The 144,179-nt window shown below is 44.0% G+C and overlaps 1 protein-coding gene across 1 annotated transcript; it reads right to left on the bottom strand.

The window, feature by feature from the left end:
- Positions 1 to 37,745: 37,745 nt before the first annotated feature.
- trub1 (TruB pseudouridine (psi) synthase family member 1) lies at positions 37,746 to 114,974 on the bottom strand. Its single transcript, XM_063072022.1, has 8 exons — positions 114,832 to 114,974; positions 109,818 to 109,910; positions 108,235 to 108,290; positions 67,398 to 67,479; positions 62,024 to 62,096; positions 47,854 to 47,993; positions 43,061 to 43,117; positions 37,746 to 42,961 (listed from the first exon to the last, which is right to left on the bottom strand). Exons 1-8 carry the CDS (start codon positions 114,962 to 114,964, stop codon positions 42,756 to 42,758), a joined length of 840 nt encoding a protein of 279 aa, XP_062928092.1. The 5' UTR covers positions 114,965 to 114,974; the 3' UTR covers positions 37,746 to 42,755.
- Between the last annotated feature and the right edge of the window lie 29,205 nt (positions 114,975 to 144,179).

The raw sequence follows: 144,179 nt of genomic DNA, 5'->3' as shown, positions 1-144,179 counted from the left end.
AAGGAGATTACTTCACTTAAATACTTACTGTAATTCGCAGTTTTCTTTTCCCCTCTATTGTCATGTATTGCATTGTACTACTGCTGCAAAGTCAACAGTTTCACAACAGATTAAACCTGATTCTGATTCTGATCATTGTAGTGTTCCCACAACCAACGGACTCCCTGTCAGGGACTCTTCATCTCATGTTCTTGATATTTATGCTTTTTTATTTATTATTATTTCATAGAAAAGTTCTTCCAGGAGAACGCCTTTGACCACAGGGCCATCAGGCAGTGGTCGGCATGTAATGTCCTGCAGGCACTGCAGGAGAAGGACGTGATGGACACAGTGGGGTGGTTCCCTGAGCAGACCATCCAGTTTATCTGGCAAAATGCCTCATCGCCAAATCTCACCAACAGGCACCAGGACCTCGCCTGGCTGGCGGTGAGAGGGGCCCTCCCAGTCAGATCCCTCCTGTACGCCCGGAACGTCATCTCCGCACCCCACTGCCCACGGGAGGACTGCAGTGAGGAGGAGTCTGTGACCCCCCTCTTTGCACACTGTCAGTTCACAGAGAGGGTGTGGAGGAGGATGGATGGGCTAGTGTCACGTTTCATCCCCAGCAGCTGCGTAACAGAGGACTCTCTGATCTACGGGCTGTTCCCGGGGATGCACACGGAGACCAACATCCGGTGCTGCTGGCAGATCATCAACTCGGTGAAAGACGCTCTTTGGTCGGCCTGAAACTTGATGATATACCAGCACATGGAGATGTCCGTGGGAGAATGCTGCCGACTGGCACATTCTCGGCTGCAGGAGTACGTGCTGAGGGACGCACTGAAACTCGGTGCAGCCACCGCAAGGGCCCGGTGGGAAAGGACCATGGTGTAGGTTTCTTCACCCGCGGGAGTGGGAGGGGCCGGGTGGTGGGGAGTATACCCCTCAACAATGGTGTGGTAAGGTGAACAACTGGAGGGCCACGTGGGTAACCATAAGTACAGATATGTACTGACTATAAGGGAAACGTATGTAAAGGATGGAAAGTTATTGAATGGTTTATTGTATATAATTTTACTTTTGAATAAAGTGTATTTTGAAATTTAAAAAAAATTTCTTCTGCACTCTGATTGAACACCCTAGTCGGGCGGTCTTTCATTGGTTCTGTTATGATTATTATTCTATAGATTTATTAAATATGCCCACAAGAAAATTAATGTCAGGGTTGTATATGGTGATATATATGTACTTTGTTAATAAATTTACTTTTAATTTTGAACTATATATATACATAAATAAAAAAATAAATTAAACAAGTAGTGCAGATAGAGAGGAAAAATAATGAGGTAGTGTTCAGAAATCCAATGGCGGAGGGGAAGAAGCTGTACCTGAATCACTGAGTGTGTGTCTTCAGCTCCTGTACCTCCTCCTTGATGGTAACGATGAGTACAGGACATGTCCTGGGTGACGGGGTTCCTTAATGGCGGATGCCGTCTTTTTGAGGGATCGCCTTTTGTAGGTGTTCTGGATACTGAGGAGGTGAGTGCCGATGGTGGAGCTGGCTTTCAACTTTCTGCAGCTGTTTCTGATCCTATGCCTCATAAAAGTTTATAAGCACCTCAAAAAAGTTGATAAAATTGTGAGTGGTACGGATTACGTGGACCATCATAGGGCTGGGAGCACAAATACAACAGGGGAGAGCTTTACCAGACCTGAGAGTTAACTTCTTTCAATAGAAGGCAGTTATTACCTGGAAAGAGTGGCCACGCGAGGTAGTTAAGGTGGCATAATTGCAACATTTAAGAGGCATTTGGATAGGAACATGGAGGGAAAGGGCTTGGAGGGTTATGGGTTGAACGTGGGCAACGGGAATTAGAAGTGAGGGTGCTGTTGTGGCCATGGACAACCGAACCAGAGAGACTGCTTTCATTCTGTATTCCTCCACTGTATGACGCTATACTGTGGATAAACAACTTCACTGGATCATGATGACCTCTGATCCTCAATCACAATGGCGTTTTCTGTGCGTTTATAGTAAGTCAAGCTAACTGCCCTTACTTGAAGGTCGCCAAGGTTTGATAGTCTGAAATAAAGAAACCGTTTCAGATAAATGCACAGAACTTCAATGTGAAATATTAGTTATTTTATTTCCAACCCACAGCTTAGGGCATTGGAGATCAAAGTTCAATTCCAAAGTTGTGTGTAACAAGTTTGTACGTCCTTCCCATGAGCACATGGGTTTCCTCCTGATCCCAAAGACTCACTGGTTAATAGGTTAATTGGTCATTGTAAATTGTCTCGTGATTAGGCTAGGATTAAATAGGTGTGTTACAGCGTGATGTGGCTCTCCGCTGTATCTCTAAATAAATCAAATAAAATAAATCACCAGTTTTATTCTGTCTCCGTCTTTTAGTCATCTGCATTCAGCATCTTTAGATTTAATGGGGCAGACCATACTTACAACTGCTGACGGCTCCAAACTTCACCACTTAAATCGAGGCATTTAAATCGAGGTCCAGAATACTCACAGCTCCGATCCACCAGACCCAGAATTTGCAGACTGGCTGTCAGGTTTAAAACATCAAATGTGTCAATTTGCTCTACCACTTGTCTTTCCATGGGGTGGGGGTTGAGAACGGGTGGTGTAGGTGTCACACCTGACACAGAAACATACACCCCACTGGGAATTTGTTTGTTTACAATTCCATGCGAGGACTTACAGACTCTCACAGAGGAAACCGGGATTGAACTCCAATCCCCAACACCCCAAGCTTTAACAGCGCCACGCTAACTGATAATTGTAGGGCAAGGAGAATGTCAAATCCCTTTTAATAGTCATAGTCATAGTCATACTTTATTGATCCCAGGGGGAAATTGGTTTTCGTTATAGTTGCACCATAAATAATAAATAGTAATAGAACCATAAATAGTTAAATAGTAATATGTAAATTATGCCAGTAAATGGAGGGAGGAGTTGTAAAGTTTGATGGCCACAGGCAGGAATGACTTCCTATAACGCTCTGTGCTACATCTCGGAGGAATGAGTCTCTGGCTGAATGTACTCCTGTGCCCACCCAGTACATTATGTCCAAGATGGCATGCAACTTAGACAGCATCCTCTTTTCAGACACCACAGTCAGAGAGTCCAGTTCCATCCCCACAACATCACTGGCCTTAAGAATAAGTTTGTTGATTCTGTTGGTGTCTGCTACCCTCAGCTTGCTGCCCCAGCACACAACAACAAACATGATAGCACTGGCCACCACAGACTCGTAGAACATCCTCAGCATTGTCGGGCAGATGTTAAAGGACCTCAGTCTCCTCAGGAAATAGAGACGGCTCTGACCCTTCTTGTAGACAGCCTCAGTGTTCTTTGACCAGTCCAGTTTATTGTCAATATGTATCCCCAGGTATTTGTAATCCTCCACCATGTCCACACTGATCCCCTGGATGAAAACAGGGGTCACCGGTACCTTGGCTCTCCTCAGGTCTACCATCAGCTCCTTAGTCTTTTTCACATTAAGCTGCAGATAATTCTGCTCACACCATGTGACAAAGTTTCCTACAGTAGCCCTGTACTCGACCTCATCTCCCTTGCTGATGCATCCAACTATGGCAGAGTCATCCGAAAACTTCTGAAGATGACAAGACTCTGTGCAGTAGTTGAAGTCCGAGGTGTAAATGGTGAAGAGAAAGGGAGACAAGACAGTCCCCTGTGGAGCCCCAGTGCTGCTGATCACTCTGTCGGACACACAGTGTTGCAAGCACACGTACTGTGGTCTGCCAGTCAGGTAATCAAGAATCCATGACACCAGGAAAGCATCCACCTGCATCGCTGTCAGCTTCTCCCCCAGCAGAGCAGGGCGGATGGTGTTGAACGCACTGGAGAAGTCAAAAAACATGACCCCCACAGTGCTCGCTGGTTTGTCCAGGTGGGCGCAGACACGGTTCAGCAGGTAGACGATGGCATCCTCAACTCCTAGTCGGGTCTGGTAGGTGAACTGGAGGGGATCTAAGTGTGGCCTGACCATAGGCCGGAGCAGCTCCAGAACAAGTCTCTCCAGGGTCTCCATGATGTGGGAGGTCAATGCCACCGGTCTGTAGTCATTGAGGCCGCTGGGGCACGGCGTCTTCGGCACAGGGACGAGGCAGGATGTTTTCCACAGTACATCATGATATAACTAGTATAATTTAACATTTCAATTAAAAGACTTCTAGTTATTTAATTCCATGTGATATATTTGAATGCCCGGCCTTACTAAGTGTGCAGCCAGACCTGACTCTACCTAGCCCACTTTATGAACCTGGAACACTGCAAGGAAGTTATTGTACCCCTCTACTCTTGGAACAATTAAAAAAAAAGGCACTTGAACTCCAACAGCAACATTCAAGCCTTCCCAACGGATGCTCAGCTTGACTCAGTTCTCTTGTCTTGGACGCAGGATAAGTGTGGGATTTAAGGCTCACTTTAGGGGGCTATGCATATCACTAATACAGCGGGAAAATGTTCCACAACCAGAGACACTATCCATGGATATGATGCTAAACCATAAGTAGGGAGTAAAAAGGTCTATTGTACAATTTAGAATTATAATCAAGTTTAATATCACCTGCAAATGCCGACAAAATTGTTGTTTTGCGGCAGCAGAATATTGCAATACGTAGAAATAAAAACATACATATGCATACATTAAATTAGTTCATAAAGAGGGTGAAAAACACTGAGGCAGTGTTCATGGGTTCACGGTCCATTCAGAAACCTGATGGTTGAGGGGAAGAAGCTGTTTCTGAAATGTTGAATGTGTGTCTTCAGGCTCCTGTACCTCCTCACTGATGGCAACAATGAGAAGAGGACCTGTCTTGGATGATATGGGTCCTTAATAATGGATGCCACCTTTTTGAGACATCATCTTTTGAAGGTGTCCTGGATGCTGGGGAGATTAGTGCCCATGGTGGAGCTGGCTGTCATGGTCCCTTCTGGCAATCCCTCACCTTGCCATTTGCCTCAAGAATTGGGCCTCAATCACCTCATTTAGATTCCAATCATTCCCAGGTTCCACTAACTGCACGCACCTGCTTCCCATCAGAAACGGCAGGATAAAAACCCTGGGACCACAGCAAGAAGCTGCTAGTTCATTGGTTGACTCTTGTGAGAGTAAACCTTGTTTCCTATTCCTGAGAACTGTTAGTTCTAAGCTTTGCATTGTCTCCTGGATACTGCCTTCCTATTCGTGGTGGTGCTATGCCTAATGACTCTGCTGCAGCATCTGTGTCCTGCACTTGGGTTTGTCCCCAGCCACGTCCTTACAACACTGGCTGAGTTGACAACTTTCTGCAGCTTTTTCTGATTGGGACTAGTGGCCCCTCCACACCAGACGGTAAGGCAGACAGTCAGAATGCTGATGCATCTGTAGAAATCTGGCAGTTTCAAGCATGGACTGTGTTTATTTTCATTCCTGTCCACTTCTCAGGCAAGTTTCTGTTCATGTTCACAATCCCATACCCCACTGTTAAAAAAAGATTGTTGCTACTTCACATTAGACTGTTGTAGCATATCAACTGTGTTATCTGTCTGTTCTTCAAATGACTTCAATCTCTTACTCAAGCTAATATCCTAACTGTTCATTTTCTCACACATTGTATCACCTGCAGGTTATTTTGCTTTAAATACTATTCACTTACTTACTGCTCATTACACCAGTAGTACTTGGGGTAGCAATGAAGGTCCTCTTATCTCTCTGTCCTTGACCATCTTGTCTATTGTGGCCTGGGTGTGGTTCAGAGTCCTCATTTCTGCCTCTGTGGGTACAGTGCTAAGTTGCCTTTGGTCTCCCTCCTCTCCTCTGCCCCTTCAGGGGTCTAAATACTGTTGCACATGGATATAGAAGGATTCATTGTTTCTGTTTCTGTAACATCTTTGTTTGACCGGTCAGGGTTGTTGGCCCTGAGCTGAAGCCCTGAAACTGGGAGGACTGGTGGACCACTCTGTCTGGCCTCTGCCCTTTGACCTGTTTGGCATGGGTGACTACTGAGCCAGTAGTACAAGCAGGTCCTGGACTGCTTTAAGGCAGGCAATCTGACAAGGTAGTGTAAAGTTACAACAAATTTTATTAACAAACAGAAGTTTTGTTAAAAATGTTGTATATGGAGGAGAAAATCAAGCAAATAAAATACAGGTCCTGAGTTATCAGAGTGAATAAAGTGTGAGGTAAAATTACTACACCAGTACTGTATAACCTCAGGTTCAGATGGAGATTTAAGACCATCCATACAAATACCACAAACTCAAGTTGAGCAAAATGTGCTAAATCAGTGACTTGCATAAAGACCTATACAATCCTGCAATTTAGAAAAGGAGCTGCATTAGTAACACACCTCATGTGGGTGCACATGGTCACTAAAATAAATCAATCAAAAGGATCAGCCTTGCTGCCTCACCTCCCCTTATGGATTTGACACTGGCCCAAGTATGTGTGGGAGGATGCTTTTAAGGCCTCTTGGGAGGAAGGTCCCATGCTATTTCTTCCCTCTTCTGCCCCTCCCCCCCACCCAACCACCAAAACAACAGGTACAATCCTCTACTCCACCTGGCTACATGTGGGTGACCCTACCAAGAGCTAAAGCACAAAGCCCTGACTCCATCCAACATAGCTTTCCCGGTCACTGAGGCATGCAAGTCTCCAATTGCTATGGCAAGGTTGTGTCCTCTTGGAGGATTCACTTTAACTGCTGTTTCATTTCTCTTGCACCTCATCTCCCCTTAGTTTAAAGACATTTGCCACTCCATGTCCGTTGTTAGCCTTGTAACATAGCTTTCACTTACCCCCACAACTGAGGATCTATTGAAAGAAAAATTCTACACTGACATGATTTTCAGACTGATATTAAGCTCTTTTGATTTATTGTTTATCATTATTGGAAACTAACCACTCAAGTTCTCTTCCTAAACATGATTAACACCAAAGTTCTTTTTTTATATATTTCTGAACCTTCCTATCCTCATCTGGTTCGATCTTCATACTGCCAGCATGTCTGCATAAAGACAGCTCCACTCATGAAATTTTGAGGGAATCTTTACTGTTAAGATCTTTTTGCATTTCACAACCTGTATACAGATCAAGGAATGTTGCTACCCAGCATCACTCATCTTTGATTAAATGCAGCTTCAAGGATATAAAAAAACAAATCATTTATCAGTCTTGAGTGCTAAAAAAACACACAACAGTTTGTTCCCCATGCAATTCAAAGTTCAAAGTACATTTATTATCAAAGTATACACAACCTTGAGATTCATCTTCTTGCAGGAAGCCACAAAACAAAGAAACACAATAGAATCTGTTAAAAAGCACACACAACAAAGATTGTCAAACACCCAATGTGTGATTAAAAGAACAAATTGTGTAAACAATAAACATGTAAACAAATAACACACCAAACATGAAATGGGGAGTTCCTGAAAGTGAGTCCACAGCCACAGAACACACACAAAATGCTAGAGGAACTCAGCAAGCCAGGCAGCATCTATGGGAAAGAGTACAGTTGGTGTTTTGGGCTGAGACCTGATAAAGGGTCTTGGCCTGAAATGTCAGGTGTTTCCTCTTTTCTATAGATGTTGCCTGGCCTTCTGAGTTCCTCCAGAATTTTGCGTGTGTTTCTTGGATTTCCAGCATCTGCAGATTTTCCCTTGTTTGTGATTGGACCACAGCCACAGAGCCAGTTTGGTGCTGAGGTGAGTGAATCTGGCCCAGGAGCCCAATGGCTGCTGGCCACAACCACGGAGCCAGTTCAGCACTGAGGCGTGTGCATCCATTCCAGGAGCCTGGAGCTCCACTGTATCATGAACATCTCGGGCTCACTCTTAAATAATTTACATCTGAATTGAATTCAAATGGATTGTCTCGAACATAAATGATATGAAATTGGTTGTGAGGCAGTGTTATAGTGCTAAGACATAAACTCACTATAAATTACAAAAATCAATTAAATGGGCAGAGAAAGGAATAACTAAGTTGTGTTCATGGACCATTCAGAAATATGATGATGGAGGGGAAGAATCTGTTCCTGAATATTTGAGTTTTGGTCTTTAGGCTCCTGCACCTCCACCTCCATGGTAATCGTGAGAAGCCATGGTAACATAGTGGTAGCTGTATTGCTATTACAACTTGAGGTGTCAGAGTTCAAAGTTCAGTCACGGTGTCCTCTGTAAAGGTGTTTGATTCTCCCCATGGAATGCATGTGTTTTCTACGGGTACTCCAGTTTCCTCCCACAATCCAGTTAATAGGTTATAAATGCAAACACGAGGGAATCTGCAGATGCTGGAAATTCAAACAACACACATCAAAGTTGCTGGTGAATGCAGCAGGCCAGGCAGCATCTCTAGGAAGAGGTACAGTCGACGTTTCGGGCCGAGACCCTTCGTCAGGACCAACTGAAAGAAGAGATAGTAGATTTGGGAGGGGGAGGGGGAGGGGGAGATCTGAAACGATAGGAGAAGACAGGAGGGGGAGGGATGGAGCCAAGAGCTGGAAAGTTGATTGGCAAAAGGGAAACGAGGCTGGAGAAGGGAGAGGACCATGGGACAGGAGGCCTAAGGAGAAAGAAAGATGGGGGGAGCCCAGAGGATGGGCAAGGAGTTATAGTGAGAGGGACAGAGGGAGAAGAAAGAGAGAATGAATGAATAAATAAATAAGGGCTGGGGTACGAAGGGGAGGTGGGGCATTAGCGGAAGTTTGAGAAGTCAATGTTCATGCCATCAGGTTGGAGGCTACCCAGACGGAATATAAGGTGTTGTTCCTCCAACCTGAGTGTGGCTTCATCTTTACAGTAGAGGAGGCCGTGGATAGACATGTCAGAATGGGAATGGGATGTGGAATTAAAATGTGTGGCCACTGGGAGATCCTGCTTTCTCTGGCGGACAGAGCGTAGGTGTTCAGCGAAATGGTCTCCCAGCCTGCGTCATGTCTCGCCAATATATAGAAGGCCGCATCAGGAGCACTGGACAGAGTATATCACCCCAGCCAACTCACAGGTGAAGTGTCGCCTCACCTGGAAGGACCATCTGGGGCCCTGAATGGTGGTGAGGGAGTGACGAAAGGTCTCGGCCCAAAACGTCAACTGTACCTCTTCCTATAGATGCTGCCTGGCCTGCTGCGTTCACCAGCATTTTTTATGTGTGTTGCCAGTTAATAGGTTAATTGGTCATTGTAAATACTCCGGTAATTAGGCTGTTAAATTTGGGGGTGCCGGGTGCACAGCTTGAGGGGCTATTCCACACTGTATCTCAATCTCAATAAAGTAAGATACAGAGGACATGGTGTAGGTGGTGAGAATTCTTAGTGATGGATACCACCTTCTTGAGGTACCACCCCTTGAAGAGGTCTTCGTTGGTAGGGGAGGTTGTGCCTGTGATGGAGATGGCTGAATCCACAGCCAGCGGAAGCTTCCGGCGATCCGATACATTGAGCCTCCCCGCCAGGCAGTCAGAACGCTCCCTACTGTTATGGACCATTCAATGGTGGACTGAGATCTTTCTAACAAAATGATTTGATGAAATGAAGGAGAAATGTTGACCTGTGGCAGATTGCTTGGTAACCTGGAGACAAATTTAGAAAGTAGAAGAAGCAGGAGACATATAAATAGTTTTTTATTATTATGCAGACTGTTACTATGACCTGGACAGGGACAAAGTGGATTCAATAACAACTTTCAAGTCAGAATTAGTTGCATAATTTATAAGAACAATTGCGGGTCTGAAGAGAAAGAGAAAGGAAGTTTTGTTAATCTTTGAAAATAAAGGCAGAGACATAAAGTGGGACAAGAGTCTTCACTGTGTTGAATCATTTGATTATTTTAAGTGAGCCTTTGGATGAGTTTTTCCTGAATGCAGCATTGCTGCCATACTCATTTGGCAAAACAAATAATCCGATGTACTGAGTGAAAGTTTGCCAATCTAGGGTAGGCTTTGTTTTGAATTGACATTGGCTCCAGACAGAACAGTGTGTATTTGCTTAATCCATACACCATCTCGCCCACACATCAACAGAGTAAAGCCAGGTTAATGCTTCAGAAAGCAATAAATGGACAGTTGTCTTTCATTTTATTTGTTCACTTGCAGATTGTTACTAACACAACGCTGGTGGTTATTGCCCATCCACAAGTGCCCTGCTCTGCGGAGGCAGTTTTGAGTCAAACACACATCGGTGAGTCTACAGCTACATATCAGCCAGACTAGGTAGTAATAGAACATAGAGCACCACAGCACAGTACAGACCCTTCAGCCCATAATGTTGTGCTAACCTTATAACCTAAGATCAACTTAACCCTTCCCTCCTATGTAGTCCTCCATTTTCTATCATCCTTGTGCCTATCTATGAGTTTCTTAAATGTCCCTAACGTATCTGCCTACATTCATTATTATTGCGCATGGCTTTTTAACATTTCTTAACTATTTAAAAAATCTAACCATTTGAATTGAAGTTCCCGGCTGACTCAGTTCAATGGCATGAACTGAGGCTGTTGATCCAGTAATTTAGTGTCGGATTACCACACCTGCCAAAGGAAACAAATGGGGAGAGCCAAAGAGACTTCAAATGGCCTTTTGTAGAAACCGGAAGACAGAAAATCAATGCTTGTGCATGTAAATGAGAGTGAGCGTGTATGTATCAGAGCGTAACTCCGTCTGTAATAGAATTGAAACTCAGAGCTTCATGTAATTTCCTGCTTTCCCATTGACTCCATGAAAGGACTGGCAGAACACTTCATTTAAATCTGTAAGACCATAAGACAGAGGATCAGAATGAGGCCGTTCAGCCCTTTGAGTCTGCTCCAGCATTTCATCATGGCTGATCCATTTCCCTCTCAACCCCGTTTCCTGCCTTCTCCCTGTAAACTTTCATGCCCTGAATTATCAAGAACCCATCAACCTCCACCTTAAACACAACCCAATGACTTGGCCTCCACAGCCACTTGTGGCAACAAATTCCACAGATTCATCACCCTCTGACTAAAGAAATTCCTCAACACTGTTCTAAATGGACCTCCCTCTATTCTGAGGTTGTGCCCTCTGGTCCTAGACTTCCCTATAGAAAACCTCCTCTCCACATCCACTTTATCGAGGTCTTTCAGCATTCAATAGATTTCAATGAGATAGCCCCATCATTCTTCTGAATTCCAGTGAGTACAGGTCCAGAGTGACCAAACACTCCTCATATGACAAGCCTTTCAATCCTGGAATCATTTTCATGAACTTCCATCGAACACCCTCCAATGTCAACTCATCCTTTCTTAGATAAGGGGCCCGAAGCTGCTCACAATGCTCCAAGTGAGGCCTCCCCAGTGCCACTTAAAACACTGGGAAGCATTATGGGAATTTCCTACTCACCCATTCATTCCATGAGAGGACTTGCAAAGAGCGCTTGAAAAATAAGTGCCACTGCTTTAAGATTAATGCATTGACCAGTAGGTGCAGATAATGAAAGCTATTATCAGGCATGAAAATTCAGCAGCTCACATTGCCCTGAACCTGGGAATGAGAATAGGAACTGGTTAGGTTACTTTCACTCTTGTTCAACTGTGAACACTCCTTCCCCAAGTTAAAAGTTAGCCTTGATCTGGGTGTTCAACAAACTCAGGGGTTTCCTGCCTGTTTAGGTTTTGAAGCAGCATTAAGTATTCATTAAAATTTCAAGTTTAACTATCATTTAACCATACATGAACATAGCCAAATGAAACAGAGTTCCTCTGGGACCAAAGGTGCAAAACACATTACCAACAGCACACAGCACACTGCACATAACACAAATTGCACAACTGGTTGTAATTCCAGAATAAAATACACAGTCACAAAGAGACAAATGTATATACCCCAAGTCTCTGAGTTGTCCTAATCCAGTTTGTTCTTCCACCAAGAAAATCAGCGCAACAGGAAGCACAGACATCATTACAATAGTATAGAGTGGGGGTGGCTTCCTGTTCAAAGTACATTTATTATCAAAGTAGGTATACTGTATACAACCTTGAGATTCACCTCCTTACAGGTAGCCACAAAACACAGAAATCCCCAAAAAAAAGACTTTCAAACACCCAATGTGCAGAAAAAAATCAAAACGTGCTAACAATAGAAGTAAACTAATAACATTCAAAACTGAAATTCACAAAAGTGAGTGCACAGCCTGTCATCAGAAACAAGAGAAAGTGTGCAGGTGCTGGAAATCCAAGGAAGACCCACAAAATGCTGGAGGAACTGAGCAGACCGGGCAGAATGCTCTTTTCCACGGATGCTGCCTGGCCTGCTGAGCCTGTCCCCATTGCAGCTGGCTCAGGAGCCCATCTCTTGCAGGCCACAGCCTCTGATCTTCAACACCACAAAACGTGGGATGAGTCCTGTTGAGCTCAAATGCTTCAAAAGGAACCCAACACCAGTCCATCTGGGTGTCAGACCCTCTGTAACCTATAGACTATAGTGATATGCCACAGACTGATGATCACCGCCTCACTTGTACAACATTTCGGAGGGGATTGCAAGTATGAGTGATGTAGTGCAGGGGATGAAGTGAAGAAAGTGAGAAAATACTTCGAATCAGAATCAGAAACAGGATTGGGTTTATTATCACTGATGTCATGAAGTGTGTCGTTTTACCGCAGCAATACACAAAATAAATTACTAAATTGCAATTAGAAATATAAAAACAAGTCATGCAAAAAGAGAGCCAACAGTGAGGTAGTGTTCATGTGTTCAACATCCATGCAGAAACCTTAGTTTGAAGAGAATTTGAGGAAAGAAAACTATGCTACAAACTATTTAAAGTGGAAAGACTGAGTGAGCTGGTTAAAACTGGAATTCCTGAACTTTTGTCTTTGGTAGTTGAAGGCACAACCATCAAAGGTTGGGCAATTAAAATCGGGGATGTGCAAAAGGGCAGAATTAGAGGCTTACAGATATGCACAGCATAGTGACTGCAGGCAAAAATAAGTTAAAGGTAAAAATCTTTGATAGATTAGAACAAGCGGCTAATGGAAAAAGTGAAGACAAAAATGAGTGTCAATATCTGTCAATCATTGGGAATTATTGTCAATATCTGTTTTCCTGAGAAAATGACCAAAGATTAGGACCATAGGTTGTTGGACTCGTGCTGTGCACTCTGCCATATCCACATTTCTTTTCTTTTCCTCCACTGAGTTTGCTGGTCGTGAATTTGCTGAAAAGCAGTTAACAGTTTTCTGGTTGTGAAGCATATTGACCTGAAACATTAACTCTGTTTAACCACAATATTGTCAGCACCAATTAAAAAGAGAATCGATCTTATCATTGAATAAGGACATAAGATAAAATTGAAAGCTGTTAGTAAAATGATATTTTATAAAATTGTAGAGCTGCATAATTTCGATGCAGGCTGAAGTTAAGTGTCATTTTTCTTGCTTGATCAGCTGCAAACACTGATATAAACCTTAAATAGATAAACATCACATAAAAATAACTTGTAATTAAAATACCTGGACATTACAACATGATTAGATTAGATTAGATTCAATTTATTGTGCTGAGTACAGATACAAAGCCTGTGAAATGCAGTTAGCATCTAACCAGAAATGCAAAGAATAGTGTTATTTACAAAATAACTGTGAATAAAAAGTAAGTGCTATAGCACACAAATATAAAAGTACTGAGATTATTATTTGCACCTTATTCAAATGTTTATTCAGCATCTTAGATATTTCCATTTTATTTTTTTCTTTTTGCTCATTTCTCCTAGGACAGAAAGTAAACTTCCTAGTTTTTGAAGTTCAAGTTCAGTTTGTCATTCAACTGTACACATGTATACTGTCGAATGAAACAACGTTCCTCCAGACCAGGGTGTACAACACAGTTCATACAACTGACACACGTAACACATAAAGTAATACTACCATTAGTAATTTGACAAATAGTAAGGTGCATTTATGACAGAAGTTAAGAAGTAAACAGTGTAGAAGCTGCTTGAAAAAAAAACTGAAGCTGCTGAAGAAGTGAGTGAGGGAATTAGCACTGTGCGACACACTTCCAAATAACTGAGTTCCAAGTCAAAAAAACTACGTATGATCCTTTATTATGAAACCAGCAAAGCTGAGCGACATCAAAAATAGCAATGAAAACCAATAAAACTAGCATAGTGATAGTGAAATTAACAGTCAACGAAAGCTAACAACACAAAAGGTGAATACATGACTATACTTGCTTACTTCTAGAACGCCCCAACCCATGTGACAGACGGACAGAAAATAGATACATAGCTCCGACAGATAGCCTAACCCTGCTGGCACTCCATGCACGATGAAACCTGGGCCCTGGCGGGAGTGCAGAAGGCTTACGGTGTGGGGGAAGACCTGATGAAGCATAGACTTTACTCCTTTCTGACCTGCTGAGTTCCTTCAGCATTTTGTGTGTGTTGCTTGGATTTCCAGCATCTGCAGAGTTGCTCACCTTTGAGTGTGGGGGAAGAAGCAGTTTCTCATCCTAACACTTTTTGTCCTAATGCTGCAGTACTCCCTGCCTGATGGTAGGGGGGTCAAAGAAATCGTTGAAGTAGATTTTCTAACATTTCAATTTATTATTTTTAACTTTTCTTACAAAGCAGATGATTTTCAAAATGTAAAATTCAGTTTGTTGTACACATAAGAGAAATTAACCACAATTGCTGTGATACTTGTCTAACAATGCACTCTATTATTATTACATTGCAACCTTAATGTTAGATTCTGGTTTGGATACACCAAAGGCATTTTCATCTCTACAACATGGAAAAGTTAATTGATCCTACAACATTGAGTCACAGAATCCTAGTAAAGTACGGCACAGAAACAGGCTCCTTAGCCCATCTATTCTGTGCCAAACCATTTAAGCTGCCTACTCCCATCGACCTGCACCATGACCATAACCCTCCATACCTCTACCATCCATGATAGTTAATATAAACATGGCTGGTTTATAACACGGGCATTAAAGTCGTCCCTCTGACATTGATATTTTATATTAAAGCTGCACTGTATTAAAAAAGGTTTCATGACCTGTGTATGTAATTATAAAACTGGGTGAATAATGCTGCATCATAGCTCTCTTCTGAATTAATTCATCATTCAAATATGAGAGTGGCTCTCAACACATTTTGTGGGCCATAAAACAAACACAAAATAGGAGTGCAGAAATGGAATTGCTATGTTCGCCTACCACGCTTACACTACAGGTGCTGTCCGTCACACCGAATTGTATGAAATCCCAGCTGTAACCATATCTAGATGATAGCGGCACATGGCGAATCTTCAAAGAAATGACATCCAAAATGTTGTCTTATACTGAAGTAAAAAGATAAACATTCAAGAAAATACAGTAAATACTTCTATCTGCAACACATTTTAATCAGTTCAAAACAGGTTCAAAACAAGTTAGGTCACACACTATCAGTACTGCATTAAATTCAACCTTCGCATCTCAGACACAACTTACAGATTCTAACTTACTGTTCAGGCAATACCATGGGAAAAAGATTGGTATTCAGTAGAATGTGATTTATTTTTGTTGTACTGAAAGATAAATTACAGCAAAATGTCAACATCTGTAAAACCATTGTCTGGAAATCCGCTCAGGGGATCTCCCATCCACTGCTACCAACCTTATAGGTCCCACACCCCGCACTTCCCATTTCTACCTCCTACCCAAGATCCACAAACCTGCCTGTCCTGGCCGACCTATTGTCTCAGCTTGCTCCTGCCCCACCGAACTCATTTCTGCATACCTCGACACTGTTTTATCACCCCTTGTTCAATCCCTTCCTACCTATGTTCGTGACACTTCTCACGCTCTTAAACTTTTCGATGATTTTAAGTTCCCTGGCCCCCACCGCTTTATTTTCACCATGGATGTCCAGTCCTTATATACCTCCATCCCCCATCAGGAAGGTCTCAAAGCTCTACGCTTCTTTTTGGATTCCAGACCTAATCAGTTCCCCTCTACCACCACTCTGCTCCGTCTAGCGGAATTAGTCCTTTAATAATAATAATTATAAAGACTAATAATAATTAGTCTTAATAATTTCTCCTTTGGCTCCTCCCACTTCCTCCAAACTAAAGGTGTAGCTATGGGCACCCGTACGGGTCCTAGCTATGCCTGCCTTTTTGTTGGGTTTGTGGAACAATCTATGTTCCGTGCCTATTCTGGTATCTGTCCCCCACTTTTCCTTCGCTATATCGACAACTGCATTGGCGCTGCTTCCTGCACGCATGCAGAACTCGTTGAGTTTATTAACTTGGCCTCCAACTTTCACCCTGCCCTCAAGTTTACCTGGTCCATTTCCGACACCTCCCTCCCCTTTCTAGATCTTTCTGTCTCTGTCTCTGGAGACAGCTTATCCACTGATGTCTACTATAAGCCTACTGACTCTCACAGCTATCTGGACTATTCCTCTTCTCACCCTGTCTCTTGCAAAAACGCCACCCCCTTCTCGCAATTCCTCCGTCTCCGCCGCATCTGCTCTCAGGATGAGGCTTTTCATTCTAGAACGAGGGAGATGTCTTCCTTTTTTAAAGAAAGGGGCTTCCCTTCCTCCACTATCAACTCTGCTCTTAAACGCATCTCCCCCATTTCACGTACATCTGCTCTCACTCCATCCTCCCGCCACCCCACTAGGAATAGGGTTCCCCTGGTCCTCACCTACCACCTCACCAGCCTCCGGGTCCAACATATTATTCTCCGTAACTTCCGCCACCTCCAACGGGATCCCACCACTAAGCACATCTTTCCCTCCCCCCCCTCTGCATTCGCAGGGATCACTCCCTACACAACTCCCTTGTCCATTCGTCCCCCCCATCCCTCCCCACTGGTCTCCCTCCTGGCACTTATCCGTGTAAGCGGAACAAGTGCTACACATGCCCTTACACTTCCTCCCTTACCACCATTCAGGGCCCCAAACAGTCCTTCCAGGTGAGGCAACACTTCACCTGTGAGTCGACTGGGGTGATATACTGTGTCCGGTGCTCCCGATGTGGCCTTTTATATATTGGCGAGACCCGACGCAGACTGGGAGACCGCTTTGCTGAACATCTACGCTCTGTCTGCCAGAGAAAGCAGGATCTCCCAGTGGCCACACATTTTAATTCCACATCCCATTCCCATTCTGATATGTCTATCCACGGCCTCCTCTACTGTAAAGATGAAGCCACACTCAGGTTGGAGGAACAACACCTTATATTCCGTCTGGGTAGCCTCCAACCTGATGGCATGAACATCGACTTCTCTAACTTCCGCTAAGGCCCCACCTCCCCCTTGTACCCCATCTGTTACTTATTTTTATGCACACATTCTTTCTCTCACTGTCCTTTTTCTCCCTCTGTCCCTCGGAATATACCTCTTGCCCATCCTCTGGGCCCCCCCCCCCTTGTCTTTCTTCCCGGACCTCCTGTCCCATGATCCTCTCGTATCCCCTTTTGCCTATCACCTGTCCAGCTCTTGGCTCCATCCCTCCCCCTCCTGTCTTCTCCTATCATTTTGGATCTCCCCCTCCCCCTCCCACTTTCAAATCTCTTACTAACTCTACCTTCAGTTAGTCCTGACGAAGGGTCTCGGCCTGAAACGTCGACTGCACCTCTTCCTACAGAGGCCTGCTGCGTTCACCAGCAACTTTGATGTGTTGTTGTCTGGAAATCCTTATGCTTCAACATCTGGCTCAAGGGTGCTTACAGCCTGAACTCCCTTCAAACTCAGCAGAATCACGTTCCCACTCTCCCTTTAAACTCACCAGGACCACATTCCCACTCTCCCATTAAACTCACCAGGACCACGTTCCCACTCTCCCATTAAACTCACTGGGACCACATTCCCACTCTCCTTTTAAACGCACCAGGTCCACATTCCCACTCTCCCTTCAAATGCACCAGGACCACATTCCCACTCTCCCTTCAAATGCACCAGGACCGCATTCCCACTCTCCCTTCAAACGCACCAGGACTGCATTCCCACTCTCCCTTCAAACGCACCAGGACCACATTCCCACTCTCCTCTTAAACTCACCAGGATCACATTCCCACTCTCCCTTTAAACTCATCAGGACCACATTCCCACTCTCCCATTAAACTCACTGGGACTACATTCCCACTCTCCCTTTAATCACACCAGGACCACATTCCCACTCTCCCTTCAGACTCACCGGGACCATGTTCCCACTCTCCCATTAAACTCACTGGGACCACATTCCCACTCTCCCTTCAAACTTGCCATGACCACATTTCCACTCTCCCTTTAATCACACCAGGACCACATTCCCACTCTCCCTTCAGACTCACCGGGACCACGTTCCCACGCTCCCATTAAACTCACTGGGACCACATTCCCACTCTCCCTTTAAAAGCACCAGGACCACATTCCCACTCTCCCTTCAAACGCACCAGGACCACATTCCCACTCTCCCTTCAAACGCACCAGGACCACATTCCCACTCTCCCTTCAAATGCACCAGCACCGCATTCCACTCTTTCAAACGCACCAGGACCGCATTCCCACTCTCCCTTCAAACGCACCAGGACCACATTCCCACTCTCCCTTCAAACTCTCCAGGACCACATTCCCACTCTCCCCTTAAACTCACCAGGATCACATTCCCACTCTCCCTTTAAACTCACCAGGACCACATTCCCACTCTCCCTTTAAACAAACCAGGACTACATTCCCACTCTCCCATTAAACTCACTGGAACTACATTCCCACTGTTCCTTTAATCACACCAGGAACACATTCCCACTCTCCCTTCAGACTCACCGGGACCATGTTCCCACTCTCCCATTAAACTCACTGGGACCACATTCCCACTCTCCCTTCAAACTTGCCAGGACCACATTCCCACTCTCCCTTTAATCACACCAGGACCACATTCCCACTCTCCCTTCAGACTCACCGGGACCACGTTCCCACTCTCCCATTAAACTCACTGGGACCACATTCCCACTCTCCCTTTAAAAGCACCAGGACCACATTCCCACTCTCCCTTCAAACGCACCAGGACCACATTCCCACTCTCCCTTCAAACGCACCAGGACCACATTCCCACTCTCCCTTCAAACGCACCAGGATCACTTTCCCACTCTCCCTTCAAATGCACCAGGACCACATTCCCACTTTCCCTTCAAACTCACCAGGACCACATTTCCACTCTCCCTTCAAACATACTGGGACCACATTCCCACTCTCCCTTTAAACAAACCAGGATAACATTCCCACTCTCCCTTCAGACTCATTGGGAGCACATTACCACTCTCCCTATAGACTCACCAGGACCACATTCCCACTCTCCCTTTAAACTCACCAGGACCACATACGTTCCCACTCTCCCTTTAAACTCACTGGGACCACATTCCCACTCTCCCTTTAAACTCACCGGGACCACATTCCCACTCTCCCTTTAAACTCACTGGGACCACGTTCCCACTATCTCTTTAAATGCACTGGGGCCACATTCCCACTCTCCTTGTTTAAACTCACCGGGGCCCTGTTTCCATGCACTCTTCAAACCCACTGTGACTCTGTTTCCTGTGTTTCCTTGAACTTACTGAATCCTTGCTTTTTGTACTCTTTATAAACTCACCAGGATCTCATTTTGTGCACTATCTTTAAAACTCAAAAGGTCTGTATTTCCTTTCCTTCACTAAAACTCACCTGGGCCCAGTTACTCTTGCTCTCTAGAAAAATCTCTAGGTTTTATTTCCCACAGTCTCCCAAAACTCAACTGACCTTCTGGAAAATTTATCGTGCTATAGTGTAAAACCTTGATAAAAATATTTAACTGTTTCTTCAAAGTAAATTTATTATCAAAGTACACATTTTTCATCATATACACCCCGAAATTCATTTTCTTGCAGGCATTCACAAGTAAAAACTAGAAACAACAGAATCAGTGAGAGACTGCACCCGACAGGATGGACAAACAAGTAATGTGCAAAAGACAACAAGTTGTGCAAATACAAAAAGAAAGATAGAATGAATCAATAAATAAATAAATATTGAGAACATGAGATGAATATGGAAGCGAGTCCGTGGTTTGTGATAACAGCTCAGTAACTGGACAAGTGAGGTTTTCCCCTCTGGTTCAAGAGCCTGATAACTGTTCCTGAGCCTGGTCGTGCGAGTTGGTGTATTGATAGAAGTTGTGCCTAATTCGTCCCAAGAAACTGTCTGTCCTAGGAGTGCTGTATTATGGTCGCTTACCTGTGGTTGCTGACGGAATGGAGTGAGTGAATAGAACATGAGTGGATATTTGTGGCTTTTCATGGCTTTTATAAAGAGGCAGTACAGACCATCCCAGATTGTGAATGGACACTCCCTACAAATGAATGAACTCCCAAAATATGATATTCAAAAGCCCAACCTGTGTACACTCAATGGCCACTTGATTAGTTGTAGGAGTGGAACCGATCGTGTTTTTTTTTACTGCTGTAGCCCATCCACTTCAAGGCTTGATATGTTGTGCATCCAAAGATGCTCTTCTGCACACCACTATTAAAATGTGTGGTTGTTTGGGTTACTGTTGCCTTCCTGTCAACTAGAAACAGTCTGGCCATTCTCCTCTGACCTCTCTCATTAACAAGGCATTTTCACCCACAGAACTGCTACTCACTGGATGGTTTTTGTTTCTCACACCATTTTCGTAAACTCTAGAGACTGTTGTGAGTGAAAATCCCAAATCAGTTTCTGAGATATTCAAACCACCCTTTCTGGAACCAACAATCATTCCATAGTCAAAGTCACATTTCTTCTCCATCGGATGTTTAGTCTAAACAACAGATGAACCTCTTGCTTTTATGCATTCAGTTGCTACATAATTGGGTGATTAAATATTTGCAGTAACAGTCAAGAGTACAGATGTACCTAATAAAGTGGCATCTGAGGGTACTGAGTATTGTACAGCAGACAGGAGAAGACAGTGGCACGATGCAATGCGCAGCGGCCACTCCGGTGATTAACATCTGTAATCTGTCAAGTAGGGTGCCGTGCACAATCCTGATTTGATGAAGACAGACGTGAGAGCACGGAGGAACATCTAGGGAAACTTCTGAAATGCCATCTCCGGAGGGGAAGGCCCCGAGTCCTTGGCTTTGCTTGTTGCTCGGCGGCCTGGGTGGGAGTCGACGCGCTCGGCAGAGATGGTGCTCAGTGCTCGGTATCGGAGGGCTGGACGGAGGCTCAAAGTTTTCAGACGGACTCAGAGTCGGCTGTGGTTGGGTGCTACCAGGGTGCTGCATCGGCAAGTTTGCGGCGCTGGAGGTTCATGGCAGGGAGAGTTTCTCCTTTCTACCGTTTGCGTGAAATGATGGGCTATCGGGACTTTGAGACCTTTTTTTACCGTGCCCATGGTCTGCTCTTTATCAAATTACAGTATTGCTTTGCACTGTTGTAACTATATGTTATAATTAAGTAGTTTTTGTCAGTTTAGTCTTGGTCTGTCTTGTGTTTCTGTGATATCATACTGGAGGAACATTGTATCATTTCTTAATGCATGCATTTCTAAATGACAATAAACGAGGACTGAGTAGTCTCATAATCTAATCTAATCTAATTTACATATGTACATTCCTACAAAGGGGAGTACTAGTAACTTTACTCTCTTCACTTTTAGTAAATGTTCTTTCTTACCAGTCTTCTGTACTTTGGATGCCATTTGTTACAGTATCCTGGAGGTGTGGTTACCACATCGTGATTTTTATGTATTTTTCGGTATGGTCATGCTTAGACAGAAGAGTGCCACTGCTGTCTGCTTTTCTAAAGTTGCTGCAGACTTTCCAGGAATAATTCTGGAGTATGGATGACAAGATTGAACTCATTTCTTGGTTTGTTTGAAAATTTTAAACCAGATTATGCATTGCTGCTTTGTATCCTAGAGTGGGAAGCCTCATCATTTCAAAGCAGATAGGTAACTTTTCTTTCTTTAATGGTGAATGGATGGGTATGCAAGGTTTTAAAATAAAACCACAAATTATGCTTGCAGAGTGGAGTGTCTTTGAAGTACCAAAGTAGTGGTAACATTTCCTTTTCCACGCTTTCAGAGAATCTGAAGTTTGAAGTTTTCTGAATTATGCTGATGAATGTTGAGTGTAATATATCTCCACACCAAAGACAGCTCTGCCATGGACCATCCCAACCTGGCTGTGAAAATAGGAGCGTAGGACGTGGGACAATCAAGCCTATTCATTAAAAGACCTAGAGCAACAGAAGCTCCAGAGACCTCATCCCAGGTAGGGGAAGGATCTTCACCTCAAAGATGTATAATGGGCTACACCTAGGGACAACTTGAAACACTGGCCCAGTTGAGAGAACTCTAGTGAGCTGCTTTCGGCAGCCTATGCCCCAGTATGGGTGATAGGCTTAAGAAAAGAAAGACATCAATAACAGACAGCCTGCAAGTACTCCAAGGAGAATGGGAAGTAACTAGTTTTCCCGGATAGAGAGCAAGGTCTAAAGAATGTGGATAGCCATGCATGTGAACAATAAGCTTTCAGAGCAATCAGGGACTGAACCAAATAAGGGAGACTTATGATTAATAATAATAATAAGAAGAATATCTTTATTGTCATTGTTGTGGATCAATAAAACACAGTTTAGCAGCTCAACGTTTTACAGCATGACAAAGAATATATACACAAAATAAACTCTAAAACCTCAGGAGTGCAGTCCAAAATTAATAATATATGGATGGTGGGGTAGGACTATTGCACACCTGCCATTCCTGGAAGTGTGATGCGTTTAGCTGCAGTTGTCTTAGGAGGGGGGCAGGAGAAGGGAAGGGGGTGTTATACATTTCACTGCTTGTGGGTAGAAGCTGTTAAGGAGTCTCTTTGTTTTCATCCTTAATGCTCTGTATCTCTTCCCAGAAGGTAGAGGGGAAAACAGATGATGTCCAGGATGAGTGGGATCCTTTGAAATACAAGTAGCCTTCTTTTGAAGTCTGCCAGTATAAATGTCTCTGAGGGAGGGTAATGTTGTGCCAATAACCCGCTCTGCTACCCTCACCACCCTCTTGCAAGTCCTTCCTGTTCTGTTCTGTGCAGCTGGCAAACCACACTGCACAGCAATACGTCAGGAGGCTCTCTATAGTTGTCCAACAGAAGTTGATCAGCAGGTGATGAGGGAGGAGAGCGTGCTTTAGCTTCCTTAGGAAGTAGAGCCTCTGTTGGGCCTTCCCCACCTGATAGATATGAGCAGTCCAGGTGAGGTCAGCCGAGATGTGGACGCCGAGGAACTTGAAACTCTACTCTCTCCACCTCTTTCCCGTATATGTGCAGAGCAGAGTGCTCGACGCGCTTTGATTTCCTGAAGTCTACTATCAGCTCCCTGATTTTTGTGATGTTCAAGTCCAGGTTATTATGACAACCTCATTCTGTCAAATGCTGTACCTCCTCCCTATAGGCTGTCTCATCACAGTCTGATATGATACCTATTAGGGTGGTATCGTCAGCAAATTTGTCAATGGTGTTGGTGGAGTGAATGGTAGAGCAGTCATGGGTGAAGAGAGAATAGAGGATGGGGCTGAGAACACACCCCTGTGGTGTACCGGTGTTCAGGATGAGAGTAGATGATATGCGTTCTCCCATCCTGACACTTTGGGGTCTGTTACTCAGAAAATCCGGTATCCGTGAGCACAGTGAGCTGCCAAGGCCCAGGTTGCTCAGTTTCTGCACCAGTTTGTAGGGGATGACTGTATTAAAAGCTGAGCTGTAGTCCACAAACAGCATTCTTACACAGGTGTTACCCTGATCCAGGTTTGTAAGGGCTGTGTGGAGAGCTGTGATGACTGCATCCTCTGTCGATCTGTTTGCACGATACGCAAACTGGTATTTATCAAGGTCAGCAGGTACGGCAGACTTAATATAAGACAGTATGAGTCTCTCAAAACATTTCATGATGATAGGAGTTAGAGCGACTGGGCGATAGTCATTAAGGCAGTTCACTGTACTTTTCTTTGGTGTGGGTATTATTGTGGCTGACAAGGCAGGTGGGGACTACAGACTGTAGTAGCGAGAGGTTGAAGACGGTAGTAAATACTCCCACTAGTTGATCTGCGCAGTCCTTAAGAATCCTTCCGGTGACTCCATCTGGGCCAGCTGCTCTCCGCGCATTGACTCCGCGCAGGGCGGATCTGACCTGGTGTTGGTGTAATTGTATAGGGTCATCCTTCTCTGTCAGTGCTGACTGGATGCCAACTTCTCCATTCTGACTGTCAAAGCAAGAAAAGAACTGGTTCAGAGTGTCTGGCAGTGTTCTGTCTGAGGAGTTTGTGACTGTATAGCTGTCCTTGTAGCCAGTAAGAGTCTTTATCCCCTGCCACATACACCTGGAGTTGTTATTGGTAAAGTGCTCCTCTATACGCCGTTATATCTGCGCTTGGCCTCTCTGATGCCGCTTTTCGGGGATCTTCTTGCCTGCCCATAGGCCTGTAGATCCTCAGATTTAAAAGCAGCATCCCGTGTTCTTAGCAAGATCCTCACCATACTATTAAACCAAGGTTTTTGGTTGGGGAACACCTTAACAGACTTTGTGTCCATGACATTCTCAGCACAAAAGTTTATATATGAAAGAACAGCTGATGTGTGCCCTTCCAGATCTCCCCCTTCATCAAAAACTTTCCAGTCTGTGTTATCGAAGCAGTCTTGAAGGGCACAGGTAGCCTCCTTCGTCCATACTTTGACTGTCTTCAGATATGGTCTTTGTCTACAGCTGAGTGGTTTATATGCCGGGGTCAGGTCTGAGAGACCCAAATGTGGCAGAGGGCTGGCTTTATATGCATGAGAAAGATTGCAGTAGACTTGATCCAAGGTGTTCTTTTCCCTTGTCGAGAAGTTCACATACTGATGGAATTTAGGTAAAACAGACTTCAAGTTGGTATGATTGAAGTCCCCAGCTGCTATAACAATGCTGTCTGGTTGTGCTGATAGATACTGGCTAATGGAGTGATGTAACTTCTCCATAGCTAGCTTAGCGTTAGCCTGCAGTGGTATGTAAACAGCTGCTATAACAACCGATGTAAACTCTCTCGGCAAGTAAAAAGGTCTGCACTGCAACATCGGGTATTCAGTGTCTGGGGAACAGTGAGTATCTATAACTGTAACTTCTGTACACCAACTGTTTTGTATATAAATACAAAGTCCCCCTCCTCGGACCTTGCCTGAGTGACTAGTCCTGTCCGCCCTGAAAACGGCGCGGCCCGCCAACTCGATAGCCGCATCCGGAATATACTGGTCGAGCCGTGTCTCCGTTATTATCATCACACAATGATTCAAACTGTGCAAAGTAACCTGCAGTCGCAGCTCGTCCATCTTATTATTTAGTGACCAGGTGTTGGCGAGAAAAAGGCTTGGGATGGCCGGTTTATAGGGGTTAGCTTTTAGCCTAGCCTGTAGACCTCCTCTCTTACCCCTTTTCTGCTTCCTGTGTCGCCGCCATCTGCGCCATCTCAGCGGCGGGATATTGATTCCTTCGCTCGCGGGGTAGCGCCGTATCTCCGGAGGAATAAAGCTCCAGCTGTTAAAGTCCAGAGTGCGGTAGTCCGCCATCGCTAGACTCTCAGCCCTACTGCAATGTACATGTACATGTGCTATTACACAAATAAAAACAGATAGAAACACTATGAAAATAAAATAGCTGCCAAAACTCGAAGAGCGCTGGGCCGCTGCATCTAGGCGCGTCGCCATCTTCATTTGCCAATAAGTTGCTCAAATGGTCAAGTTTGCAAAATTATTTTATGCTGAAACTCTCAAGTAATTTTGCTAGCACGGATGAAGGAAACTGATTCAAGGAATTGGAAGATTTGGTAAAAAAATTGTAGTTTGGGTTTCAGTGGTGAAATTGTTTCATATGTGGTGTGGCTGTGCCACAGTACAAGTTACCCGATAAGATTTCTGAAATTAGTACTACACCAGACACAAATGCATAAAGATGAACATAAGTGACAGAAATATTTCAAACGTCATTAGAAATGGGGATGGGGCCAGAGGATTAGCGTATTGCTAATGTGATTCCATTGTCTAAAAAGGGTTCTAAGAGTAAACCTAGCAATTATCGGCCTGTGAGTTTGACGTCAGTGGTGGGTAAATTGATGGAAAGTATTCTTAGAGATGGTATATATAATTATCTGGATAGACAGGGTCTGATTAGGAACAGTCATCATGGATTTGTGCGTGGAAGGTCATGTTTGACAATCTTATTGAATTTTTTGATGAGGTTACTAGGAAAGTTGACGAGGGTAAAGCGGTGGATGTTGTCCATATGGACTTCAGTAAGACCTTTGACAAAGTTCCACACAGAAGGTTAGTTAGGAAGGTTCAATCGTTAGGCATTAATATTGAAGTAGTAAAATGGATTCAGCAGTGGCTGGATGGGAGATGCCAGAGAGTAGTGGTGGATAACTTGTGTCAGATTGGAGGACGATGTGTACTGGTGTGTCTCAGGGATCTGTACTGGGTCCAATGTTGTTTGTCATATAGATAGAAACATAGAAACATAGAAAATAGGTGCAGGAGTAGGCCATTCGGCCTTTTGAGCCTGCACCGCCATTTATTATGATCATGGCTGATCATCCAACTCAGAACCCTGCCCCAGCCTTCCCTCCATACCCCCTGACCCCTGTAGCCACAAGAGCCATATCTAACTCCCTCTTAAATATAGCCAATGAACTGGCCTCAACAGTTTCCTGTGGCAGAGAATTCCACAGATTCACCACTCTCTATGTGAAGAAGTTTTTCCTAATCTCGGTCCTAAAAGGCTTCCCCTCTATCCTCAAACTGTGACCCCTCGTTCTGGACTTCCCCAACATCGGGAACAATCTTCCTGCATCTAGCCTGTCCAATCCCTTTAGGATCTTATACGTTTCAATCAGATCCCCCCTCAATCTTCTAAATTCCAACGAGTACAAGCCCAGTTCATCCAGTCTTTCTTCATATGAAAGTCCTGCCATCCCAGGAATCAATCTGGTGAACCTTCTTTGTACTCCCTCTATGGCAAAGATGTCTTTCCTCAGATTAGGGGACCAAAACTGCACACAATACTCCAGGTGTGGTCTCACCAAGGCCTTGTACAACTGCAGTAGTACCTCCCTGCTCCTGTACTCAAATCCTCTCGCTATAAATGCCAGCATACCATTCACCTTTTTCACCGCCTGCTGTACCTGCATGCCCACTTTCAATGACTAGTGTATAATGACACCCAGGTCTCGTTGCACCTCCCCTTTTCCTAATCGGCCACCATTCAGATAATAATCTGTTTTCCTATTTTTGCCACCAAAGTGGATAACTTCACATTTATCCACATTAAATTGCACCTGCCATGAATTTGCCCACTCACCCAACCTATCCAAGTCACCCTGCATCCTCTTAGCATCCTCCTCACTGCTAACACTGCCACCCAGCTTCGTGTCATCCGCAAACTTGGAGATGCTGCATTTAATTCCCTCATCCAAGTCATTAATATATATTGTAAACAACTGGGGTCCCAGCACTGAGCCTTGCGGTACCCCACTAGTCACCGCCTGCCATTCTGAAAAGGTCCCGTTTATTCCCACTCTGCTTCCTGTCTGCTAACCAATTCTCCACCCACACCAATACCTTACCCCCAATACCGTGTGCTTTAAGTTTGCACACTAATCTCCTGTGTGGGACCTTGTCAAAAGCCTTTTGAAAATCCAAATATACCACATCCACTGGTTCTCCCCTATCCACTCTACCAGTTACATCCTCAAAAAATTCTATGAGATTCGTCAGACATGATTAATGATCTGGATGACGGGGTGGTAAATTGGTTTAGTAAGTATGCAGATGATACTAAGATAGGTGGCATTGTAGATAATGAAGCAGGTTTTCAAAGCTTGCAGAGAGATTTAGGCCAGTTAGAAGAGTGGGCTGAAAGATGGCAGATGGAGTTTAATGCTGAAAAGTGTGAGGTGCTACATTTTGGTAGGACTAGTCAAACTAGGACATACATGGTAAATGGTCGGGCATTGAAGAATGCTGTGGAACAGAGGGATCTCGGAATAATGGTGCATAGTTCCCTGAAGGTGGAATCTCATGTGGATAAGGTGGTGAAGAAAGCTTTTGGTATGCTGGCCTTTATTAATCAGAGCATTGAGTATAGGAGTTGGGATGTAATGTTGAAATTGTATAAGGCATTGGTGAGGCCAAATTTGGAGTATTGTCTACAGTTCTGGTCACCGAATTATAGGAAAGATGTCAACAAAATTGAGAGAGTACAGAGGAGATTTACTAAAATGTTGCCTGGGTTTCATCTCCTAAGTTACAGAGAAAGGTTGAGCAAGTTAGGTCTTTATTCTTTGGAGCGTAGAAGGTTGAGGGGGGACTTGATAGAGGTATTTAAAATTATGAGGGGGATTGATAGAGTTGACGTGGATAGGCTTTTTCCATTGATAATGGGGGAGATTCAAACAAGAGGACATGAGTTGAGAGTTAAAGGGCAAAAGTTTAGGGGTAACATGAGGGGGAACTTCTTTACTCAGAGAGTGGTAGCTGTGTGGAACGAGCTTCCAGCAGAAGTGGTTGAGGCAGGTTCGATGTTGTCGTTTAAAGTTAAATTGGATAGATATATGGACAGGAGAGGAATGGAGGGTTATGGGCTGAGTGCAGGTCGGTGGGACTAGGTGAGAGTAAGAGTTCGGCATGGGCTAGAAGGGCCGAGATGGCCTGTTTCCATGCTGTAATTGTTACATGGTTATATGGTTATAAGTGTGGATGCAGCAGAGTTTGGGTTATGTTCACCAAGTGTGAAGTTGTTTCCTGACAAATTATCCTCTGCTGCTATTGAAGACTCTTACAGTTTACTAAACTCTCAGTGTAGTTTTGAGAAAGCACTTCAATCATTTGCTGACGTGGATTAATTATAGGTCTCAAGTTGCACCTGCAGGATAGATTTTACTCTCCATATAAATAGAAATGGTGAAAGATCTTCATATTTTAAATGGAATAATTAGAATGAACATTTCCAGCCAAAATCTCAATAGTCTCTTCAGTGGTGTTAATATATTAATTTAGACTAATTTGAATAAGGCATCTTGATTAAAATCAGCATTCTGGTTTCTTTACCATCTTGATCTATTTAATGCTTGTAAATTGCCCCATACCCTTAGAGAATACACTCCTGATCCCTCAGTTTCTATACTTTTACCAGTTGCATGTAAGAGAATTCATGCTTTTGATCTGATCATGCATTAAAATCTAATACAATTTTAATTGGAAAGTATCAAAAATGAAATTATAAAGTAATTACTTAATTATATAGTCAGCCTGAATGGGGTGTTGCGGGGGTTGCGCGGGGTGACATTTTTTTTTAAGGGACTTGTGTCCATTCCGGGCAACTCACTCACCTTTGGTCACTAGCAGACACTCAGCTTCACCTGAGTCTCCAGTTAGCTGGTCGCATGTGACAGCGGCCACACCTTGATATGCTGCTTCAGCAGGCAGGGTAGGCCAGCGGCCTCATACCCCATTGAATTAGGGACATGCCTGTCCTAGCGTGAAATCAGCTCTGGCATACTGCACTGGGCAGATGAGATCTAATGATCAGGAAGGCAGTTCTGCAATACCCCGTGGGCAGTGTAAAGCATGAGAAGACACAGGAGACATCATGATCATACACTGCAACCAAGGAAGACCCCAGTTTGTGACGCCTCCTCGTACCACTAAACTCGGACTTCCATAAGACATAGAAGCAGAAATAGGCCATTTGCCCCATTGATTCTGCCCCACCATTCAATCGTGGCTGGTCGCTTTTTTCCACTCCCCAGCTTTCTCTTAGCAAGCTCTACCTTAAATACCCCCAGTGACCCAGTCTCCACAACTGCCTGTGGTAACAAAGCTTCACAAGTTCACCACCCTCTAGCTAAAGAAATTTCTTTGCAACTCTGTTTTAAATAGACACCCCTCTATCCTGAGGTTGTGTCCGCTTGTCCTAGACTCCCCCACCATGGGAAACATCCTTCCCACATCTACTCTGTCTCCACCTTTCAACATTCAAAAGGTTTCAATGAGATCCCTCCTTATCCTTCTAAATTCCAGCAAGTACAGAGACAGAGCTATCAAATGTGCCTCGTATGATAACCCTTTCATCCCTGGAATCATCCTTGTGAAACTTCTCTGAACCCTCTCCAATGTCAGCACATCTTTTCTTAAATGAGTAGCCTAAAACTATTCAAAATAATCAAGGTACTCAAGGTGAGGCCTCACTAGTGCCTTATAAAGCCTCAGTATCACATCCCTGCTCTTGTATTCTAGATCTCTTAAAATGAATGCTAATATTGCATTTGCCTTCCTCACCACCAACTCAACCTGCAAGTTAACCATTAGGATGTCTGCACAAGGACTCCCAAGTCACTTTGCATCTCAGATTTTTGGATTTTCTCCGTGTTTAGAAAATGGTTTGCACATTTATTTCTACTACCAAAGTGCATTACCATGCATTTTCCAACATTGTATTTCACTTGCCACTTTCTTGCCCATTCTCCTAATCTGTCTAAGTCCTTCTGCATCCTACCAGTTTCCTCAACACTACCTGCCCCACCACCAACCTTCATATCATCCGCAAACTTGGCAACAAAGCCATCTATTCCATCATCTAAATCATTTAAATACAGCATAAAAAGAAGTTGCCCCAACACCGACCACTGCAGAACACCACTACTCACTGGCAGCCAACGAGAAAAGGATCTTTTTATTCCCACTCACTGTCTCCTACCCATCAGCCAATGCTCTAACCATGTTAGTAACTTTTCTGTAATACCAAGGGCTCTTAACTTGGTAAGCAGCCTCATGTGTGGCACCTAGTCAAAGGTCTTCTGAAAGTCCAAATATACAATATCCACTGTATCCCCTTTATCTATCCTACTTGTGTAGCCCCCCGGCCAACCTCAGGGTCGCTCGGCTCACTGTCGTCTAGGGAAACAGCCCTTGGCCCTGCCAAACTGGGTAATTAGTTTGTGTGGATGCTGTGTGATGCACCCCACCCCTCCCAAATAACAGACAAAACACCAGATATGATTAAATGATTTACAGTTTATAGATATTACTGGAACTATATAATTAATAGAGAATCAAATATAAAAGGAAAATAAAAGACGCCACACTTATCAAAGTTCAATCTCTTCGTGCACAAACAGTTGGAGCTCAGGACCCTTCTTCCTCACCCTGCGACCCCTCGGACCACCTTGACCGACCGCCTGGGACCAACAACAATGGTCGACCAGACACTCCACACGAGTCCGTCTCCGTCTCCTCGCCGAACGCCCTCTTCGGGGTCCAACCCCGTTAGCAGACATCACAGCACCTGGTCCATCCTCTGTCTCTCTCTCCCGCCTTCTGCCTCCAAAACCCCGCGCATACAAATCTTCCAGATACACCAAAATCATAACAACTATCCCAATTGGTTCGTAACATCTTCTTATCACCGCCTAACCCAAAACAAACTGCTAGCACAAAAACTTTCTCAGCGTTTAACATAACAAAGAAGCATTCCCAAGTATAACATAACAAAGAAGCCATTTTAATTAGCGTACGCAGTAACATAAGAGAAGAAACCCCCTTAACACTTGTAATTTCCATGAAGAATCCAAACATGTTCGTCAGGCAAGATTTTCCCTTAAGGAAACCATACTGACTTTGTCCTATCTTGTCCTGTGTCACTAATTACTCCATAACCTCATCCTTAACAATTCCCAACTACTGAGGTCAGGCTAACTGGTCTATAATTTCCCTTCTGCTTCCTTCCTCCTTTCTTAAAGAATGGAGTGACGTTTGCAATTTTCCAGTCTTCTGACACCATGCCCAAGTTCAATGATTTTTGAAAGATCATTACTCATGCCTCCACAATCTCTACTGCTACCTCTTTCAGAACCCTAGGGTGGAGTTCATCTGTTCTGGGTGACTCAGGTCTTTCAGCTTTTCGAACACCTTCTTTCCTATAATAGTAACTGCACTCACTTCTCTTTTCTCACACCCTTCAACATCTGGCACACTGCTAGTGTCTTCTATAGTGAAGACTGGTGCAAAATACTCATTTAGTTCATCTGCCATCTCCTTGTCCTCTGTTATTATATCTTTGACCTCATTTTCTAGCGGTCCTATATCCACTCTCATCTCTATTTTTTACACACTTGAAAAAGCTTTTATTATGCAATTTGATATCATTTGCTGGCTTGCTTTCATAGTTCATCTTTTCCCTCCTAATCATTCTTTTAGTTGCTCTCAGTAGGTTTTTAGATGCTTCCTAATCCTCTATCTTCCCACTAAATTTTGCTTTGTTGTATGCCCTCTCTTTTGCTTTTACATGATCTTTGACTTCCCTTGTCAACCACAATTGTACTATTTTGCCATTTGAGTATTTCTTCATTTTTGGAATACATCCATCCTGCACCTTCCTTATTTTTTCCAGAAACTCACACCATTGCTGCCCTGCTGTCACCCCTGCCAGCATCTTCCAATTTACCTCGGCAAACTCCTGTCTCATATCACTGTAACTTCCTTTACTCCTTTGAAATACTGCTACATCAGATGTTACTTTTCCCCTATCAAATTTCAAGTTGAACTCAGTCGTAATGTGATTACTGTCTCCCAAGGGTTCTTTTACCTCAAGCTCCCTAATCACTTTCAGTTCATTACGTAATGCCCAATGCAGTATAGCTCATCCCCAATGACAAAACTGTTCTTAAAAAAGCCATTTAACAAGCTCACTCTCTTGAGATCCATTGCCAACCTGATTTTCCCAATTGACCTGCACATTGAAATCTCCCATGACTATCATAACATTGCCCTTCTGACATGCCTTTTCTATTTCCCATTGTAATCTGTGGTCCACATCCCAGCTATTGTTGGGAGGCCTGTACATAATTGCCTTCAAGCTCCTTTTACCTTTGCAGTTTCTTAACTCAACCCACAAAGATTCAACATCTTCCAATTCTTTGTCACATCTTTCTTCTGATTTGATGCATTCTTTACCAGTAGAACCACACCACCCCCTCTCCCAACCTTCCTATCCCTCCAATATAACTTAAGATCTTGAACATTCCAAGGTCGAGAGAGTAGGACTGCCCCAGTGCAATGACAGTTCCACTTTAAAACTCTACTGCACAGGTTTCCTGTCATTGTTGAACATGACGGACAACCACGACAGTCAGACACACAGCACCAAATTCACTGTTACTACCAAAATAAACCAGGTTAACGTGCTGGGTGGCGAGGTGGAGATACGTCTCTATCACAAGAGGTATAAGATACTCCTTCACTCTGCTGGCCTGCAGGTCACCCTTGGGCAAGACGAAGCACCTGCTTAGCCCCCCCACCACCCCCGATCAGGGTCACGTGAAGCCATGGAAAAAGGTGGATGGTCGTATGAGCAGCCGGCGCATATCACAAGTCCTGGTTCAGTGACCACTGATGCTAGGCAGACAATCTCTGAAGAGTATTGGTAATGGCTGGGGTCATTATTGATAAAGGCAATGGCAAACCATACCTGTTGAAAAATTTGCCAAGAACAACCATTTTCACAATAGTATCAGGGCAATTCTACGTGTATTTTGGGTAACTGCAGGATAAAATAACTTCACAGCTTCAACTTCATGATGCAGCAACAGACTGCTCATTTATATTTTCAATAATTTATTGTCAAAACTCCTGTGGTCACAGTAGAGCATGGGTGTTGCATTCAGGGTGACTAGATATTCAGGCCTGGGCAGTACAATATGGAGAGCAAGGTGCTGCCCATGTGCAAGTTCCCCCTCCCCACACATCTGATGAACCCAAAAGAATGGCAGACACTGATACAGTTTGGCACCAGTAGCACGGCAGGAGCTGTTAGTCAGCGTTGACCTCAACATGGGACTAACTTGGGGACTCCGGCTCAAGACTTATCCCTCGAGGTTTACTCCCAAAGCCTTCCCCATGCATGGGCACAGCCGCAAGGGAGCGGAGGTTGAGATTAGGATCTTCCTTCTCCCCGATGAGCTGCCGACCCTCATCTGCTTGAAGCAGCTGGTTTTAAGTTTCCAATAACCCCCCTTTGTCACTTCTCCTGTCAGTAGAAATGGTTCCACTGGACTTAGTAGCTAAGCTTCGCATGAAGGCCAGGAGCTGGACCTGGTTGTAAGAGGTCCCTGCCATTGGGAGCATTTAATAGGTTGCAACTGCCTGAATGAATATCAAATCTCCAAGATAGTGGATGGTGTAAAAATTCACAAAATGTCACTGAGATTTATTTTAAATCGCTTTACTGGTACACACACACAGGAGAGATTGTTTGCCATCCCATTTGACAACGCTCAAAAGCTACAATATATAAATAGGCATGACTTCAAAAATGCAAAACAAACCCAGAGAGAAAAAAAGACATCTGATGGCCCAGCACGCAGCTGAGACAGATAGAATATCAGCTTCTTGCTTCAATAACCCCATCTGTGCCTTGTTGTTTGATTTCACCGACAATAACAGCTCAGGGGGCGCAGAAACTGACTCTTGCCAAAGCTCACTGGGCAATGGGGAGGAAGACGGGATGCAACAGTTAAATCAGCCAGTTTCTTTCCTCTAGAGCAGCTGAAGTGTGCATGCCTGGATGTCAAATGATGAAAGGATTAGCCTGATTGAAGATGCACAAGTGGTTGAATTACCCAGTATATAGAAATAATCGCCAATGGGGAAGGCACTATAAGTAGCTGGGGCTTGAAGGAAACAGCAGTAAAAATGGGAGACGACTGATGGAAAATTAGAAATTTTAAGAAATACAATAGCATTGCTCATGTTTTCTCATTGGTAAAGTATTTGGATGCAATGCTTATCTTTAACATTCAAACAATTATTGCAATGTGCTGTACATGACACAGCAGACTGGTTTTAATGGTTGCCTAATATGGATGCATCATAATACTGTGGAAATATAATAATTACATCATTGGTCTTAGTGGGAAAATGAAATACTTAAAAATAGGAAATAACGAGGGGTCACAGTTTGAGGATAAAGGGGAAGCCTTTTAGGACCGAGATTAGGAAAAACTGTGGAATTCTCTGCCACAGGAAACAGTTGAGGCCAGTTCATTGGCTATATTTAACAGGGAGTTAGATATGGCCCTTGTGGCTAAAGGGATCAGGGGGTATGGGGGGGAAGGCTGGTACAGGGTTCTGAGTTGGATGATCATACTGAATGGCGGCGCAGGCTCGAAGGGCTGAATGGCCTACTCCTGCACCTATTTTCTATGTTTCTATAACTCTCTTCAAGGATGCATTTATTAAAGTAACATTAAACTGAATCACAAAAAACTGTTTACCCAAATTATATATTCTAGCATTCAATTTCTTATCATGGTTTCCTATTATTGAACTAATTAGATTTAAAATATACCTAATCATAAAGACAAAAGTACTATGAGAGGTTCTGCAAGGGACAGGGATTCAGATTTCTGGATCATCGGGACCTCTTTTGGGGCAGGTGTGACCTATACCAAAAGGACGGGTTGCACTTGAAACCGAGGGGGATCAATATCCTGGCAAAAAGGTTTGCTAAGGCTTTTGGGGAAGAGTTTAAACTACAACTGCTGGGGGGTGGGAACTGAACTGAAGAGACAGAGGAAGGGGCGGTTGGCTCACAAATAGAGAAAGCTTGGAGACAGTGCAAGAGGGAGGGTAGGCAGGTGATAGAGAAGGGATGTGCTCAGACCGATGGTTTGAGATGTGTCTGTTTTAATGCAAGAAGCATCATGAACAAAGCAGATGAGCTCAGAGCGTGGATCAGTACTTTGAGCTATGATATTGTGGCCATTACAGACTTGGATGGCTCAGGGGCAGGAATGGTTACCTAGAGTGCCAGGCTTTAGATGTTTCAGAAAGGACAGGGAGGGAAGCAAAAAGAGGTGGGGGCGTGGCAGTGCTGATCAGAGATAGTATCATGGCTGCAGAAAATGAGGGTCACGGAGAGATTGTCTATGGAGTCTCTGTGGGTGGAAGTTAGAAACAGGTAGGTGTCAGTAACTCTACTGGGTGATTTTTATAGACCACCCAATAGTAACAGGGACATCGAGGAGCAGATAGGGAGACAGATTCTGGTAAGGTGTAATAATAACAGGGTTGCCTGGTGGAAGATTTTAATTTCCCAAATATTGATGGTGTCTCCCTAGAGCAAGGGGGTCAGATGGGGTGGAGTTTATTGGATGTGTTCAGGAACGTTCCCTGACACAATATGTAGATAAGCCTACAAGAGGAGAGGCTGTACTTGATCTGGTATTGGGAAATGAACCTGGTCGGGCGTCAGGTCTCTCAGTGGGAGAGCATTTTGGAGATTGTCATCACAATTCTATCTCCTTTAACCATAGCACTGGAGAGGGATAGAAACATATAAGTTAGGAAAGCATTTAATTGGAGTAAGGGGAAATATGAAGTTATCAGGCAGGAACCTAGAAGCATAAATTGGGAACAGATGTTCTCAGGGAAATGTATGGCAGAAATGTGGCAAATGTTCAGGGGATATTTGCGTGGTGTTCTGCATAGGTATGTTCCAATGAGACGGGGAAAGGATGGTAAGGTACAGGAACCGTGGTGTACAAAGGCCGTTGAAAATCTTGTCAAGAAGAAAAGAAAAGCTTACGAAAGGTTCAAAAAACTAGGTACTGATAGAGAACTAGAAGGTTATAAGGCTAGCAGGAAGGAGTTTAAGAATGAAATTAGGAGAGTCAGAAGGGTCCAGGAGAAGGCCTTATGGATTAAAGAAAATCCCAAGGCTTTCGACAAGTATGTGAAGAGGAAGAGGATAAGACATGAGAGAAAAGGATCAATCAAAGGTGACAGTGGAAAAGTGTGTATGGAACCAGAGGAGATAGCAGAGGTACTTAATGAATACTTTGCTTCAGTATTCACTATGGAAAAGGACCTTGGCGATTGTAGGGATGACTTACAGTGGATTGAAAAGCTTGACTATATAGACATTAAGAAAGAGTATGTGCTGGAGCTTTTGGAAAGCATCAAGTTGGGTAAGTCTGGGGAACGGACAAAATGTACCCCAGGCTACTGTGGGAGGCGAGGGAGGAGATTGCTGAGCCCCTGGCAATGATCTTTGTATCATCAATGGGAACGAGAGAGGTTCCGGAGGATTGGAGGGTTGCAGATGTTGCTCCCTTATTCAAGAAAGGGAGCAGAGATATTCCAGGAAATTATAGACTTCAGTGAAATTCAGACTTCAGACTTCAGACTTCATAGAAATCATACTTCAGTGGTTGGTAAGTTGATGGAAAAGATCTTGACAGGCAGGACTTATGAACATTTGGAGAGGCATAACGTGATAAGGAACAGTCAGCATGGCTTTGTCAAAGGCAGGTTGTGCCTTATGAGCCTGATTGAATTTTTTGAGGATGTGACTAAACACATTGATGAAGGTAGAGCAGTAGATGTAGCGTATATGGATTTTAGCAAGGCATTTGATAAGGTACCCCATGCAAGGCTTATTGAGAAAGTAAGGAGGCATGGGATCCATGAGGACCTTACTTTGTAGATTCAGAATTGGCTTGCTTACAGAAGGTAAGAGTAGTTGTAGACAGGTCATATTCTGCATGGAGGTCAGTGACCAGTGATGTACCTCTGTTCTGGGACCTCTTTGTGATTTTTATAAATGATCTGGATGAGGAAATGGAGGGATGGGTTAGTAAATTTGCTGATGACACAAAGGTTGGGGGTGTTGTGGATAGTGTGGAGGGCTGTCAGAGGTAACAGCGGGTCATCAACAGGATGCAAAACTGGCTGAGAAGTGGCAGATGGAGAGTTAAGTCTGAAGTGGTTCATTTTACTTTATACTTTATTGTCGCCAAACAATTGATACTAGAACGTACAATCATCACAACAATATTTGATTCTGCGCTTCCTGCTTCCTGGATTACAAATATTAAACATTAACAGTAAAAATTAATCAATATTAAAAATTTAAATTATAAATCATAAATAGAAAATAGAAAAATGGAAAGTAAGGTAGTGCAAAAAAACCGAGAGGCAGGTCCAGATACTTGGAGGGTACAGCCCAGATCCAGGTCAGGATCCGTTCAGCAGTCTTATCACAGTTGGAAAGAAGCTGTTCCCAAATCTGGCCGTACGAGTCTTCAAGCTCCTGAGCCTTCTCCCGGAGGGAAGAGGGACGAAAAGTGTGTTGGCTGGGTAGGTCAAATATGATGACAGAGTATAGTATTAATGGTAAGACACTTGGCAGTGTGGAGGATCAGAGGGATCTTGAGGTCCGAGTCCATAGGATACTTAAAGCTGCAGTGCAGGATGACTGTGTGGTTAAGAAGGCATACGGTGCATTGGCCTTCATCAACCTTAGGATTGAGTTTAAGAGCTGAGAGGTAATGTTACAGCTATATAGGACCCTGGTCAGACCCCACTTGGAGTAATGTGCTCAGTTCTGGTCACCTCACTACAGGAAGGATGTGGAAACTATAGATCGGGTGCAGAGGATGTTGCCTGGATTGGGGAGCATGCCTTATGAGAATAGTTTGAGTGAACTCAGCCTTTTCTCCTTGGAGCTGCAGAGGATGAGAGGTGACCTGATAGAGGTGTATAAGACGATGAGAGGCATTGATCACGTGGATAGTCAGAGGCTTTTTCCCCAAGGCTGAAATGGCTAACACGAGAGGGCACAGTTTTATGGTGCTTGGAAGTAGGTACAGAGGAGATGTCTGGGGTAAATTTTTTTTATACAGAGAGTGGTGAGTGCATTCCAGCAATTGTGGTGGAGGCACATACAGTAGGGTCTTTTAAGAGACTTCTGGATAGGTACATGGAGTTTAGAAAAATAGAGGGCTATGGGTAACCCTAGGTAATTTCTACAGTAAGTACGTGTTTGGCACTGCATTGTGGACCAAAGGACCTGTATTGTGCTGTAGGTTTTCTATGTTTCTATGTGCTGCTGGAACTGGAGGACCTGAGCTATAAAAAAAATGGTTGAATATGTTAGGACTTGGTTCCCTAGAATGTAGGAGACTGAGAGGAGATTTAACAGAGGTATGCAAAATCATGAGAGGCATAGATAGGGAGAATGCAAGCAGGTTTTTTCCACTGAGGTTGGGTGAGACAACTAGAGGTCATGGGTAAAGGGTGAAAGGTGAAATATTTAAGAGGAATATGAAGGGAAACTTCCTCACTCATGGCGGTGAGAGTGTGGAATGGACTCCCAGCACAAGTGGTGGAAGCGATTTTGATTTCAACATTTAAGTGAAGTTTGGATAGGTACATGGATGGTAGGGGTATGGAGGGCTATAGTCCGAGTGCAGGTCAATGGGGGTAGGCAGTTCAAATAATTTGGCACGGACTGGAAGAGCCAAAGGACCTGTGTCTGTGCTTTAGTTTTCTACGACTACGACTCAGGCAGTCACGACAAGTATAGGGTAAAACTTAGAGCAGCAAAAGTAAAACATTCTTCAGGAAGTCAGATCACCTGACGAGCCAGGCACACCAAGACCTTGCAATAGAGTTGTTAATTTTTCTTGATCATGACTTGGATCTTGTAGAAACAAAGGTCTTTCACATCGAGGCAACTGGAGATCGGATACAGTAAGCAGGCAGGTATCTTGGAGTAATCTGTCATTACCGAGATGCAACACAGACCGTCATAGGAAGTCATTCCTGCCGGTGGCCATCAAACTTTACAACTCCTCCCTTGGACAGTTAGACACCCTGAGCCAATAGGTTGGTCCTGGACTTATTTCCTGGCATAATTTACATATTAATATTTAACTATTTATGGTTTTATTACTATTTATTTATGGTGCAACTGTAATGAAAACCAATTTCTCCTGGGATCAATAAAGTATGACTATGACTACTATGACTACAATTTGAAGAGGCTATCAGAAACAAATAATATACATTTATTTGAAATTAGTTCACTGAATTGTTTCATTCTCCTACTGTTATTTTTTTTTATCAGTGAGGCCTACCGCAGTGGGACAGGGTCGACCAGGGATGCTGCGCCCTAGCTGTCTATGTGCAAGCCAGGGCAGTACGATATGGAGAGCAAGCTGTTCTCCGTGCAGCAGGCTCCCCCTCTCCATGCAGCTGATAAATCCAAAGGAACAGCAAAGACCGATACAGTTTGGCATCAGTGACTTCGCAGGAGTTGCCAGTCAGTGTTGAGCTCAATGTAGGATTGCCTTAGGGGCTCCAGCTCCGTAGTTTTCCCTCGGAGATTACTCTCGAAGACTTCCCCACGAGTGGGTACAGCCACAAGGCAGCAGAAGGTTGAGATCAGAGTTTTCCTTCTCCTAGACGAGCTACCAACCACAGCTGACGGGCCCCATCTGTCCAAACCAACTGATTTAAGATGCCAGTAACCCATCCTTGCCTCTTCTCCTGTCAGTAGAAACAGTTCCACTGGACTTAGTAGCTAACCCACATGTAAAGGCCAGGAGCTGGACATGGTTGTCAGAGGCTATTTGAGATACACACCATTGGGAGCATTTAGTAGGTAGTGGGAGCTCCTCCCACTATCCCCCATCCCCATCTCCCAGCTATGACAACCTTAAGGAACTGATTATTCATAAAATTAAGTAAGTGGATAACAATTACTTTACAGCATCTGTGGGGAGAAACCCTATAACAGAAATTGAAAAAAGTGGAGAGAAGATAGATGGGGTGGTGGCAGTGATGATAGGAGGCAGTAGGTGACAGGCAGACTGAAGTGAGGTGAAGGATGATAGGCAGATCAGGCAGGTGGAATATAGACAGAGACAGACAAAAAGATTAGATTAGATTATGAAGACACGCAGTCCTTTTTTATTGTCATTTAGTAATGCATGCATTAAGAAATGATACAATATTTCCTCCGGTGTGATATCACAAAACACAGGACAGACCAAGACTGAAAAATCTAACAAAACCACATAATTATAACATACAGTTACAACAGTGCAACAATACCATAACTTGATGAAGAAGTCCATGAGCACAGTAAAAAGTTCAAAGTCTCTCAAATGTCCCACATCTCACGCAGACGGGGAGAAGGAAGAAAAACTCTCCCTGCCATGCCTGACCACAGTCCGACTCGGAGTCATCCGAAAACTTCGAGCCTCCGATCAGCTCTCCAACACCGAGTACTGAGCGTCATCTCTGTCCAAACGATTCAACCTCAGCCTCGGTCACCAGCAGCAGGCAAAGCCGGGGATTTTGGGGCCTTCCCTCTGGAAGATTCCCGACTGCGCAGTAACAACAGCAGCGAACCGGCGTTTCAGAAATTTCTCCAGATGTTCCTCTGTGCTTTCACGACTATCTCCATCAAATCAGAATTGTCCATGGCCCCTCTTTAACGGATACGATATCATTTTTCACCGGAGGGCTGCGTACGCACGGCGCGCTGCTCTCTCTCCTCCCGCAGATGGAACCAGGTGGGGGAGGAGAGAGGGTTGAATGAGAGAGTGAAGATGGAGATAGGTTGGAGCATGTTGGGCAGAAATGAAGAGGCTACCAGAGCTGCAATCTGATGACAGGAAAATAATCAGGGGAACCATTAGGAGACAGGAATAGAGCAGATGAAATCAGAACCAGATAGGGGAGGAGAGAGTGAAAGCAGGTGGATAAAAGATGTGGAACCCAAATAGGGAAATTGTGTGATGAGGGGGCTGGGGGCCGGTGGGGTGGGGGAGGGTGTGGTATTATAAAAAAATGGGAAGGCGATAGAAGGGGGGGGGGTTCAGAAACACAACTGAGATTAGAGTTGCCTGAAATCAGATAATTCAACTTTCATTCAGTTGAGACTACCCAGGCTACAAATCAATTACCTAGTTTGCTCCAGATCAGGCCTCCTATATATCAGTGAGACCAAGCACAGGCGAGGTGACTGGGTTGCAGGGTACCCTGTCTGCATTAGCCTTCCAAAGCTCCCAGTTAACAAGCCATTTTAATTCCCCTTCCCATTCGCACATTGACCTATCCATCGGCAGCCTTTTTCACTGCCACTATGAGGCCCAATGCAAACAAGAGGAGCAACACCTCATATTCCATGTCGGTAGTCGACAATCATAATATATCTTGTGTCAATAAATTGGCTGAGGTGTTCATTTACATCAAATCAAGATCATTACTGATAATGAAAAAGCAATTGCAACATACAACTCACACCTGAGGTACAAATTTAGGGAAAAAATCCTGTATGCTCTGACAAAAAACATAAATTGCCTGCCAAGGTTATTAAATGACAATGAACAACAACAAAAAAAACCCATTTATTAGATCAGCTTTGATGAAAGAATGTGTGCTGAATTTTTTTGAGTTACTTCCTAATTATACAAGCATTATTAACATCTTTCATCAGGAGAAAATCTATGCATCATTAAAATGTCAGTAACACAAAGTTGCTAGGACATTGACTGGGTTACTCTATACAACAGCACAGTTATGATGTGCAAAAGGTGCTGGCAGCTTAATTGGACAACAATGGAAGTTAACAGTTCTAATTTTCAGTGATTATATTCTTAATCAGAACTGTTTAAAGCTCTGAATGTGTTGAGATACACAAGATTACTCCAGTAAAATTCAAATTATAGTACTCTGACCAATATTTATCATTCAAACATCAACAGTATTTGGTCACCATACATTGGTTTGTGAAAGATTGATGTGCTGAATCTCCTGCATGGCATCACCTCATGTCTTTCTAAAGAAATGCACTGGCTGTGAAGTGCCTCAGGACACCCAGACAAAGGCACTGTATAGTCACAAGTCTTTGTTCACCTATCAAGAAATGCCTGCCGTATCAATCGATTTCTTTTTCCTGTTCAGAGATTTCACTCTTTAATTTCTTGTAACCTCCTTCATTTTTTACCAACTGTGTGCAATTCTCAATGGCTTTTACTACTTCATTGATTGTCCACTTCTCCTCCTGAAGTGCATGTTCATCCAACGTGAAAGGTCCCTGTTTGGTTCTGATCAACTCCTTAACAAAGGCACAGGAAGAAAGCTCTAGCAAAAATAAAATGTGTGTTATGTCATTGAATTTCAAAAACAAAAATTGCTACCATAAAAAGGTATGAATTCAAAATAGATTTATTTCTTCCCTACCTTTGCCAAGGTCATTCACCAAACTACGAACGTAAAAGCCACCTCCACATTCAATATCTGAAACAAATACACACCATTCCACGGAGCATGAAAGATCTTCAATTCTTTAATATTTTTATTATGTAATAATAGCCTCAACAATTTGAATGATTTCACAGAATTTAAGAACGTAATAAAATAGGAGAATTGGGCCAATTTTTTCTATACCTATCTGTTCTACGATCGACAAACAAGAAAATCTGCTGATGCTGGAAATCCAAGCAACATACACAAAATGCTGGAGGAACTCAGCAGACCCGGCAACATCTGTGGAAAAGAGTATAGTCGACGCTTCGCGCCAAGACTCTTCCATCGGGACTGGAGAAAACAAGATGAGACGTCAGAGTTAGAAGGTGGGGAGAGGGGACAAAGAAACACAAGGTGATAGGTGAAACTGGGGGGGAAAGAGGGGTGAAGTAAGGAGTTGGGAAGTTGATTGGTGAAAGAGATACAGGGCTACAGAAGGGGGAATCTGACAGGAGAGGACAGAAGGCCATGGTAAAAAGAAAAGGGGAGCTGCACCAGAGGGAGGTGAAGAGCAGGTAAAGAAATAAGGTGAGAGAGGGAAAAGGGAACTGGGGAATGGTGAAGGGGAGAGGGCATTACCGGAAAGTTTAAGAAATCGATGTTCATGCCATCAGCTTGGAGGCTACCCAGTCAGAATACACAATGTTGCTCCTCCAACCTGAGTGCGGCCTCATTGCGACAGTAGAGGAGGCTGTGGCCTGGCATGTCAGAATGGAATGGGAAGTGGAATTAAAATGGGTGGCCACTGAGGAGATCCCACTTTTTCTGGCGGACGGAGCGTAGGTGCTTGGCAAAGTGGTCTTCCAATCTATGTCTGGTCTCACCGATATACAGGAGGCCACACTGGGAGCACTGAATGCAGTAGATGACCCCAACAGACTCACAGGTGAAGTGACGCCTCACATGGAAGGACTGTTTGGGGCCCTGAATGGTAGCAAGGGAGGTGGTGTAGGGACAGGTGTAGCACTTGTTCCGCTTACAAGGATAAGTGCCAGGAGGGAGATCAGTGGGAAGGTACAAATGGGCAAGAGCATCGCGTAGGAAGCAATCTCTGCGTAAAGCAGAAAGTGTAGGGGAGGTGCGGGGGGAGTGAAAGATGTGTTAGGTGGTGGGAGATGGAGGAAATTACAGAGAATTATGTGCTGGACGCAGAGGCCGGTGAGGTGGTAGGTGACGACAAGAGGAACCCTATCTTAGGTCCCAGGTGGGGTGGTGGGAGGATAGGGTGAAGAAAGACGAACATGAAATGGAAGCAATGTGGTTGAGGGCAGTGTTGATGTTGGAGAAAGAAAAGCCACTTCCGTTCTGGAATGAAAAGCCCCTTTTTCCACCCTGTTACTTGTAAAAATGCCACCCCCTTCTCTCAATTCCTCTGTCTCCACTGCATCTGCTCCCAGGATAAAGCTTTTCATTCCCCTTCCCCTCTTTCACCTCATCTCCTTACCTCCCCATCACCTCCCTCTGGTGTTCCACCACCTCTTCATTCTTCCATGGCCTTCTGTCCTCTCCTGTCAGATGCCCCCTTCTCCAGCTCAGTATCTCTTTCACCAATCAACTTCCCTGCTCTTTAACTCAGCTCTACCCCCTTCCAGGTTTTACCTATCACCGTGTGTTTCTTCCTTCCCTTCCCCCACCATCTTATACTGACTCATCCTTTTTCCTCCAGCCCTCATGAAGGGGCTCAGCCTGAAACGTCATCTCTACTCTTTTTCATAAATGTTGCCTGGCCTGCTGAGTTCCTCCAGTATTTTGTGCGTGTTGTTCCACAATCGATCACCGTTTACCCACCTGCACTTTAAAGATGTCGAATTATCCAGCTTTCTTCATTATCTGGGCAGAGGGTTTCAGAGTTTTACCAGCAACAATGGAAAGATACTCCTATATATCTCGGTTTTAAGCGACAGGCCCCCACCTTGTAGTTAAGTCCTCTTGTTTCAGATTGCCCCATTAGTGAAAACAACCCCATATCTACCTTGTTATGTCCCCTATACAATCTTGTTTATTTGAATTTATCTCTTCTCATTCTGAGATAATAGACCCAGACATATTGCAGGATGAGCAACAGTAGAATCTGGTTAACTGGGCCACCAGTTCATTGGGGTAGCCACGAATTTGGACAACTCTTAAAGAACAAAAACTAATCAAGAAAATTGCTGGGATTCCCTTCTTTTATTTGGGACACTATGCTGCTTAATTGGGACAGGAGACGGTCACTGAACAGTTTCTAACTAGCATCATTCACGTGCACTTGTTGGACACTACACTGTGCTTAGAGTTAACAGTTTTTAAATAGCGTCAGTTGGATGTGTTTGTGTTCAAAAGGCAGTGATTTTGGTCACTAATTGTTGGCAACAAATAAGTAGTAAGACAGTTCAAAACTGTTTTGCTCACCAGGGTTTCAAGCATTCAGGCTTGGCGATGCCAGAAACAGCTGAGAGTGAAAATGAAATGATTTCACTATTTCAACATGTTAGGAACTATGAAGAATTTGAAGGTATCAACAATCATCTTGAATGGTACAAAGAAGATGAAGATTTGCAGGATGCAATTGTCAAAGGTACTGTATGAAGGCAACACACACAAAATGTTGAACGAACTCAGCAGGCCAGGCAGCATCTATGAAAGAGTAAACAGTCGATGTTTCAGGCCAAGACCCTACTTCAGGATTTGTCTGGGTCCTGAAGAAGGGTCTCAGCCCGAAACATCAACTGTTTACTCTTCTCCATAGATGCTGCCTGATCCGCAGAATTCTTCCAACATTTTGTGTGTTACTGTGGTAGTATATAGTGTTCTAATTTGTTCTGTATTTCACTTAAATATATAATTTGTTACTGTTAAATGGTAGTTGTCTTTTTTTTTATATCTTTATAACTATTTCCATGAACCTACGGCTAATTGGCGCAGCTACTTAACTGGGCCAAAGTATACTGGTCCTGATCCGTACCAACTAACTAGAATTCACTGCATTTCCAAATCAGTTTAGTGCGTAGTTTGGATAAAAATGTGCATTTGCTGACTTTTCCACGTGCCTATTGAGTGCCGAAGCTGTGGATTAGGGAGACGCCATGGACAGACCCGGGGAGTAACTGTAGGTGGTGCAGCATGGTGGGAATGAGCACTGCTAGATAGGGTGCCGATTTTCGTCGATTGTTCACCCATCATGAAGTATCAAGAGTTGAGTCACTTGCTGCTGATATACCCATCTTTGTCTTGCGTGCATTTGCATTTTTGGTAATTAAACTGGTTGTTATCTCTATACCTCTAATAAATTCGAAGCGGCAGAACCAAGCGGGCAGAGCCTGACCCCGAGAACGAGGAACAATCCAAGGTTTGACTGAGTTAAGTGCCGGGCCAGATTGAGAAGCTTGGGTATGGTCCAAATTAAACCAGTGGAGCCCAGGAACAAGAGCATATTGAAGTGGCAGGGACCTGGGTCCGAGAGTGAGGAACGACTCGAGGTTTGGCCGATTTAAGTGCCAGGCCAGACTGAGAAAGTCAGGTACAGGCTGAATTAAGAGCGTATTGAAGTGGCAGGGACCTGGGTCCAAGAGCGAGGAATGATCCAAGGTTTGGCCGTTTTAAGCACTGGCCAGATTGAGAAGGTCAAGGCGTTGGGGCTGGCAGCAAGGGACAGAGTGGTGTTCAGCTTGCTGCTCCACAAGGATTACTTGTCTGTGGGCTGAACTGAGGCTCTGGCCTGCAGCTACCATGTTCCAAAGAATACAGTACTAACCTATTCAATTTTCCTTATAACTCAGGTTCTCTAATCCCTGAAAAATCCTTGTAAAGTTTCTCTGTACTCTTTCAACCTTAATATTCTGGAGTTTGGAGTTCAATTCTGGCATCATTCTGTAATGAGCCTGTACTCTTCCCCATGGAATGAATGAGATTCTCCGGGTGCTCCAGTTTCCTCCCACAGTCCAAAGATGTACCGGTTAGTAGGCTAACTGGTCATTGTAAAATGTCCCATGATTAGGCTCAGGTTTAATCGGGTGTTGCTGGGGCAGTGAGACTCAAGGGGCCGTTAGGGCCTACCCTGATCTGCATTTCTAAATAAATAAATAAAACATTATCTCATTTTCGTTTCCAACAGTAACGACCTGATCTGCTGATTACTTCCAACATTTTTACGTTTTGTTTCAGTCTGGAAGCATCTACAGTATTTTTTACTTTCAATATGTTTTTGCCTATCTAGTTGAGCCTGAGTTTCAGCTACTCTATCAGCTGGGCTGCCATCCTGAATGGTCTCCAGATCCCGTAGTTCCTGAGCAATAGTATCATTAAGTTTATATTCTTCTTCATCCATTTCAACTACAATCTCACTTGTTTATGCATGAGGAAGCAAAACAAAAGCATAAAAATTACAATATTAATGCCTTTCATTCCAGGCAATGACTCCATCAGCAGCTGTTATTTCCACATTCAGTGAATTAATCCTCCCTCTTGTCTGCCCAGTTTAAGTGAAACTCTATCTTTGTAGGAATGAACTGCAAGTACTGAATTTGCACCGCATCTTGTTGAAATATCTTTGAATCATGGAAGATAATATTCCAACATATTCTAGGAAAACTCTTTGTGATAATACACTCAGGAAAAGACAGCAGTGCTTTATGCACAAGAGTAGGAGGAAAGGAAAGGATTTAACTTTGCTAGGTATACTGCCTGACTATTACAATAAGAGAATAAGTGAATTTATTATGAAATATTGAAAGCATTTACTTTCTTACCAAGAGTAAAGTGAGGAGGACTGTAATCCTGTACGGAAAGGTCATACACCATTACACATCTAGCAGGTTTAGATTCTACCGCTTCTCCTTTCTTCACCAAACAAGAAAGCCTTTGCCCATTCTGCTTCAAAGCAGAATATCTGAAAATAAGAATAGCATATATATATATATATTAGACATGGGTGGTACAGTAGCACAGTGAATAGCGTAATGCGCCAGCGACATGGGTTCAGTTCTGCCGCCGTCTGAAAGGAATTTGTATGTTCTCCCCGGGACTGTGTGGGTTTCCTCTGAATGATCGGGTTTCCTCCCACATTCCAAAGATTAGTAGATTAATTGGTCACATACACGTAGTGATTAGGTGGCGCAGGCTCGTTCGTCTGGAAAGGTCTGTGACCCTGCTGTATCTCTAAATCTTTAAAACACAATATTGCCAAATGTAAAGGGATTTCTGTAATTCCCACAAGGTTCTGGAAAGATTCATTAACAAACAAGTGTTAATTGATACAATTAATTGAATCATTTTATTGATACAAAATATTCTCAGCACAGGTTACATTCTCAGATTCAGATTAGATTAGTTTCTGTGCTTCTGCCTCCAAGTCTAATCATCATCACCAAAGACTCGAACTTAACAGCATCCAGGCGTATTTTGCTTTCCAGTGTTCAGCAAGTATTTGCTCCCCGTCGTACCAAAGAAGTTTAATATTTTACAAGAGGATCATTACGGAGGAGGCTAAGTAGCATCCACGCCAGGACCACAGACTCAAAAACAGTTACTTGCCCCAAGCAGTGCGGTTGATCAACACCTCCACCCACTAACCCACCCCTCCACACTCCCAACCACCACTACTTTATCATTTCCTGTCAGTCACCTTATGTACTGACGCCCTTGTACCTAACGTCACTTTATGGACATACTATCAGTGTCTGCATATAAGCTATCTTACACGTTTATATTTATTGAGTTTTATTATAATTATTGTTGCGTTCTTTGTCTTTTGGTTAATTTTTGTGCTACATTGGATCAGAAGCAATTATTTTGCGCTTCTTTAGGCCTGTGTACTGGAAACAATCTTGAAATGTTTAATTTTATCCTTTTAACTTCATTATCCTACAAAGACTGTAAGCAGCTTTTTAAAGAAAATTTAATTATTTGGGTCAAATTTAATACGAGATGCATTACTAGCCCACAGTTGCAATGCAGCTGTCAATGTGTATGAAAATCTTTTCATACTCATCGACAGCTATACCCAGCAGTGTTTTTCGCCCCATGGATTCTGCACAATATGCTGACTATTACTAATCTTTTCTGTTTTATTAAGGGAAGAGACTGCTTTGAAATAAATAACTTGGAGCATATTAAAAACTTGCAGAATCATTACAGCACAGAAAGGTGCAGTAAGGCAGTTGCTAATACAAACAATTGCAGATGCTGAAATCTGCAGCAGCAAACAATCTGCTGGAGGAATTTCGTGGGTTGAGCAGCATCTATGAGGGAAAGAAACTGTCGGTGTTTCGTGTTGAAATCCTGCAGCAGTCCCGAGAATGGAGAGGAGAAACAGCCTGTGCTGGTGACATCCATTACCCAACACCCAAAGTGACTGGTGAAACTGAGGTGGCAGGCAAGTCGAACAAAGTAGAGGAATGGGTGAGGGGGGGAGTGGTAAAGTTGGGAGAGTGGCAGATGGAAGATAGATGGAGGCAAACAAGAGAAGGACAGGCAGATGTAAAAATGTGGGAGAAGGGGAAGGTAACAGAGACAACTATTGGAGGGTGAGAAAGTACAGAGGATCTCGGCCAAAATATTGACTGTTCATTTTCCTCTACCGACGCTGCCTGCCTGCTGAGTTCTTCCAGCAATTTTGTATGTGTTGCTCAAGATATCCAGCATCTGCAGTTTCTCTTGTGTCTATTGCATGAAAACTTACATTTTTTTAAATGAGTTTTTTGTGATACTTTGCCAATTTCTTTCTCAACAATCTTGATAAGCAATATCCAATTTCAACTTCTCTGTTAGTTCAAAAACTTTAATCAGTAAATGGGAAACAAAGTATTCACATCTATAAAAATCAAACCTGACTGTAATTGGTCCCACATTGCCATTACCATCAGTTTATTATTTTACAGGCCAGAAGAACATCAAATTTCTTTAAAGTTATTTGCTATTTTATTCTCACTTAGCCTCACTGTTCTCTTCAGGCTCTCCCAACTTACAACATTTAGCCTAGTCTTTGCCTGAAGAATTAATTTACCTGACAAGTACATGTCACCATTTTACCATATTATGCCTCCCTTGCCATCCAAGAAGCCTTGGCTTTGGTTACCTAAACATTTCCTCTTTTGGGAATATACACAGTCTGCACTTGAAACATCTCTCCTTTAAAGAGGCCCGTCCAATGGCCGGGGTGAACCACGGATGTTGTGTCACAGCTGTCTACACGATATGCAAGGCAGGGCAGTATGATATTGAGAGCAAGCTGTTGCTCATGCAGCATGCTCCCTCTTTCCACACAGCAGATGAATCCAATGCAGCAGGAGATCCCAATACAGTTTGGCACCAGCAGCATCGCTGGAGTTGCCAGTGAGCATTTAACCCAACGTAGGACTGCCTTAGGGACTCCAGCTCCGGATTTTTCCTCGGGGTTTACTCCCACAGCTTCACCCATGAGTGGGTATAGCCACAAGGCAATAGAGGTTTGAGATCAGAGTTTACCTTTTCTTAGGTGAGCTGCCAACCTCAGCTGATGAGCCCCATCTGCCTGAAGTGACTGGTTTTAAGGTACCACCTCTGCCCCTTTTCCTGTCAGTAGAAACGGTTTCATCGGGCTTAGGAGCCAAGCCACACATGACGGCCAGGAGGTGTATTTGGTTGTCAAAGGCTATTTGAGATATATGACATTCTGAGCATTTAATAGGTAGTGAGAGCTTTTCCCCATTATACCCCTGGCTATAACAACCTGAAAGAACCTCTTCTTTAAAGAGCTCCCAGAAATCTGTTGTGTTTCTCCTGTTAACTTTTGGTTCTATTTTATGTTTCCCAAATCCCCCTCACATCATTTAAGTTAATCCTCTTCCAGTCAAGCAGCTCTATTTTAGATTGTTCCTAGCTCTTCTCTATTAGTAAGTTAAACCCTTTGATACAATAAGCACTCCTCCCCCGCCCCCCCCCCCCCACCAGTGTTCTCCAGTTGACAACTGGTCTAACTGGCCCACTTCATTCCCAGGCACCAGAAATACCTCCTTCCCAGTTGGACATTCCAGAAATCCTCTCCTACCTTTCCCTTTACCCTAAAATGACCCTAATCAATGTTCAGTAATTAAAGCACCTTCGCTGTTTCTCCATCCCACATGCCCACATCACCCACCAATATCATCTCTTCGCAATTTTTGCACATCTTGTTAATTCCCTGCAGGTTGGCCGTCATCTTTTCATCAACTGAAAGTGTACTTTTTAAACATTTGTGTTAGCTTTTCAAGTTCTGATCATGTGATCCATTCTAATGATATTGAAGTGTACCACAGCTGCAAACTCACCCCCTTCCCTAAGCAGAGTATTCTGCACTCTTTCCATGCCACCTATTACCACAACAGCAGGGAGGCAACACACAATTTGGAGTTCACAATGAAGGCTACAGAGAAGTCTATCTGTCCCTGTAACCAAGGAACCTGGCAAAGTGACTGCATTGTCATTTTTTGACATAGTTAGTAATTTTTTGAGCTTCTCTCATGCTTTTACAAACGTACATCTTAACTTTAAAAATAAATGAGTTGTGATTGTTACTGCAAGTCCATTTTTCCAACACTAATTCATTCTAATCTTCAAGTTCTGTAGTGTATTACATGGTGTTTTATCCAAAGAACTGTCATGTGGCCTTTGTTATATATTCTTTGCATCCCCTTAAAGTCATAAAGCTAAAAACTATGCCTTTGGCTTCCAACTGTTTGTCCAAGTTCTGTAAATTGCATTGTAGTCCTATTGTAAGGAGTACTGTTTCTACAGACTACCCATCATGAGGTTTGGTAAGTAGGAAATTAAAGTGATGAGGGAAGAAAGGCTATTCTGCTGTTTGATAAATGAATAGTCTGAAAAAGAGAACAAGAACTGGAATGTGTCCTCAGTCATGGTTTCTGAGTTTGAGGACTGGTTATTGTCTTTGCAGACTGCTGAAGAGGATTCTCTCTCTTCTTCTATCAGATTCCTTCTTCGCCGCCCTTTGCCTTTTCCAGCCATCACATCCTAGGTTCTTACTTCGCACCCCCCCCACCCCTCCCCCACCCCCCTGGCTTCACTCACCACCTTCCAGCTTGTCCTCCTTCCCCTCCCCACCTTCTTATTCTGGCTTCTTCCCCTTCCTTTCCAGTCCTGATGAAGGGTCTCAGCCCGAAAAGTTGAATATTTATTAATTTCCATAATGCTGTCTGACCTGATGAGCTCCCCCAGCATTTTGTGTGTGTTACTGATCATGGAAGGGTTCCAGATCATAGAATCCATAAGTTCAAGTCAAGTCACTTTTTATTGTCATTTCAACCATAACTGCTGGTACAGTACACAGTAAAAACGAGACGACATTTTTCAGGACCATGGTGCGCTGAACTACGTAAAAACAACACAAAAACTACACTAGACTACAGACCTACCCAGGACTGCATAAAGTGCACAAGACAGTGCAGGCATTACAATAAATAATAAACAAGACAATAGGCACAGGAGAGGGCAGTAGGTTGGTGTCAGTCCAGGCTCTGAGTATCGAGGAGTCTGATGGCTTGGGGGAAGAAACTGCTACATAGTCTGGTCGTGAGAGCCCGAATGCTTCGGTGCCTTTTGCCAGATGGCAGGAGGAAGAAGAGTTTGTATGAGGGGTGCGTGGGGTCCTTCATAATGCTGTTTGCTTTACGGATGCAGCATGTGGTGTAAATGTATGTAATGGCAGGAAGAGGGATCCCGATGATCTTCTCAGCTGACCTCACTATCCACTGCAGGGTCTTGCGATCTGAGATGGTGCAATTTTCGAACCAGGCAGTGATGCAGCTGCTCAGGATGCTCTCAATACAACCTCTGTAGAATATGGTGAGGATGGGGGGTGGGAGATGGACTTTTCTCGGCCTTCGCAGAAAATAGAGATGCTGCTGGGCTTTCTTTGTTATGGAGCTGATGTTGAGGGACCAGGTGAGATTCTCCGCCAGGTGAACACCAAGAAATTTGGTCCTCTTAACGATCTCTACGGAGGAGACGTCGATGTTCAGCAGAGAGTGGTCGCTCCGTGTTCTCCTGAAGTCAACGAACATCTCTTTTGTTTTGTTCACATTCAGAGACAGGTTGTTGGTTCTGCACCAGTCTGTTAGCCGCTGCACCTCCTCTCTGTATGCTGACTCATCGTTCTTGCTGATGAGACCCACCACGGTCCTGTCATCGGCGAAATCGATGATGTGGTTTGAGCTGTGTGTTGCAGCACAGTCATGGGTCAGCAGAGTGAACAGCAGTGGACTGAGCACACAGCCTTGGGGGGCCCCCGTGCTCAGTGTGATAGTGTTGGAGATGCTGCTTCCAATCCAGACTGACTGAGGTCTCCCAGTCAGGAAGTCTAGGGTCCAGTTGCAGAGGGAGGTGTTCAGGCCCAGTAGGCTCAGCTTTCCAGTCAGTTTCTGAGGAATGATTGTGTTGAATGCTGAACTGAAGTCTATGAACAGCATTCGAACATATATGTCTTTTTTGTCCGGGTGGGTGAGGGCCAGGTGGAGGGTGATGGCAATGGCATCGTCTGTTGAACGGGTGGGACGGTACGCGAACTGCAGGGGGTCATTGAGGGGGGGCAGCAGGGTCTTGATGTGCCTCATGACGAGCCTCTTGAAACCCTTCATGATGATGGATGTGAGTGCAACGGGACGATAGTCATTGAGACAGGACACTGAAGACTTCTTCGGCACGGGGACAATGGTGGCGGCCTTGAAGCACGTAGGAACGACGGCACTGCTCAGGGAGATGTTGAAGATGTCAGTGAGAATCTCTGCTAGCTGGTCTGCACATCCTCTAAGCACTCTGCCAGGAATATTGTCTGGTCCAGCAGCCTTCCGTGGGTTGACCCTGCACGGGGATCTCCTCACATCGGCCACGGTAAGACACAGCACCTGGTCATTTGGAGGAGGGTGGTCTTCCTCGCCGCCACGTCATTTTCCACCTCAAACCGAGCGTAGAAGTTGTTCAGCACATCTGGGAGGGAGGCATCACCAGCACAGACAGGTGGTGTTGTGTTGTAGTTGGTGATGTCCTGAATGCCTTTCCACATGCGCTGTGTGTCGCCGCTGTCCTGGAAGTGGCTGTGGGTTCGCTGGGCGTGTGCACACTTTGCCTCTCTGATGGCCCGGGACAGTTTGCCCCTCACTGTTGTTAGGGCTGCCTTGTCGCCTGCTCTGAAGGCAGAGTCACGGGTCCTCAGCAGCGCACGCACCTCCGCGGTCATCCATGGCTTCTGGTTAGCACGTGTAGTGATGGTCTTGGCCATTGATGCACTTGCTGATGTAGCTAGTCACTGATGCCATGTACTCCTCCAAGTTGGTAGAGTCACCATCGGTTGCAGCCTCCCTGAACGTGTGCCAATCAGTGTAATTAAAGCAGTCTTGAAGAGCAGAGATGGCTCCTGCTGGCCAGGTTTTCACCTGCTTCTGAACTGGTCTGGAGCACCTGACGAGCGGTCTGTATGCTGGGATTAGCATAACAGAGATGTGGTCTGAGTAACCGAGGTAGGGGCGGGGCTCCGCCTGGTACACGTCGGGAATGTTTGTGTAAACAAGATCCAACGCATTCTCTCCTCTTGTTGCAAAGTCCATGTTCTGATGGAATCTGGGGAGCACTGACTTAAGGTTCGCATGGTTAATATCTCCGGTGACAATAAACAGTCCATCAGGGTGTGTGTTCTGCAGTTCGCTAATAGCCCCATACAGTTTACAGAGCGCCTCCTTAGCATTATTGCTGGGGGAATGTTCACACCAACTATAGGGACAGTGGTGAATTCCCATGGTAAATAAAATGGTCTGCATCTAACAGTCACAAACTCCACTAGCGATGAGCAGTATCTGGAAACCAGCACAGAGTTCCTGCACCATTCCATATTGATGTAAACACACAAGCCACCACCGCGAGTCTTACCGGAAGGAGCTTCATCTCTGTCTGCTCGAAACAGGACGAGCCTGTCCAGCTGAATGGTGGCGCCCGGGATTCCGTCGGTGAGCCATGCTTCCGTGAAAACATACGCACAGCAGACTCTGTACTCCCGCCGAGTATTTCGTTGGAGTCGGATGTAGTCCAATTTATTGTCCAGGGAGCGGACACTGGAGAGCAGAATGGACGGGAAAGCCGGCTGGCTAGGGTTTGCTTTTTGCCGAGCATGGACTCCTGCCCGCTTGCTTCGCTTCCGCTTCCTCGCACATCGCTTACGACGTCCCCACCTCCGGTCACTGGCATCAGGTGACTGCGAGGACTGTAGGCCCGATCTGAGGTCGTGTAATTTAACCAGCAGATCTTCATGAAGGTTCGTTTTTGGGCGATCTCTGTATTATAGCAGTATCTGGCAATGGTAGATAGTCGCTCTATTATCCATGTGCCCTAATCAAAAATTGTGCCTTAAAATTAAATTAACACCAGATCCGAAAGCCCACTGCTGCCGTGCCGTGCCGCTTGCCTGTCTATATAGTAGTCTACAGGACTCTACTCTACAGTCTATAGTTGGACTCTATGGGTAGAGAGAATACAAGATAGCAAATAGGTTGCTGTCCTGAAGAGTGGAAAGATGAAGGAAGCACAGGAGTCTCAGAGTGTGTGTCACTCTCGTGTTGGTACTTAATGTGGAAAAGTTTGCGGCGAAATCTCTCCTGAAAGAGTGTATCCTAAAATGAGACCAATAGACAAGGGATTGTACAAGAGGGAAAAGGATTAGTGTATATGTCATTATGCCAGCTTCCTTTGTTACAAGGACAAACAGACTTTTCTGCAGCCTCATTGTGAGCCCACATTGTGAATTGCCTCCCTGCTGTCGCAGTAATAGATGGCATGGAAAGAGTGCAGAATAGTCTGCTAAGGAAGGGGGAGGTGAGTTGACAATTACCATGTCATGTACAGATGTACATAATAACTTCTACCAATGTACCGTGGAGAGCATTCTGACAGGCTGCATCTCTGTCGGGTATGGGGGAGGCTGCTGCACAGGACCGAAAGAAGCTAACGAAAGTTGTAAAATTTGTCATTTCCACCTTGGGTACTAGTTTCCATAGTATCCAAGACACCTTCAAGGAGCAGTGCCTCAGAAAGGCGACGTCCATTACTAAGGACCCCCATCACTTAGAACATGCCGTCCGCTCACTGTTACTGTCAGGAAGGAGGTACAGAAGCCTGAAGGCACACACTCAGCCATCCTTTCCCTCTGCCATCAGATTTCTGAATGGACACTGAACACAGGAATTTCTCTACTTTTTCCTTATTTATGTGTTTTTTTTGCACTACTTATTTTACCTTTAACTATTTTATATACACAAATACACTTACTGTAATTATTTTTTCTATATTATCATGCATTGCATTTTCCTGTTGCGTTAACAAATTTCACGACATGCCAGTGATATTAAATCTGATTCTGATGTTTTTATACCGTGGCGACCCACTTTCTGGCACCCACGAACCGGCTCACGAAACAGCGCGCGCAGGGAAGAGGGCTGGCAGCAAAAAGGGCGCCAGGCCATCTTCACCAGCAGGGGGAAAATCCCGCGCGCAGAAAGGGTCTGGGAATATGCATTCCCCACAGTAGTCCCGCCCAGGGAGGGCGGGAACGGGAAGGCTTTAAAGCGGGCCGCAAAGTTTGAATAAATCTCTTTCATCGCAACTCTAACTCACCGACTCCGTGTGGTTATTCTAGCGCTGTGTGTAGCACATCGCTACAATTGGTGACCCCGACGGCCCAAACGATATTTGGACCAGAGATGACGTACGCTGCATCTGTTCACGCAGTTTCGTTAAAACTGCCAAGCTTCTGGACGCTGCGACCCCAATTATGGTTCGAACAAGCAGAAGCACAATTCCACATTCGGCAGATAACCTCGGAGTCCACTCGCTACTACTACGTGCTGAGCTCCCTCGACCAGGAGACTGCTGCACAAGTTGAGGAGTTTATACAGTCGCCCCCGGAGGACGGCAAATACACAGCACTCAAAGCCCTGGTCATAAGAACTTTCGGACTCTCACGGCGCGAACGAGCACGCCGCTTAATGCACCTGGATGGTTTGGGAGACAGGCCGCCGTCAGCATTAATGAACGAGATGCTGGCCCTGGCTGAAGGACACAAACCCTGCCTCATGTTTGAGCAGGCGTTCCTAGAGCAACTGCCCGAGGACATATGCCTGCTGCTGTCCGACGCAGATTTCAGCAACCCCCGGGAGGTGGCGGCCCGAGCAGATGTGCTGTGGAATGCCAGGAAAGAGAGAGGGGCATCCGTCGCACAGATCACCAAGCCGCGTGCCCAACGACAGACCAGACCAGGCCCGGCAGCAGAGCCTACAAAACCCGGCGACGGGAGTGAGGAGCCTAACGAACAATGGTGTTTCTACCACCAGCGGTGGGGCACGGAGGCCCGCCGCTGCAGACCGCCCTGCAAATTCCCGGGAAACGCCAGGGCCAGCCGCCGCTGATGGCTACGGCGGCTGGCCATCAGGACAGCCTCTTGTACGTCTGGGACAAGCAGTCGGGATGCCGCTTTTTGGTTGACACCGGAGCGGAGATCAGCGTCTTACCTCCAACGAGTTACAACACCCGCAACAGAGAACCGGGACCCACCCTGAGGGCCGCTAATGGCAGCACAATACGAACCTACGGCACCCGCACAGTGCGGCTACAGTTCAGCTCCAGCCGGCTCACGTGGGACTTCACACTGGCCGCCGTGGCCCAACCACTGCTGGGGGCAGATTTTCTATGAGCCCACAGCTTGCTGGTCGACTTGCAAGGGAAGCGATTAGTCCACGCCAAGACTTTTCAAACGTTCTCCCTGGGTGAAGCACAGTTGCCAGCCCCACACCTGGACTCCATCACGCTGTCCGACGATGAATTCAACAGGGTCCTGGCGGATTTCCCATCAGTACTGACACCGCAGTTCACGGCAGCAATGCCCAGACACGGAGTACAGCACCACATCCCGACCCAGGGACCACCCCTCCACGCCCGTGCTCGAAGGCTTCCCCCGGACAAGCTCCGACTGGCGAAGGAGGAGTTCAAGAAGATGGAGGAATTAGGGATCATACGACGGTCTGACAGCCCATGGGCCTCCCCCCTTCACATGGTGCCCAAGGCAACGGGGGGCTGGAGACCATGCGGTGACTACCGCAGACTGAACGAGGCTACAACGCCAGACCGCTACCCTGTGCCGCACATTCAAGACTTCGCAGCAAACCTACATGGCGCAAGGATCTTTTCCAAGGTAGATCTCGTTCGGGGATACCATCAAATCCCTGTACATCCGGACGACATCCCCAAAACAGCACTTATCACCCCGTTCGGACTTTTCGAATTCCTCCGAATGCCGTTTGGTCTAAAGAATGCCGCACAGACTTTCCAGTGGCTAATGGACGCGGTGGGACACGACCTGGACTTTGCATTCATCTATTTGGACGACATCCTCATAGCCAGCAGTAGTCGGCAGGAGCATCTGTCCCACCTCCACCAGCTCTACTCTCGCCTGAGTGAATTCGGCCTCACAATCAATCCAGCCAAATGCCAGTTCGGACTCGACACCATCGACTTCCTGGGCCACAGGATTACTAAAGACGGGGCAACCCCGCTGCCCGCCAAGGTAGATGCGGTCCGCCACTTCCCCCGACCCAACACAATCAAAGGCTTGCAGGAATTCGTGGGTATGGTGAATTTCTACCACCGTTTCCTCCCCTCAGCAGCCCGAACCATGCGCCCCTTGTTCACTCTAATGTCGGGTAAGGGCAAGGACGTTACCTGGAACGAAGAGGCCGCAACCGCTTTCGTTAAAACCAAAGAAGCCTTGGCAAACGCCGCGATGCTAGTGCACCCCAGAACGGACGTTCCTACTGCCCTCACGGTGGACGCATCCAACACAGCAGTCGGTGGAGTGCTGGAACAACTCATCGAGGGTTGCTGGCAACCCCTGGCGTTCTTCAGCAAACACCTACGACCACCCGAACTCAAATACAGTGCTTTCGACTGGGAGCTATTGGCACTATACCTGGCAATCCGGCATTTCAGGTACTTCTTAGAAGCTAGGCCCTTCACCGTGTTCACAGACCACAAACTGCTTACCTTTGCGTTCACTAAGGTGTCCGATCCCTGGTCGTCTCGCCAGCAGCGACATCTGACCTACATCTCCGAGTAAACGACGGACATCCGGCATGTCTCTGGAAAGAACAATGTCGTGGCAGACGCACTTTCCAGACCTACCATACAGGCCCTGTCCCAGGGGGTGGACTATGCAGCGCTGGCAGAGGCACAGCAGGCAGACACTGAGATCCCCAGTTACAGGACTGCAGTCTCCGGTTTGCAGCTCCAAGACCTCCCCGTAGGCCCAGGTGAGAGGACCCTACTGTGTGACGTAGCTACCGGCCAACCCCGCCCCGTTGTCCCAGCAGCCTGGCGCCGGCGGGTGTTCGAATCCATTCACAACTTAGCGCACCCCTCCATCAGGACAACTGTCCGGCTGGTCTCCAACAGGTTCGTGTGGCATGGACTTCGTAAACAGGTCAGTGAATGGGCCAAAACGTGCATGCGGTGCCAAATGGCCAAGGTGCAGCGGCACACCAAGGCTCCGCCGCAGCGGTTCGAACCCACCCGCCGGAGGTTTGACCACATCCATGTGGATATCGTGGGGCCCCTGCCAGTGTCACGAGGAGCGCGGTACCTCCTAACTATGATAGACCGGTTCACCAGATGGCCAGAGGCAGTCCCGCTCAGCGACACCACCTCCGAATCCTGCGCCCGAGCACTGATTGCAACCTGGGTAGCACGCTTTGGGGTACCGGCCCACATTACCTCCGACAGGGGCGCCCAGTTCACCTCCAGCCTGTGGTCGGCTATGGCCAGACTTTTAGGAACACAGCTACACCACACAACTGCCTACCACCCACAGTCGAACGGACTAGTGGAGCGCTTCCACCGTCACCTGAAATCGGCTCTCATGGCCCGCCTGGAGGGGCCTAACTGGGTGGACGAACTTCCCTGGGTCCTGCTCGGAATCCGCACGGCGCCCAAAGAGGATCTACACACCTCGTCGGCCGAGTTGGTGTACGGCGCGCCCCTGGTCGTCCCAGGAGAGTTCATACCAGCCCCAAGGGGGCAAGAGGAAGAACCCACAGCAGTCCTGGACTACGGGAGAGGCTCGGTAACCTGGCCCCCATACCCACTTCACAGCACGGACAGAGCCCGACCTGCGTACCCAAAGACCTGCAGAACTGTAAGTTTCTTTTTGTACGACGGGGCGGACACCGGGCACCGCTACAGCAGCCCTACGAGGGGCCGTTTAAGGTGATCAGGAACAACGGGTCCACGTTTGTGCTGGACATTGGGGGGAGAGAGGAGGTTTTCACGGTGGACCGACTCAAACCGGCCCATGTGGACTTGGCGCAACCGGTCCAGGCTCAGGCACCGCAGCGCAGGGGCAGACCTCCCAAACAGAGGCCGATCCAGACTGTGGACATTGGGGGAGTTATCGCCGGTTCTGGGGGGGGGGGGGGGTTATGTGGCGACCCACTTTCTGGCACCCATGAACCGGCTCACGAAACAGTGCGCGCAGGCAGAGGGCCGGCAGCAAAAAGGGCGCCAGGCCACCTTCACCAGCAGGGGGAGAATCCCGCGCGCAGAAAGGGTCTGGGAATATGCATTCCCCACAGTAGTCCCGCCCAGGGAGGGCGGGAACGGGAAGGCTTTAAAGCGGGCCGCAAAGTTTGAATAAATCTCTTTCATCGCAACTCTAACTCACCGACTCCGTGTGGTTATTCTAGCGCTGTGTGTAGCACATCGCTACAATACCTACTTTAAAAATGACAAAAATTTGTGATTTAATGTTTGGATTTGTTTATTTATTTAGATACAGAATGAAGTAAGTCCTTCAAGCCACGCCACCCAGCAATCTGCCAATTTAATCTTAGCCTAGTCACAGGACAATTTACAACCTACCAACTGGCATGTCTTTGGATTGTGGGAGGAAATCAGAGCACTTGGAGGAAACCCACGTGGTCATGTCAGGAGAGAACATAGAAACTCCTTTTGTACAGTATTGTATTTGTCAATGTGGACCAGAGAGCGAGTTTGTAAATCTGGCAAGAGCAAAAGATGTTGGAAATGGTGAGTGTGGAGCACCGTGAGAGGGGTGAGGGATAGGTAGAAGAGAAGGAATGCTGGGGTGGGGGTGGCACAAGTGTAGACACTCCCAGCCCTGAGACCAGGCAAGGTCATTTGATTCCAAACAATTGGTTTGTTTGCTCATTATTGGTTGGCTTGATCATTAAAGAATGTCCCTCTGGTGCTTCCCACTACCTCCCCTCTCCTTCCCCCTTCTCCCAACCCCTTCCCATTCTCAGTCCACAATATGGACCCATATTAGAATCAGGTTCATTATCACACACATATGTCATGAAATTTTTGCACCAGCACGACAGTGCAATACATACAATTACTACACTATTATGCAAAAATCCTAGGCACCCCAGCTATATACATGTGCCGAAAACTTTTGCACAGTTCATTCATTATGTGCTATGTCGTATAACGTGGGTGATCAACGGTCTTTCCATGACCATGATTGTTCTTGGCAAACCTTTCTACAGAAGTGGTTTGCCATTGCCTTCTTCTTTCCAAGACGGGTGATCCAGCTATTATCAATACTCTTCAGAGATTGCCTGGCATCAGTGGTCGCTTAACCAGGACATGTGATATGCACCATTTGCTCATACAGGGGGACTAAGCAGGTACTACACCTTGTCCAAGGGTGGCCTGCAGGCTAGTGGAAGGAAGGAGCGCCTTACACTTACTTTGGTGGAGATGTATCTCCACCTCACCTCCCAACTGTACAGTACTATCTAATTGATCAACAAACTGATGAATGCAAAATATTCATAGCAATCATCTTCTATCATTCCCACACGGTCAAAGTACATAGAAAAAATAACTTACAATGGTGGAGTCTGCATAATGCTTCCTGTAAATTTCTTCAGAGTCCTTTCCAGATCATCCTTCGTTATGTGATCTAATTAACAGAAAAATTAAATAAACACTTAAGCTCTTGCCCTCATGCCAAAAAACTGCAATACATTTGTATCGAAAATATTCAAGGTAGCATCAAATTTTAAAATATACTGGATTCCATTTAATCATGACCACTGTATTTTGGCCCAATTAAGTGGCTCCTCCAATTAGCTGAAGTTTTATGGAAATGGTTAAAAGGTATAAAAAAAAAAGGCAAACTACCATTTAACTGAGTAACAATTTATGTATTTAAATTAAATACAGAACAAATTAGAACACTACCAATACTTCTACAATGCCATAAATTTGTGTATTAGTTCAAATCAGGTTTATTATCACCGGCATATGTCGTGAAATTTGTTAACTTAGCAGCAGCAGTTCAATGCAATACATAATACAGAAGAAAAAAAAGGTAAAAATAAATAAATAAATAAATTACAGTATACGTATATCAAATAGATTAAAATTTTACAAAAACAGAAATATGTATTAAAAAAGTGTGGTGGTGTTCATGGGTTCAATGTTCATTTAGGAATTGGATGGCAGAGGGGAAGAAGCTGTTCCTGAATCACTGAGTGTGAGCCTTCAGGCTTCTATACCTCCTAAACGACGGTAGCAATGAGAAAGAGGCATGCCTTGGGTGCTGGGGGCTCTTAATAATGGATGCTGCTTTTCTGAGACAATGCTCCTTGAAGATGACCTGGGTACTTTGTAGGCTTGTACCCAAGATGGAGCCAACTAAACTTACAACCCTCTGTAGCTTCCTTCAGTCCCACCCCACCCCCATACCAGACAGCCTATAAGAATGCTCTCCACAGTACATCTATAGAAGATTTTGAGTATTTTTGTTCACATACCAAATCTCTTCAAACTCCTAATGAAGTATAGTCACTGTCTTGCCTTCTTTATAGCTGCATATATCAACATGTTGGGACCAGGTTAGGTCCTCAGAGATCTTGACACCCAGGAATTTGAAACTGCTCACCCTCTCCCCTTCTGATCCATCTTTGAGGATTGGTATGTGTTCCTTCATCTTATCCTTCCTGAAGTCCACAATCAGCTCTAATAGTTATCGATGGAAGAATTTATGTGCCATGTTTTTTGATTGACTGTAAATGAACAAAATGAGCATAGACATCTAGTGCAGATGATGGACTTCCTTCATACAATGCTTTCGATGATTGCATCCTCCAAATCTTCATTTTCATTGTAACATTCAAGGTGATTGTCAATACCTTCAAATTCTTCATAATTCCTAACTTGATGAAGTAGTGAAATTGTTTCGTTTTCACTCCCAGCTGTTTCTGGAAATGTCTGAATGCTTGAAACTGCAGTGAGCAAAACAGTCCTGAATTATATTACTACTTAGTTCTCCACAACCATCAGTGACAAAAATTGCTGCTTTTTGATTACAAGCACACAGAACTGATGCTATTTGAAAACTGTGCATTCTAAGCACAGTGTGGTATCTAGTTGTGCACAAGTTCACATCACTGACACTAGTTAGAATGTTCGGCAAAAGTCTCCTGTTTTGATTAAGCCATATAGTGTCCCAAATAAAAAAATGGAATCCTGTCTATTTTCTTGGTTTCATTTTTATTCTTTAAGAGTTGGCCCAAATAAGTGGCTAACCCAATTAACCGATGGCCCTATTAATTGGAATCCACTGTACCTCATAATAAATTACTAAGTTTAACAAGTATCTCGGCACGGACTAGAAGGGCTGAGATGGCCTGCTTCCCTGCTGTAATTGTTATATTTGAAGCAACTTCACCACAACCTGGATGCTAATAGCAGAAAGATAACATCTCCACAGCTTTCTCTGTCTATTTTATTTACATCAGTTTGAGTTCCTACCACATTTACAATTGGAGAGTGGGTAAATGCCCTTGAAATTTTTTTGCCCAATATGCAATGTTGAACGAAGTCTTCAAAAATAGGAAGGGTCTTAATTTTAATATCAGTCACTGCAACGTTGGCAGATTTCAATGGTAGTAAAGACAACTCAACTGGACTGAACACAATTCTCCAGTTGCCTAGCAAAGATCAGCTGAGACTTTCCACATCAGAATACTCTCTTCAAGTTTAAGTTTAATTGTCATTCAACCATACAGATGAATGTAGCAAAACAAAATAGCTCCTCTGGGCCAAGGTGCAAAACACAGTACCAAAAGTCACTCAGCACATATAACATATCTAATTTCGATAGCAGAAAAGCATACAGTCACAAAAAAAAACGTGGATTCCGGTTAACTGGGACACATCAGGGCCAGCAGGTTTTGGCCCAACTATGCAGCTGCCCTAGTTAGCAAAAGTGTCAAGAAAATAGTTTAAAAAACTAAAATAGACAAACTACCATTTAACTGAGTAACAAATTATGTATGCAAATGAAATACAGAAAAAATTAGAACATTATCAAAACTACTACAGTGCTATAAAACTGTGTATTAATTCCTAATAGTTATTGACAAAGGAATTCACTCAGTGTGTGCTGCTTGTACTTCTGATTGACTGTAAATGAACAAAGTCAGCCCAGTCACCTAGTGTAGATAATGGACTGCCTTCATATAATGTTTCCAATGTTTCCTTTGAATCTTCAGTTTTATTATAACCGCAATCCAGCAACTGCAGTACCTTGATGTTCTTAATATCCAACAGTGTTTTGTGATTGTAAAAACAATGTAAAGGACAAAGAATTACATCTTTGTTTGGACCCACTTAAAACTCATCAAGGACTAAAGAGTACCTACACACAAGGTTCAGGCTACTGCTGTCAGTGTTGGAGAGAAGAGAATGAAAGATATAATGCAGGATCAGTCAAATTAAGACAGACTTAAGAAAACAATAGATCTGAATTCTGAAGGACATTCACAATATAACTCTGGCAAAATATTCTCATCACTTAGGTATATTATTTTCTTCATTTTATGAACTCACTGTACCTTTCAGGGAAAAATGCTCCGGTATCCACAGGTTCTGCCTAGTACACAACTAACTCAAGCACCAAAAGAACCCTACCTCCAGCAATTGGTTGGGAGATTGGTGGAACCTCAACATCACTTTAAACTCAAAATGTGTGTAATGCCCTGGTTAAGATTTTTACTGCTATGCTGTAAGTATTTCATTTTAGCAGTTCTCTAAGACTAGTCTGTTTTGCTTTCAGCCTGTTTGGGTTTGAGCTGAACTAAGACCTTTGTTGTTCAACTTAGGAAAGTGGTGTCAACCAATCAGGACGGTGGATTGGGAGAAGACAGGTGGGAAAGACGGCCAAGGACGCCATCCCTGTCGCACAAGGAGATTTGTGCAGATAAATGGTTTCATGGAGGAAGGACCAATACTCCCATGGGAGAGCCAGTTTGTTCAAGACAGATTTTGAGCGACATTCAGAAGCTGCAGTATGTACATTGAAGACAACAGCGTCTGGAAGATCTGAGCTCCGCTGTGCACAGGCGACTTTTTATATTTTTTCTTTCTTTCCTTTAATAACTGGTTGCTTAATTAACATTCTTAAATATACTTCTGTATAATGGTATGTAGTGTATGATCTGTTATTTCTTGCCGACGGGTGATTGTCGGGGGCAGTAAATCACACAGCATTCACACAAACCAGGGTTTAGGTGGGGGAGACATCCCAACCTCACTGATTTGGTGGGACCAAAGTCCCATGATTAGGTTAGAGTTAAATCGGAGCTATCGGGGATGCTGGACAGTGTGGCTTCAAGTGCCGGAAGGGCCTATTCTGTACTGTATGGCTAAACAAAATAAATAAATAAATAAATAACCAGAAGCCAGAAGATCAGTAATCACAGGCTTCAATGATGAAAGAACCAGGCTCAAGTCTGGAAATGAAAAACAGACATTTCAGTGTGATCAAGTTTACATAGCTGAACAGAGAGAAGGAGCCAGATGTGTATCTGAGTTGTCAAAGAGGGCTAACAAGGACATATCTGAATTTCAGTGACAGACAAGCTGAGCTAAGGACAAGGTAAGGCAACTTTGTGATGCAGCCTTACAGGTGACATGGATATAAGGCTCAAGAATAAAGTTGACTCAGATGTCAAACTTTCATGAATGTCAGTTTCACTGGCATAGAGAAGAATGGTATTCGTGCCAAGAGAATGGGGCTTCTGTTAGGAGTCAAAAACAATTGCTTCAATTTTACCCAATATTTACTGAGAGAATTTTCAGTTCACCAAGTTCTGAAAAAAAAATCTTAATAATGCAATGACAATGTAGGGTTCACACATGATCAAACACAGTTGTACAACTTTAGTCTACATTGGACACTATTTCCCCAATTACTAATTTGACAATTTCATTTGCTAAGTGCTTTCTAATCCATTGCCAAGATTAAGTACGGAAATACTGAACAGCTGTATTATATCTGAGTCAGACAGAAAGTCTATGTACAATTATCATTTTGTACTTCTCTCCCTACTCAAATTCAGAAGCAGCACTTTTCAAACAAAACAGAGGTTAGTGATTATCTGTGGCTGAACAAGACAGAAAGTGTTCTACCCTTTTCATAGCAACCACTTCATCTATAAACAAATACAGCGTCAACCCAAGCAAAGATCCATAGAAAGGAATGAAGTAAATCATCAATAGATCCACTTCAACTGCAGAGTTGAGGAACATTTGCAACTCACTTAAAAGAGTGCTAGAAATTTTTAATAATTACCTTAGTAGGTAATTCATTATCTCAACTATAGGGCTACTCCTCATATCAAAGTCATTTAGTACTGTACTGAGATGGTTGCCAGGTTATTTACTCAGGTAAAATGAAGGATACCTTGAACCCATAGTTTTCTGCCTTAAAAGCATAAAATGTTTACCAGAGAGTAGATTTCTAAACATCCGTGCACAGCACTTTGGAAATACAGAACTAACCAAACCTATTGAAGTTTTAAAAATACAGGTATAGGTAACATTGGTAAGTATTCAAAATTATGAGGGCATTGATATGGTGATTCAAGAGAAACCTTTCTCTCATAATAGAGGCATCCAAAATGATAACAGTATTGATTTAAGGTGTGTCAGAAGTGATTTAAATAATCATCTTTTCACCTGGCGGGTGGTTGCAATCTGGAATCCAATGCCCCAAAAGGCAGTGGAGCCAGGGAAAAATGTTGAAAAAATATCTGAATGAGCATTTGAATAAACAAGATATAGAAAACACTCTGGGCTGCTCATCAATAGTATACATGGGCAACTGATGGTTGGTGTGGACATGATGTTTCTATACAGTATTACTTTATCTGTCTTAATTGATAATTAAAGTGACTTACTGAAACTTTCTTACCATATGATTGTTCTTCTGTTACCATTCCTATGGCATCAAATGTGTCTGTTGCCTTTCCAAATTCTCCAACAGTTGTGTATTTCTGAAAATAAATTGAACAGTTAAATTGCAGAAGCTTGAAACTGTTTTGACACAACTATCTTCACCATCTATTTTTCTTTGTAGTGTGTGTTTTTACATGCTTGCTCATTGCTCACATGTAATTCTAAAACTTGCACGGAGACACGCCGAGAAATGTTGATCAAGAACATGAATGCAATGAGATCCAGCTTACTTGAGTTCTGCCTTTTTCAGCTTAAACCACTATTTGATTTGGCAAAGGCAGTTAAGAAAAAAAAGTAGAAAGATAACAAATTAACAAAACTAAATTCATAAATTCTCCAACTTAATTCAGTGTGCTACATTGTGAAGATGAGTTAGCAAGGTAGCACTAATTTGAAGAATGAAAGGACAATTTCCTTCATGCAGCAAATAGTTACCACATGAAACAAGGTTAAAATAAATACATTTAACAATGTGCAATCTGATTTATTATTGGTCCTCTAAGTTTTCAATTGCCTTATCCAGGACCTAACCACTGAATAAATTGACATTCATGAATAATTTTCTTGTTTCCAGTAGTTTGAAGTCAGTAAGACCTGAAATGTGATTCAAGGTGAATTTATGTAAATTTCCCGATATTAGTTGAGCTTCTGTCTCTTTGAAAGATGTCGAGTCTGACAGACATTCAACTGGCAGATAGCCATCTGCAAAATTAGTGAAGTCTGGGTCAGACTGCTGTCCTAATGGAATACAGCCTGCTAATAGACCTTGCCAGTGACTACACAGAGTGGCAAGACATTTCATTTATTAATATACAGTACCTATAAAAAGTATTCCCCCCCCCCGGAAGTTTTCATGTTTTATTATTTTACAACATTGAATCACAGTAGATTAAATTTGGCTTTTGACACTGATCAACAGAAAAAGACTTTTGTGTCAAAGTGAAATAGATCACTACAAAGTGATCTAAATTAATTACAAATATAAAACACAAAAAAATTGATAGCTTAAGTATTCACCCCTTTAATATGACACACCAAATCATCACTGGTTTTAGAAGTCACAGAATTAGTTAAATGGAGATCACCAGTGTGCAGTCAAGGTGTTTCAATGATTGTAGTGACACCCCCTCCCCCGCCAATTTCTTCCCGGGCAGGAAATAACAAAGCGCACATTGCATACAGCTAAAAGTATATTTATGAATATTAACTAAAGAATTAGTAGAGAAAAGAAAAAAAAAGGCCTATTATAATTAAACAGTCAAATGCGCACAGGTTGGAGTCTCAAATCTTCCAAAAGTCATATTCACCGACCCCCAGTAGACTTCCACATCTTGGCTCCATCAAATCACGGTCCCCACTGGATCAAATTCTAGGAGCGGTTCTCTCCAGCATCTTCACTCTTCATCTCCCGCCAAACAAAGACAAAGACTGCCACCGGTGTCAGGCACAAAAAAAACCTGTCCCCCATCCTGATTGGATGGCTCACATTCCTAAGCACTCCTTATCTCTAACAATAACCTAAACATTGCTTCTACAGAAAGACCATGAAATACCCTACACCGTTCGCAGTAAAACCTTTACCAGGGCATTACAGTAGTAAAATACACCTGTGTCTGTTCTCAAGTTGGAAACTATCCTATCCCTCAACGAAAAGGAAAAAAAGTTCTAGACATCTGAAGGCTGAGGAACAATACGAAAAATTCGCAATCCAAACAACAGAGGGAAGGTGCAAAGAACACAGGAGATCCAGTGATGTGCTGATAATCATGACATCCTTCAGTGCTGTCAGTACCATTTACATCATAAACGCCAAGGGTGCTACCCTACCACGTGCCAAGAGCAGACAAAGGTTTATCAAGGCTAATGAGACAGTCATCAGAGAATGCAGCTGCTGGAAAAATCATTTGTAGAACTCTTTTCTACTGTGAATTTACACTGACTTGAATAACCAGGTCTAATCTCACTGGCACCACATTGAAAAGAAGTCAAAAAATTCCATAAATAAAACAAGTCCTCGCAACCAGATGATGTGATATTCCCATTGAAATTCGGGGGAGAGGAACTGTAGGCAGAAATCCGCAGCCTCATTCCTACATATTGGAAGAGGAAGACATTACAGGGACATCACCAAGAGACCCAAGAAAGGATACTGGGACACAGAAAAACTGCAGTAACTACAACGAACCTTCTTGCTATGTGCTACTATCAAACTACATAAAAAAGACTTCTCCAAGGATCGCCACGTTGTGGTGGAGAGGCTAGTGAGTTCCTGAGATACCAAGAGCAAAGCTGTCTAGATGCCGATGGGTCTCCCAAGGCAGTAAGATCAAGGGAGAAGTTCCAGACGAAAAGCTATTCAACCAATTCCTCAATGGTGGAGTTGGCGGCAGATGATAACACATCACAATGGCAGTGAAGGCGAAGGAAGTCTGCATCAGTGAACGATCCCCAGTCATCTTGCATTCTATGCCACTGGACTTGACCTTGATCTGTCAAGGACCGTGTGGTGGCTACCTGTGCATCAGCCTCCACACATTAAATAAAGTCACGCATAGGCGTTCTCCATTAAATGAATGACCCTTAACGTCCTTACACATCTGGAGCTTATGTGAGAATGCTGTTCTTCGACTACAGTTCAGCATTAAACACCACAACTCCCTCCAGGCTGACAAGAAGCTCAGAGACCTCAACCTTCACCTGCCTTGTGCAGCTGGATCCTGGACTTCCTGTCAGATCACCGGCAGGTGGTAAGAGTGGGCTTCCTCATCTCGGCCCCTCTGGCCCTCAACACAGGTGCTCCTCAGGGCTGTGTCCTAAGCCCCCCCCACCTTTACTCTCCGTATACCCATGACTGTGTCATCACCCACAGCTCCAATCTGCTAATTAAATTTGCTGACGATACTACATTGATTGGCCTAATCTCAAATAATAACGAAGCAGTCTAGAGAAGAAGTCATCACCCTAACGGTGGTGTCAAGAAAACAACTCTCCCTCAATGTCATTTAAAAAAAGGAGCTGGCTATGGACTACAGAAGGAATGGAGAAAAACTAACGCCAATGGATCTGCGATTGAGAGGGTAAACAGCTTCAAGTTCCTCGGCATACATATCACCAAGGATCTCACGCTGAGTGGTGAAAACAGCACAATGGCGCCTCTTTCACCTCAGACAGTTGAATAATTTTGGTATGGGCCCCCAAATCTTAAGGACTTTCTACAGGGGCACAATTGAGAGCATCATCACTGCCTGGTATGGGAACTGTACTTCCTTCAATCGTAGAATTCTGCAGAGAGTGGTGCGGACAGCCCAGTGCATCTGTAGTTGTGAACTTCCCACTATTCAGCACATTTACAATGACAGGTGTATAAAAAGGGCCCGAAGTCACCTGAGTCACCCCAACCACAAACTGTTCCAGCTGCTACCATCTAGGAAACAGTACTGCAGCATAAAAGCCAGGACCAACAGGCTCCGGGACAGCTTCTTCCACCAGGCCATCAGACTGATTAATTCATGCTGATACAATTGTATTTCTATGTTATATTGACTGTCCTGTTGTACATACTATTTATTACAAATTGTTATAAATTGCACATTGCACATTTAGATAGATACATAAAGATTTTTACTCCTTATGTATGTGAAGAATGTAAGTAATAAAGTCAATTCAATTCAGTATTGAAGTGCCAGGGCCTGGGTCTGAGAGGGAGGAACAACCCAGGTTTGATCGATTTAAGCACCAGGCCAAATTGAAAAGGTCAGAGTGTTGGGTCGGGAAGCAGGGGATGGGCTAGTTCAGCTCACTGCTCCACAGGTTTACTCATCCCTGCACTGAACGGAGGCCATGGCGTGCAACAAATGAACTCCTGAATACGGCTACAATGGTGACTGGCTTCGTGGCTGCGGACTCGCTTTTGTGAACTTCAGTTCTGAATGTTATTTGCTTACTTTTATTGCTTGCACAGTTTGTTTTATTCTGCACATTTGGGTGCTTGACAGTCTTTTTTTAAAAATGGGTTCTATTGGGTTTCTTTGTTTTGTGGCTGCCTTAAAGGGATGAATTTCAAGATAGTATAATGTATACATCGATAATAAATGTATTTTGAACTTTCATTTCTCCCCAATGATCTCAAATCTTTCCCTCTTTTTAAACAGCTCAATTATATTACTCTTAAATCAAGAAAATAAATGCATGGCTCATGTAGTCTGGCTTCATAATTTTACTTTCACACCCCAGGATCATTTTGATAAGTCTCCACTGTCCCACTGCATCAAACATTCAATTCAACTACCACAGCTCAAACACCAACTATAAATGCACTGATGGCACTAGTATTGTTGGCAGAATCTCAGATCGTGATGAAGAAGGATATAGGAGTGAGAAAGATTGTCCAGTTGATTGGAGCTGAAGCCACAACCTTGCACTCACTGTAAGCAAGACCAAGGAATTGACTGTGGACTTCAGGAAGGGTAAGTCAGGAGAACACCTGATTGAGGATTCAGTGGAAGAAAGGGAAAGCAGTTTCAAGTTCCTGTACGTCAACCTCTCAGAGGATCTATCCTGGCAACAACACATTGATACAATCATGAAAATGGCACACCAGCAGCTCAACTTCATTGTAAGTTTGAGAAGATTTGATATGTCACCAGATAATCTAGCAAACTTCTACAAGTGTACAATGGAAAACATTTTGACTGTTTGCATCAAGGCCTGGTATGCAGCCTCCAATGCAGAGTCGCAAGAGGCTACAGAGAGTTGTAGGCTATCCAGTTCCACCACGAGCAAAACTCTCCCCAACACTGAGGAAATCTTCAAGAGGCAGTACCTCATGAAGACAGCATCCATTATTAAAGAATCCTCACCATCCGGGACATACCCTCTTTGCATTACTATTATCGGGAGAAGGTACAGAAGCCTGAAGACCCACACTCATAGTTTTAGGGACAGCTTTTCCCCTCTGCCATCATATTTTTAAATAGTCCATGAACACTACTTTGTTATTCATTGTTCTTTAAGTAATTTCTTAATGTCTGGCATTGTACTGCCGTTGCAAGATAACAAATTTTGCGACATACATCAGTGATAATAATCTAGATTCCAATTCTGACTCAAGTATGGCACTTTAAAATTACAGGACCTAGAAATGAATGGAGTTCTCTAGATGAGTTCCAGTTAATTGAAATGGAACTTCACTGCACAATAACCAATTCATCTAATAGTTATCAACTGTGTCCCATCCAGGATCTGGTCATCTGTCACATTCTTAGGAATCAGGGGCAGAAAATTGTCCAGCTTTTAATGGGGCTCCCTTTGTGATTCCCTTGCCCACTAACCTCCCTCCCAAGCACTTATTCCTGCAAGTGGCCTAAGTGCTACATCTGCTCATACACATCCTCCCTCATTTCCATTCAGGGCCCCAAACAGCCCTTCGAGTGAGGTAACACTTCACCTGCAAATCTGCTGGGGTTGTCTACTGTGTCCGGTGCTCCTGACGCAACCTCCTCTACACTGGCGAGACCCATTGTAAATTGAGGACTGCTTCGTTGAGCACCTCCACACCATCTGCCACAAGCAGGACTTTCCAGTGGCCAAACATTTTAATTCTGATTACCATTCCCGTTCCAACATGTTGGTCCATAGCCTCCTCTTGTGCCAAGATGAGGACACCCTCAGAGTGGAGGAGCAACACTTATATTCCATCTGGGTACCCTCCGACCTGATGGTATGAATACTGATTTCTACTTCTGGTGAACAAAATTCCCACCCCTCCATTTCCCCACTCTGACCTTTTATTTATCCTCACTTGCCTATTACTTACTCCTGAGTCCCCTCCTTCCCTTTCCCCTACAGCTCACTCTCCTCTCCTAGCAGATTCTTTCTTCTCTGGCCCTTGACCCTTCCCACCAACCTGGTTTCACCTATCACCTTCCAGCTAGCCTCTTGCCTCTCTGCCCAACTTTTAATTTGGGCATCTCCACCCTTTCTTCTCAGTCCTGATGAAGCGTCTCAGCCCAAAACATCAACTGTTTACTCTTTTCCATACATGCCTCCTGACCTTCTGAGTTCTGCCAGCATTTTGTGTGTGTTGCTTTGATTTCCAGTATCGGCAGATTTTGTCGTGTTGGTGCCATATAATGTTATTTTTACAGTTAGTCGAGGAATTAAAAATTTATACCATTGCATTCTGTGGAGTATCTACTCTTCTGTCATTTTTCAAATTTACAATTTCAACTTTTTCACAATTGATCCAAGTCATACACGTTAAAATCAATAACCACTTTAACTAGTAATTTATTTTAATATGTTCACCTCCTTTGTTGGTGATAGGGAAAACATGGGAAATAGAGATCTTTCCATTTCTATTTAACTGAATTCAATTAGAAGTTGTACTCATGGCATCACACTTTCATTGGTATCATCAAATTCTTTAAACTATCTGCTTAGGTCTGCAACGGTAGCGCAGCGGTCACGACAACACCAGGGATCCGGAGTTTGGAATTCCATCTCAGTGGCCTCTAAGGAGTTTGTACATCCTTCTTGTGTGCACATGGGTGTCCTTCAGTTTTCTCCCACAGACCAAAGGCGTACCGGTTAGTTGGTTAACTGGTCATTGTAATTTGTCCTGTGATTAGTCTAGGGTTAAATCGGGAGTTGCTGGAGGTGTGGCTCGAAGGGCCGGAAGGGAGTTTTCCACACTGTATCTCTAAATCAGGGTTCCCAACGTGGAGTCCATGTGCGCCTCAGTTAATAGTAGGAGTCCATGGTATAAATAAAGTTACCGTTCAATAAAATCACAGCTGATCAGTGCACTTTTTTGTACTAACCCTACTTCCCTCAAATTTCTTAGCATTATAATTCTATTTATCGGTCTCATATTTACTGAATAATTGAACCTACAAAATCATCATGGGTAAAAGAATTTTACAGAATTACTACATTACGGGTGAAGAAATTTCTTCTGAGCTATGTTCTGAGCGGCTGGTCCCTTACTTTGAATTGTGGCCCTTGATTCCATGTGCCCCTGTCAAGGAAAACATCACTGAGGGAGATCAACTCTGAACTGTTTCACAACCTATTGACTCACTTTCAAGGACTCTACAGCTCATGTTTTCAGTATTATTTATTTACTTATTTTTCCATTTACACAGCTTGTCTTCTTTTGTACATTGGTTGTTTGTCAGTCTTTGTGTGTAGTTTTTCATTGATTCTGTTGTATTTCTCTGTTCTACTGTGATTGCCAGTGAGAAAATGAACTTCAGGGTAGTATTTGGTGACATATACGTACTTTGATAATAAACTTACTTTAAACTTTGATCATCTCAGCCACCTAGACAAGTTGCATAGAATTTTGTATATTTCTTTTCTATTCTTTGAACCTCTATAGCAGAACTCTAGTCTACTTATTCCTCATATGATAAATCCACCATTCCAGGAATCCACTGATTAACTTTTACTGCCCTCTCTTCGTCTCAATTATCTCAGAATCATATTACTATTGACATATGTCGTGAAATAAGCTGCTTTACCAAGTACCTTCACTCCATCTGCAACAAGCAGGACTTCATCCACTGGTACTGTCAAAAAGATTCAAAGGTTCAAAGGCCCAGTTTAAGAGAAATGTATACAATATACATCCTGAAATGCTTTTTCTTCGCAAACATCCACAAAAACAGAGAAGTGCCCCAAAGAATGAATGACAGTTAAAGATAAGAACCCCAAAGTTCCCCGCGGCTCCCTTCCCTCCTGCGCGTAGGCCGCAGCAAGCAACAATCCCCGCCTCCCCACCAGCAAAAAAGAAACAAGCACTGGCACCCGCCACCAAGCACTCAAGCATGAGCAAAGCAATAGCAAAGACACAGACCTGCAATTACCTCAAAGACTTCGCGTCTCACACGGCATTCGACATACCGCAGGCTCTCTCTCTCAATAAGGGAGAAGGAGGTGTCTCCACTTACCCATCCAGCAGGGAAACATAACAACTTGCTAGCTTACGATGTTAAAAGTCCATTACGTCGCTTTTTCTCAAGCTCGGTGCCTGAAGATAGCAAAGATCCCAGGTTTTCGGGCCCACAGCAGTAGGTTTTCTGATCCCCCTGACGACACACGGGTCTCCTGCCGTGACACCGACCCTCGATCCACCCATCTCCAGAGCCCCGAGATATTAGGCTTCCAAATCCAAGCTGGACTCTCAGGGCGAACTCCTGGTGTGCTGAAGATGGACAGTCCCAGCAGTTTCAGCTTCCTCATCCACTGGTAGTCGTCACCCACTGGTACTGTCAAAATAATGAATACTCCCAGGAGATTTAGTTTCTTCATCCACTGGTACTGTCAAAATGATGAATATTCCCAGAAGATAAAGTTTCTTCATCCATTGGTACTGTCAAAATGATGAACATTCCCAGCAGTTATTGTTTCGTCATCTACTGGGACTGTCAAAATGATGAATAGTCCCAGCAGTTATTGTTTCACATACTGAGGAACCGTCCACGCACCTATTTTCAAGATAGAAATTCCAGTGACATGGTAAAAGGTGAAAGAATCCATTCATCATTAATGTGACTTGTGCAAGATGCAACCAGAAGCTTTGCAGACATATAGTGCAACTACTCAAACAAATCTCAGTGGAGTGAACAGTCTGCCTGGTCATCAGCCCAACTGAGAGGGCGTAGGACAGCAAATGCGACTCATGGTATCTTGGAATACGAACACGACAATCATCAATAGTTTCATCAGAGCTTAGTAAGATCATAAAAAAATCAATCCAAATGTAAGGGCTTACTTCAGGGAGAGACCTGACAAATAGAGAAATAACTCAGAACCTTGGTCAAACTACACTTAGAACACATACAGTTTAAGTCACCATGTCATAAAACAGAGAGGCAATGGTAAGGATGCAGAAAAGATTCAGAAGGATAAACCAGAAATATAGTTGCAAATACCAGGAAACAACAAACATGGTTGCTCTTGGGAACAGAAGGCTGAGCAATAACCCTAAGAGCTCTTTAGGTTTATCAAGAGGTTTAACAGAAAGCTGCAAGGAAACCAGACAAACAAAAGAACATCTGCAGATGCTGGAAACCATCTTGGCCCGGAACATTGACTGTTTACTTTTTTCCATAGATACTGCTTGGCCTGCTGAGATCCTATAGCATTTTGTGAAGGAAACCAGACAAACTTCTTCATCCCAAGAGTTGCTATTTCAAGGAGTGTATGAAGTCAATGGATACATTTAAAGCAGGGGTTCCAAACCTGTTTTATGCCGTGGAACAATACCATTAAGCAAGGGGACAGTGGACCCTAGGTTGGGAACCTCTGATTTAACGGAAGGCTGGACAGACATGAGAAGGAGAGAAAAGGACTGAAGTAGTGAAAGAATATCTGAGCAAGCTCAGCTGTTGCATAAACATCAGCACAGACTGATTTAGTTGAATAGTCTGATTCTACCTCATCCTATGTCTATAAGCAGAGTTTCTTGGAGGTGGAGGGAGGGGAGGAGGTGATAGGTCTTGTTCTAGCTATTTGCACATCAAGCAGGTACAGGCAGCCCACTGTGCACTTTGTTAATCACATACCATTAGGAAACAATAACATACAAGATGAACTTTGGTTCCTTAAGGTTGTCATAGCCAGAGATGGTAGTGGAGATAAGCTCCCACTACCTATTAAGTGCCCCCAGTGGCATGTGTCTCAAATATCCTCTGACAACCAAGTCCAACTCCTGGCCCTCACATGTGGATTAGCCACAAAGTCCGGAACCATTTCTACTGACAGAAGGACAAAGGTGGGTTACTGTCCCTTAAAACCAGTCACCGGGCAGATACGGTTCATCAGTCGTGGTTGGCAGCTCATCTAGAAGGAAAACTCTGATCTCAAATCTCTACTGCCTTGCGGCTACAGCCACTCGTGAGAAAGCTTCAGGAAAAAACCAAAGGAAAAACTGGAGCTGAAGTCCCTAAGGCAGTCCTAAACTGAGTTCAACGCTGACGGGCAGCTCCTGTAACGCCACTGGTGCCAAACTGTATTAGCCTCTGCCATTCCTTTGGATTCATCAGCTGCGTGGAGAGGGGGAACCTGCTCTCCACATCGTGCTGCCCTGACCTGCGTATCATGTAGATAGCTAGGATGCAATATCCATGCCTGACCCCGGCCAAAGGAGAGCCTCATACAAGATGGCCAATCTCATGTAAACAGCTATGGGAAACTGAAAGATTGAGAAGTGGTTAAAAAATGATCAACTGCAAATCACAAGTCATGGAGGTACAATGTTGGCAGCAGAGGTTGTTATTAAACTTTTCATTAACGCACTACATTCTAACACTGGAAAGTATTACCGACCATATCTTAATTTATTAATCTGTTATTCTGATCAGTGGTAGAAGAGACAGAATGAACTGAATATGCCCTGGGAAAGTAAGAAAATCCTCCCAGTGTCCCCATCTCTCTATACTGTATACAAAGTTTTTAACCATAAATAGCTATATGTCACCGTATTGTATCTTTATTTCAAAATCAGAATAATTAACTGCTAAGCTCCATTCTGAATTTGTCTGAGATGTCTATCAACATCTTATCCTATTATAGACACGCAGTTCAATATGGCCAATTATCATTTTCTAAGTTTATTCATTCATGGCTCTCACTGGCTTATAACTGAACTGAGAAGGCAGTTGAGAATCAATCATACTGTTGTATAGAAGTCACATATTGTCCAGACTCATTAAGGATGACTGATTTCCTTCCCCAAAGGATATGAGTGAACCAGCTGGCTTTTTATGACAGTCCAGTATTGCGAAGTTACACACAGTTACTGAGACTTCGACATTTATTGATTCACAGTGGATTCTAGTTAACTGGTTCACATTGGGACCAGTACATTTTAGCTCAATTAAGCATCTGCCCCAATTTGCTGGTTTCATGGAAATAGTTAAAAATGTATAAAAAAGGCAAACGAGCATTTAACTGAATAACAAATTATATCTTTAAATGAGGTACAAAAAAATTAGAACACTCCCAAAACTACTACAATACTATAAAACTGTGCAATAGCTCCGAATAGTTATCGACAGAGGAATTCATCCAGTGTAGGCTGCTGTGTTCTTTTGATTGACTGTAAATGAACAAAATTGGCACAGGCACCTCGAGCGGACAATGGACTGCCTTCTGTGATTTTTCATGATTGCATCCTCCAAATCTTCATTTTCATTGTAACATTCAAGTTGATTGTTGATACTTTCAAATTCTTTGTAGTTCCGAACTTATTTAGTAATCTGTTGAAGTAGTAAAATCATTTTATCTTCACGCCTGAATGCTTGAAACCACTGTAAGCAAAACAGTTCTGAATTGTCTTACTGCTTATTACTCGCCAACTATCAGTGAAAAAATTACTGTATCTTAAACACAATCACACGCAAGTGTCGCTAATTAAAAACTGCTTGCTCTTAGCATGGTGTAGTATCAAACAGCCAAGTGATGTGCACATGACTGACTCTAGTTAGAATATTCAGCAACAGTCTCCTGTCCCAATTAAGTGGTATATTGTCCCAAGTAAACAGAAGGAATCCATGCTATTTTCTTCACAAACAAGAGAAAATCTGCAGGTGGTAGAAATCTGAGCTACACACACAAAATGCTGGAGGAACTCAGCAGGCCAGGCAGCATCTATGGAAAAAAGTACAGTCGACGTTTTGGACTGAAACCCTTCGGCAGGACTGGAGAAAAAAGCTGAGGAGTAGATTAAAAGGTGGAAGGAGGGGAGAGAGAAACACAAGGTGAGAGATGAAGCCTGGAGGGGGAAGGATGAAGTAAAGAGCTGGGAAGTTGATTGGTGAAAGAGACAGAAGGCCATGGAAGAAGGAAAAGGGGGAGGAGCACCTGAGGGAGGCAACAGGCGGGCAAGGAGATAAAGTGAGAGAGGGAAAAGGGGATGGGAAATAGTGAAGGGGAGGGAAATTTGAGAAATCGATGTACATGTCATCTGGTTGGAGGCTACCCAAACGGAATACAAGGTGTTGTTCCTCCAACCTAAGTGTGGCCTCAGCACCACAGTGGAGGAGGACATGGATGGACATACTGGAATGGGAATGGGAAGTGGAATTAAAATGGGATTGGGAATTAAAATCAACTTCCCAGCTCTTAACTTCATCCTCCACCTCCAGGCTTCATCTCTCACCTTGTGTTTCTCTCTTCCCTCCCCACTCCTCTTTTAAATCTACTCCACAGCTTTTTTCTCCAGTCCTGCTGAAGGGTTTCGGCCTGAAACGTCGACTGTACTCTTTTGCTAGATGCTGCCTCACCTGCTGAGTTCCTGTGTATGTTGCCTGGCTATTTTCTTGATTTGTTTAAGTTCTCTAAGAGCTGTTCCAAATAAGCAATTGCCCAATTAACCAGAATCCACTGCATTTGAATCCATAGTGAGTTGCCAACTCATATCCTTCCTTTCCTCTACACCATCAACGGAATCTAGGGATATTTCAAAGTTCTTTGGGTATTTAAAACTCTGAATTGATATACATTGGGGAAAAGAAGTCTAGTTATGAACTAAGCAACTTTAAGTGTAGAGAAATCTGCATACAATGTAATCCTACTGTGACAGTGTAAAAAGAGATAAATGTGTTTCTAGCTTGTTACAGATGTAATGCGGGGCAGGCACTCCAGTGTGTAGCTTGTTTATCACTTGCCATTAACACAAAAAATATATTTACATAAGAAAACATACAAGGTGGCCAATCTCTTATATACAACCACGGGGGAACTGAAAGATGAATCCAGGCAATCAACTATCTGCCATGAGCAGGACTCTAGGCTTTAAATGGTATGATGCACACAATACATTGAAGTGAAACTGAAGATACCCATGAATGTGCTTTGCACATTTAAAAGACAATAGTTGAAACGGTTTATTTATCCTTGTAATTTTCCCAAGACAAATGACTTCAGAACACAAAGGCTGATCACATGCAAATGTAGTCAGAAACAGCAAGAGCTGTTTGCTTCTGACGTCAATAATCTCAAACCACAGCACGTGCAATTTCCAATACATTATTAATTCTTACCCATCCTTCCTGCAAAATGTCAAGGAATATTAATCCCCAATTGCAACAAAATGTGAAATTTAATTCAGGGTTTTTTCCAAGTATCTTTCCAACAATATATATTTTTAATGTTTAATACATGCATCTGCACTCAGATCAAAATAATTTGGTTAGAAATTTTGCACCATCATTACAACTGATCAATTCAACTATATGATACTAAAGCAAAACAAATCACAATGGAAGAGTAGAATAAATAGAATAAAAAGGAGGCAAACATTTAAGAAACTTAAGTCAAGAAGCTTAAAGAGGTTCTAAATTCTATCATTAGACAATGAAAAGAAATCAAAAATCTTGAAATATTTTAAGCAATACTTTGCATTACCTTCACTTATCTACTAGCTTGATTTACTGGTAGAAATACGATCTGTAACATAAAATACATTCACAGAGCCAGGCTCCAGAGGTATTATTTTAACAGCTTAATCTTGACAGATAAGGGTGCAACAACAATGTAGTGTCAAAAGGAAATCTAGATGTCCCAGATGCAAGGATAATATCCTGCAACCAGTCTTTCATAGGTTTCTTAATTGAGCTTTTGTCTAGTAACAAAGCAAAGATTGTACAAACTCCTGGATTCTTTGCCGCTCATGAAAAAACTGAAATAAATTTGCAAATCACCAGAAATATGTAATGTTTTCATTAGAAAACTTGAAAAAGAATCAATTCCTATTACTCAGAAGTGATTTAAAGGAAGATAGTAATGAACAGGAGTGACTTTAGTCATTTTTCATTGCACAGATGAGAACAATATTGCAAAGTTGCAAAGAGATTTTAGTAGTCAAACACACCAGCATTTACATTCAACAGGACACTGATTCTAAAGCAACTTCCCCATAATAAGGATGACAAATTAAACCAGAAATGTCCTATCTTATCCCAAAAAGGCATGACTGTGTCTGACAAAATGCAAAGATTTTCTTCTATAGCTTATAGCAATTTTTAGTTTGGATATCTGCAATAGCCTAAACACAAGTAAAAACTACTACAGTCATTTGTTTAAGGTATAAAAATCTAAGCTCTATTATATGCTCAACCCCTGTATGGACTCAAGATTAGTGACAATCTGGGAACTTGTCACAAAATAAATGGATTTAATGTTTAGGACTTGTAAGGAGTTTCAGTGACAAGCCAGTTTGAAGAAGAAGTTTTTAAAAACATTGCAGATTGGAAGCAAGGCAGTCGAAGAAGAAGTGGTGGGGCATGGGCCTGAAAGTGTATCAAACGGAGGGACCCAGGTCCAAGAACGAGGAATGACCCCAGGTTTGGTCGATTTAACTGCCAGGCCAGATTGAAAAGGTCAGGGGCCAGAGGTGAGGAACTGCTCTGCGAAGTTTACTCGTCGCTGCGCTGAACTGAAGTTGTAGCCTGCAATAAACAAGCTCCTGAATTGGCTGCAGTGATGACTGGCTTTGTGGCTGTTTACTCACTTTCAGGAACTTCAGGTCTGAATGTTATTTGCTTACTTTTATTGTTTACATAATTTTTTTTCCTGCACATTGGGTGCGTGATGGTCTTCTTTTCTTTAATGGGTTCTATTACTCCACTCTTTAAGAAAGGAAATTATAGACCAGTTAGCCTGACCTCAGTGGCTGGAAAGATGTTGGAGTCAATTGTTAAGGATGAGGTGATGGAGTACTTGGTGACACAGGACAAGATGGTACAAAGTCAGCATGGTTTCCTTCAGGGAAAATCTTGCCTGATGAACCTGTTGGAATTCTTTGAAGAGATTACAAGTAGGATAGATAGAGGGGATGCAGTGGATGTTGTATATTTGGACTTTCAGAAGGCCTTTGACAAGCTGCCACACATGAGGCTGCTTACAAAGTTAAGAGCCCATGGAAAATTACTAACATGGTTAGAGCATTGGCTGATTGGTAGGAGGCAGTGAGCGGGAATAAAAAGATCCTTTTCTGGTTGGCTGCCGGTGGCTAGTGGTGTTCTGCAGGGGTCAGTGTTGGGACCGCTTCGTTTTGTTCTGTATGTAAATGATTTAGATGATGGAATAGATGGCTTTCTTGCCAAGCTTGCAAGATGATACGGAGATTGGTGGAGGGGCAGTTAGTGTTCAGGAAACAGGTAGGATGCAGAAGGGCTTAGACAGATTAGGAGAATGGGCAAGAAGTGGCAAATGAAATACAATGTTGGAAAATGCATGGTCATGCATTTTGGTTGTAGAAATAAATGTGCGGACCATTTTCTAAACGGGGAGAAAATCCAAAAATCTGAGATGCAGAGGGACTTTGGAGTCCTAGCGCAGAACACCCTGACGGTTAACTTGCAGGTTGAGTCAGTGGTGAGGAAGGCAAACGCCATGTTCGCATTCATTTCAAGAGACCTAGAATACAAGAGCAAGGATGTAGTGCTGAGGCTTCACAAGGCATGACTGAGGCCTCACTTTGAGTATTGTGAAAAGATGTGCTGGCATTGGACAGGGTCCTGAGGAGGCTCACAAGGATGATTCCAGGAATGAAAGGGTTATCATACGAGGAACATTTGATGGCTCTGAGTCTGTACTCACTGGAATTCAGAAGGATGAGGCGGGGATTTCATTGAAACCTTTCGAATGTTAAAAGGACTAGACAGAGTAGATGTGGAAAGAATGCTTCCCATTGTGGGACAGTCTAGGACAAGCGGGCACAGCCTCAGTTTAGAGGGGCGCCCCTTAAAACAGAGATGTGGAGGAAGTTCTTTAGCCAAAGAGTGGTGAATTTGTGGAAGTTGTTGCCATTTGCAGCTGTGGAGGCCAGGTCTTTGGGTGTATTTAAGGCAGAGATTGATAGGTTCTTGATTGAACATGGCATCAAAGGTTACGGGGAGAAGGCCAGGAATTGGGGTTGAGGAGGAGATAGAAAAAAAGGATCACCCATGATTGAATGGCGGAGCAGATTCGATGGGCCAGAGGGCCAAATTGTGCTCCTGTGTCTTATGGTCTTATAGTCTATTGGGTTTCTTTGCTTTGTAGCTGCCTGTAAAGAGAAAAATCTGAAGGTTGTATATAGTATACATACTTTGATAATAAATGTACTTTGAACTTTGATCAAAACTCAGAATTTAAAGACCAAAGAAAGGTTCATTTGTTAAATTACCACATTAGAGTGGTCTATGAATATGCAGCTCAGTTAAATTGACAGATCACTACATCAGCCAAGTGAGTGGCAAAAAACTGAATTCAGGCTCTCAAATTCAGCTTGATGCCACATCCCTGTGAAAACTTCTGAAACTGAGGGAACAAGGACTTTACACGTCAAATCTTATGGCTGGCAGATAGACTTGTTATTCATAATATGTACCAGGATGATCTCCATGCACTAACTAGTAACACAAGGAAGAAGTAGGACTTTCATCCTCTTGAGCCTGCTCTATCATTCAGAGTGACCACAACTGAAACAGTAATACAAGTCCTTCATCCTTTGGCTCCGCAGCATACTAAAGACACTCATGCTTGAACAGGATTAACAGCTCTGAAAAAAGATCTTAAAATTCTCATTTGCCTCAAATGATTCAAGCACTATACTGCAACTCTGCTCTCTCAATGAGATCTTGCATGCTTATTAAAATTGTGCTTTAAGACAATAAGCAATAGGTCTGCATAACATCAAACTTCACCGCATATATCTGTGATAATAAACCTGATTCTGATATTTGATTGACACTGTTGCTGACACTTCTGATCATGTGTGACACACATAAAATGCTGGTGGTACTCAGCAAGTCAGGCAGTATCCAGGGAAGGGAATCGTTGACAATTCAGGCCGAGTCCCTTCATCAGGACGGGGGGAGAACAGAAACCAGAATAAGAAGGTGGGGGAGGGGAAGAGTTACAGGTTGGCAGGTGAGAAGGTGAGACCAGGTGGGGGGAAAAGTGAGTGGGTGCGGAAGGCAGAATGAAGTAAGAAATTATAAACACAGGAGATTCTGTAGGTGCTGAGTGACACACACAAAATGCTGGAGGAACTCAGCAGGTCAGGCAGCATTTATGGAGAGGAATAAAGAGCCAATATATTGGTTCAAAACCCTTCATCACGACATCCACTGTCCCAATGAATGGTCTCAGCCCAAAATAGGCTCTTTATTCCTCTCCATAGATGCTGCCTGACCTGCTGACTTCCTCCAGCATTTTGTATAAGAAGCTGAAAAAGGATAGGTGGAAGAGATAAAGGGCTGAGGAAGTCCTTTTCACACCAGTGGAATATGCAGTGACATCAAACAGCAGAAAACATTAATTCATGTCATTAACAATAATTGCCTAATGCAACTTTGGCCATAAACATCAAGTCCAAGACACAGCTTCCGCCATGCCGACTTCCAAATTAGTTGCTCCTTTCCTGCTGATGCTGTCGATCTCTGACTATACTCCTGCCTATAAAGCTTTATATTCTCTCTGAAGTTCCATGAGGTCGTTCGATCTCAACCCCATTAGCAATACTCATCCTATCCAACATCTCTGTGGATCTCAACTCTTTAGATGGGAAGACATCGTGGGCCTTGTACACAATAAGATATTTTGGCTTGTCCTTTAAGAGGTGAAACCACAAGGTTCATTGCAGGCAATAGATGGGACTTCCTTGTTCTTAGTTCAAATAAGTAGAAAACAACTTATTCTCATCTGTCCATCACCTCCCCCGAGTCCTCTCCTCCTTCCCTTTCTCCTATGGTCCACTCTCCTCTCCTATCACATTCCTTCCTGTCCAGCTCTTAACCTTTCCCACCCACCAGGCTTCATCTATCACCTTCTAGCTATCCTCCTTCTCCTCCCTCCACATTTTCATTCTGCTGCCTTTCCCCTTTCTTTGAAGAACCTCGGCCGAAACATCGACTGTTCATTGACTTCCATAGATGCTGATGGAACTGCTGAGTTCCTCCAGCGTTCTGTGTGTGTTACTTATTTTCTCATCTCTGGAATTAATCGAGTGCTCTGCACTGCATTCACTCCAAAATTGGGATATTCCTCCTTGACATGTAGGTCACAACTGAACTGAGTAATACTATGAAGAAACTGTGCAGGAGGAAAGGACAAAATGAATCAGTAGATTGTGTGACAGGAAATTCTAAATTCACACCAAGTACATTAACATCTGCTTTTCGTGTACCACATGCACATTAAATCTGATTTCCAACCAGAAGGCAGCTGTTCACAAGCTATGCAAATTTCCAAAAGTTCACAAAAATCAACTATCAATAGTTGTTTTGAAGGACCCCTTCAAAATGATCCCCACCCATAAATACAACAGCTTCAAATTGGGATATTCTGCAAAGGAGAGCAAATAGCCAGAAATGCCAATCACCCACTGTTAATGTGTTTTTCTGTGGGCTTGTCAAATACCTATCATGTACTTAAAATCCTGTACATGTTTGGAAATTCTTTTGCTAATCAAAATAAATCATACACAGTTTTATAGGGGGCCAGATTCGGTTATTTTTATTGCTGGGATTACTTTGTCTATCACTTCATGCTAATGCACCCAGCTATAGAACAACATGATAACAAACACATCAATGTAGCTGCAGATGAGAGTGTACAGACACTGGACAGCAAAGCTTTCCCTCTCAAACAGTGCCTGCAGCCCAAATCTATAATATTGAAAGTTCTGTCCTCAGGAGTATGTTGGTATAGCAAATATACACTTATCCTGCAATTTCTCCACTACCTCCAAACCCACTTCCAAGTCTCCCTCATCTTTATTCCTCTTATCATAATCTTACCTATGAAGCATAACCTTCCTAGAGTCTTTACTCAAAAGGCAAAAAGAACTACAACTTACGCTTGAAGGGGATAAAAGTAAACCTGATATAAAATAGTTTTAAGTAAGTTTTTTCTATGAATACAACAGATTTTCACAAGCTTAATAAATTCATACCATTCATTGTGCTGTACTTGGCAGATCCTTAACTCTAGCTGGATCAGTGGAGGCAAAACCAAAGGATTCCCATGAGTAAGCTGATGTAAAGCAAAAGCAAAATAACTGTGTAAGTCTTAGGCACAAGTAGTGCCTATAAACAGTATTCATCCCCCTTGGAAGCTTTAATGTTTTATTGTTTTACAACATTGAATCGCAGTGGATTTAATTTGGCTTTTTTGACACTGAGCAAGAAAAAAAGACTCTTTCGCGTCAAAGTAAATACAGATCTCACAAAGTGATCTAAATTAATTACAAACATAAAACATAAAATAATTGATTGCATAAATATTCAACCCCTTTAATATGACACATCAAATCATCATTGGTGCAGCCAGCTGGTTTTACAAGTCACAAAATTAGATAAATGGAGATCTGTTTTGGAGACCTCTGTGCAGTCAAGGAGTTTCAATTGATTGTAGTAAAAATACAACTGTGTCTGGAAGTATCCCGGCAAAAACTACACCATGAAGACAAAAGAACATTCCAAGCAACTCTGTGAAAAGTTTATTGAAAAACACAAATCAGGAGATAGATACAAGAAAATTCCCAAGTCACTGAATAATCCCTTGGAGTACAGTCAAGAAATGGAAAGAATATGACAGCTGTAAATGTGCATAGAGCAAGCCATCCTAAAAAACTGAGTGACTGTGCAAGAAGTGAGGGAGGCCACCAAGAGGTCTATGACAACTCTGGAGGAGCTAGTTACAAGCTTCAGTGGCTGAGATGGGAGAGACTGTGCGTACAACAACTGTTGCCTGGGTGTTTCACCAGTCGCAGTTTTATGGGACAGTGGCAAAGAGAAAGCCACTGTTGAAAAAAACTCTTATGAAGACTCGGCTAGAGTTTACCAGAAGGCACACAGAAGACTCTGAAGTCATCTGGAAGAAGGTTCTATGGTCTGATGGAACAAAAATTGAGCTTCTTGGCCATCAAACGCTATATTTGGCGTAAGCCAAACACCGCGCATCTTCAAAAACACTCCATCCCTACCGTGAGGCACGGTAGTGGTTGCATCGTGCTGTGGAGATGTTTCACTTCAGCAGACACTGGAAGGTTTGTGAAGGTAAAGGACAAGATGAATGAAGCTAAATACAGGGAGATCCTAGAGGAAAACCTGATGCAGTCTGCAAGGGAACTGTAACATGGGAGAAGATTTGTTTTCCAACAAGACAATGACCCCAAGCATTAAACCAAAACTACACAGGAATGGCTTAAAAACAACAAAGTTAATGTCCTGGAATGGCCTAGTCAGAGTCCAGACCTCAATCCAATTGAGAATTTGTGGCTGGACGTGTAAAGGGCTGTTCACTCACGATCCCCATGCAATCTGACAGAGCTTGAGCAGTTTTGTAAAGAAGAATGGGGAAAAACTGAAGTATCCAGATGTGTAAAGCTGATAGAAACCTATCCACACAGACTGAAGGCTGTAATTGCTGCATCTACTAAATACTGACTTGAAGGGGGTGAATACTTATGGAAACAATTATTTTGTGCTTAATAATTTTAATAAATTTAGACCAATTTGCAGAAATTTGTTTTCACTTTGACGAGAGTCTTTTCTGTTATTCAGTGTCAAAAAAGCTAAGTTAAATCCACTGTGATTCAATGTTGTAAAACAATAAAACATGAAAACTTCCAAGGGAGGGTGAGTACTTTTTATAGACACCGTAGACAACAGCTAGGGTGCCTGAGACTAGGGTGCACAATACTGTATTTGTCAACATGGAGCGGAGGGAGAGTTTGTAAATCTGGTGGGAGTAAAGGATGTTGGGAATAGCGAGGGTGGAGCATCACCAGAAGGGCGTGAGACAGGTGGCAGAGAAGGAGTGCCAGGGGCAGGGTGTGGCACAGATGCAGCCATACCTAGCCCTGAGACATCAGGCAAGCTAATTTGATTCCAAACGATTGGCTTATTGAACATTACAGAATGTCTCTTTGGTACTTCCTGCTCCCTCCCCTCTCCCTTCTCCTTTTCCCAACCATGATTCCCCTCTCCCTGCCCCCCTTCCACTCTCAGTCCACAATACAGACCCATATCGGAATCAGTTTTATCATCACTCACATATGCCACGAAACTTGTTTCTTTTTTCGCAGCAGCAGTACAGTGCAATACATAAAATTACTGCAGTATTGGCCAAAAGTCTTAGGTACCCTAGCTTTATATAAGTGCATAAGACTTTTGCACAGTACTGAATATCTTTCATGTCCTCAGGAAATTACTTCTAAATTTCTTGGAACTATTATACAAGGCAAGCTGGCAGAAAATTTACACATGACCCAGAATGCGTAAGATTCTAAGAAAACAAACATAAGAAATACAAACAACAGGAATTCTACAGATGCTGGAAATTCAAGCAACATACATCAAAGTTGCTGGTGAACGCAGCAGGCCAAGCAGCATCTGTAGGAAGGACCTGACGAAGGGTCTCGGCCTGAAACGTCGACTGCACCTCTTCCTACAGACGCTGCTTGGCCTGCTGCGTTCACCAGCAACTTTGATGTATGTTATAAGAAATACAAGGAAGGCATCATTCTTGTGTAAGCAATGAAACATGCTTTGCAAAGATCTACAGTAATAAGCTAAATTAATGTGGGAGGATTTCAAACAAAAATGCATTTTTAGCCACTGATTTTTAAAAAAGTAGCTTTGGTGTGTCAGGTATCATTCATGACAGGAAATATATATTTGATTTCTTTGTCTGCACCATAATCTCTATGTTTAGCACATTTTAAAATAACGTAGTATTGAAGGCCCATGGAATACGTTCTATCTAAGATACACACCACAATAAATCAAAACTGAATTGACAGGATTTCTGCAAAGTAACTGCTTAGGGATATCAGAAAAAATTAGCTGCTAACTTTCCCAGTTAAATTAATTTGAAAATAAGTTCACAATGAGAACATTTTTTTAAAAATCTGGATATCATCTTGAGAATGGTGTTACCAGAAAACTTTCAAAAGATCTAGAACTTCAATTGACAAATATAAGAATGCCCATTTTGAACCTTAAAGTTCCAAAGTGAGCACTGATGATCAACGTTTTTCTGAAACAAAAAAAAGTCACCAATATACACCAGTGTTAATATAAATGTATACTACTGAGATTTACTGTCAGGGAAGACAGACATATAACTTCTGAAGTAGCACAAGACTCAATGAGTAGCATTCAGTACCTAACTCTGATGAGCTTTCATTTCCGAGACAGTACCCAAAGCAATGTTCATTACCATATCTGTCTGAACACAACAAGTGATCACAAACAGATCTGACTACAATAAAAGTGGAATCAACTAAGGGACATTGTTTTAATATTATTACCTTTCCAATTACATTTCCTTAGGGTTTAAATTTTGAACTGTATTTGGATTAAAAAAGCTATCTTATTTGATGTTCAAAAGACTGATATAAATCAGGGCATTAAGTAATTTTTATATAATTTTTTTGCAGTATAACCATTGGATTTTAACAGAAAAAGATTGTCTAATATCTCCAAGGTAACAAAGCAGTTGATTTTTCCTTTGTTCTCCTTTGAAGTGCACAGCTGAATTAGTTGGAAGTTAAAACAAGGAAGGTTTAGCTGCACAGACCTTCACCCACATACAGATCTAAAATGAAACAGAAAGCCAGCATCATTCCATCACTGAAAAGACAATCACAATGAAACCCTAAATATCACAGCACTTACTTTTGTGCACAAACTGAACTTAATATAAAAAAATCAACCCAAACTGCTTCAGGAACGCAGCAAAGTCAAACAGCATGGGGGAGGGGGGAGGGGGGAGGGAAGAAAAAGACAAAACAAAAACTGTCTCCACAGTCACTACCTTCACAACTCCCTCCGTCCACTCTGCATTATATACCTTTCTTTTCCTGGTCTGTCTCAAACTATCACCGACCTGCCTGTTTCCCAACTCCACCCCTCCACACCCGGCCCCACTCCCGGCTCCTTCCACTACTCATCACCCTTCACTTTTCCTCAGTCTAACCAGCCCGTCTCAGCCCTTCGCCTTTCCTCTTTATACTGGGTAACTGCCCTCTCACTCTCAATCCTAATACAAGACCTTGACCCAAAATGCCAAAAATTCCTTTCCTTCCATTCACAGAATTCCTCCAGTAGTCTATTTTGTTCCAGATTACAGCATCTGAAGTCTTCTGTCACTGCTGAGCCTAATACCATAAGTTTGTTGATCAAATTGCAGAATAAATAATGGTTTAAATATATCCATGGTTCCTTGAAGTTGTCATGGGGGGGGGGAGTGCATAGGGAGGGTGCGGGTAGTGGGGATGAGCTCCCACTTACTAGGCACATGCCTCAAATAGCCTCTGACAACCAAGTCCAGCTGCGGGCCTTCAAGTAGCTCCTAAGCCGAGTAGAACTGTTTCTGCTGACAGAAGGGGAATAGCGGGTTAAGGCGACCTTAAAATCAGTTGTTCCCAGCAGGAGGGGCTTGTCAGCCATAATTAGCAGCTCCCCTAAGAGGAGGAAAACTTAGATCTCAAACCTCCATTTATGGGGAAGGCTTTGGGCATAAACCCCAAGGGAAATCCAGACCTGAAGTCCCTAAGGCAGTTCAATGCTGACTGGCAACTGCTTTGCCACTGCTAGAGCCAAACTGTTAGTGGTCTCTGCCATTCCTTTGAATTCATCAGCAGCATGGAGAGAGGGAGCCTGCTGCACGGCCAGCAGCTTGCTTTCCATATCGTATTGTCCTAGTTTATGTACTGGCTTGCATATACATAGACAGCTAGGAGGCATCATCCATGGTCAATCAACAGAGGGCCTCAAACATATCCATCTTATTCCAGAGCACAGGATCATCAACACATACTTTGGAAAGACAAGGGCAGCGTAGAAACCAAAGTGCAAAATCCAGTGAATGTGATATAATCTGGGTCAAGCTGTCCTCTGATGAAATCCACAAAATGCCCTCTCCGATCTTCTTTATCTTCAACCTCCCAAGACTGAGGTCAAAGCATCAAATACAAATTGCATTCATTGTATTGACTTGAGCAGCAGAATGTCCTATTCATGGTTTTACCCCACCATTTTTTTCTTGCAGAGAAACTTCCCTCAACAGGAGTCTATCACAGTTGAGTAGTTAATGCTGAGATAAGCATCAGACTGATTTACAAACAGGCAATGTCGACACAAGATTCTGCAGATGTTGGAAACCTACAGCAACACACAAAATGCAGCAGAATCTCAGAAGGTCAAGCAGTATATATAGGAATGAAAAAACTGTTGATGTTTCAGGCTGAGAACTTTCATCAGGACTGGAAAGGAAGGGGGAAAAAGTCAGAATGAGAAATGGGGAGAGGGGAATGAGTACCAGCGAGAAGCAGATAGGTGAAGCCGGGTGGGTGGGGTTGGGGGATGAAGCAAGAAGCTGGGTGGTGATAGGTGGGAAAGGTAAAGGGCTGGAGAAGGAATCTGATAGGAGTGGACCATAGGAGAAAGGAAGAGGGACACCAGGGGGAGGAGATAGGCAGGTGAGGAGAAGAGAAGAGGTAAGGGGGGGGGGCCAGAGTGGGGAATTGAAGAAGCGGGAAAGTAGAGGGAGAAAAAATTACTGGAAGCTGGAGAAATCACTGTTCATGCCATCGGGTTGGAGGCTACTCACGGCATATGAGGCGCTGCTCCTCCAACCTGAGAGTAGCCTTATTGTGGCAATAGAGGCTACAGAACGACATGTTGGAATGGGAATGGGGAATGGAATTAAAATGGTTGGCCACCCAGAAATCCTGCTTTTTAAGAGGTGCAAAGGTGCTTGGCACAGCAGTCCCATAATCTATGTCGGATCTCACCAATGAAGAGGATATAACAGATGACCCCCAACAGATTTGCAGGTGAAGTGCCAGAAGCGCGATTTGTGGGGAGAGGTGAATGGACAAGAGAATCGTGGAGAGAGCAATCCCTGCGTAAAACAGAGAATGGTGTGGGGTGGGGTAGGGATAGGTAAAGAAGTATTTGATGGTAGGGTCCTGTTGAAGGTGGGGGAACTTGCATTGAATGATGTGCTAATGAATTGATAATGGTTTAATACGTTTGTCCTCTTAATCAACCTGCACCCTTCCTCACCACAACCGCCCCCCCCCTCATCACACACACAAAGTGAAATGGTATATGGAAAGACACTGATGACATGAGCATAAAATCAAATAGGACAACTGCCCACAGTAAATGTTGAACTTTGTATTTTGTGATCCCACAGGAAACCCCTGTATCTTTTTTTAAAATGAATAAATTAACCTTCCAAATAGAGATATTTATTCAAATACATCAAAAAATCCTATCTGTCTCAATTCAAGGTTACCTTCTGTGCATTAAAGATGGTAAAAAAAATTCAACATAAAGGTGCATCTAACAGTATGTCATTTTGATGCATGTTACAATCTGAATGATAATTATTCTGAAAATATATATTTTTGGATAACAAGATGGCTAACTCCTCCATTTCTCTTCCCCACTATCATATTGTAATAATGCACGGTAATTTTTATATCAAAACTTTCAATGACAGCAGAACAATCTTTAAGGAGATTCAAGAATTTCTTTTCTCTAGGGAGTTGCCCTATCAGTCACAATCCTCACTCCAGTATGGAAAATTTAATTTAAAATACTGCAGAATCTGAAGCAGTGGAATGGTAGATCACAGTTGCAGGCAGTGAGATGATATATATCTATTAATCCAGTGGGTACGCACACTGTACAAAGACTGCCCGAGGTAGTCTTCTCTTCACTTTATCAGTTACACTTGATTTACAACAAAGAGTACACGTTAAGAAGGGAGATTAGCAAATTATTTCAGTACAGCATTTACTGGCTGGCTCAGTACATTTGAAGAGCCAAACGTGGCTGAATCCTAATCACGACATGGGCACCTGGTGCAATGCCAAGTGATGAATTTCTGACTCTTGACAGTTCTTTCTAAAGCAAACATATTTGAAAAAGAGAATTTAACAAAGGAATACAGTGAATCGCAAATCACTATTAACAACCCCTGCATTGACACGAACTATTACTGCAAGCAATGAGCTAAACTTTACAAAAGGCACTTAAAAAAAAGCACACCCTTATTCTGTGCAGCTTCAAATAAAACTGTAAGATGCTGCAATACTGGGTGGTTGCAGTGATAATATGAAAATACAAATGCTTCTGGATGAATTTCTAAATCACAATGTCACTTATGTTGACATGATCAAAGTAGTGCTTAAAGAAAATCATCAGTGCATCGCAACCTTTCAACGTACTGATATTTGCTGGTTAATTTTTGAGATCACTAAGACTAACGATAATGCCACAGGTTTTCAGAACAAAATGTGGAATACAGATATCTAACAAAGGCTACCTCGGTGGCCAGGACTCAAAATAAATTGAGATTGACAATCTTTATTCAGAGATAACTATACCAGAGACTCTTGAAAGTCTCTCTACAGAGTCTAGATTAAGCACCAGCTGCAGAAACATAGCTACAATTCTAAAGTAGCTGTCTCAAGGCACAGAAATCACCTTTGCAGAAAATTAGGTTACTGACAGAATCACAGGCACAGTAGTGTAGCAGTTAGTGTGATTTTATTACAACTTGGGGTTGGAGGGTTGTCAGAGTTCGGAGTTCAGAGGGTCGGCACAACATTGTGGGCCGAAGGGCCTGTACTGTGCTACACTATTCTATGTACTATGTTCAATTCTGATGTCATCTGTAAGGAGTTTATACATGGAATGTGTGGGTTTTTTCCGGGTGCTCCAGTTTCCTTCCACAGTCTAAAGACACTCTATTCAGTAGGCCAACTGGTCATTGTAAATTGTCCTGTGATTAGGCTGGAGTTAAATCGGTTGCTTCTGGGCAGCATGGCTTGACAGGCTGGAAGAGCCTATTCCATGCTGTATCACAATAAAAAATACTCTCTTCTTTGTATAATGTTTACATACTTTAATAATAAATGTACTTCGAAAGAAGGAAAAGAAATGCTGCATTGTGATGCTGTACTAGTGCAGCGTACCTACCACCCGGGACATGTTCCTTTCTCACTGGGACCCCCGTCACCCGGGACATGTTCCTTTCTCACTGGGACCCCCATCACCCAGGACATGTTCCTTTCTCACTGGGACCCCAGCCACCCAGGACATGTTCCTTTCTCACTGGGACCCTCGCCACCCAGGACATGTTCCCTTCTCACTGGGACCCCCATCACCCAGGACATGTTCCCTTCTCACTGGAACCCTCGCCACCCAGGACATGTTCCCTTCTCACGGGACCCCCATCACGCAGGACATGCTCCCTTCTCACTGGGACCCTTCACTACCCAGGACATGTTCCCTTCTTGCTGGGACCCTCATCACCCAGGACATATTCCCTCCTCACTGGGACCCCCATCACCCGGGACATGTTTCCTTCTCACTGGGACCCTCATCACCCAGGACATGTTCCCTTCTCACTGGGACCCTCGACACCCAGGACATGTTCCCTTCTCACTGGGACCCCTATCACCCGGAACAAGTTCCCTTCTCACTGGGACCCTCGACACCCAGGACATGTTCCCTTCTCACTGGGACCCTCATCACCCAGGACATGATCCTTTCTCACTGGGACCCTCGTCACCCAGGACATGTTCCCTTCTGACTGGGACCCTCGTCACCCAGGACATGTTCCCTTCTCACTGGGACCCTCGTCACCCAGGACATGTTCCCTTCTCACGGGACCCCCATCACCCAGGACATGTTCCCTTCTCACTGGGACCCTCATCACCCAGGACATGTTCCCTTCTCACTGGGACCCTCGTCACCCAGGACCTGTTCCCTTCTCACTGGGACCCTGATCACCCAGGATTGTTCCCATCTGACTGGGACCCTTCACTACCCAGGACATGTTCCCTTCTCGCTGGGACCCTCATCACCCAGGACATGGTCCCTTCTCACTGGGACCCCCATCACCCGGGACATGTTCGCTTCTCACTGGGACCCTCGTCACCCAGGACATGTTCCCTTCTCACTGGGACCCTCGTCACCCAGGACATGTTCCCTTCTCACTGGGACCCTCATCACCCAGGATATGTCCCCTTCTCACTGGGACCCCCGTCATCCAGGACATGTTCCTTCTCACTGGGACCCTCATCACCCAGGACATGTTCCCTTCTCACTGGGACCCTTCACTACCCAGGACATGTTCCCTTCTCGCTGGGACCCTCGTCACCAAGGACATGTTCCCATCCCCCATCACGCGGGACATGTTCCCTTCTCACTGGGACCCTCGTCACCCAGGACATGCTCCCTTCTCACGGGACCCCCGTCACCCAGGACATGTTCCTTTCTCACTGGGACCCTCGTCACCCAGGACATGTTCCCTTCTCACTGGGACCCTCGTCACCCAGGACATATTCCCTTCTAACTGGGACCTCCATCACCCGGGACATGTTTCCCTCTCACTGGGACCCTCATCACCCGGGACATGTTCCCTTCTCACTGGGACCCTCGTCACACAGGACAAGTTCCCTTTTCACTGGGACCCTCGTCACCCTGGACATGTTCCCTTCCCCCATCACGCAGGACATGTTCCCTTCTCACTGGGACCCTCATCACCCAGGACATGCTCCCTTCTCACTGGGACGTTTCACTAACCAGGACATGTTCCCTTCTCGCTGGGACCCCCCATCACCCAGGACATGTTCCTTTCTCACTGGGACCCCCATCATCCAGGACATGTTCCCTTCTCACGAGACCCCCATCACCCAGGACATGTTCCTTTCTCACTGGGACCCTCGTCACCCAGGACATGTTCCTTTCTCACTGGGACCCAAGTCACCCAGAACATGTTCCCTTCCCCCATCACGCAGGACATGTTCCCTTCTCACTGGGACCCTCGTCACCCTGGACATGTTCCCTTCTCACTGGGACCCTCGTCTCCCAGGACATGTTCCCTTCTCATGGGACCCCCATCACGCAGGACATGTTCCCTACTCACTGGGACCCTCATCACCCAGGACATATTCCCTTCTCACTGGGACCCCCATCACCCGCGACATGTTCCCTTCTCACTGGGACACTCGTCACCCAGGACAAGTTCCCTTCTCACTGGGACCCTCGACACCCAGGACATGTTCCTTCTCACTGGGACCCTCATCACCAAGGACATGTTCCCTTCTCACCGGGACCCTTCACTACCCAGGACATATTCCCTTCTTGCTGGGACCCCCGTCACCCAGGACATGATCCTTTCTCACTGGGACCCTCGTCACCCAGGACATGTTCCCTTCTGACTAGGACCCCCGTCACACAGGACATGTTCCCTTCTCACTGGGACCCTCGTCACCCAGGACATGTTCCCTTCTCACGGGACCCCCATCACACAGGACATGTTCCCTTCTCACTGGGACCCTCATCACCCAGGACATGTTCCCTTCTCACTGGGACCCTCGTCACCCAGGACATGTTCCCTTCTCACTGGGACCCTGATCACCCAGGATTGTTCCCTTCTCACTGGGACCCTTCACTACCCAGGACATGTTCCCTTCTCGCTGGGACCCCCATCACCCGGGACATGTTTCCTTCTCACTGGGACCCTCATCACCCGGGACATGTTCCCTTCTCACTGGGACCCTCATCACCCAGGACATGCTCCCTTCTCACTGGGACGCTTCACTAACCAGGACATGTTCCCTTCTCGCTGGGACCCCCATCACCCAGGACATGTTCCCTTCTGACTGGGACCCTCGTCATCCAGGACATGTTCCCTTCTCACAAGACCCCCGTCACCCAGGACATGTTCCCTTCTCACTGGGACCCTCGTCACCCAGGACATGTTCCTTTCTCACTGGGACCCTCGTCACCCAGGACATGTTCCTTTCTCACTGGGACCCTCGTCACCCAGGACATGTTCCCTTCCCCCATCACGCAGGACATGTTCCCTTCTCACTGGGACCCTCGTCACCCTGGACATGTTCCCTTCTCACTGGGACCCTGGTCACCCAGGACATGTTCCCTTCTCACTGGGACACTCGTCACCCAGGACATGTTCCCTTCTCACTGGGACCCTCGTCACCCTGGACATGTTCCCTTCCCCCATCACGCAGGACATGTTCCCTTCTCACTGGGACCCTCATCACCCAGGACATGCTCCCTTCTCACTGGGACGCTTCACTAACCAGGACATGTTCCCTTCTCGCTGGGACCCCATCACCCAGGACATGTTCCCTTCTGACTGGGACCCTCGTCATCCAGGACATGTTCCCTTCTCACGAGACCCCCGTCACCCAGGACATGTTCCTTTCTCACTGGGACCCTCGTCACCCAGGACATGTTCCCTACTCATGGGACCCCCATCACGCAGGACATGTTCCCTACTCACTGGGACCCTCATCACCCAGGACATATTCCCTTCTCACTGGGACCCCCATCACCCGCGACATGTTCCCTTCTCACTGGGACCCTCATCACCCAGGACATGTTCCCTTCTCACTGGGACACTCGTCACCCAGGACAAGTTCCCTTCTCACTGGGACCCTCGACACCCAGGACATGTTCCTTCTCACTGGGACCCTCATCACCAAGGACATGTTCCCTTCTCACCGGGACCCTTCACTACCCAGGACATATTCCCTTCTTGCTGGGACCCCCGTCACCCAGGACATGATCCTTTCTCACTGGGACCCTCGTCACCCAGGACATGTTCCCTTCTTGCTGGGACCCTCATCACCCAGGACATATTCCCTCCTCACTGGGACCCCCATCACCCGGGACATGTTTCCTTCTCACTGGGACCCTCATCACCCAGGACATGTTCCCTTCTCACTGGGACCATCGTCACCCAGGACAAGTTCCCTTCTCACTGGGACCCTCGACACCCAGGACATGTTCCCTTCTCACTGGGACCCTCGTCACCCTGGACATGTTCCCTTCCCCCATCACGCAGGACATGTTCCCTTCTCACTGGGACCCTCATCACCCAGGACATGCTCCCTTCTCACTGGGACGCTTCACTGACCAGGACATGTTCCCTTCTCGCTGGGACCCCATCACCCAGGACATATTCCCTTCTCACTGGGACCCCCATCACCCGCGACATGTTCCCTTCTCACTGGGACCCTCATCACCCAGGACATGTTCCCTTCTCACTGGGACACTCGTCACCCAGGACAAGTTCCCTTCTCACTGGGACCCTCGACACCCAGGACATGTTCCCTTCTCACTGGGACCCTCATCACCCAGGACATGATCCTTTCTCACTGGGACTCTCGTCACCCAGGACATGTTCCCTTCTGACTGGGACCCTCGTCACCCAGGACATGTTCCCTTCTCACTGGGACCCTCATCACCAAGGACATGTTCCCTTCTCACCGGGACCCTTCACTACCCAGGACATATTCCCTTCTTGCTGGGACCCCCGTCACCCAGGACATGATCCTTTCTCACTGGGACCCTCGTCACCCAGCACATGTTCCCTTCTTGCTGGGACCCTCATCACCCAGGACATATTCCCTCCTCACTGGGACCCCCATCACCCGGGACATGTTTCCTTCTCACTGGGACCCTCATCACCCAGGACATGTTCCCTTCTCACTGGGACCATCGTCACCCAGGACAAGTTCCCTTCTCACTGGGACCCTCGACACCCAGGACATGTTCCCTTCTCACTGGGACCCCTATCACCCGGAACAAGTTCCCTTCTCACTGGGACCCTCGACACCCAGGACATGTTCCCTTCTCACTGGGACCCTCATCACCCAGGACATGATCCTTTCTCACTGGGACCCTCGTCACCCAGGACATGTTCCCTTCTGACTGGGACCCTCGTCACCCAGGACATGTTCCCTTCTCACTGGGACCCTCGTCACCCAGGACATGTTCCCTTCTCACGGGACCCCCATCACCCAGGACATGTTCCCTTCTCACTGGGACCCTCATCACCCAGGACATGTTCCCTTCTCACTGGGACCCTCGTCACCCAGGACCTGTTCCCTTCTCACTGGGACCCTGATCACCCAGGATTGTTCCCATCTGACTGGGACCCTTCACTACCCAGGACATGTTCCCTTCTCGCTGGGACCCTCATCACCCAGGACATGGTCCCTTCTCACTGGGACCCCCATCACCCAGGACATGTTCGCTTCTCACTGGGACTCTCATCACCAAGGACATGTCCCCTTCTCACCGGGACCCTTCACTACCCAGGATATGTCCCCTTCTCACTGGGACCCCCGTCATCCAGGACATGTTCCTTCTCACTGGGACCCTCATCACCCAGGACATGTTCCCTTCTCACTGGGACCCTTCACTACCCAGGACATGTTCCCTTCTCGCTGGGACCCTCGTCACCAAGGACATGTAACCATCCCCCATCACGCGGGACATGTTCCCTTGTCACTGGGACCCTCGTCACCCAGGACATGCTCCCTTCTCACGGGACCCCCGTCACCCAGGACATGTTCCTTTCTCACTGGGACCCTCGTCACCCAGGACATGTTCCCTTCTCACTGGGACCCTCGTCACCCAGGACATATTCCCTTCTAACTGGGACCTCCATCACCCGGGACATGTTTCCCTCTCACTGGGACCCTCATCACCCGGGACATGTTCCCTTCTCACTGGGACCCTCGTCACACAGGACAAGTTCCCTTTTCACTGGGACCCTCGTCACCCTGGACATGTTCCCTTCCCCCATCACGCAGGACATGTTCCCTTCTCACTGGGACCCTCATCACCCAGGACATGCTCCCTTCTCACTAGGACGTTTCACTAACCAGGACATGTTCCCTTCTCGCTGGGACCCCCCATCACCCAGGACATGTTCCTTTCTCACTGGGACCCCCATCATCCAGGACATGTTCCCTTCTCACGAGACCCCCATCACCCAGGACATGTTCCTTTCTCACTGGGACCCTCGTCACCCAGGACATGTTCCTTTCTCACTGGGACCCAAGTCACCCAGAACATGTTCCCTTCCCCCATCACGCAGGACATGTTCCCTTCTCACTGGGACCCTCGTCACCCTGGACATGTTCCCTTCTCACTGGGACCCTCGTCGCCCAGGACATGTTCCCTTCTCATGGGACCCCCATCACGCAGGACATGTTCCCTACTCACTGGGACCCTCATCACCCAGGACATATTCCCTTCTCACTGGGACCCCCATCACCCGCGACATGTTCCCTTCTCACTGGGACACTCGTCACCCAGGACAAGTTCCCTTCTCACTGGGACCCTCGACACCCAGGACATGTTCCTTCTCACTGGGACCCTCATCACCAAGGACATGTTCCCTTCTCACCGGGACCCTTCACTACCCAGGACATATTCCCTTCTTGCTGGGACCCCCGTCACCCAGGACATGATCCTTTCTCACTGGGACCCTCGTCACCCAGGACATGTTCCCTTCTGACTAGGACCCCCGTCACACAGGACATGTTCCCTTCTCACTGGGACCCTCGTCACCCAGGACATGTTCCCTTCTCACGGGACCCCCATCACACAGGACATGTTCCCTTCTCACTGGGACCCTCATCACCCAGGACATGTTCCCTTCTCACTGGGACCCTCGTCACCCAGGACATGTTCCCTTCTCACTGGGACCCTGATCACCCAGGATTGTTCCCTTCTCACTGGGACCCTTCACTACCCAGGACATGTTCCCTTCTCGCTGGGACCCCCATCACCCGGGACATGTTTCCTTCTCACTGGGACCCTCATCACCCGGGACATGTTCCCTTCTCACTGGGACCCCCATCATCCAGGATTGTTCCCTTCTCACTGGGACCCCCATCACCCAGGACATGTTCCCTTCTCACTGGGACCCCCATCATCCAGGACATGTTCCCTTCTCACTGGGACCCCCATCACCCAGGATATGTTCCCTTCTCACTGGGACCCCCAACACCCAGGACATATTCCCTTCTAACTGGGACCTCCATCACCCGGGACATGTTTCCCTCTCACTGGGACCCTCATCATCCGGGACATGTTCCCTTCTCACTGGGACCCTCGTCACACAGGACAAGTTCCCTTTTCACTGGGACCCTCGTCACCCTGGACATGTTCCCTTCCCCCATCACGCAGGACATGTTCCCTTCTCACTGGGACCCTCATTACCCAGGACATGCTCCCTTCTCACTGGGACGTTTCACTAACCAGGACATGTTCCCTTCTCGCTGGGACCCCCCATCACCCAGGACATGTTCCTTTCTCACTGGGACCCCCATCATCCAGGACATGTTCCCTTCTCACGAGACCCCCATCACCCAGGACATGTTCCTTTCTCACTGGGACCCTCGTCACCCAGGACATGTTCCTTTCTCACTGGGACCCAAGTCACCCAGAACATGTTCCCTTCCCCCATCACGCAGGACATGTTCCCTTCTCACTGGGACCCTCGTCACCCTGGACATGTTCCCTTCTCACTGGGACCCTCGTCGCCCAGGACATGTTCCCTTCTCATGGGACCCCCATCACGCAGGACATATTCCCTACTCACTGGGACCCTCATCACCCAGGACATATTCCCTTCTCACTGGGACCCCCATCACCCGCGACATGTTCCCTTCTCACTGGGACACTCGTCACCCAGGACAAGTTCCCTTCTCACTGGGACCCTCGACACCCAGGACATGTTCCTTCTCACTGGGACCCTCATCACCAAGGACATGTTCCCTTCTCACCGGGACCCTTCACTACCCAGGACATATTCCCTTCTTGCTGGGACCCCCGTCACCCAGGACATGATCCTTTCTCACTGGGACCCTCGTCACCCAGGACATGTTCCCTTCTGACTAGGACCCCCGTCACACAGGACATGTTCCCTTCTCACTGGGACCCTCGTCACCCAGGACATGTTCCCTTCTCACGGGACCCCCATCACACAGGACATGTTCCCTTCTCACTGGGACCCTCATCACCCAGGACATGTTCCCTTCTCACTGGGACCCTCGTCACCCAGGACATGTTCCCTTCTCACTGGGACCCTGATCACCCAGGATTGTTCCCTTCTCACTGGGACCCTTCACTACCCAGGACATGTTCCCTTCTCGCTGGGACCCCCATCACCCGGGACATGTTTCCTTCTCACTGGGACCCTCATCACCCGGGACAAGTTCCCTTCTCACTGGGACCCCCATCATCCAGGATTGTTCCCTTCTCACTGGGACCCCCATCACCCAGGACATGTTCCCTTCTCACTGGGACCCCCATCATCCAGGACATGTTCCCTTCTCACTGGGACCCCCATCACCCAGGATATGTTCCCTTCTCACTGGGACCCCCAACACCCAGGACATGTTCCCTTCTCACTGGGACCCCCATCATCCAGGACATGTTCCCTTCTCACTGGGACCCCCATCATCCAGGATTGTTCCCTTCTCACTGGGACCCTTCACTACCCAGGACATGTTCCCTTCTCACTGGGACCCTCGTCACCCAGGACATGTTCCCGGACATGTTCCCTTCTCACTGGACCCTCGTCACCCAGGACATGTTTCCTTCTCACTGGGACCCCCATCACCCAGGACATGTTCCCTTCTCACTGGGACCCTCGTCACACAGGACAAGTTCCCTTTTCACTGGGACCCTCGACACCCAGGACATGTTCCCTTCTCGCTGGGACCCTTCACTAACCAGGACATGTTCCCTTCTGACTGGGACCCCCGTCACCCAGGACAAGTTCCCTTCTCACTGGGACCCTCGACACCCAGGACATGTTCCCTTCTCACTGGGACCCTGGTTACCCAGGACATGTTCCCTTCTCACTGGGACACTCGTCACCCAGGACATGTTCCCTTCTCACTGGGACCCTCGTCACCCTGGACATGTTCCCTTCCCCCATCACGCAGGACATGTTCCCTTCTCACTGGGACCCTCATCACCCAGGACATGCTCCCTTCTCACTGGGACGCTTCACTAACCAGGACATGTTCCCTTCTCGCTGGGACCCCCATCACCCAGGACATGTTCCCTTCTGACTGGGACCCTCGTCATCCAGGACATGTTCCCTTCTCACGAGACCCCCGTCACCCAGGACATGTTCCTTTCTCACTGGGACCGTCGTCACCCAGGACATGTTCCTTTCTCACTGGGACCCTCGTCACCCAGGACATGTTCCTTTCTCACTGGGACCCTCGTCACCCAGGACATGTTCCCTTCCCCCATCACGCAGGACATGTTCCCTTCTCACTGGGACCCTCGTCACCCTGGACATGTTCCCTTCTCACTGGGACCCTCGTCGCCCAGGACATGTTCCCTACTCATGGGACCCCCATCACGCAGGACATGTTCCCTACTCACTGGGACCCTCATCACCCAGGACATGTTCCCTTCTCACTGGGACACTCGTCACCCAGGACAAGTTCCCTTCTCACTGGGACCCTCGACACCCAGGACATGTTCGTTCTCACTGGGACCCTCATCACCAAGGACATGTTCCCTTCTCACCAGGACCCTTCACTACCCAGGACATATTCCCTTCTTGCTGGGACCCCCGTCACCCAGGACATGATCCTTTCTCACTGGGACCCTCGTCACCCAGGACATGTTCCCTTCTGACTGGGACCCCCGTCACCCAGGACATGTTCCCTTCTCACGGGACCCCCATCACACAGGACATGTTCCCTTCTCACTGGGACCCTCATCACCCAGGACATGTTCCCTTCTCACTGGGACCCTCGTCACCCAGGACATGTTCCCTTCTCACTGGGATCCCCGTCACCCAGGACATGTTCCCTTCTCACTGGGACCCTTCACTATCCAGGACATATTCCCTTCTCACTGGGACCCTCATCACTCAGGATATGTCCCCTTCTCACTGGGACCCTCATCACCCAGGACATGTTCCCTTCTCACTGGGACCCTTCACTGTCCAGGACATGTTGCCTTCTCACTGGGACCCTCGTCACCCAGGACATGTTCCCTTCTCAGTGGGACCCCCGTCACCGAGGACATGTTCCCTTCTCACTGGACCCTCGTCACCCAGGACATGTTCCCTTCTCATTGGGACCCCCATCACCCAGGACATGTTCCCTTCTCACTGGGACCCTCGTCACCCAGGACATGTTCCCTTCTCATTGGGACCCCCGTCACCCAGGACATGTTCCCTTCTGACTGGGACCCCCATCACCCAGGATATGTCCCCTTCTCACTGGGACCCCCATCACCCAGGACATGTTCCCTTCTCACTGGGTCCCCCATCACCCAGGACATGTTCCCTTCTCACTGGGACCCCCATCATCCAGGATTGTTCCCTTCTCACTGGGACCCTTCACTACCCAGGACATGTTCCCTTCTCACTGGGACCCTCGTCACCCAGGACATGTTCCCTTCTCACTGGGACCCCCATCACCCAGGACATGTTCCCTTCTCACTGGGACCCCCGTCACCCAGGACATGTTCCCTTCTCACTGGGACCCTAGTCACCTAGGACATGTTCCCTTCTCACTGGGATCCCCATCACCCAGGATATGTTTCCTTCACACTGGGACCCCCATCACCCAGGACATGTTCCCTTCTCACTGGGACCCCCATCACCCAGGATACGTTCCCTTCTCACTGGGACCCCCATCACCCAGGATACGTTCCCTTCTCACTGAGACCCCCATCACCCAGGACATGTTCCCTTCTCACTGGGACCCCCATCACCCAGGACATGTTCCCTTCTCACTGGGACCCCCATCATCCAGGATTGTTCCCTTCTCACTGGGACCCCCATCATCCAGGATTGTTCCCTTCTCACTTGGACCCTTCTCTACCCAGGACATGTTCCCTTCTCACTGGGACCCTCGTCACCGAGGACATGTTCCCGGACATGTTCCCTTCTCACTGGACCCTCGTCACCCAGGACATGTTCCCTTCTCACTGGGACCCCCATCACCCAGGACATGTTCCCTTCTCACTGGGACCCCCGTCACCCAGGACATGTTCCCTTCTCACTGGGACCCCCGTCACCCAGGACATGTTCCCTTCTCACTGGGACCCTAGTCACCCAGGACATGTTCCCTTCTCACTGGGATCCCCATCACCCAGGACATGTTTCCTTCTCACTGGGACCCTCGTCACCCAGGACATGTTCCCTTCTTACTGGGACCCCCATCACCCAGGACATGTTCCCTTCTCACTGGGACCCCCATCACCCAGGATATGTTCCCTTCTCACTGGGACCCCCATCACCCAGGACATGTTCCCTTCTCACTGGGACCCCCATCATCCAGGATTGTTCCCTTCTCACTGGGACCCTTCACTACCCAGGACATGTTCCCTTCTCACTGGGACCCTCGTCACCCAGGACATGTTCCCTTCTGACTGGGACCCCCGTCACCCAGGACATGTTCCCTTCTGACTGGGACCCCCGTCACCCAGGACATGCTCCCTTCTGACTGGGACCCCCGTCACCCAGGACATGTTCCTTTCTCACTGGGACCCTCGTCACCCAGGACATGTTCCCTTCTCACTGGACCCCCGTCACCCAGGACATGTTCCCTTCTCACTGGGACCCTTGTCACCCAGGACATGTTCCCTTCTCACTGGGATCCCCGTCACCCAGGACATGTTTCCTTCTCACTGGGACCCTCGTCACCCAGGACATGTTCCCTTCTCACTGGGACCCCCATCACCCAGGACATGTTCCCTTCTCACTGGGACCCCCATCACCCAGGATATGTTCCCTTCTCACTGGTATCCCCATCACCCAGGACATGTTCCCTTCTGACTCGGACCCCCATCACCCAGGACATGTTCCCTTCTCACTGGGACCCCCATCATCCAGGATTGTTCCCTTCTCACTGGGACCCCCATCACCCAGGACATGTTCCCTTCTCACTGGGACCCCCATCACCCAGGACATGTTCCCTTCTCACTGGGACCCCCATCATCCAGGACATGTTCCCTTCTCACTGGGACCCCCATCACCCAGGATATGTTCCCTTCTCACTGGGACCCCCATCACCCAGGACATGTTCCCTTCTCACTGGGACCCCCATCATCCAGGATTGTTCCCTTCTCACTGGGACCCTCAGCACCCGGGACATGTTCCCTTCTCACTGGGACCCTCGTCACCCAGGACATATTCCCTTCTTGCTGGGACACCCATCACCCGGGACATGTTCCCTTCTCACTGGGACCCTCGTTACCCAGGACATGTTCCCTTCTCACTGAGACCCTCGTCACCCAGGACATGTTCCCTTCTCACTGGGACCCCCATCACCCAGGACATGTTCCCTTCTCACTGGGACCCTCGTTACCCAGGACATGTTCCCTTCTCACTGGGACTGCCGTCACGCAGGACATGTTCCCTTCTCACTGGGACCCCCGTCACGCAGGACATGTTCCCTTCTCACTGGGACCCCCGTCACGCAGGACATGTTCCCTTCTCACTGGGACCCCCGTCACCCAGGACATGTTCCCTTCTCACTGGGACCCCCATCACCCAGGACATTTTCCCTTCTCACTGGGACCCCCATCACTCAGGATTGTTCCCTTCTTACTGGGATCCTTCACTACTCAGGACATGTTCCCTTCTCACTGGGACCCTCATCACCCAGTGCCCTGTGTCCTTTCACCTCATTAACCAAGTGTCAGCACAGTTAATATTATTGAAATATTCCCACAATCACTGGACTGACTTTAAAGAACTCGTTATCTCATGAACTCGATACTTATTGCTTATTTATTTATTAATTCTTTCTTTCTTTTTTTATTTGCACAACTTTGCGTATTTTGCACAATGGTTAAACAAAAGACAAATGGTTTTTCATTGATTCTCTTACTGTTATAATTCTATTATGGATTTATTGAGTATGCCAGCAAGAAAATGAATCTCAGGGTTGTATGTGGTGACACACATGTACTTTGAACTGTGAATCTTTTGTTCAGATTCTGTGGGACATTGCTGCGGAATACAAGCTCATCACTGTCTCAGCACTGCCTTTTTTACTGTTGCCAGCTCCAACTTTTCCACTGCTTTGCCACTTACTGGCTACAGTATTTCTGATCATGAGGAAGAATGAGGAGGTCAAGCAAAATGGAAAATGGGGGAATAAAGATTATCTAAGAAAAGGTTTGCATATAATAAGGGATGCAAGGGGAAGATATCGAGGCTGACACTTGGTTAATGAGGTGAAAGGACACAGGGCTTGATTGGGAGAGATGAGTTACAGCATAGCTTTCAGGAAGAAATGGGGAAAGGGATAACAGAAAAATGAATGAGAAATGAATGAAAGTGGAGGAATATAATCAACTGCAAATGATACAATGGCAATTACAGCCATTCTGTAAGGATTGGAAACGACAGTGGCAAGGACAGGTGAACACCACTAGATTGATAGCACAGAGCAAAGATAAATTGAATGTGACAAGGAAAACAAATTATGTCCAAAATACCAAGCCTTAAGAGGCATCCAGACTGAATGATAGTCATTGCTGAAAGGATCGTGCAACCTAATAAAGCCTTCGTGATCTGATCTCATCTCATGTCTGCCAATCCCTCCCCAGTGCTCCTCCATCCATTAACCTGCAACCCTCGCTCCACAGGAGCTATCAAGGAAACAAAAAACAGACATATTCATCTATTTTTAATAACATACAATTCTATAATATGAACTATTTAAGTGAAGCATCAATAAATGTTATGCATTCATGTCAAAGTTTAATCAAAGTGTGAGTTAAATTGATACATTTACAATTAAATACAAATAGATTCTTTAAACAGGACACCCAAATGCACTTGATGTACAAACTAGTGTTGCAGAGAACATATTATAAGGTATTAAATATTGAATCCACAGACTCAGTGAAGTCAGAAACAAACTGTATCCTTCATATATTCGCACCTACCTTAGAGCCTGACAACATTCCACTGAGCATTTTGGTCCCTTTTCCAATTCCAACCACTATAGTCAAATAATAAAGGAAAACAGTAAATATTGACATGCAAAGACCGAAACAAAAGAAACTAAATCTGAAATGGAAACAGGAATGGCTGGAAGTGTGGTGTGGCATGCTGATCAGGGAAAAGATCCTAGGACCACAATGGATGATCATCAGCCCCAAGGCCCAAGTGCAGTTACCAGAAAGCAGAAGTATGAATCAAAGGCAGTTGTGTTGTTGGTGTCTAACTCACCAACTGGCTCTCACCTGGATTACAGTGTGCAATTCAGGATTCAATTATGGAAAAATTGATTGAGAAGCAGCAGGCAATGCAGATGATCCTTTCAGTAAGAAAAGTTAAATTCCAAGGAAAAGTTAAGCTTGAGGTTTTCAAAACCAGTTTTCAAAAATTCATCATGGTGTTGCAATAGAGAAAAATGTGATGGGGATAATCCTGGAAGAGAGGTGACCTCTGTATTCTGGCCTTTTGGGTAATGGAAGGTCCCCCTTTCAGAATTCACAAATCACTACCCAAAAAAATTTGCTCTCAAGAGAATTTGTGAAAAATTAAACACCTTTTCTCAGCTCACATTCCTTGAAGCATGCAGATGATATGGTTTCACATTAACAAAAAAAAACTTGCGTAATATTTTCTAGGAGCACAATGCTACCCTGTCTCCCCATTACACAAGTTCACCTATAAGGAACTCTCAGGCACAAGAATGGCCCCTGAACTAACTTTTCAGGAATTGAAAGAATTACAAACATTTTATAGATCATCGTGTAGAGTTGTTTAGAAGCAGAAAATATGTCAAATCAAGTACGACTGAAGACCAAACAACAGGAATTCTGCAGATGCTGGAAATTCAAGCAACACCCATAAAAGTTGCTGGTGAACGCAGCAGGCCAGGCAGCATCTCTAGGAAGAGGTGCAGTCGACGTTTCAGGCCGAGACCCTTCGTCAGGACTCACAAAGGGTCTCGGCCTGAAACGTCGACTGCACCTCTTCCTAGAGATGCTGCCTGGCCTGCTGCGTTCACCAGCAACTTTTATGTGTGACGACTGAAGACCAAGTATTTTTATCCAATTATAATGTAACTTCACTTAACCTAGTGATCTGGTTCACCAGCACTTCAGTAAGAACATACTGGCACATGACTGATTTTGGACACACACATAAACCAGATGTTTCCTGCTCACTTATCCAACCAGATCTACATAAATTTTAAATCTGCAGAATGTGTTGTTCAGAGGCTTCAAAAAGGTAAAGGGAGTTAATCAGCCAGCACAACAGGTTGGTCTTATCAAGAGGTGGATCCTAGAACACTCATGAATACTGCTTGCTATTAAAGCCTGAATAAAGATCAAGGGAACAAGCAAATATTGACAGCAAAAAGTTCATTGTAATGCATCTGATACATCCATCAGCATTTTAAAAAATAGCACAAGGATAAGACCATGCGTAGCAATGACACCTTAAACAAAAGTCTATCAAAACAACCAAAAATGATCACTTTCCTTCATTGTTAAGTACATTAGTCACCTCTTACCAAGTACTCCTGATGCTGCACTATCAAGCGTTCCTCCATGGCCCATTTTCAGAACTTGTTTCTTTCTTTTCTTTGGATGTTGCTTAATGCCAGCTTCTGTTTAATGCAGAACAATTAAAATATCAGATTGCATAACTCCATACAGCACTTTGAAGATTTATTAAATTATGACTCACAAATGCCATAGATAGTTTTAACAACTTTGTAGGATAGGAGGTGGTCGTTCGTGCAGCTGGTGCATATCACAAGTCCTGGTTATGCAACCACTGACACCAGGAACACAATCTCCGAAGGGTATTGATAATGGCTGGGTAGTGTCACCCATCTTGTAAAGAGACTATGCAGAAGGTGGCAATGATAAACCACTTCCGTGGAAAAACTTGTCCAAGACCATGATCACCCACATCATATGGCACGGCACATAATGACCTAAGAAATAAATTGAAATTTTTTAAATGCCCACATTGGAAATCACTCAGCTTACCGTGCAGTGTTTCCAGCATTTTCTGTTTCTATCTCAACAATTTTGTAGTTTGTTCAAACTAATTTTTTTTGGAAATAGTTGAATAAAAAAAGTTTTGCTTTCTGATGCAAATGTTATTCTATAGTTTATGTCTTCTGAAAAGACCATATATAGAGGTGAGACTTTTCATTATTGCATTAAAGAACAGCTTTTTAAAAAATCATTACTACACAGTTTTAAAACATACATATCTGAAAAGGTGAGATTCAAGGAAGAAAGGCATGTCACATCCTAACACTGAAATCTCAAAGGCAACTGTCATCTTGACCTGAAATCAGTAACAATCTGACAGCAGGGTCTTCTAATTATAATGTGGCAATGGCCTCTCATTCTCCACATCTTCCAATTTCTGTGACACAATGGCAATACGAAATACCAAAAAAGCAGTTAACTGCAAATGCATCACACTCAAGCTTGCTCACATCTTCCTGACATCCACATAAGGCACATCCCAAAATTCTTTTCAACCTTTTTTAGGTCAATCAATGAATGAAATAAGTAGCTCTCCTATCAGCTTACAGATTGCTGAAAATTCTAAAGGCTTCACTTTCACTACCTTAACAATTCAAGTGTCAATCACTGTGTGAAGGTCATCATGACATTTGCTCTAAATTATCTTTTCCAGTCAAACCTTAGACTTCATGCCAATTAATGTCTATTGTAACATTCACAGACACTGCCTCAGCCACATCAATTCAATCAGAGCCACGAATTTTCCAACTTCACACCAAAAACATAATTTCAAATTAGAAATTGGCTAGGGTATAAATATTTACCTTGTCTTCAGGAATCTAAAGCATTGCATTCATTTCGGGTTTCTTTTGTGTTTATACATCATTACGCTAGTAGAATACTTAGCAAATAAGAAGAAAGGAACATGTAATTACATATCCTTTTGTTCTGTTCCAAAAAATTTCACACCCAATTAAATACTTCTGAATTGATGTAACACTGGGAAGTGAAGTAGCCAAATTATATTTAACAAGATTGCAGAAGTATTATAAATAAAATTATATGTAATTTTCTGTCATATTCTTTGAAAACATATGCCCCACCACTCCACTTCCAAGTTCGGGTAATCAGATCAGGTGCTTATTTGGGACAAATCTTCGCGGAGAATGGAGTCATTGACCCTGACCCCGACTGTATGTGCCCCCTGTTGGAACTCCCTCTTCCCAACACCCTCAGAGCCCTCAAGAACTAAAACAAATCAAGAGAAATGCTGGGATTCCCTTCGTTTATTTTGGATACTCTGCCACCTAATTGGGACAGGAGACTGTCACTAATCATTTTCATCACCAGTCCTGCGCACTTATGTGGCCATTAGATACTACACTGTGTTTAGAGCGAACAGTCTTTAAATAGCCTCACTTGTGGGTGCTAATGTTCAAAAAGCAGTGATTTTTGTCACTGATAATTGATGCAAAATAAGCAGTAAGACCAAATCGGCCAAAAGTGAAAATGAAATAATTTCACTACATCAGCAAGGTAAGAACTATGAAGAATTTGAAGGTATCTACAATTTGAATGTTACAATGAAAACTAAGATTTGGGGGATGCAATCATCAAAAGCATCGTATGAAGGCAGTCCATTATCTGCACTAGGTGCCTGCACTGATTTTGTTCACTTACAGCCAATCAGAAGAACATGGCAGCATTCACTGGATGAATTCCTCTGTCGATAACCATTAGGAACTAATACACTGTCTTCTAATACTGTAATAGCATTGGTAGTGTTCTAATTTGCTCTGTATTTCATTTAAATACATAATTTGTTACTTGGTTAAATGACAGTTTGTATTTTTATACCTTTTTAACTATTCCCTTGAAACTTCGGCTAATTGGGACAGCCACTTAATTGGGCCAAAATAACTGGAATTCACTGTATTCAGTTCATAAAAGATGTTTTATGAAGCAAAAAATGAAGTGCTGGAAGAGCTGAGTGGGACGAAGAGCAAAGGGGACAATGTTCGGATTGAGATCCTACATGAGGACTGAGTGTGTAAAGGGAAGTTAGCCAACAGACTCACTTTCAAGGACTCTTTCCAACTCAACTTCTCAGTAGTATATGTATTTGTGCAGCTTGCATTCTTGTGTTCCTTGGTTGGTTGTCAGTTTTGTTTATGTATAGTTTTTTGTGTAAAATTCTATCGCATTTCCTTTTTTCTGTAAAAGCCTACAAGGAAAGTAATCTCAAGGTAATATATTTGTACTTTTATAATATATTAGCTTTAAATTCTGAACTTTGAACCAGTAAAGGCGACACTTGCTACTGAAGGTGAGGTGGATGAGTGGGAAGAGAGGGGGAAAATGCTCTGTAACATGATTTTTCTAGATAGCAAAACTGCTTCATCTGCACACATGGCAAGAAATGTGACATGAAAAGATAATTTAGTGTTTATTTATTTATTTTCTTTCCTCCCCACCCCACCCCCATTATTTTCAGTCCTCAAATTTTTTATTGATTTTATTTTAGAGATGCAGCGTGGAACTGGCCCTTCTGGCCCAGCAAATCTTGATTTCATCCCGGCCTAATCACAGGCTAATTTACAATGACCAATCGACCTACTGACCAGTACGTTTTTAGACTGTGGCAGGGAACCGAATCACCCAGGGAAAACCCCTCACAGCCCACAGGGAGGATGTACAGACGACGCCCCGAGCTGTAATAGCGCCACGCTGACTGCTTTGCTACCGTGGCCTAACAGGAAGATTGTACAAACATTTTTTCCCAAGAGACTGCTGGAACAGAACTCCCACATCCTCTGTAAGAAAGTTTGTATCTATGTGTTTCTTCTCCCTAGATCAGCTTTCCTATCTCACCACAACCTGGCTCAATCTAGCCTTTATTATGTTTCTACCTATCACTGCTAGCCTCTGTCCCTGTCTCATCAAGCTCTACCCCCGCCAACCTCACTCCATGTCCATTATCTGCACCCCCCACACACACAGTATCCTTATCTGCCTCCAGCTGTGAGCTACCAGCCTGTCTCATCTCTCCCTCTCACTTCTATATACTGGTCATCTTCCCTTTAAACTCTCAGTCCTGATGCAGGGTCTCAAAATGCAACATTCAGCCATTCCTCTACCTAGACAGATGCCACAATGACCTGCTGAATTCTTCCAGCAATTTATTTTATGCCCTAGTTTCCCACTAACCTGAAATACATTGCGCTTGAATGAAACAAGTTGCAATATTCCTGCCAAATAGTCTTGACCCAAAACATTGACTGTACTTTTTTCCATAGTTATTACCTGGCCTGCTGAGTTGCTCCAGCATTTTGTGCGTGTGGCTTGGATTTCCAGCATCTGCAGATTTTCTCTTGTTTGCAATATTAGTTACCCGTTTACATCTTCAATATCAATAATGACTAATACAATGAAACTCAGTATTTGAACAACTGAAACCAAAAGGTAGATGTTGTTGTTACTTGATGAAAATTAGCTCGCTAATCAACCTGAGGTCATTCTGGTTTGCACAAATCACTGTCACATTATGCAGTGGATTTCCACACGTCTTCACCAGTTTAGAAATTAATATGAATAACGATTTTTAAAATATCAATTCTCTTTCACGGGGGCACAATGCAATATCTTCCACAATATATTTAAAATAAAGCAAACTGCTTATAATGAAAAGAGTAACATATGCATTGGGTGGGTCGTTGCTATCAAAGGAGGTGTATGGCACTTCTTTCCTGCTGCAGGTCACCCTTGGGCAAGGTGTGGCACCTGCCTAGCAAACCCACCGCCCCCCCCAACCCCATCCCCAATCAGGGACACGTGAAGCCACAGGAGCAAGTGGTGGATGGTCCTATGAACAGCTGATGCACATCACAAGTCCTAGTTATGCGACCACTGACAGTATTGATAATGGCCACTTTTGTAAAGGCACTGCCCAGAAGAAGGCAACGGCAAACCACTTCTGCAGAAACATTTGCCAAGAATACTCGCGGTCAAAGACCATGATCACCTACGTCATACGACACAGCACATAATGAACCAACAAACGTATGCAACTCATCCCATTAAGAGCTAAAATATTAAAACAAGAGCCAGCCAATTCCTAAATTTATTAAATAACTAATCATAAACTCAATCTGTTTCTCTAAGAACCTTCGACCTGAAACGTTATCTCAATTCATTTCTCCACAGATGCTGCCTGACCTGTTGAGTCTTTCGCAGCACTTTCTGTTTCCATCAGCCAAGGTATTCTGCACATGCTGGAAATCTTGACCAACCCACACAAAATTCTGAGGGAACTCGGCAACAGGAAGCATCTTTGGAGTGGATTTTCAGGGTCCCGGCCCGAAAGGTTTATTGGCCTCCAGAGATGCTGCCTGACTTGCTGAGTTCCAGCAGTACTTTCTGTTTTCGCTTCAGGTTTTGCAGCATCTGCAGCTGCTCCTTTTGCCCCTTTGCACTGCCGATCACTCGAGGCCGGGGCAACACTGACAATTTACAACAAGGACTTCACTGAACCGCGTATACCTTCCAAAAGCTTGGATTTCAGGAGATTTAGCACGTCTGCTGAAGTAGGGCCTTTCTTTTTGTGAATTGCAAAGAGTCCGTTGAGACCCTGCAGCTTCTCGGCCAGCCCGATTCGCGAGGCGCTCCCCGCCATGTTGCCCGGACTCCGCCCACAGGACCGCCTACGGTCATGATGTCATCAACGAGACCGGGCCGCATTGCCTTCTGGATCTTGTAGTCCAAGGCAGGAGACGCGGTTCGCTTGGGATTTGGAGAGCGATCGTGTCCCTGTGTTCTGCAGTTTAAAATTCAAATTCTGTGGTGAATTAAGTATTTAAAGGCAATTGTCAGAAATCTGAAATAAAAGCACAAAAATTGCTGGAAAACTCGCAGAGCAACTTTCAGCTCTGGGAATCGTCATCAGTGAGAAGGGATTATATGTCTAATTAATTGAACTATTAAAGGCAAATATTTCCACAGTGTGAAGAGCAAATTTACAGGAAGATTTGGCATGTAAAAATACCAGGTTAGTATTCACAGGGGAGTTCAATTATCCTCGTATTAACTGGGTAAGGTAAATGAGAATAATTCGAATCTGTAAGTACAGTACCATGCTCATCAAGAAGTGGGATACACTGAAGAATTGTTTTAGGAAATGGAGATGAGCAGGTAGATTAGAACATTTTTGTCATTGTTATTATAATTAGAATTTCAAAATACGTTGCAGTATGTATCCTATTTACAACTTTGAGATTCGTCTCCTTACAGGTAGACGCAAAACAAAGAAACCCAATAGAACCCATTTAAAAAAGAGCGTTGAACGCCCAATAGTCAGAAAAAAAACAAATCGTGCACACAATAAACGCAAGCAAATAATGTTCCGAACTGAAGTTCACGAAAGTGAATCCACAGCCACAAAGCCGGTTATCATTACAGGAGCTCGTTAGTTGCAGGCCGCAGACTCAGTTCAGCGCAGAGATGAGTAAACCTTGCACAGCAGCAATTTAAGCTGACCCATCTTTCGTCTCTGGCCCCTGCACTTAAATTCTCCAAAGCTCAGGTAATTTCTCACTCATGGATCCAGGTCTTGCTGCTTCAATATGCTCTCGGGCCCAGGCCTGGGCCCACCACCTCAATTTGACACATGCCTGACTTTTCCAGTTCGGCCCGACACTGAAACAGATTTACCATAATGATGAAAATGTACAAACATTAAATAGGACGAAAGGTTCTACAATTGAGATGAGGCCATTTTTATGAAACTGAGAAGTGATTTGACAGGAGGGAACTTGAACAACTTCTTGAAGGTAAAGCATTCCAGAGACTATGGAAACAGGAGAAGGAGCAGGTCAACAGAACCTTGAAGCCTGCCCGCCAGTCAATATGGATGCATAGAGTAACACAGCATGGAAAAGACCTTCAGCTCAGCTTATCAATGCTGATCAAGATGTCCATTTGCCCACATTTCCCCATCCCTTTAAACATTTCCCATCCATGTACCTGCGCAAGAGTCTTTTAAATATGATCTTGGCTGGTCAAGTTCAAGTACGATTTTAATTGTCATTCAACCATTCTCATGTATACAACTCAATGAAACACTGTTCTTCTGAAGCCAAGGTGCAAAACACAGTGCATTTAGTCACGCAGAGCACAGGTAGTTACAATAGCACATACAGACACAAAGTCCCCGAATGACATAGCCTAAAGATTAATGGTGCATGGGATGTTGTCCTGAAGCCATGTTGCTGCAAGAATAAGCATGCAGCAGTTCCTCATCTCGTGCTGGATCAGCTGCAGACAAGAGCAATCCAGGTTGTCATCCGGGGAGCGAACACTGGAGAGCAACACCGAAGGGAGAGCCAGCCTGTAGGGACCAGTCTCCCACCCAGCACCGAGCCCAGCAAGCTCATCACACTTCTGTTCTCTCCAACGCTGCCTCTAGTGCCTCCTCCACAGGTGGCTGAAACAGGCAACGCTGTGGCATGAGCTCCTGGTCCGTGCAACAACCGAGGCCATGTAGTTCCCTTGTTAGTCTCGCCAATGAACCAGACCTGCGGTATTTTGTATTACTGTTGTCCAACAGGGTTTTGTGCTCACCAGAAAATGTTTAAGACAAACATTTGCACCTTTTTTGCACACCGAGAGGCTGCTACGACCAAGCACACAGCCATCCTACCGGAAGCTCTATGCTTGTCTCAATTTCTCAACAGTGTCAGTTCCATATAGTCCTCAATTCCTTAATATTTCAAATACTTATCTGTCGCCACCATAACTATGTCCAATGAGTGGCTCCACCTGAAGAACAGAAAATTTCAGAAACGACTACCCTTTGAGAAGAAATATCTGAGCATTTCAGGTTTAAGTGTCTGGTCCATTATTTTACAGCTATGTCCCCTTGTTCAGGGCCCTTACACTTGTGAAAACACCTCAATATCTGGGCTGTGAAACCCTCTTGGGATCTTATGTTTGAATAAGGTCATTCTTCGCTTGGCTAAACTCCAAGGAATCATAATAGAACCAATTGGTGCGGTCTTTCATTGATTCTTTCATGGTTATTATCCCATTATGGATTTATTGAGCATGCCTGCAAGAAAACGAACCTCCGGGTTGGTCATAAATTTACTTTGATCTTCTGAACTTTGAATATAGGACCAACCAACTAATCTCTCTTGATTGAAGACTCCTCTCATCCCAGGAATTAGTCTGGTGAATCTCTTATGGACTGCCTCCATTGCTACTGTATCATCTTCAGGTAAGGGAATCAAAATAATGCAGGGTATTCCAGGTGTGGCCTTGCCAACACTTTGAAGAGTGAACCAGGACCCTCTATTCGAAAACTCCAATTTCTTTGCAATAAGGCCAACATACATTTTCCTTCTGATTACTTTTTGGAACTGCTTGCTAGCTTTTTGTGATTACATCCTCATCAGGTTCACACCACTAGCTTCAGAGAAAGTCATATCCCCTCAATCATCAGGCTCCTGAAGCAAAGGGAGTAACTTTACTTGCCCCGTCACTAAGCTGTTCCCATAATCTACTGACTTAATTTCAAGAACTCTTCACATTATGTTCTCACTATCTATTGCTTATTTATTTATTATTCTTTCTTTTTTTGTATTTGGACAGTTTGGTGTATTTTGCACACTGATTGAACAAAAGACAAATGGTCTTACATTGATTCTATAATGGTTATTATTCTATCATGGAGATATTCAGTATACCCACAAGAAAATAAATCTCAGGGTTAAATATGGTGAAATACATGTACTTTGATAATAAATTTACTTTGAACTTTAAATTTAATACACAGTACATCTAGATGTTTCTGAACTTCACTCTACTTAGATAACAATTCACATGTTACTATATCTTACTAAATTGTGAGACCTTAGACCTCCCCACATTAAACTCCATTTGCCAGATGTTTACCAAATCAGTTATTTCATCAATATTCTTTTGTTTAATCACAGTATCCTCAGTACAAAATGTCCTTCCACCTATTTTCTTATCACCCATTATCCAACTAAAGACATCCCTCCAACCTGATAATGACCAATTTATCCCTACTACCTGCTTTCTCCATAAGACCATGTAAGACGTAGCAGCAGAATTTTCCAATTTGGCCCATTGAGTCTGCTCCGCTAATCATGGCTAATTTATTATCCCCCTCAACCCTGTTCCCCGCCTTCTCCCTGTAACCTTCGTCAGCCTGACCAATCAATAACCTATTAACCTCCACTTTAAAAGACTTGGCCTCCACAGATTCACCACACCTTGGCTAAAGAAATTCTGCCTCCTCTCTATTTTAAATGGATATCCCTCTGCTCTAAAGCTGTGCCCTTTGGTCCTCATCTCCCCCAATATAGAAAGCTGCTTCCTCACATCCACTCCATGTAGGCCTTTTGAGATTCCACCCCTCCCCCATTCTGCTAAACTCCAGCAAGTACAGGCCCAGAGCCATTAAACACTAATCATATGACAATCATTTTTCATTCCATGTTAATGCACATTCTCCAATTTGTTGGGCTATAATTTATTCACAGCCTCGCGTGTTTCATTCTGTCAAATGTCCTTTGTGGGTATAATTGTGGAGACCATGGTGATCCATTTTAATGCTCTTTGCCGTAAGACTGGTGACAGAGAATTCTAGGACTGCTAACATTTTGCTAAAGTTTAAGTTCAAGTTTATTATCATTCAACTCTACACAAGTGAAACAACTTTCCTCTGGATCCAGGTACACAACACAGTACATATAAAGCACACACATAACACAAAGTAATATTACAAAAATAAATTAACAAATAATAAGGTGCATGTACTTTACAAGTTAAAAAGTAAACAGTATAACACTACTGGTTCCTCGTGGAGTTCAGTAGTCTTACAGCCTGGGGGAAGAAGCTATTTCCCATCCTAATGGTATGGTACGTCCTGCCTGATGATTGAGGGTGGAGGGGGTCAAAGAGATTGTTGAATGGGTTGGAGGGATCATTGACAATGCTCAGGACCCAGTGCATACGGCATTCCTGATAAATATTTCTAATGGATGGAAGAAAAGAAAAACTCTCAGCAGTACAGCTGGTCAGGACACTCTCGATGGTGCTCCTGTAAAAATTGATTGGAATGAGAGAAATTAATAAATCAAGTATGTTAACTAAACTTTGATAGTGAACAAGTTACTGCAATTAATTCTGAAGGACAATATAACTCTTGAACTAGACAGAAATTGATTTATTAAGGTCATTGTAGATTCAGTATGCGGAAGCTGCACATGATTCATTATTGAATTTTTTCAAAGAGATGATAAGATTAATATGGTGATGTATTTGGTGCAATCTACTTGGATTTTAGCATGGGATTTGATTAAGTCTTATCTGGCTGGCATAAAAACCAAAGCCAAATGGGCCAACATCATGAAGGATCTTACCCAGCTTGCTTATGGACGGTTTGTCCCACTCCTATTAGGGAAGAGGGTACACGGTGTCCTCGTCAGGACAACGAGACTCAAAAACAGTCCCTTCCCCCAAGATGTCCAGCTAATCAAAACTTCCACCCATTAACCCATCCCACCAACATTACATACACATCACCTGTGTCACCTTACGTACTTACAATCCCACTATGTATCTAACAGTTACTTGTACATGGTGTTTTATAGGATTAATTTTATATTTATTGTGGGTTTTTTGTTTTCTTTTATTGTGTTCTTTATAATTATTGTGTTTTTAATGCTGTATCAGATCCGGAGTAATAATCGCTTTATTCTCCTTTACACTTGTGTATCGAAGAATGACAATAAACATAGAAAACATAGAAACATAGAAAATCTTTAGCACATTACAGGCTCTTCGGCCCACAATGTTGTGTCGACCATGTAACCTGCTCTAGAGACTGCCTAGAATTTCCCTAGCGCACTGCCCTCTATTTTTCTAATCTCCTACTAAGAGTCGCATAAAAGACCCTATTGTATCCACCTCTACCACCTTCACTAACAGTGCATTTCACGCACTCACCACTCTCTGTGTGGAAAAACTTACCTCTGACATCCCCCTTGTACCTGCTTCTAAGCACCTTAAAATTATGCCCGCTCATGTTAGCCATTTCAGCCCTGGGAAAAAGCCTTTGGCTATCGACACAATCAATGCCCCTCACCATCTTGTACACTTCTATCAGATCATCTCTCATCCCCCGTCGCTCCAAGGAGAAAAGGCTAAGTTCATTCAACCTATTCTCATAAGGCATGCTCTCCAATCCGGGCAACACCCTTGTAAATCTCCTCTGCACTCTCTCTATAACGTCCACATCCTTCTTGTAATGAGGTGACCAGAACTGAACACAGTACTCCAAGTGGAGTCTAACTAAGGTCTTATATAGCTGTAACATTACCTCACGGCTCTTGAACTCATTCCCACGGTTGATGAATGCCAACACACCGTATGCCTTCTTAACAACACTGTCAACCTACACACTAGCTTGAGTGTCCTATGGACATGGACCCCAGGATCTCACTGATCCTCCACACTGCCAAGAATCTTACTATTAATATTATATTCTGTCTTCAAATTTGACCAACTGAAATGAACCACTTCACGCTTATCAGGGTTCAACTCCATCTGCCACTTCTCAGCCGAGTTCTGCATCCTATCGATGTCCCGCTGTAACCTCTGACAACCCTCCAAACTATCCACAACACCACCAACTATCTCGGATTTTGAAAGAATGAAAAACAAGACCTAAAATTGGCTCAGTGGAAGAGTTGTTGAGAGGTGATTCTGCAGTTAAATAGCCCTGTTCTCTTGTTTTGAGTTCAGGAAGGCGGGAGGAGAAGATGGCGGCGCGACGCAGCTCGCAGCAGCCACTCCGGTGGTGATGTCTGTTATCTGTCAAGTAGGGTGCCGTGCACAATCCTGATTTGATGGAGACGGACGTGAGAGCACGGAGGAAAACATAGAAACATAGAAACATAGAAAATAGGTGCAGGAGTAGGCCATTCAGCCCTTCGAGCCTGCACCGCCATTTATTATGATCATGGCTGATCATCCAACTCAGAACCCTGCCCCAGCCTTCCCTCCATACCCACTGATCCCTTTAGCCACAAGGGCCATATCTAACTCCCTCTTAAATATAGCCAATGAACTGGCCTCAACTGTTTCCTGTGGCAGAGAATTCCACAGATTCACCACTCTCTGTGTGAAGAACATCTGGTGAAACTTCTGAAATGCCTGTTTCGCTGCCGCTGCTACTGTGTGATCCAGAATCTCCAGAGGGGAAGGCCCCGAGTCATCGGCTTTGCTTGTTGCTGGGCGGCCGGGGTGGGGTCAAAGCGCTCAGCAGAGATGGTGCTTGGTGCTTGGTGTCGGAGGGCTGGCTGGTCGGAGGCTCGAAGTTTTCGGACGGACTCAGAGTCTGCTGCGGTCAGGTGCTTCCAATGGTGCTGCATCGGCAAGTTTGCGGCGCTTGGAAGTTCATGGCAGGGAGAGTTTCTCCCTTCTACTGTCTGCATGAAATAATGGGGCTATCGGGACTTTGAGACTTTTTTAACCGTGCCCATGGTCTGCTCTTTATCAAATTACGGTATTGCTTTGCACTGTTGTAACTATATGTTATAATTATGTGGTTTTGTCAGTTTTAGTCTTGGTTTGTCCTGTGTTTCTTGTGATATCATTCTGGAGGAACGTTGTATCATTTTTTAATGCATGCATTTCTAAATGACAATAAACGAGGACTGAGTGTCCTCATAATCTAATCTAATCTAATATGCACTTGTACTTTTGGCTTAAATATAGAGGATATGATAAAGCTGTTGGAAGATTGTACAAAAATTAGATGCATTTTGACTACAAGGACATAAAATAGAACATAAAACAAAGAACCGTGCAGCAAAACACAGGACATTGAGCCCATGATGTTCTGCTAACCTTTTAACCTCCTCTAAAATCAATCTAATGCTTTCCTCCTGTATAGCTCTCCACTTTTCTTTCATCCATTTGGCTATCCAAGAGTCTCTTAAATGTCCCAAATGTGAGTGCCTCCACATCCCCCCTACACTTCTCTCCAATCACCTTAAACTATTCCCTCTCGTATTAGTCACCTCTGTCCTGGGAAGAAGTCTCTGACTGTCCATTCTCTTGTATGCCTCTATCAACTCTATTGTCATCCTCCTTCACTCCGAAGAGGAAAACTCTAATTTGGTTCTCATTAGTCATGCTCCTTTTCCAGGTAGCATCCAGCTAAATTTAGTTTGTGTCCTCTCTAATGCTTCCACATCTTTCCATAAGACCATAAGATATAGGAGCAGAATTAGGTCATTTAACCCATTGAGTCTGCTCTGCTATTTCATCACAGCTGATCCAATTTTCCTCTCAACCCCAGTCTCCTGCCTTCTACCCATATCACTTCATGCCCTGACAATTCAAGAATCTATCAACCTCTGCCTTAAATGTAAAGGCTTGGCCTCCACAGCTGCCTGTGACGAAGAATTCCACAGATTCACCACTCTCTGGCTAAAGAAATTCCTCCTCATCTCCATTTTATAAGGCCACCCCTTTATTCTGAGGCTGTGTCCTCTGGTCTCAGGCTCCCCCACTATGGGAAACATCCTCTCCAAATCCTCTATCACGTCTTTTCACCATTCAATAGGTTTCAATTAGGTCACCCCTCATTCTTCTGAATTCTAGTGAATACAGGCCCAGAGCCATCAAACATTCTTCATATAACAAGACATTCAATCCTGGAATCATTTTGATGAACCTCCTTTGAACCGTCTCCAGTTTTAGCACATCTTTTCTAAAATAAGGGGCACAGATTCTTCCTATAATGAGTCAATCAGAACTGAACACAAAATAACTGAAATCCTTGGGAAGCAAAAGGATGTAGATGATCGAGATATTTGGGCAGAAAAGTGACAAATTAACTCATTATAGTATATGCACAAATTGGTGAACTCTGCCACGGCTGGTCCCAAGTCCAACTGTAAAAGGAGGAAGGCTGTGAATGGGGCTAGCAACCACATCCTGCAAAAATCCACTGATCCAGAAATGCCAGCAGAAGCTCCAAAGACCTTATCCCTGGGAGAGAAAGTGTATTTAATGGGCTACACCTGGGAATGACTGAAAGACTGAGGACTCTGGCAAGACAGCTTCTACCCCAGTGAGGGTGATGGGCTGAAGAAGAGGAAGAGGCCAAATATGGTGAGCTACGGGTATAATGGAATCAGTGTGTGGAAGTGTGAGGTAATGCATCTGAGCAAGTGCAGTGAAACAGAAAGTTACTTGGAAATAGTGAGCAGCTTGAAGGAACAGGATAAATACAGTACTGTGCAAATGTCTTAGGTGTCTATATATATGCAAAATAACTGAAACCTTTGGGAAACAAAATTTTGCAGAATTGTGTATTGTACTGTACTGCAGCCACAAAAAAAAAATCATGACATATGTGAGTGATGATAAACCTGATTCTGAACTGGGTCTCTATTTTGGACTGAGAGTGCGAAGGGGGCAGGGAGAGGGGAATCATGGTTGGGAAAAGGGGAAGGGAGAGTGGAGGGAACAGGAAGCACCAGAGAGACATTCTATAATGATCAATAAACCAATTGTTTGGAATCAAATTACCTTGCCTGGTGTCTCAGGGTTGGGTGTGTTTACACCCAAACCACCCCCTAGCACTCCTTCTCTGCCATTTGTCCCACTCCCTCCCATGATGCTTCACCCTCACCATTCCCAACATCCTTTGCTCCCGTCAGAATTACAAACTCGCTCTCCACTCCACGTTGACAAAAACTGCACATCTGCCTAAGACTTTTGCACAGTGCCGTATACGATGACATGTCTGTGATGCTGCTGCAAATAAGTTTTTCATTACACCTGCTGTTGTGTTCTTTATATTAATACGTACCATGGGGTAACAATAAAGAATCATATTCTGGAAGAATTAGAACTTTCATTTACAGCAACAAAACCAAACCACGATTTAAGTTTATTTATCACACGTACTTCGAAACATACAGTGTGTTGTGTTCTTTATATTAATACGTACCGTGGGTTACTAATAAAGAAACCTCTTCTAGAAGACATAGAACTTTTATTTAACAGCAACAACCACATGTGTCTTACAGCGCCATGCTTCCCAGATCTTTCTATCATTTCTGCGCATGCTCAGAGCTCTCTCCAATCACGTTCTGACATGTCATATCACCACATCTTCCTTTCCTTAAATAGAAAAACAATTAGCAACATTGACCAAAGCAAATGCATAATTTAACATGTCTCTATCAGTCTCTCTGGGGGTTTACGAACCTTCTAAGTGGTTCACACAGTTCTTGTGTTTTGTTGTTATTTCCATGTTTTGTCTGGTCTGCATCAGTTAACTGAAACTCTGAAGTTAGCTCTTTCTTGAGGTCTTTGCGATTTCTTCTTAACACTGCTCCTTCTTCTGTTTGGACCATGTATGATCTGGGTTGTACTTCTTCGAGTACTGCAGCTTTCTTAATTCCTTCCACTTCCATTTGTAATGAAATACGAATCTTCTTTTCTTCATCTAATTCATTCATTAACTGTGTGATCTCTTTTTTTATGCTGAGACTTCATCATTTCAATAAAACTTCTCAATTCCTTCACTTGTGCTTTCACTTCTTCAATTGGATCCTGATTCTTGTCACTCCTTGGCTTCAGATCAGTATTGTACTGTACCGGCAAGTTTGGCCTCTGTCCTCCTGCAGAGTGAGATTGTGATGGAATGCATAGCCCATTGATGCATGTGCGTTACTTCCAGAGGACAAAATTGCAACTCCTGGTTTTGGTGGCAATGCTTTGTCAGATGCTGGTAACAAAGGGATGGAGCTGGGAGCTTTCTTTATGACTTCTAGCCATTCTATTCTGTCACTGTATTCTGACTCTGTGTCACTGTCCAGGACTAATACTCTTTTAACCAAATTCAGTCTCTCACAGGTAGATAGACCCAGTATTGACTGTACATTCTTTGGCACCACCACAAATGACAGTGTGTGCACAATACTTTTGTGTGATACTTTTGCCACACATGTTCCTTTAACTGAAATGTCTGCACCTGAATACCCAGTCACTTTATATTTGTCTTATCGAGGAGCAGATAGGGAAACAGATCCTGGAAAAGTGTAATAATAACAGAGTTGTTGTGATGGGAGATTTTAATTTCCTAAATATCAATTGGCATCTCCTTAGAGCAAGGGGTTTAGATGGGGTGGAGTTTGTTAGGTGTGTTCAGGAAGGTTTCCTAACACAATATGTAGATAAGCCTATGAGAGGAGAGGCTGAACTTGATCTGGTATTGGGAAATGAACCTGGTCAGGTGTCAGATCTCTCAGTGGGAGAGCATTTTGGACATAGTGATCATAACTCTATCTCCATTACAATAGCATTGGAGAGAGATAGGAACAGACAAGTTAGAAAAGCGTTTAATTGGAGTAAGGGAAATTACGAGACTATCAGGCAGGAAATTGGAAGCTTAAATTGGAAATAGATGCTCTCAGGGAAAAGCACGGAAGAAATGTGGCAAATGTTCAGGGGATATTTGTGTGGAGTTCTGCATAGATGCGTTCCAATGAGATAGGGAAGTTATGGTAGGGTACAGGAACCGTGGTGTACAAAGGCTATAATAAATCTAGTCAAGAAGAAAAGAAAAGCTTACAAAAGGTTCAGAGAGCTAAGTAATGTTGGAGATCTAGAAGATTATAAGGCTAATAGGAAGGAGCTTAAGAAGGAAATTAGGAGAGCCAAAAGGGGCCATGAGAAGGCCTTGGCAGGCAGGATTAAGGAAAACTCCAAGGCATTCTACATGTATGTGAAGAGCAAGAGGATAAGACGTGAAAGAATAGGACCAATCAAACGTGACAGTGGGAAAGTATGTATGGAACCGGAGGAAATAGCAGAGGTACTTAATGAATATTTTACTTCAGTATTCACTATGAAAAAGGATCTTGGTGATTGTAGTGATGACTTGCAGCAGACTGAAAAGCTTGAGCATGTAGATATTAAGAAAGAGGATGTGCTGGAGCTTTTGGAAAGCATCAATTTGGATAAGTCGCCAGGACCGGATGAGATGTACCCCAGGCTACTGTAGGAGGCGAGGGAAGAGATTGCTGAGCCTCTGGCGATGATCTTTGCATCATCAATGGGGATGAGAGAGGTTTTGGAGGATTGGAGGGTTGCAGATGTTGTTCCTTTATTCAGGACAGGGAGTAGAAATAGCCCAGGAAATTATAGGCCAGTGAGTCTTACCACAGTGGTTGGTAAGTTGATGGAGAAGATCCTGAGAGGCAGGATTTATGAACATTTGGAGAGGTATAATATGATTAGGAATAGTCAGCATGGCTTTGTCAAGGGCAGGTTGTGCCTTAGGAGCCTGATTGAATTTTTTGAGGATGTGACTAAACACATTGATGAAGGTAGAGCAGTAGATGTAGTGTATATGGATTTCAGCAAGACATTTGATAAGGTACCCCATGCAAGGCTTATTGAGAAAGTAAGGAGGCATGGGATCCAAGGGGACATTGCTTTGTGGATCCAGAACTGGCTTGCCAATAGGCAAAGAGTGGTTGTAGATGGGTCTTATTCTGCATGGAGATCTGTCACCAGTGGTGTGTCTCAGGAATCTGTTCTGGGACCCCTACTCTTCAGGATTTTTATAAATGACCTGGATGAGGAACTGGAGGGAGGGTTTAGTAGGTTTGCTGATGACACAAAGGTCGGAGGTGTTTTGGATAGCGTGCAGGGCTGTCAGAGGTTACAGCGGGACATTGATAGGATGCAAAACTGGGCTGAGAAGTGGCAGATGGAGTTCAACCCAGATAAGTGTGAGTTGGTTCATTTTGGTAGGTCAAATATGATGACAGAATATAGTAATAATGGTAAGACTCTTGGCAGTGTGGAGGATCAGAGGGATCTTGGGGTCCGAGTCCATAGGATGCTCAAAGCAGCTGCGCAGGTTGACTCTGTGGTTAAGAAGGCGTACGGTGTATTGGCCTTCATCAATCGTGGAATTGAATTTAGGAGCTGAGAGGTAATATTGCTGCTATTTAGGACCCTGGTCAGACCCCACTTGGAGTACTGTGCTCAGTTCTGGTTGCCTCACTACAGGAAGGATGTGGAAGCCATAGAAAGGGTGCAGAGGAGATTTACAAGGATGTTGCCTGGATCGGGGAGCATGCCTTATGAGAATTGGTTGAGTGAACTCGGCTTTTTCTCCTTGGAACAACAGAGTGACCTGATAGAGGCATTGATCATGTGAATAGTCAGAGGCTTTTTCCCAGGGCTGTAATGGTTGCCACAAGAGGACACAGGTTTAAGGTGCTGGAGAGTAGGTACAGAGGAGGTGTCAGGGGTAAATTTTTTACTCAGAGTGGTGAGTGCATGGAATGGGCTGCCGGCAACATGGTGGAGGTGGATACGATAGGGTCTTTTAAGAGACTTTTGGAGCTTAGAAAAATAGAGGGCTTTAGGTGAGAATAGTAATTTCTAAGGTAGGGACATGTTCGGCACAACTTTGTGGGCCGAAGGGCCTGTATTGTGCTGTAGTTTTTCTATGTTTCTATGTTATGTAACTTTTGTCTTGGCTTTAATGCATTAAACTCAGATTCTGCAAGAACATTTACTTGTGCTCCAGTATCAAGTTTAAACAGAATATTGTTTTGGTTCACTTGCAATGGAATAGTCCAGTCATTCTTACTTTGTTTGTTTTCACAAAGCACATCTATATAAAACTCTTCAAGTTCGTCTTCAAGCACTGCATTTACTTGTTTTATTTTCTTTCTACTTCTGCAATTGTGTGAAAAATGATTACTCTTACCGCAGTCGTTGCACATTTTCCCATACACTGGACACTGTTTAGGCTGGTGCTGCCACTCACAGTGATCATACAGCTTTTTTCTCTCAGACGACGTCTTGCCCTCTGTCAGTTTTGTTGTCGTTTTATTACTATTTCTAATATGTTTACGCTTTTTCACGGCATTTATGTTGTAGTTTTTGATGAAAAGTTCATTAGCCTGCAACATTACGGTTTCTGAAGCTTTGCAGAGCGTCAAACCTTTTTCCAAATCTAAGTCTTGTTCTCTTAACAGTCCTTCTCTCAGACCATTCTCCCAAATGCCACAAACAATTCTGCCTTTAATGAGAGAGTTTGTCAATTCTGCAAACTTGCACGTTTTACTCCGGTGTCTCAAATCCATATGATATTGATCAACTGTTTCAGCAGCTCTCTGCGTACATTTGAAAAATTTATACCGCTCATTATGCTTCGGTATACAAAATGCTTCAAATTTAAATTATCTCCATCTTCAAAAATAAAGTGATTATATACCTCAATTGCGTCATCACCTATTATGTGGAGTAGAAGCACAGCTTTCGTTTTTTTCCCATTTTTTTATTAGCTCCGATCACCGATAAATAAATTTTAAAACACTGCTTGAATTTCCTCCATTTCTCAGCTATGTTTCCAGTCAGCTGAAGTGTTGGTGGAGGTTGCAAACCTTCCATTTTTAAAACTGTTAGCAAACACCAAAACAGTTCGAACTCTTTTTTTCTTCGATTATCTTCGCTTCCCCCATTTTAGTGAACGTATCATTCTTCCAGACCGACTTTTGACACCATATTGTGTTCTTTATATTAATACGTACCATGGGTTAACAATAAAGAATTATATTCTGGAAGAACTAGAACTTTTATTTACAGCAACAAAACCAAACCACGTTTTTACCAAGCCATGTTCCAGATCATTCTATCATTTCTGTGCATGCTCAGAACTCTCTCCAATCACGTTCTGACACGTCATATCACCAGACCTGCACATGCATGTATTTGTACATATGACAAGAAACATGACTTTAGATGTGTACTGTGTACTAAGGAGTTGGAATCAGGCTGGAGTTCTTCCTCAACTAACATGGACAAAATGAGTGAACTGGACTTCTTTGATATTATGGTTTCTTTAGTCATTCACATGGTTGATGACAAATGTCCAAACATTTTCATAATTAGGTCTATGGTCTACGTTCTGAAAGCCACAGATCAAATATTCCGTTTGACAAATCTAGTAATTGTAACATTGCTGATAAATTAATCCTTGAAGTGAAGACCAGAGAAACCCTAACCAATATTTAAATGATTCAACAAAACTCCTACCAGCACTTCAAATGTCTAATTGTCAAACACCAAACATAATAGCACAAGAGACTCCTCAAATGTTAAAATTTGTCATCATGACAATTCCAACTCATTATTCCATTTTTCCAACTTGTACCAGAGCTTCCTCTTATTCAGCACTTACACCTCCTCTGTCAGATCTTCCATCAAACTCCAGTGATGTCTTTGCTAACAGCTTTTTTATTCAGGATGAAAACAGAGAAGCGCAGTTCCCTCTGCATTAAGCCAGGCTGTACCAGCGCACGGAGAAACAAAATTAACGAAGTTCTGTCTGATCTCCCGAGAACCAAAAAATGAATCTGGGAACAAAAGGATTAATGTATGAGGATTGTTTGAAGGCTTTGGGCTTGTGTTTGCAGGAGTTTAGAAGAATGAGGCGGGGAATTTCATTGCAACCTATTGAATACTGAAAGGCCAAGATAGGGTGGATGTGGAGAGGATGTTTTCTAAAGTGGGTGAGTCTAGGACCAACGAGCAGTCTCAGAATCGAGGGATGTCCGTTTAGTACGGAGATGAGGAGGAACTTTTACCAGAGGGTGGTAAATCTGTGGAATTCATTGCCACAGATAGCAGTTGAGGCCAAGCCATTGGGTACAATTAAACCGGAAGTTGATAGATTTTTACTTAGTAAGGGTATCAAAGGTTACGGGGGAAGGCAGGAGAAAAGAGGTGAGAGGGATAATAAATCAGCCATGATAGAATGGTGGAGCAGACTCAATGGGCCAAGTGGCCTCATTCTGCTCCTTTGTCTCATGGTCTTTCCAAATGCTCCTGTTTATTTTAAGTTGCTCTTAGTGATGCACGGTGGCGTAGTGGTTAGCACCATGCTCTACAGTACTGCAATGTATAGATCTATTTCTTTTAGAAACAATGACTCCCCTCAGCACTACATTTGGACGGTTGTCTCCGCACGCAGATTGATCTGTTGTCTGTGCATACACATTGCTCTCTCTCTCATGCTGCAATGTAAATACACCAGTTAAAGCCATCCCCCACATGTGTGCCTTTATTTAATTGATATGTAGTTGCAAAAACACAAGCTGAATGTCAGAAAGTATCACGATCTGCACCGAGAGTTTCGGGACGAGACAATGAGAGGAAAGAGTTAAACAGTACGGAGTAAGCCATGGAAGCTAACAAAGGGACGTGTAAGTAACAGTGGATAGTACATGGTGAAAGACGCAACTAGCAGAGTTAAAGTGAAAACAACATGACGATGGCTTTAGTTGGGTAAGTTGACAAATTTGATAGTGCTAATGAAGGCTAGAAGTCATATATCAAGAGGGTAGAACTGTATTCTAATGCGAACAAGGCGGAGGAGCAAAAGAAAGCCCCCATGTTTCTCAGTTTATTGGGTGCTAGGATGTACAGACTCTTATGCAACGTAGTAATCCCTGAAAAGCCAGCAAGTAAGACGTTTGACAAAATTGTTACAATTTTACAAATTCACTTGAGCCCTAAACTGCTGTAATAGTTGAGAGATTTAGATTTTACAAAAGGATGAAAGCACTCCTGAATACACTGCAGAACTGCACAAACTTTCCCAGTACTGTGACTTCAGTGATGGACTTTCTGATGCATTGAGGAACAGGTTTATGTGTGGTATGCATATTCAAAGCACTCATAAGAGGTTACTGTCAGAAAGAGACGGAATCTTAGAACGGGCATTGACCATTGCAAAATAATTAGAGACTGCAGTGAAGGGTGCAGCAGAACTACAGAAAGGGAGCTTAGAATGTGAAATGTTCAAAATGTCCCTGAATGGTGCAAAAGCCAAAAATGTTCATCATGCGGTAAATCCTCCCATGATGCGAATGACTGTTGGCTCAAAGAAAAAGTTTGCAGAAAGTGTCACAGACAGAAAGTGTGCAAGGCAGACAAAAACCACAACCAAAGAGAAAAACCACTCAGAGTGAAAAGTTTCAAACACAAAACTAAGCAAGTTGATAAAGTGAGTAAATATGAAACAAGATCAGACAACACAGAGTCTGACACAGGTGAGTTGTCATGCGTAGAATTGCACAGTATAACTGAAGCAGATCAAAAATCATCTGGATCACAATAGATGTGTCCAGTGTAAAACTGAAAAAGGAACTGGACACAGGGTCAGCTTTGTCCATAATTCGAGAGGCTGACTACAACAGACTGTTTTCAAAGCTACCATTAGAGAGGACCTCAGTGATGCTAAAGACTTACACAGGTGAAAAGGTGTCTCCCAAGGGCAAACTGAGAGTAAAGGTGATGTATGGAGGCTAAACACAACAGTTAGAGCTTCATGTATTGAAAAGTGGAGGGCCAGCACTTTTCAGATGTGGATGGTTGAGAAAAATCCAACTTGACTGGCACTCAATCGAAGCTCTCAATCTGGCATCAAAAGGCAACTGCAGCCCAAATGGTGGCACTAACCAGAGACTGGCACAGCTGCTTAATGCTAATGAGAAGGTGTTTGAGAAGGGGATTGGTAAACTCCAAGGCACAAAGGCCAGAATTGAACTGGGTGAAGCAGCAACACCAAGATTCCATAAAGAGTGTCCAGTGATGTCCTAAAGTGAATGCTGAACTTCAGAGATTTGAGGCATCCAGCATTCTCTGCAAGGTTGAGTGGGGCAAATGGGTCACACCCATTGTCCTGGTGATCAAGAAAGAGAAGGCCAGAGCCGTTCACGTATGAGAGGATTTCAAAGTGAGCATCAGCTCAGTGCTGTGTACTGTGCAGTATCCCCTACAATGAATAGAAGACATTTTTTCAACTTTGAGAGGTTTTCAAAGATTGACTTGTCACAAGCCTCTCTGCAAATGGAGATCGAGCAGTCAAGCAACAAGTTCCTCCCAATCAACACTCTCAAGGAACAGTTCAAGTATAATCTTCTCATCTTTAGCATCACATCAGCTCCAGCAATTTGGTAAAGAACAAAGGACCAAGTGCTCCAAGATATCGCAGGACTACAATGTTATCTTGATATGATTGTGACTGGCAAGAATGATGAAGAGCAGCCCCCAGAACCTTGGCAGAGGGTAAGTGTAATGTATGGATCCATTTCTTTTAGAACAATGACTCCCCTTAGCACTACGTATGATCTGTTGTCTACACATGCATATTGATCTGTTGTCTATGCATGTACATTGTTCTTTATCTCTCTTTCTCGTTGCAATGTTAATACATCAATTAAAGCCATCTCCCGCATGCATGCATTTATTTAATGATATGTAGTCGCAAAGACACAAGTACCAGCAACTCAGGTTCAATTCCCACCGCTGCCTGGAAGGAATGTGTACGTTCTCCCCGTGTCTGCGTGGATTTCCCCTGGGCGCTCTTGTTTCCTCCCACAGTACAAAGACCTACCGGTTGGTAGGTTATTTGGTCATTGTAAGTAGTCTTGTGATTAGGCTAGGAAAAAAAATTGGGGGATTGCTGGGCAGTGCAGCTCAAAGGGCCAGAAGGGCTAATCCACATTGTTTCTCAATAAATAACAAATAACTAAATTCCACAAGACTTATAAAGTGGTTATGTTGAGTGCAGGAGGATCTAAAAGATATTGTGGAGCTTCTCTTCAATGCCTTGAAATGGAAGCTTGGTGAGAATGAGGCATTTACATCACATGAAAACATTCAATGGCAACATTAAGTTGCTTTTTTCCTTTGAACAATCTAGAAAATAAAAATACCCAATGGGAAAGTCATTAAAGTTGATTCTTCCCATCCAGATGGTTGAGGGTTTGAATCCCAGAGATGTCAATCAGTCAAGATGATCTGGTACTGTTGGGAGCAAGGCTTGTAGGTTATTTACAGTTTGTCAAGGGAGGAGACATTGATATTGCTACAAGGAGAATGTCTGCAAATTTAACATTTCAATCCTCAGTTTCTTCCATTTTCCTCCCTAGGATGCAGTCACATTTATCAAATGTCTCTTCTTATCATTTGACAACACATTTTTAGTATTCAGGGCAATTTTCTAAGCTATAAATAGGCTTCCTGCTGTGTAAAAGATTAGATTTTTTGGAAAGAGGAGAAAGTGATGCAGGAGTGCTGGGAAGGGAATGGTTGGAGGGCAAAGGAGGCGCAGGCTGGAGACATAGTTCTCCAACAGAATGATTTGGAAAGATATTTGCAACAGGCCTCTGTAGGGACAGAGAACATAAACTCACCAAAGCAAGAAATAAAATCACTTAGCCTGCTCACTTTTGCATTAATTTGTCTCAAGGTTACTCTCCCATTTTACACGAATTAACTTCTTTACTCAAACCTACTGTAAAATAAATCAAAGAGCTTTGTGAATATCTCTATAACACTCCTATTTTGCAGTGTGGATGTGTTTTTAGATTGCTGTGGAGAAGTAAATAGATGGTAATTTCCTTCACTTATATATAGGTTGATAAATAAATGGATGAATATAAAAATAACTTACATAAGTTAATAAATGGCAAAGAAACACTTTCTGCATGTTTATATGCATGGAATTTTACAAAAGAACACTTTGTAAAGTGTTATGAAGTTTAGACATTTATCACTTTTCCTTCACTACCAAGTATATTGTTTAAATGCCTGTATAAAATAGTCTTTCCAGGTACAGGGTGGAGATATGTCTCTTCGAAAGGAGGTGTAAGGTACTCCTTTCCTCCACTGACCAGCAGGTCACCTTCAGCAGGATGTAGCATCTGCTTAGCCCCCCCTCACCCCCAGTGAGGTGGATGGTTGTATGAGCAGCTGGTGCTTATCAGAAGTGCTGTCTATGCAACCCCTGACACCAGGCAGACAATCTCTGAAGGGTATTGATAATGACTGGGGTCACCCGTCCTGTAAAGGCTCTGCCCAGAAGAAGGCAATGGCAAACCACTTCCGTAGGAAGATTTGCCAAGAACAATTATGGTCACGGAACTGTGATCTGCTGTATCATATGACATGGCACATAATAATGATGATGATTCCAGGTAAACCTCCAGCTATGACATTTTTACTCCTCATGTATGTGAAGGATGTAAGAAATAAAGTCAATTCAATTCAATGTGTGTTTAGATAGCTTACTTAAGGGTGTCAAAATACAATTCTTCAAAAATGTGACATTCTAACTATTTTCTCATTTACAGTCCCTTGGGATCAGGGTTGGCTTGCTTCCTTTGTGGCTCTGTGCTTTTCTGAGGTGTCTGATGTCAGAACCACAGAGAACTTCCAGAGACAGGATGTGCCTGACAAGGTGAGAAGGTGTGTAGGTAAGATGGGGAGTGAGGTAGGCATGGGTTGCTGCTTTCGATGAGAGTTTGTGAATGGCATTGAACATTCGCAAACAAGCCCATTTATGACATTATGGTGGAAATCAAATCAAAACCAAATCAAGTTTAATTGTCATTCAGACCATACTGGATATAGCCGAATGAGACAGCATTTATCTGGGTCAAGGTGCAAAGCCATACACTCATACTCAAGTAATGAGAAAGGAAAAAAAAAGAACACAATCATGTAAGAAAACACATTTTTAGTCCAAGACACTGAGTGACAAGTCCTGCAAATTGATGGTTCCCAGCAGCCCAGTCTGTAATTCCACTGATCCAGCACTTGAGGGCTGCACTGAAGGGAGAGGCCACTCCCAACCAAGCCCAGATGCCACGTTACAACGCAAGCTCAAGGACTGAGGCCTAGTCCTCGCTCCAACCAAGGCGACGCTGCTTTCTCGCTGCCCGCCTTGACACCAAACGAGGGAAGCAGGCATGCGGCAATCAATGTCCAACAGGGTCTTGTGATTGCAAAAGAAGTGTCAAAAACAGTCATTCAGTATCACTGCACACCACCTTCCTACCAATTCGAAGGTGCAAACTCGGGTTCCCCTGAGTAACAGGCAGCAGCATGGTCTCCACCCAGAACCCAATCCATCTCCTCCTACGGCCTGACGGCCCAAAACGAACCTACCAACCCGACAGCCCAACTCGAATTCCCCCAGCCCAACAGCCCGACTTGAATCCCCTCGTCCTACAGCTCAACTCGAATCCCTCAGCTGTACGGCCCACCTCAACCTCCTTGTCCCAACAGCCCGACATGACTCTCGGCCTAATGAGCCAACTCGCCTTCTCTGAACCACTGGCTGGTTACTCTGACCAATGAAGTCCACTGATGCAGTGGACCTGCTGTCAATGTTGTTACTGGAGTCAAGAGTTGTCTTACTTTTTAATAGAAACACATTTAATAAAGAAAAAAAACACCTTTGCTTGGTCCCTAAGAGGTTGCTGTACGTTTACATGCTGCCATCTTCCTGGAAGTCGATAATGATGGATGAACCTGGGCAACTGCCCTGGGGAACTTCTGGTGTCCTGGGAATGGAATCCTAAACCTTTAAGAAAAAACAAATAATTCATTTACAATTTGTTTCCTCATCATTTTCCACAATCTTCAATGTCCTTTTATCCTTTGGATTCCAACTAGGACACTGTTTTCACTGGAAATTCGCAAAAGAATTTCTACAAGTGAATTAAACAGTTTTCTGAGAATATTCTCTCATCATATATTCCTTTTCATCTTTAATCAGTAATGTTATTGTTTCAAGAACTGCATGTTATTATTAGTTATTATGTTTTTTTGTGCATTAGTTTAGTTGGATCAAATAAAATTTGCAAACTGCTGAAGGATTATACCCTTCCAATTTGACGTGCAATTTTTAACTTACCAATGGAGCATTTATCACTGATAGATTTTCCAGGAGACAAGTGGTTGCCATAGAGATTAACTTAAATAATAAATCAACAAAATCAACCAGCACACGAAAGTATGGATCAGAGAACATACGATTTATCCTGTTAGTGTTATTACAGGCACAAGGAGTGACAGTATGCCTTTGACTAAAATAGATAATTTTGGTTATGGTAATCTCTATCGAGAATTACAAAAAATCTTAGTAGATAAGGAACTTGTATTAATACAGTTAGCAGAAAAGCTGCTTTTTATTGCATTATATAATTCGAATGACAGTCTGACAGTTCACTACTTATGCTCTACTCCCACGTTTCTTTTTATAGGCTGAGGGAGTTACTCAAGTCAGGGTCACTCAATAACTACCTCCTTTTAATGTGACTCATAAAGTACTCAGAATATTACATTAATAAGAAGCAATTTCCAGCAAATCATTTAAAAACAGTGTCATTATCCTTTCATTTTAAAACACATTGCATTCTCATTAACAGCCATGTTCGTTATCTTACCAGATAATTTGAAAATCAAGAGCATTTTTCCTAACACTCTGTGCAAACTGGTGCATTAGAACTGTGTCAATCAAAGAAACATAATATTATAATGCAAGCTTTAGAACCTGTTTGATCATATTTCTCTCCCTCACCACCCATCTCCCCCTGAATTGGTTTCACCTTTCACAATCAGAATCAGGTTTAATATCACAGGCATATGTCATGAAATGTATTAACTTTGTGGCAGCAGTACAATGAAATATATGATAAATAAATATAGCAAAAAAACTGAATTACAGTTAAGTATATGTATGACGATTAAATAGTTAAGTTATACTTTATTGTCGCCAAACAATTGACACTAGAACGTACAATCATCACAGTAATATTTGATTCTGTGCTTCTCACTCCCTGGATTACAAATATTAAATATTAAAAATAGTAAAATTTAGTAAATATTAAACATTTAAGTTCTAAATCGTAAATAGAAAATAGAAAAATGGAAAGTAAGGTAGTGCAAAAAAACCGAGAGGCAGGTCTGGATATTTGGAGGGTACGACCCAGATCCGGGTCAGGATCCGTTCAGCAGTCTTATCACAGTTGGAAAGAAGCTGTTCCCAAATCTGGCAGTACAAGTCTTCAAGCTCCTGAGCCTTCTCCCGGAGGGAAGAGGGACGAAAAGTGTGTTGGCTGGGTGGGTCATGTTCTTGATTATCCTGGCAGCACTGCTCCGACAGCGTGCGGTGTAAAGTGAGTTCAAGGACGGAAGATTGGTTTGTGTGATGTGCTGCGCTGTGTTCACGATCTTCTGCAGTTTCTTTCGGTCTTGGACAGGACACCTTCCATACCAGGTTGTGATGCACCCTAGAAGAATATTTTCTACGGTGCATCTATAAAAATTAGTGAGGGTTTTAGGGGACAGGCCAAATTTCTTTAGTTTTCTCAGGAAGTAAAGGCGCTGGTGGGCCTTCTTGGCGGTAAACTCTGCTTGGTTGGACCAAGTCAGGTCATTTGTGATAGTGACCCTGAGGAACTTAAAGCTTTTGACCTGTTCCACTTGCACACCACCGATGTAAATTGGGTCGTGCGGTCCGCTACTCCTTCTGAAGTCAACAACCAATTCCTTCGTCTTACTGACATTGAGGGATAGGTTATTGTCTTCGCACCATGCCACCAGTTTCTTAATTTCTTCTCTGTATTCAAAATCATCATTACCCGAGATACGGCCTACAATTGTTGTGTCATCAGCAAACTTATATATTGAGATTGATGGAAACTTGGCTATACAATCATGGGTGTACAGTGAGTACAGCAGAGGGCTGAATACACAGCCTTGTGGGGCACCGGTGCTCAGAGTGATTGTAGAGGAGAGCTTGTCCCCTATTTTTACAGCCTGGGTCCTGTCTGTGAGGAAGTTGAAGATCCAGCTGCAGATCTGAGTGCTAAGGCCCAGGTTCCGGAGCTTAGGAATCAGTTTATTTGGAATGATGGTATTAAAGGCAGAGCTGCAGTCAATGAAAAGGAGCCCTACGTATGCATCTTTATTCTCCAGGTGTTCTAAGGAGGAACGTAGGGCCAGAGAGATGGCACCTGCCATTGACCTGTTGCTCCAGTAGGCGAATTGCAAAGCATCAAGGTTGACCGGTAGGCTGTGGTTGATGTGTGCCATAACCAATCTCTCGAAGCACTTCATAGCAATTGATGTCAGAGCCACAGGTCGATAGTCATTCAGGCATGCCACCTTGCTCTTCTTCAGCACCAGGATTATCATTGCCTTCTTAAAACACGAGGGGATCTTAGACTGAAGCAAGGAGCAGTTGAAGATTTCCTCTCTCTGCTCTGCATTGATGATTTTATCACAAATTCCATTTGGTTGAGGATTGGTTGTCAAGAAAAAAAAGTTATTGGTCTGGTGCTCTGCCTGGTGCCCAATTTTCTCGTTCTCTCCTGGGAACTTCTGTTGAATAAAATATTCCTCAGTTAACATTGTTAATTGTGGAAATTGGGTGATAATTCTCTATCACTGATTTTAATCATCCCCAAAGTCTCCATTATCTGTAAATCTGTATCATTTTAGATGATTACAAAAATTACTTTCATTCAAATCTTTCTTCAATCACATTTTAATCCCCTTGATATATTTCAATAAAAGATGCCTCTACTACAATGGCCATAAATGTACATCTGGAACATGAATATGTCACATCGCATCTAGATGAAAGACACAACTCTACTGTAGCGACTTTTCCGTAGGTTTGAGCTCACTCGGAATATTAAAATAAATGATCTCCACCAAACCGTAGATGGAGGGAGGATCTGACTTGGACATACTGTAATCTATAAGTATGCACAAATGATCTGCCTGCTTTAATTCTTTCTCAGTATTGGTGGTAATATCTGCATCCCAGCATATCTATTAACTTCCCTTAGTATCCGGATACTCTGTCTCCAAACATTAATCATTTGCATCGTTAAAAATACAATACAACCTACTGCATAAAATATTTATTTCGTAACCTTGGAAAATCAGTGTGTTGTACCTGCAAAAATCAGTCATTGAATTTGACTGCTGGTTTCCCCTCCAATCTTCACTAAGTAGCTTGTGAGCATCTAATTCTATCTTGGAATAAATGCAATTTTCACTGATAGTGATGAAGCCCACTCTGAGAAGATCAAGGTGGCATGTAAACCTTTAACAATCTGGCAAGATTGTTCACCTATTCTTTTAACTTGCTATGCTGTCAATAATTTCAATTTAAGGAAGCTAATTTCAGGTCTGGGGTCTTTTGCACTATACAACAGAGAGATCCTAACCCCTTTTGCTTTCTCTGGCCTGCTGGCCAAAAGCACACTTGTAGCCTACACTGAGAAAATGCTGGCTGGCATCAAGTATAGCCATCCATCTTCTATGAAAATTAAATTTTGCTTGGATAGCACCAAACATGAAAGCAAGTTCAAATATTCAAGTTCAAAGTACATTTTTATTATCAAAGTATGTATACTTTATGCAACCTTGAGGTTCATCTCATTACAGGCAGCCACAAAATGGACAATCACATAACAAATAGAATCAAGGCACTGTGCCTGTTCCACAGTTCAGTAAACACAGGCATATCTTTTATTTCAGTGTCAGTTTACCTCATCTCCCATTTCCCCTAATATCCCACATTACGATGTGTGTCTGCTCCTTTTTTGTTGCTATTTTGGGTGATTTTGAGTGGGGCAGTCTACAAATAAGGAACAACATAGCCCGAGGTTGAACTGAAATGGACTCTTTCGATTCGTGTTTCCTATTCTGTGTTTTTTTTTGCCGTTTGCACAGTTCGTTTTTTCTTTTTGTGTATGGGATGGGGGGGGTGTTGGTTGAGGATTTCTTCGAACGGGTTCCGTGGTTTTCTTTGTTTTAGTTCTGTGTGTGGAGAACACAAATCTCAGCGTTGTATACTGCATAAATATGTTGATAATAGATGTACTTTGAATCATATTGGTGAGTATTTGGATAAAAACTGAAAATCTGGCTCATTGTCACGAAGTAACACTTAAATGAAGACGGAAATATCACAGCTTGTCCAACCATATGCTTAGGTATTTAGAAACCACATAATTTCTGAACTTGCAGAGGAAAGGTTGAATATTTCAATTTTTTTCAATGATTACCGGGGACATTCTCTCTTCTTACTGCTGCTGTCAGGAAGAAGGTACAGGAGCCTCAGGACTCACACCACCAGATCAGGAACAGTTAATACCCCTCATCCATTAGGCTCTTGAACCAAGGGAGAAAACTTCACTCAACTTCATTTGCCCGTCATTGAGCTGTTCCCACAACCTACAGATGCACTTTCAAGGATTCTTCATCTCATGTTTTCGATATGTATTTATTGATTTATTATTATTATTATTATTTCTTTCTTTTTTGCGGTTGCACAGCTTGTTATCTTGTGCATACTGGTTGAACACCCAAGCTGGGCGGTCTTTCATTGGTTCTGTTATGGTTATTATTCTACAGATTAATTAAGTATGCCCACAAGGGTGTACATGGTGACATATATGTACTTTAAGAGTGAATTTACTATGAACTTTATTTTATTATCAATATCTTAAATTTAAATAAATGCATGTATTTAATCAGTGGATGGGGAAAGAATGAATCTCGTAAGAATTAGTTCTTTTTGAGCTTCAAACACTGCGGCACTTACGAGAGAGGGAGAGTTACCTGGGTTCTCTGTTTCAGGAGATGGTCACACCCGTTAGATTAGCTGCCTCAAATTCAGTCTGTGGTCAGGGACAAGAGGGTGTGACTGCAAGTGAGGCAGAAAGCCACATATTCGAGATTGTTTAATGTCATTTCCTGTACTCAAGTGTAAAGGAGAACCATGTAATCGTTACTGCAGATCTGATGCAGCACAAAAAAAACCAAAAAAGATAAAGAACTCAATAATAATAAAACACACAATAAATATAAATACTTCAGACAGTTTATATACATAGATTGATTGTATGTCCATAAAATGGCACTAGACTCTACATAAGATGACTGACAGGAAATAATAAAGTAGTGGTGGAGACGTTTGATCAGCCTTACTGAATGGGGAAAGTAACTTTTTGAGTCTGGTGGTCCTAGTGTGGATGCTGCGTCTGATGGGAGTGGGACAGACAGTCCATGAGCAGGGTGGGTGGGATCCTGCTAGAATCCAATAAGCGACTGGTTCTTTTCAAAGTCAACAAGAGAGGAGCAATCTGTCAACAGTGCGCTTTCCAGGTAGGCTGCTTTGTGTAGTTAAAGCTATCCAAATCAGGACTTTCTGCCTTCTGGAATGAGGTTCTAATTTTGCACTGGTTATCAATGGGGTAATACACACCCCATTTTTTGGTCATTGTGCCTTCCAGAGTATTAGCAATGGAAGTAGCAGTAAAATCCACCCTGCATTTGTACCGTGCTGTACCCTGCACTATATTACTGTACAGAGAGGACTGCTTTTGGACAATGCAGGCTTCCAGAAGAAATACCCCGTCCAGGAGAAAATCATTTGGCTCTCATGCCTGTTTCACCACCCACTTAGATTGTGGCTGACCTTCTACCCCAGAATCACTCAGATTCAATTGATATTTAGAAATTAGAAAAAGATGTTCAAAGTTGTTTCGGTCTCATGACAGCTATATCATGAAGCTTACACACGGGAAAGTCTGCAGATGCTGGAAACCCAGAGCAACTCACGCAAAAGGTGGGAGGAATTCAGCAGGACAGGGAACATCTAAGGAAATGAATAAACAGTCGACATTTCAGGATGAGAACCTTCTTCAGGGTTGGAAAGGAAGGGGGGAGATGCCAGAATAAAAAGACGGGAGAGGGGTGAATTAGTTTCAATGGGCCATTTTGTTCCACAATTTGAATTTACATGTTAGAAGCATGAAGACATAATGCACTATCTGTCGTGGCAAAATATAAATGTCCAGCCTTTCTATCCACAGCTTCACATTAAGAGATGATAGATTACAGAAGCCACCCTTGGGCATGCAGCTTTCCCTGTACAGTTGATGATTAATGCTGCTGGCAGAGGTTCAATAACAATTACATGCAGTAAATGGACATGTTTCATCTGCATTTAATTCTAATGGAATACTGCATCTCTGGTAATCTGCTGCCAGCATGTGCTGTATATTTAAAAAGCTCATTTCAGGCACTCTTAATAAAAGTAATTTCTTCTCTGTCTTTGAACATCTTCCTAATGTAGGCTTCTGATACATTTAAATGGAATGTATTCTTTAATTTACTTTAAATTCTTCTGCAGATTCAATTACCTTAAATATTTAAGGCTACATACAGTTAAAGATTCTGCAGAGCAGGGCATTCATTTTCCAGACTCCCCGCTGGTTAACATGTCCTAATTTAAGTGAAAACAAGATTTCTAATAAGCTTTTTTTTATCACTTGATATTCTCTGTGTTGATAATTGTAGCCCTATGCCCACACAGAATTAAAATAAAGCAGATTTTCCTGACAAGCCTCAACAGGTTGAAGGTGGAATACATTTCTCCAAAAGATTCAAGGTATTATCTTTAAAAAAATTGAAAATTCATCTCTTCCACAACTCCCGCTGCATTCTTCCACAATATTACTACTACTTGCAACACCTTAGCCTTGACACCAGTGATTTTTAAAAAAAGTATTAGCGGTAACATTCCACTAACTCTTCACAAAATCACACTGTAATTTCCACCCATCCATCTGTAAGGAAGATAGGAATATCGCGGAACTTTTAAAATTGTTAAGAACGCTTTGACCATTTCATTAAATCATTGATTTGAGAATATTACAAACTTAATACTTGTACAACAAGAGGTTTAAAGTTCACCTTGAAGATCAATCTCATTTGTTTTTTTAATAAAAAGAATGAAAGGTTGCTATTTATGATTCTTTCATCATATTCAAATGCATTTTATTGACATTGGCTTTTAGTATCGTTGAGTTACCACAACTAACTCTGAACTGATTCCACAACCTATGGACTCACTTTCAAGAAACTCTACAACTCACGTTCTCAGTATTACTTATTTGCTTATTAATTCATTTTTTTGTATTTGCACAGATTAGCCTCTTTTGCACATTGGTTGTTTGTCAGTCTTGGTGTGTAGTTTCTCATTGATTCTATTGAATTTTTTTGCTGTACTGTGAATGCATGCAAGAAAATGAATCTCAGGGTCGTATATGATGGTAAATTTACTTTGAACTTTAATGTTTGCTTCTGATTTTAACACAGAATGTTAATAATAAAGTTTCTAACTTAATAAATATTAAACTACCTTAGGTAGGTACTTTAAATATCTTAGTGAGGTGAGTTGAAAGATAACCAGCACACTAGGCAAATTCTCCTGTTCTTAAAAGTTGTGTCATAGGATCATTTGGAAGTGACTGAGTTAGCAAACTCTGCCTTCCTTTAAACTCTAGAAGACAGAACTTCCAATATCACTGTAGGATCAGTCTGATTAATATACCTCTGGATATCTGACTCGAGTATATTATTCCTGACACCACTACTGTGCAGTAAAGGGTGACAAGTTTGATTAAAAAGAACTCAGTGACTTTTTAAAAAATAAATTATTAAGCAGGCTGTGAATGCTTTCCAAGCTAGTGAATTGTTGAATCTTTGACCTGCTAGGTCATTCTCACAGATATAAAAACAGAACTTTTTGATAAAACATTATTGCCATGAAATGCTAAATTTACTTCTCTCTCTCTGATTTCTGCCCCGCCTGCTATTTCTAACAGATTTGCAGCGTCTGCAGTTCCTTTCTTACAGATGGCTGATAACAATTAAATCTGAAGTGAATTATGTCTCCTGCCCATGCACATGATCTCCCAAATCTGAATATTAGATGGATTGGCGGCACAGTAGTGTAGTGGTTAGCACAACACTTTACAGTATCAGTGACTAGGGTTCAATTCCCTCCGTTGCCTGTAAGGAGTTTGTACATTCTCCTTGTGACCGCGTGGATTTCTTCCAGGTGCTCCAGTTTCCTCCCACAGTCCAAAGAC

Source organism: Mobula hypostoma, chromosome 19 (genome assembly GCF_963921235.1).
Source record: "Mobula hypostoma chromosome 19, sMobHyp1.1, whole genome shotgun sequence".
Taxonomy (NCBI): Eukaryota; Metazoa; Chordata; class Chondrichthyes; order Myliobatiformes; family Myliobatidae; genus Mobula; species Mobula hypostoma.
Note: the sequence above shows the minus strand (reverse complement) of the source record. Positions and strands in the feature narration are given on the sequence as shown.

Bases quoted from the DNA above. Each gene is read 5' to 3' on its own strand.
- trub1 (XM_063072022.1), bottom strand. From the start codon at position 114,964: ATGGCGGGGAGCGCCTCGCGAATCGGGCTGGCCGAGAAGCTGCAGGGT. The intron at 62,097-67,397 runs GTAAGAAAGTTT...TCTGTTAATTAG, and splicing joins AACAGAAGAACAATCATATG to ATCACATAACGAAGGATGAT. The intron at 43,118-47,853 runs GTAAGAAAGTAA...TATTTGTTTCAG, and splicing joins TCCTCCTCACTTTACTCTTG to ATATTGAATGTGGAGGTGGC.